The 137,500-nt window shown below is 41.4% G+C and overlaps 10 protein-coding genes across 14 annotated transcripts in view; 4 read left to right on the plus strand and 6 right to left on the minus strand.

Annotated features, from left to right (window-relative positions):
- Nucleotides 1-6,517, plus strand: part of LOC134089384 (E3 ubiquitin/ISG15 ligase TRIM25-like) — a 6,786-nt gene extending 269 nt beyond the window's left edge. Inside the window, exons 1-7 of the mRNA XM_062543827.1 lie at nucleotides 1-477; nucleotides 2,349-2,449; nucleotides 3,076-3,091; nucleotides 3,179-3,538; nucleotides 3,800-3,962; nucleotides 5,325-5,372; nucleotides 5,495-6,517. The exon at nucleotides 1-477 is cut by the window's left edge and continues 269 nt beyond it. Of these exons, the coding sequence (XP_062399811.1) occupies nucleotides 1-477; nucleotides 2,349-2,449; nucleotides 3,076-3,091; nucleotides 3,179-3,538; nucleotides 3,800-3,962; nucleotides 5,325-5,372; nucleotides 5,495-6,009 (1,680 nt within the window). The 3' untranslated portion in view covers nucleotides 6,010-6,517. The remainder of the gene's footprint in view (nucleotides 478-2,348; nucleotides 2,450-3,075; nucleotides 3,092-3,178; nucleotides 3,539-3,799; nucleotides 3,963-5,324; nucleotides 5,373-5,494) is intronic.
- A 4,356-nt stretch (nucleotides 6,518-10,873) lies between these two features.
- LOC134088467 (H-2 class II histocompatibility antigen, E-S beta chain-like) lies at nucleotides 10,874-15,866 on the minus strand. 2 transcript variants are annotated; one of them, XM_062542432.1, is made up of 6 exons: nucleotides 15,714-15,866; nucleotides 14,297-14,375; nucleotides 13,340-13,621; nucleotides 12,315-12,608; nucleotides 11,769-11,876; nucleotides 10,874-11,166 (listed from the first exon to the last, which is right to left on the minus strand). In XM_062542432.1, exons 2-6 carry the CDS (start codon nucleotides 14,355-14,357, stop codon nucleotides 10,997-10,999), a joined length of 915 nt encoding a protein of 304 aa, XP_062398416.1. In that variant the 5' UTR covers nucleotides 14,358-14,375; nucleotides 15,714-15,866; the 3' UTR covers nucleotides 10,874-10,996. The 2 variants fall into 2 exon arrangements, with proteins under 2 accessions (XP_062398416.1, XP_062398417.1); XM_062542433.1 differs by having other exon boundaries at nucleotides 12,327-12,608; nucleotides 15,714-15,862.
- Nucleotides 15,867-16,105: 239 nt separating this feature from the next.
- LOC134088468 (rano class II histocompatibility antigen, A beta chain-like) lies at nucleotides 16,106-19,823 on the minus strand. Of its 2 annotated transcripts, none has more exons than XM_062542435.1 (5): nucleotides 19,715-19,823; nucleotides 18,679-18,960; nucleotides 17,879-18,172; nucleotides 17,336-17,443; nucleotides 16,106-16,800 (listed from the first exon to the last, which is right to left on the minus strand). In XM_062542435.1, exons 1-5 carry the CDS (start codon nucleotides 19,773-19,775, stop codon nucleotides 16,631-16,633), a joined length of 915 nt encoding a protein of 304 aa, XP_062398419.1. In that variant the 5' UTR covers nucleotides 19,776-19,823; the 3' UTR covers nucleotides 16,106-16,630. The 2 variants fall into 2 exon arrangements, with proteins under 2 accessions (XP_062398419.1, XP_062398420.1); XM_062542436.1 differs by having other exon boundaries at nucleotides 16,108-16,800; nucleotides 17,891-18,172; nucleotides 19,715-19,822.
- Nucleotides 19,824-29,936: 10,113 nt separating this feature from the next.
- On the minus strand, nucleotides 29,937-40,498 carry LOC134088465 (rano class II histocompatibility antigen, A beta chain-like). 2 transcript variants are annotated; one of them, XM_062542431.1, is made up of 5 exons: nucleotides 40,384-40,498; nucleotides 37,303-37,584; nucleotides 36,767-37,048; nucleotides 32,600-32,716; nucleotides 29,937-30,425 (listed from the first exon to the last, which is right to left on the minus strand). In XM_062542431.1, exons 1-5 carry the CDS (start codon nucleotides 40,442-40,444, stop codon nucleotides 30,256-30,258), a joined length of 912 nt encoding a protein of 303 aa, XP_062398415.1. In that variant the 5' UTR covers nucleotides 40,445-40,498; the 3' UTR covers nucleotides 29,937-30,255. The 2 variants fall into 2 exon arrangements, with proteins under 2 accessions (XP_062398415.1, XP_062398414.1); XM_062542430.1 differs by having other exon boundaries at nucleotides 32,600-32,728.
- A 5,108-nt stretch (nucleotides 40,499-45,606) lies between these two features.
- Nucleotides 45,607-48,628, minus strand: LOC134088469 (RLA class II histocompatibility antigen, DP alpha-1 chain-like). Its single transcript, XM_062542437.1, has 4 exons — nucleotides 48,504-48,628; nucleotides 47,281-47,529; nucleotides 46,879-47,163; nucleotides 45,607-45,838 (listed from the first exon to the last, which is right to left on the minus strand). The coding sequence occupies exons 1-4, from the start codon at nucleotides 48,559-48,561 to the stop codon at nucleotides 45,714-45,716; spliced, it is 717 nt and encodes a 238-aa protein (XP_062398421.1). The 5' UTR covers nucleotides 48,562-48,628; the 3' UTR covers nucleotides 45,607-45,713.
- An 11,444-nt stretch (nucleotides 48,629-60,072) lies between these two features.
- LOC134089385 (tripartite motif-containing protein 16-like) lies at nucleotides 60,073-72,453 on the plus strand. Its single transcript, XM_062543828.1, has 7 exons — nucleotides 60,073-60,303; nucleotides 61,157-61,255; nucleotides 66,134-66,364; nucleotides 68,950-69,097; nucleotides 69,405-69,482; nucleotides 70,963-71,019; nucleotides 71,636-72,453. Exons 1-7 carry the CDS (start codon nucleotides 60,142-60,144, stop codon nucleotides 72,157-72,159), a joined length of 1,299 nt encoding a protein of 432 aa, XP_062399812.1. The 5' UTR covers nucleotides 60,073-60,141; the 3' UTR covers nucleotides 72,160-72,453.
- A 772-nt stretch (nucleotides 72,454-73,225) lies between these two features.
- On the plus strand, nucleotides 73,226-81,449 carry LOC134089386 (tripartite motif-containing protein 16-like protein). Its single transcript, XM_062543829.1, has 11 exons — nucleotides 73,226-73,282; nucleotides 74,167-74,208; nucleotides 74,364-74,450; nucleotides 74,677-74,822; nucleotides 75,008-75,051; nucleotides 75,633-75,922; nucleotides 76,434-76,523; nucleotides 76,973-77,206; nucleotides 77,878-78,037; nucleotides 78,713-78,769; nucleotides 80,935-81,449. The coding sequence occupies exons 1-11, from the start codon at nucleotides 73,226-73,228 to the stop codon at nucleotides 81,447-81,449; spliced, it is 1,722 nt and encodes a 573-aa protein (XP_062399813.1).
- A 9,853-nt stretch (nucleotides 81,450-91,302) lies between these two features.
- LOC134088463 (tripartite motif-containing protein 16-like) lies at nucleotides 91,303-109,575 on the plus strand. Of its 2 annotated transcripts, none has more exons than XM_062542428.1 (6): nucleotides 91,303-91,938; nucleotides 93,122-93,217; nucleotides 93,959-94,192; nucleotides 95,068-95,227; nucleotides 108,303-108,359; nucleotides 109,019-109,575. In XM_062542428.1, the coding sequence occupies exons 1-6, from the start codon at nucleotides 91,351-91,353 to the stop codon at nucleotides 109,540-109,542; spliced, it is 1,659 nt and encodes a 552-aa protein (XP_062398412.1). In that variant the 5' UTR covers nucleotides 91,303-91,350; the 3' UTR covers nucleotides 109,543-109,575. The 2 variants fall into 2 exon arrangements, with proteins under 2 accessions (XP_062398412.1, XP_062398411.1); XM_062542427.1 differs by lacking the exons at nucleotides 108,303-108,359; nucleotides 109,019-109,575 and adding exons at nucleotides 95,698-95,754; nucleotides 96,631-97,755.
- A 2,188-nt stretch (nucleotides 109,576-111,763) lies between these two features.
- LOC134089486 (progonadoliberin-1-like) lies at nucleotides 111,764-112,427 on the minus strand. The gene is made up of 3 exons (XM_062543928.1): nucleotides 112,302-112,427; nucleotides 111,936-112,031; nucleotides 111,764-111,802 (listed from the first exon to the last, which is right to left on the minus strand). The coding sequence occupies exons 1-3, from the start codon at nucleotides 112,425-112,427 to the stop codon at nucleotides 111,764-111,766; spliced, it is 261 nt and encodes an 86-aa protein (XP_062399912.1).
- Nucleotides 112,428-119,726: 7,299 nt separating this feature from the next.
- On the minus strand, nucleotides 119,727-130,775 carry kctd9a (potassium channel tetramerization domain containing 9a). Its single transcript, XM_062542438.1, has 12 exons — nucleotides 130,632-130,775; nucleotides 130,104-130,225; nucleotides 127,907-127,950; nucleotides 127,404-127,497; nucleotides 127,169-127,227; nucleotides 125,697-125,825; nucleotides 125,380-125,447; nucleotides 124,765-124,860; nucleotides 123,975-124,124; nucleotides 123,344-123,449; nucleotides 122,844-122,977; nucleotides 119,727-122,166 (listed from the first exon to the last, which is right to left on the minus strand). Exons 1-12 carry the CDS (start codon nucleotides 130,677-130,679, stop codon nucleotides 122,050-122,052), a joined length of 1,167 nt encoding a protein of 388 aa, XP_062398422.1. The 5' UTR covers nucleotides 130,680-130,775; the 3' UTR covers nucleotides 119,727-122,049.
- Between the last annotated feature and the right edge of the window lie 6,725 nt (nucleotides 130,776-137,500).

Here is a 137,500-nt window from a genome sequence, read left to right on the forward strand (position 1 = left end):
ATTAAGGCCTGCTGGGATCAGGAGGATCAGAAGGGAGTCTACAGCTGCCCTGAGTGCAGACGGACGTTCACTCCAAGACCCGTTTTAAAGAAAAACTGTGCTTTTGCTGATGTGGTGGAACAGTTCAGGAATACCAGAGATGAAATTGTTGTTCCACCTCTTGTTGTTGCTGGAGCTGGAGATGTGGAGTGTGACGTCTGCACTGGGAGAAAACTCAAAGCTGTTAAGTCCTGTCTCGATTGTGTGTTGTCTTACTGCGACACTCACTACAAAGCTCACAACGATGTAAATCCTGGACGAAAACACAAGGTGGTTGATGCCACTGGTCAGCTACAGGAGAGGATCTGCACCCAGCATGAAAAACCTCTGGAAATATTCTGCCGAACAGACCAAACGTTTGTTTGTTTTCTCTGTATGGTGGATGAACACAAAGGCCATGACACAGTGATAGTGTCTGCAGAGAGAAAGGAGAAACAGGTACAGTAGGCCTATGTGGAAGACCTGTGTCTGTGTTTTTGAAATATTGGTCTATTATAACAATAAATTGCTGATGTCACTAAATAGTGACATCTAATGGCATTACATAGTGACATCAGCAATGTATTCAGGAAATACAGGACATATTTTATTAGTTCATCACCCAGCAAGTAAATCAAAAAATAAATATTTAACAGTATAAGACATAAACAACTGGTACTTAGGAATAAGACAAGTGTTATGAAATCATGAAATAATAGCACAAAAAAAACAACGCTAATTGTTGTAATAGACCAATATTTCAAAAATAAAATGTCAATAACTGCAGCCGAAATACCATCTTGATTTGAATTTGAATTTGAACTTCACAGTCTGAAAACCCACTTCATTTCAAAGACAGCTTAAACACATCTGTAGATAGACAGTCATTTGTCAAACATTTTGTTTATAAATTGTGTAATGGGGAACCAAATGTGATGTTTTAAGTCTTAGCTTGAACACTTGAGATAATAACATCTGAACTTTCCTGCAGATTTAGATGTTGGCTTTTAATATTAAGCTAATATTTTGGCTAAGTTAATTCAAATGGTTACTCTTTAGGTGGTGAAAGTTTGAGGCAAATCTGAGATGGTCAAGCAGAAAGTTTCTCTAATATCCGTTGAATTGAAGTGGAATGAACCTTATCAAAAAGTCCTATAGGATTGTTGCTATTGGAATCCTACAGGATTTTGGTTCCAAAATCTGATTGGAATCCTATAGGACTTTTTTGAAAAGGGTTAGCATTAATTTCTCATAGCAAACTGTATACCCATCGAAGTTACTTTAGTTGGCTTCCCAGACCTCTCACATGAACACATTATTATGGTGCTGAACTTACATCATAGGGACCTACATGTAATAGGTTATTGAATCTCTGACTCATTGGCATTAATTGGTTGGCGCTCAATACGCAGTGGACTGTATCTGCTGGCTATACCCATCGAAGTTACTTCCCTGACAACCCATATGGAAAAGATATAGAAAAAACTTAAATGCCAGGAATGTGTTTTATATACAAAACGTGTATGATTTACTCTTGAAAGTGGCCCCTTTCTCGTTTTCCTCATACAACGCCATATATAGTCCTTACAGATTACAATGTTTTATATGTTTCAGGTTACACAGATTTAGCAACGATCTTATAATGGTTTCACTGTCATATAAAAACCTGCTTTCAAGAGTAAATCATACAAGTTTTGTATATAAAACACATTGCTGGCATATACGTTTTTTCTATATCTTTTCCATATGGGAATAAGAGCATGTCATTTTTATCAGCTCCGCAGGCTGTGAATAAGAATATATAATAAATAAGAATAAATTAAGACTACATGTAAACTTCATATTATTTACTTTGTGTTTCAAATTATATTTTCATACAGAGTTCAGCTACCATTGATTAAGCAATTTGTTATTTTTAGGAATGCTCTGGTGCTTAAAGGGACACTTCACAGATTAGCATTAAGCTTTGTATCTTTAGAAAACCAGTCATGTTTTTGAATGGTCGTGCATCATTCCCTCAGTTTGCCTTGAGATGGGAGATGATGTAAAAATCATCATTTTAGATCATTGAAAGCAGGAAGTCCTATTCATAGGTTTCATTGAAATCCGTATTTCTCCCATCTTAAGGCAAACTGAGGGAATGACGCACAACCATTCAAAAACATGAATCGTTTTCTGAAGATACAAAGCTTAATGCTAATCGGTGAAGTGTCCCTTTAATAGTTTAGATGCTATCACTGTAACTTAGCTTTGGACAAAGGTATCTGCTAAATACCATAACCATAATTTAATTGCAGTTGCACTAGATGTGATGTGTTTCTTCAACGCAGGCACATTTGGGCAAGACCCGGAAAAAAATTCGGCATAGATTCCGGGGAAAAAAGGAGGAGCTGCAGCAGCTGAGGAAGGCCGTGTACAGTATACTCTCAAGGTGAGCACTGATTGAGCTGCAGCAGTTGAGGAAGGCCGTGTATACTCTCAAGGTGAGCGCTGATTGAGCTGCAGCAGCTGAGGAAGGCCGTGTATACTCTCAAGGTGAGCACTGATTGAGCTGCAGCAGTTGAGGAAGGCCGTGTATACTCTCAAGGTGAGCGCTGATTGAGCTGCAGCAGCTGAGGAAGGCCGTGTATACTCTCAAGGTGAGCACTAGCTGAGGAAGGCCGTGTATACTCTCAAGGTGAGCACTGATTGAGCTGCAGCAGCTGAGGAAGGCCGTGTATACTCTCAAGGTGAGCGCTGATTGAGCTGCAGCAGCTGAGGAAGGCCGTGTATACTCTCAAGGTGAGCACTAGCTGAGGAAGGCCGTGTATACTCTCAAGGTGAGCACTAGCTGAGGAAGGCCGTGTATACTCTCAAGGTGAGCACTGATTGAGCTGCAGCAGTTGAGGAAGGCCGTGTATACTCTCAAGGTGAGCGCTGATTGAGCTGCAGCAGTTGAGGAAGGCCGTGTATACTCTCAAGGTGAGCACTGATTGAGCTGCAGCAGCTGAGGAAGGCCGTGTATACTCTCAAGGTGAGCACTGATCGATAATCCACATGTTGAAAAAAGATTTTCAGAGAAGAACTGTGTCCAGTAGCTGATGTATACACATTTTGTTTAGAAAGACAGACATAAAGGTTGTGTCAAAATGACAGAATTCAATGTGGAAATGTTTGAAAGATGTTATTGCAAAGAAAAGTATTTCAAACATGCATGTCGTTATGTACCCTAAAGTATTCTCTTGAGTATTCCTTATTTCCCTGTGTGTATTCCCCATCCAACTACTGGTTGTGTGTCTCGTATCAGAGTTCTGCACAGACAGCAGTGGACGACAGTGAGAGGGTCTTCACTGAGATGATCGAGTCCATTAAGAGAAGGCGCTCTGAGGTGACAAAGCTGATCAGAGGTCAGGAGAAGGCTGAGGTGAGTTGGCCTGCAGAACACCAGAGGCAACTGGAGCAGGAGATTGCTGAGCTGCAGAGGAGAGATGCTGAGCTGGAGCAGCTTTCACACACAGAGGACCACATCTATTTCCTCAAGGTAACTGCTGATAGGTTATGAGGGCTTAGAATGTAGCATCGATGGATTGTTCAGACACAATGCCATTGAGTTTGCATTTAAATGTAGAGAGGATAACATTTCATCACTTTTTGTCAAAGCTTCCAGTCTAATCGTCTCAAATGGATTTAGTTGTCGTAACATACATATTGTACATTTAAACTATATTCAACAATTTGGATCAGTGTGTTTTACAGTATAACTCTCTCTACCCCCCTCTCTCTGTTGTGTTTATTTATTCAGACGTTCCAGTCAGTCAGTCAGCCACCTGAGTCTGCAGGCCTATTGTCACAAGTATTGACATTCAGTGTGAACTCCTCTTCTGAGACTGTGAAGAAATTTGTCTCTTCACTGAACGCTTTTAAGGCTTTTTGGAACGAGGAATTCATGAAAATACCTGCAGCAGGTTTGTCCCATTCTTGACGTGTAATTTCTGATGACACTTTTACTTTGGATTGTGTGTGCTTGCAGTAGCCTATACTGAGCGTTATGAGCAGTGACTGTTTATCCATCATTATTGTCTGTAGAGATGGGAAGTCATTTAATATTTGCAAAAGAGTTCAAAGATACAGCACGCACATCCAAAAACAATTGTGGTGTGCAGACCTATCGTTCTTTAAGTCATTTAATATTGAAATACAATTGCTGGAGACTTTTGATGCCATTCAACAACGATAATAATAAAAAAAAAAAACGTTCTTCTCTTAGGAGGTTAAAGGAATAATTCGGAATTTTGGACTTAGGACCTAATTTCCAACTTAGCTGGGGTGATATAGGCCTACAGTACGTAGTTCGGTGGAGCCAGTTTTCAGCGCATTTCGTCCGGTCCTTAAGTTGCAGCGGTCGCCGGTGCTGAGCTGGTGCTGAGCTAACACAATTCAGCGGTAACATCCAAAACAGCACACCCGACACAAATAAATGAAAACGTCAGACTATCGATGTCCTGTACATGTCTGTGTTCATAGAATCAAAGAAATAAAACTAACCTTGCATCTCAATGATGTAGGCCTATTACATTTTGAGGGACTACAGTAGTTTCTCAGCAGCAGTGGAATTTTACTTTGTAGATTATTGTGTCAAAAAGTAAAACAGAATTGAACTTCAGTCGGGACATCTAGCCACCTTATAAACATGGTGATTCAGTATGCATTACAAAATTGTGAAAACTAGATGTACCGCACAAAATATGACCGCCGCGGAGTCCTGCACATTCTCGCCACAAAAATTAATCATGCTTATCAATTTGTTTCCATCTCCTACTCCATCCCCTGCTGCAACTTTTATGTACTGTATGTAAATTAGTGTGTGCATGTGTGCGCTTGCTTTTGTGTATGTGTGCTTCTCTGTCTGAGTGTGAAAGGGATGTATGTGTGTGTGTGTGTGTCTGCTTGCCTGCAGTTGTGTGTGTTTTATGTGTCAACCAAAGATACACCTGTGATTACAATGCCTCATTTTTGCTTGTTCATTTTTGACTCGGTGGCGCTATACATTAAATGAATGGTTATGGGATGGGTTGACATTGCCCCTAGGCCCTATGGTTGTCGAGATATTCACAGAAAACTGTGTCTGGCCATCTATAAGCCAGTTAATGTACAGTCACTAAATTTACACATAATTTAATTTATTTTATGGCCCCCCATGAACAGAGTTCCACAAAACTTGCCATGCATTCAGAGGGTGTCTTAATGGTCCTACAAATGTCCTAAATTCTCAACTATTCCTTTTAAGCTGACCTGCGTTGTTGATGTGATTTTCTATATTTCAATAGTGACTGATGTGCTGGCTATGTTACCGACTGAACCAATAAGTGACGCATGTAAGTTGCTTTGGATAAAAGTGTCTGCCAAATGAATGAATAAGTAACTTAGTAATGATTTGTATCCGATGTATCTGACACTGTAACTTCAGGAACCTTTATTCTGTCCTCTCCTCTATCAGATTCATGTCACTTAACACTGGATCCTAACACAACACACAGCACCCTCCATCTGTCTGAGGGGAACAGGAGGGTGGAGAGGAGGCAAGTGCTGCAGTCGTATCCTGATCATCCAGAGAGATTTGATGGGTATTCACAGGTGCTGTGTAGAGAGGGCGTGTCTGGACGCTGCTACTGGGAGGTGGAGCGGAGTAATTGGGTTTATATAGCCGTCTCATACGAAAGCATCAGCAGGAAAGGAGACGGTGCTGAGTGTGTGTTTGGTCGTAATGACCAGTCCTGGAGTCTGGACCTCCGCGGCTCCCCCTCCTTCTTCAGGCACAATAATAAAGAGACTAAACTCCCTCTAGTGGCCAGCTCCAGAATAGGAGTGTATGTGGATCACAGGGCAGGAACTCTGGCCTTCTACAGCATCTCTGACACGATGACCCTCCTGCACAGAGTCCAGACCACATTCACTCAAGCTCTGTATCCTGGGTTTGCATTAGGTTGGGAATCTTCATTGAAGCTGCTGTGAGCCACATACAAGTATGACAAAAGTTTATCTGCACATCCATCAAAATGTTACAACACACCTTACAGTTTTTGCCTATAGGGCTCGGGATCGTGATGTGAAAACTTTGCGGGCAGCTGCCGTGTTGGCAGCCTCACTCCTTAGTTTACTATGCGCCTTGTAACCGCCTGTTAGTGTGTCCCTGTTACTTAGTTTTTGCCTTCTTGGTCATATGTTGCTGTGTAGTGGGGCGTGCAACCCACGATCGCAAGAGGAAAAGAATCGCTAATACTACTATACATTTTCTGCTTCTTGTCTTCTGCATCTGAATGAATGGATTATTACGTTCAGTGCGCTTCCAACATGGCGGCAATATTCCTAGAATGCGACGCTTGTGCCCGAGCCCTATTGCTAAAACACTTTTTTACAGAATTTGGCCCATTTTGTCAAAACTCTACACAGCCACATAAGACATTACCGCTTGGAGATAGACAAGTCCCATCTATGCAAAAATAAAACACTGCAATCAAAACTCAATAGACATACTGTAATGCACCATTGGAATTATACTTTCAAATCAACAACACCACACTGATGTGCTTTACACACTTAACAGTCTTTGTGTTTCTATTCTTTATTGTCCTTTTCTCGGACTCAAGTCATCTGAGAAGCTCAGAAGTAGAATTTTTACTGTTATCAGCTGACTTTTTTTTTTTTTTTTTCAAAAAGCAAACAATCCATCAGAAATAAAGAAATATAGAATCACTGTTTTCAATGAGATACTGGGCACTAGGTGCTGGTCCCCATAATCAGTATTTTGAGAGGACAAAGAGGGGTTATCTGACACGCACAAGAGTGTCAAAGCATGCTGCACTTTGTGGTGCCACTGGCAGACAAGCGAGTGGGTGTGTCAGGTAGGCTAAATACACTACCCAAAAATGGCCAGTGTAAAATATTTTAATATTCCATCTGCATGTACATTCATTTTTGCCCCTTTTTGTCTTTGTGTCACGGGTACGCTGGTGATTGCGCTGCTCCGTCCAGCATCTTTTGTCTTGTGTCATCTTGTTATTTTGTACATTTGTTTGTTCACGTCTTGTCTTGTGTCATCTTGTTATTTTGTATTCGTTTGTTCATGTCTTGTCTTGTGTCATCTTGTTATTTTGTACATTTGTTTGTTCACGTCTTGTCTTGTGTCATCTTGTTATTTTGTACATTTGTTTGTTCATGTCTTGTCTTGTGTCATCTTGTTATTTTGTACATTTGTTTGTTCATGTCTTGTCTTGTGTCATCTTGTTATTTTGTACATTTGTTTGTTCATGTCTTGTCGTCACGGGTACGCTGGCGACTACGCCACTCCGTTCGGCACTGTCTTGTGTGTAAAGCGCTTTGGGTTGCACTCTGTACACGTTAAATGCACTATATAAATACAAATTACTTACTTACTTACTTCATTTTTGCCTAACATCACCCGACTTTCAAATGCGGATTCTGCTGAGATAAAGTATAAGTATTTTTTTTTTTTTTTTTTAATATATATATAGTATTAACTGTTCCAATAATAGTATTAACAGTTCTGCAGCCCAGAGGAGTTGATTTCCAAAAAGAAAGGCAAATATTTCCACTTTTCCTCCTTTACTCTCTGGAAAACACGGGTGGTTCAGAAAGCAGAGAGAGTATTGTGCCAACCAAATCGTGTGTTAAGTCATGGATTGGTTAGCATGCAGTCAGGTTGGTGGTATCATGTGCCAGTACGTAAAACTAATCGCCATGCCAACTCATTTATTCCCTCTGCTATTAGACTGTTACAGTTTTTTTCAATCGCTAACAAGCGCTTGTCCATTCAGTTGACACATTTTCAAAACTCTAAACACAGTTAGCACAGCATCGGTCTTTTGTGGCCATTCCATCCACACATTTCATGTTGTTTTCACACAGTATGCAGTCAGTGAATACATTTCCACAATGCTTACATTTTCTTAACAGACAAACTATACCTCCCAACAAAATAATGGATCGTTTTTGTATTATTTTCGAATGTTAACACACAACATCCCACAATAGTTAAAACAATATTCCAAACCTTAGATACAGTATAAAAACCTCTGCTTCTGCAATGTTATCAATTCAAAAGCAATATATCTCAGCTGATAATAAACAAACAATCGAATAATTGACACACAGATGATTTATGTTGGGTAAATTGGGCCAACCACAGCTGATTCAAGTCTATCTTAGACTCAGTGGCAGGGGTTATTTCTCTCTATTACATTGACACTTACACAGTAAAAAGACGAGGTGATGTTTTTGGAAGCAGAAACAGAAAAAGACAAATACTGTAATGTCTGGACGAGAAAGAGTAAGAGTAAGGGGCCCAGGGAGAAGAGCAGGCCCAGTGAGATATGCAGTGAGAGGTGCAGGAGCACTGAGAGGAGCAGGTGCAGAGATTAGACACAGTAATATTGTGCTTTTTTTTGTTCACCCCCTTTTTATCTGGGCTTTTTGCTGTTGTTTTTTGTTCAGAATGCTCTTGTGTTTCATGGATATTTTGTTCACTGCAATGCTGTAAAACTTTTCAATGCTGTAAAACTTTCTGTTCTATCATAGTCTACTGTAAACAGTATGTATACTGCACCTCATGTAGGCCTAGTGAACAGTAAAAAAAAAAAAAAATATTTGCTTTTTACTGGAATGCATTTGAATGTGAACATTACATGTGTACAGTTCCCAACCAAGAAATTTAGTGTAAAAATGCTGGATTGCATGTTTTGCATGCAAATACCTGTAAAACTGAAACATAAAAGTCTATGCAGCTTTTGTAATGTCAACAGTAGCCAGTATTTTGAAACCTAGTGTACTCTGATTGACTGCATGTATCTTGTGAAGTGAAAACAAGCTTCATTCTTTGACAAAATAACTTCATTTTGAGTCAGGTTTCCAGTGTTTTGGTAAAGTTAGTGTGTGCAGAGAAATGACGAGTTAGTGTATATGTAACAAAATGTGGTGTAACAACATGGAATGTGCTTTTGAGAGGAAAATGATCCATTTGGCCAATTGTGTTTTGTAGGTGAGAGTCTGTGTTTAGAGTTTTGAAAATGTGTCAAATGAATGGACAAACGCTTGTTAGCGATTGAAAAAAACTGTAAATGAACATCATGTAAGACGGTTAAAAGAATACACATGACTACAGCAATACTGGTTCTTGCACCCTGCTGCTCTGTTCTGTCACTGGTGAGTGTGTGTGTGTGTGTGTGTGTGTGTGTGTGTGTGTGTGTGTGTGTGTGTGTGTGTGTGTGTGTGTGTGTGTGTGTGTGTGTGTGTGTGTGTGTGTGTGTGTGTGTGTGTGTGTGTGTGTGTGTGTGTGTGTGTGTGTGTGTGTGTGTGTGTGTGTGTGTGTGTGTGTGTGTGTGTGTGTGTGTGTGTGTGTGTGTGTGTGTGTGTGCGTGCGTGCGTGCGTGCGTGCGTGCGTGCGTGCGTGCGTGCGTGCGTGCGTGCGTGCGTGCGTGTCTGTCTAGACAGGAGATGTATGACTGCTGCTGCACTTACTTATTTATTTATTTGTCTACTTATTATTATTCTTAACATTGCATACATTCTAGTGAATGCCAATGCAGTTTTCAAACTTTTAACCCCTTAATGGAGGGGTTGGCTATAAACCGAATTGCCCCTCGGGGACTAGCAAAGTTTTCTGAATCTGAATCTGAATCTGTAATACTAGTCAATTTTAAGACAGCTTCACATAAGGTATTTCACGTTTAAATGCATTTGTTTCTTATCCATGGTAAGGATTACAGTAGCATTTGTGAATTGAGTTTCACACTGTGCTTATAGACAATGGTTATCAGAGGTTTACCTGAGCCCATGCAAGGGTTTTCATTACAGGAACACGTCTGGTTGTATTGCAGTATAGGCCTATCATCTGAGGTCCAAGAGACCACGGCCATACAATACTGCTGCTCAGCTCTGTCCCTTGTTTGCAAACATTTGTCTTATCTAAATGTTTAATAGCAATGATTAGTTATAAAGAGTGTCTATTTATAATGTACTTATATTTGTAGACATGCCATCTGGAAAACCTTTATCCAACTATGCATTCTTAATCTCTATTGTCTACACAACTGTACTCAAACTGCGCTTGGCATGTAATGCTTTTTTGCACTTCTGGTTGAATGTCAACTGCATTTCATTGGCTCTGTATACTGTACTCTGCTACTCTGCTGTACTCTGGCAATAAAATTGAATCTAATCGAATCTACTCTAATCTAATGAGTTATGCTGTAGGAGTAGCCTACCAACTAATCAGGACATGAGTTATGCTGTTGGAGCACCAATCATCCTACACCTAATTAACAGGGGAACTGCATGTGGGTGGTCACCTCTAGATTCATGCTAAAAACATCAGTTTACAAAATTGTTCAACACAATGTATAGTTAAGGTTAGGGGTTGAGCCTGGTTAAATTGAAGTTTAGCGAACAAGCAGAAAAACTCAATTTCAACAAACTAATTGTGAAGTCTTTGTAGATATCCATGGATATATGGATATATATATATATATATATATATAATGGATACAGATTACATATTGTATGAGCAATACGATACAACCTCTTGACAGATGTGATGCACATTCATTAACATGTAAGCGTATAGGAGAACATGTGCTGAAGTGGTCCTGCAGAGGGAGCCAAACTCAAACTAATGAAGCTGATATGGAAATGATTAGATTAGCACTCCAGTCAAACTGTATGAAGGAGAAACATCTCTGTCTCAATCTCAATGATCCTGAGGGTTTCTATAAAAGACCAAAGGTAGGAAATAAGTCTTGGTTCAGTTTAGTTTCTCTGTTTATCACTTCAGGTTTATATCAACAGGGATAAAGTGTGCCTGTCCTTCCTCTACAAAAGACAGTTTATTTTTGTCTGAGGACATTTAATTCACAACAGTTACAAAATGATCACTGCACAGTATTCAGGATTGAAATGAATGATAACTGCAGATACAGGATTCAACTTAGTGGTCACTGCACACGGTGTTCAGGATTGATTTCTTCACCGGGGTCTTTGAATCACAGTGCACTGAGAAGGATCTGTAGGAACTCAATAGCCAAAGCAGGAAGTTGCTATCCATATTCATCTGATGAAAACCTTTGTCCATGCTGGTCTTGGTTGTCGAGATCCGCCCTGTTGATAAAGAAATAATTAAATCACATATACATCATCCAAAATGTGTATATTTTCCAGTTCACCTGCACTGTGAATAAATGACACACCATGTGCACTTCACTGTAATCAGAGTACAGTTCTGTACATTATGACTGTCTGGCTAAAAGGACTAAAGTGATATATGGTCTTTTGGGCCTCAACTGTTGACAGCGCTTTAGGCCAGGGTTAGGGTTAGGAGTTAGGGGTTAGGGGTTAGAGGTTAAGTGCATTGAAGTCAATGCTGGGGCCCAAAAGGTTAAGACCATCAAGCCACTATAGTGGTAATGCATTATACAGAGTCATATGTTAGCATATCCTGACAAAGTCATATGTTAGCATATCATTTGTTGATAGAGTAATTTGTTAGGCTAACTTATGACTTTCATATCCTGCCAGAGTCATACGTTAGCCTATCCTATCCTGCCAGAGTTATACGTTAGCCTATCATATCCTGCCAGAGTCATACGTTAGCCTATCATATCCTGCCAGAGTCATACGTTAGCCTATCATATCCTGCCAGAGTCATACGTTAGCCTATCCTATCCTGCCAGCGAGATGTACTGAGCATGCTCACTACAGACCTCTGGACTTGTAGTAGATGAAGCCGGCAGCAGCGAAGCTCAGGCCCAGCACCATTTCTGCTACTCCCATGGCAACCATATACCTCTCAGCCCTGGACATGGAGGGCTCTGAAGGGATATAATCATAAACATTCATCCACAATGTGAAAGGCCATTCAGTCATATAAACATAACAATGTATGTATTTACAGAGTAAACTGTTGTGAGCCAACACTGTACTTTTGTTTCTCAAAGAATAGTGTTGCATTCCATCACAACACTTTTGAATTTCCGAGGGAACGCAAAGCTTATTGTAAGGGAATGCAAATGTTTTGCAAGGAAACACAAAAGAAGCTCTTAAAATACTGTATGTTTTCATCCCATATGTCCCTTCAGGCGCTCCGTAGTTTCTGAACATAGAGACACTGGTACTAAAAGAGCGTTTTAACCCATTGGAAGAAGAAGCTTAAATTTGTGCAGTTTTACCGCAATAAACCATGAAAAGCATGCGTTGAGTTTATGACTTGTATCACTACGATGAGTTCTGATCAAAACATGTTTGTTCACCAGAGTTCTCACCCCAGACCAACTCCTTGGGCTCCTTCAGGCTTGAGTGCTCCACCACACAGGAGATCTTCTCTCCAGATTTGGGGGTGAACTCCAGGTGGGAGTGCATCTGGTAGTACCAGTCTCCATCCGCCAGCTCCTCACTGGATACCACCTCACCGGTCACTTCCTGTCCATCTCTGTACCAGGTCATTCTGATGGGCGTTGGGTAGAAGCTGTAGGCACTGCATATCAGCACAGCAGGTTGACCACCACTGGATGCTCTCGTCAGCTTCAGCATCATCTCTGGCTCAGCTGCATTCCAAAATCAGAGAAAATGTTGAAACATTCTGAACACTGAGTTAGTTTATAATCTGGGAAATCTTTAATAATTTAAAAGGTTTAGTGCATTAACTTAGTCATTGAGTATATTTAGCAGAACTAATAATCACTGATACTACATTATAAGAATAACATCATATAGGCCTATCATACCTCTACAAAAGTGCTAAATCATTTTGCAATGCCTTCATTTATCAGCTGCATTAGACACATGCCTAGGCATCCATAGTGTGCACATGCATGTTTACAACCACTGCACAAAACAATAGATAACAAATAAAACTCATATATGTTTACACTTTCCATCTGTTCTTTCAGAAGTCTGTAGACACCTTAAATGTTAAAATCATCTTTAGTTTTTAACTTGATATAAGCACGGTTTAAGCTAAACTGATATAAGCATGGTTTAATTTAACCTGATGTTAGCATGGTTTAAGTGAACTTATTCTCCTTCATATATGTTTAGTTTTTAATCCCTACTTGTACTCACCTGCCTTGGTCAGTATGTTTTTAATCTTCATTTCAGCATTGGGCTTGCAGGATCTGTCCTCAGCTAAACTAGCTAAACTAGCAAGCTAAACTAATGCAAGCATGGTTTAATTTAACCTAGTATGATTTACTAAAGTATGATTTAAGCTAAATATAAGCAGTTTAAGTTAACTTATTCCCCTTCAGGTTTAGCTTTAGGCCTTATTTGTACTCACCTGCCTTCGCCAGTATGTTATCAATCGTAATTTGGGCATTGGGTTTGCAGTATCTGTCCTTCTCAGCACGCATCTGTGCCAAGATTCCTGGATTGCTGTTAAATCTCTCTGCATTATATACTCCATACGCAGTGTACCCCACAAACTTCCCCACTGTGCTGTTGAACACCATGTACGGATCCTTGTTAAACCAGTAAGACTTTATGTACTCCAGATCTCTCAGGTCCCTGGAGCTGAATCGACACTGATCCACTGAGGAGCTGTAGTATCCATCATCTCCATCTGCAGATGAGAACACCACAATACACCTCTGCTGTAACTCCTCATCTCATGATACTCGTGCCAACATTACCCCCTAGCCTGAATAATGACCACGTGCCAACATTACCTCCTAGCCTGAATAATGACCACGTGCCAACATTACCTCCTAGCCTGAATAGTGACCACGTGCCAACATTACCTCCTAGCCTGAATAGTGACCACATGCCAACATTACCTCCTAGCCTGAATAATGACCACGTGCCAACATTACCTATAGCCTGAATAATGACCATGTGCCAACATTACCTCCTAGCCTGAATAATGACCACATTAAAATAAAAGCTTGTTATCTCTTCTTTTAGATTTTTTTTTATTTGTTTGTGGTCTCTTCTTGTCTACATTTTGACTCATTAAAATGAAGAAATATTCAAAAGGGGATCCAGTTCAAAGTTATGCATGCAAGACATATGCATATCGTTTGGCACTATTTAAATACATGTAAAGTGATTATTTTCCATGACATTGGTACATTAATGCTTCAGTGTACTGTACAATGAATGCTTTGGAGGGAATGATGCTGTATACAAAGGCAGTCAAAGATCAAACCTGCTGTGAAAAACCTCTGACATGTTGGAACAAATGCAGAGGTGAGATTATATGAGATGAGACTGTGCATAAAGAGTGTTCATGACTTACGTGCTCCTGACAGAGTTGCGAGGATGATCACCCCAGAGATGAAGAGTTGTGCTGTGGACATTCTCACGCTCTGGAGTTACTGTAGTTACATCTGAGGGAGATGGTGAAAGAAACCGAGTTTTGAGAGAGGCAGATGTGTGAAAGGACCAATCAGTGTTTAGCAGGCAGACTGTCAGCAGTTTCCATGCAGAACTTAGTTAGTATTCACACGTTGTAAATAAAGGAAACGTAAGTATTTCAACAGTCTTCGCAGCAATCTGGTAGACTGGGTAAAACCAGCCCGATCTGCCAGCGATTGAATTTCGACCTGCAGCTCAGGCTGGAAACCTGCACATTTATCTCTTCTGCTTCCATTACAGATTAGCGGGGACCAATCACAAACTGGCTTATCCACCTAGTGCACCTGGATCGTTGGTCTGATTGGTTGAAGGACTATCCAAGCGTACAGACCCATTGATCACGCCTCTTGTGCAGTAGAAATACTGTACAGCACAGAGCAGAGTCCCCAGACTAATGTTCACTCTCAAAAGATTGAGCTCAGTCTGGTGATAGCCAGGCAAGCACTCTGGGGTGTTTTGCTCTAAATCAGAACTCTGATGCATCTTCCGAGCTACTGTAGCTCAACTGCCAAATCTGAGTTGACAGTGTTTGAGTCACATCTTACATGGCAACCATGTTACCAGCGAGAGTAGTTCCTGTCATAGTAATGCATCAGATCAGAATCAACTTTATTGGCCAAGTTTGCGTAACAAACAAGGAATTTGACTCCGGTTAACCTTTGCACTCAAGTACAACACTCAACAATAGCATTAAAAAAATCAGTAAAAAAGAATAAGGGGAGGAAGTTATACATAAGAATAAAGGAATAAATACAGTATGTACATTGACAAATAAATAGATGCTATGGGTGACCTTGTTATCCCTGTCATCTTCTGTGTGGTAGCACAACTGCCAAATCTGAGTTGACAGTATTTGAGTCACACCTTACATGGTGACCATGTTACCACGGAGACCAGTTCCTGTCATAGTCATGCGTTGGGGAAACTGACCATGAATTATGGTACAGCAGTGGTTTTCAAACTTTTCACAATGAGTACTGCCTCAGAGAACAATTGACTCTCGAAGTACCGCCATTACGACCAGCATTAAAATGCATACAGTAACAGTAGCGTATAGGCCAATTTAAATACAATTTACATACATACTGTTTTGCATTGTTTTGTTTGGGTTTTTTTCCCCAAGAAAGATAAAAAAAAAAAGATAGTTTAAATCAAACAAATGCTCATATTTGTATATAAGTTGAAGTGATTATTTTGTCCTCATGAAATAAAACACCTTGGAGACTCTCAGAGTATACCACAACCGAGCGTCCGCCATTAGGACCCGTAACACAGTTTAATAACAACAGAGCACTCACCCTGCTTCCTCTAACCTCTCACTCCCTTGGACAATCAGCAACTTTTAGCACAAAAAACAGGATCTGTGCAGACATCTTTGAGTTTCATGTTAGCATCTGACACAGACAGCCTAAATCCAACATCTCTAAAAGCTTCATCCAAGAGGAAGAAAAAAAATACTGAGTTTCAGTATGATGTTGTTCTGCCTCCACCCATACCAGTTTTCTCTTGTTGTTTGTGTGTCTGTGGTTCTGTCTGTTACTACAGCCTGTTACCTTGCTTTGTCCACTGGTGCACAAAGGGAGGGCAGGAAGGGGCCATCTCCGAGCTGGGCCTGGCCTCTTAGTTCCAGTGAAAGGAACTCTGAATGCTTCAGCATTAACCAAGAGATTTTGGACAATTCCATGTTTGATTACATTTTATTGAGAAAAAGTAAGATTAAGACACTACACATATTTTACATTTCAAAGATTGTCATGTATTGATTCCCAAGAGTCCAAACTTTCAAATGATTTATAATAATGACTTTGCTACATAACAAACCGATGTATAAAAATGATCAAGAATGTTGAGGGGATGTGGGGGAGGGGGGGGGGGGGGGGGGTAAATTACCCGGTACTGGAACATCCTATGAATAACAGGCTAAGTAAAATGAAAAATTAAAATATACAATAAAATGTTCACAGCCCAATTAAAATATATATATACATATATTGTTCAAATTTTGAAAATATGGAGTGCTTCGTCTCAAGACTTGTGCAATCAAAAGTAATTAATTGTGTAACTACTTTTCGCTCTGGAGGAGCATAAGCATCTGGGCACTATTATAGATTCTAAACAGTTTAAGAAAACTATGACGTTTTAATGAAGAAACAACACCACTTATTTCAGAGTGTGGTGAGAGGACATATTGTATAATTCACACCAGGTAGCAAACTTAATGGTCACTGCACACGGTATTCAGGATTGATTTCTTCACCGGGGTCTTTGAATCACAGTGCACTGAGAAAGATCTGTAAGAACTCAATAGCCAAAGGAGGAAGTTGCTATCCATATTCATCTGATGAAAACCTTTGTCCATGCTGGTCTTGGTTGCCGAGATCCGCCCTTTTGATTAAAAAAAACAAATCACACAGAACATCATCCAAAATGTCTATATCCAGCTCACCTGCACTGTGAATAGATTACATATGTGCATTTCATTGTAATCAGAGTACACAGCTCTGCACACGTTGACTGTCTGGACTAAACAGACAACTTGACATTTCATCTAAATCCATCCATAACTTTTTTAATCATCTTGCTAACCCTAACCAAACAGACAAACAAACATGGTGATCCGGATCACTCCTAAAATTGAATGGTTTCTTGCTAACAAACAAACAAGTGACATATGATGGTCTTTTGGGTCTCCACTGTTGACAGCGCTTTAGGCAAGGGTTAGGGTTAGCTACCTTGAAGTCAATGACGGCAGCTCTACCTTGAAGTCAACATTGTGGCCCAAAAGACCATCAAGCGACTAAGGTGGCCATGCATTATAATGAGTGATAAGTTAGCCTTTCATATCCTGACAGACTCATATGTTATACAGTATGCTAGCCTATCATATCCTGACTGTGTACTGAGCGTGCTCACTACAGACCTCTGGACTTGTAGTAGATGAAGCCGGCAGCAGCGAAGCTCAGGCCCAGCACCATTTCTGCTACTCCCATGGCAACCATATGCCTCTCAGCCCTGGACATGGAGGGCTCTGTGGAGACACCATATTATTTGCCATGTGTAAGGGATATAATCATAAACATTAATCCACCGCGTGTTAGGCCATTCAGTCATATAAACATAAAAAAAATATTCCCCCACAATGTTCTCACACCATACTTTTGTTTCTCTAACAATAGTTTTACATTCCAACACTTTTGAGTTTCTGAGTAAGCGCAAAACTTGTGAGGGAATGCAAAGGTTTTTGCAAGGGAACACAAAATGAGCTCTTAAAATACATTCCCATATATCCTTTCAGATTCTCCATAGTTTCTGAACATAGAGACACTGGTACTAAAAGAGTGTTTTAGCCTGCTGTAACCAGCTTCAATTTGTGCAGTTTTGCCACGATAAACCATGAAATGCATGTGGTGAGTTTATGACTCATATTTCTACGGTGAGTTCTGATCAAAACATGTTTGTTCACCAGAGTTCTCACCCCAGACTAACTCCTTGGGCTCCTTCAGGCTGGAGTGCTCCACCACACAGGAGATCTTCTCTCCAGATTTGGGGGTGAACTCTAGGTGGGAGTGCATCTGGTAGTACCAGTCTCCATCCGCCAGCTCCTCACTGAATACCACATCACCGGTCACCTCCTGTCCATCTCTGTACCAGGTCATTCTGATGGGCTTTGGGTAGAAGCTGTAGGCACTGCACATCAGCACAGCAGGTTGACCACCACTGGATGATCTCGTCAGCCTCAGCATCATCTCTGGCTCAGCTGTATTCCAAAATCAGAGAAAATGTTGAAACATTCTGAACACTGAGTTAGTTTATAATCTGGGAAATCTTTAATCATTTAAAAGGTTTAGTGCATCAACTTAGTCATTGAGTATATTTAGCAGAACTAATAATCACTGATACTACATTATAAGAATAGCATCATATATCATACCTCTACAAAAGTGGCAAATCATTTTGCAATGCCTTCATTTATCAGCTGCATTAGACACATCCCTAGGCATCCATAGTGTGCACATGCATGTTTACAACCACTACCCAAAACAATAGATAACAAATAAAACTCATATGTTTACATTTTCCATCTGTTCTTTCAGAAGTCTGTAGACACCTTAAATGTTAAAATCATCTTTAGTTTTTAACTTGATATAAGCATGGTTTAAGCTAAACTGATATAAGCATGGTTTGATTTAACCTGATGTTAGCATGGTTTAAGTGAACTTATTCCCCTTCATACTGCATATGTTTAGGTTTACTTGTACTCACCTGCCTTGGTCAGTATGTTATTAATCTTCATTTCAGCATTGGGCTTGCAGTATCTGTCCTTCTGAGCCTGCATCTGTGCCAGTAGTGCTGGATCTTTGTTCCATACCTCTGCATTTCGTACTCCTAACTCAGTGTACCCCACAAACTTCCCCACTGTGCTGTTGAACACTATGTACGGATCCTTGTTAAACCAGTAAGACTTTATGTACTCCAGATCTGTCAGGTCCCAGGAGCTGAATCGACACTGAACCACTGAGGAGCTGTAGTATCCATCATCTCCATCTGCAGGTGAGAACACCACAATACACCTCTGCTGTGACTTCTCACTTCCACATGACACTCATGCAAACATTACATTGTAGCCTGAATAATGACCACGTACTGTACCAACATTACCTGCATAATGAAATGAAAAACATGACTGGGATTAATTACTCCCCGTAGTCCCTCCTCTGCTGTCCCATGACTTATTCTTAGTCATGTTTTTCATTGCATTATGCGCCTAATTTGATGAATCTGGGCAGCAGACAGGCCATTCTAGCACTTGGACTCGTCCTCTACTTTTCCTGAAATATTCAAGGTCTCCCCACTGTGCTGCTTCAATGAATTCTTAAAAGCAACTGGTCTCCTCAGATTCTGCACATTTAAAGAATTTTGTTAAATGAAGAGGTGAAGCAGCACAGTGGTGAACATTCCCTCTACCAACTCATTTTTAAAACGTTTAATGTTGTTGACATTAAATTCAAAAAAGAGTATATTATATTTCATTTTCATTTTCATTTTCAATTGATATGTTGTCTATGAATGTTGTCTAAGACTTGACAAGACTTGTATGTTGTCACATTCGTTTTTTATTTGCATTTAACTAACGTCCCAACTTTTTCTGATTTGGTGTTGCACAAAGGCAGTAAAAGATCAAAGATCTGTTGTGAAAAAGTCTGACATGTTGCCACACACTGACACGCCACGTAAATGTACACAGATTAGATTAAATGAGATGTACAGTACATGTGCATAATGGGGGTAAATTACTTACGTGCTCCTGACAGAGTGGAGAGGATGATCACCCCAGAAATTAGGAGTTGCCCTGTGGACATTCTCACGCCTTGCACTTACTATGAGATACAGTACATAGTGAAAGGAGCAGAGCTTTGACAGACAGGTAGAAGTGCAAATGGACTACAGCGATACTGTAGACTGTCAGCAGTTACTATGCAGAATGCACATAATGTTGTTGCAATCACAACCACAGACAGGAGTCTCTATAGACCTCTGAAGTTCGCCTACAAAAAGGATCCAAAGCTGCCATCTTTGCCCATATAAGGAGATCCGGGAGTTAATTGAAGCTAACTGCCTATGGCAAGTTGCATTGTAAGTTAGCTTTGGGGTAGCAAAGATCAAAGTGTGCCGTCTTCACCTGACGAAGATCACAGTATCCACTAGACGGCAGTGGACAAAACTGTGTAGTGAAAAACGTCTGCATTTCAAATGTCATCATCCCCGCGAGAGTTTAACAGGTGTGATTATTGAAAATCCCCATGTTATTTTCCCATAGAAAAAATCTCAAGATACCGGATCTCCTTATTTGGGCAAAGATGGTGGCTTTTTTGTAGGCGAACTTCAGAGGTCTATTATAGATATATATTATATTATAGATATATTATATTATAGATATATTATTATAGTCTATTATAGATATATATTATATACCTAATAGTCCATGTGCTCACCACAACACATCAATATGAGGACAAACACATTATGTAACCAAGTGAGTCTTGAATCTCCCGTATGGATCAATAAAGTATCTATCTATCTACAGTATCTATCTAATCAAAGAGAGACTAAACACACTAACAGAGGGGTCGTGAGGGAAAGTGAGCTGTGTCGTGAGCATTGACTATATTAGGGGCCGTCAGGAAAAGTGAGCTGTGTCGTGAGCATTGACTATATTAGGGGCCGTCAGGAAAAGTGAGCTGTGTTGTGAGCATTGACTATATTAGGGGCCGTCAGGAAAAGTGAGCTGTGTTGTGAGCATTGACTATATTAGGGGTGGTGAGGAAAAGTGAGTTGTTTTGTCAGTATGGACTATATTATGGCCCATGAGGAAGAGTGAGCTGTGTTACAATGGCTGTATATACTTGTACTCTGTACAATGACAATAAAGTTGAATCTCAGTTGGTGACTTCCTGTTTAAATCTATTTCGGGGCCTCATATTGTGCAATACTGTGTTATCTATGAGGAATAGCTGCAGGAAAGAGGAGCAAAGAGCAGGATGGGAATTGTAAATCATTTACAGTTTTGTTCAACTGCTTTCACTAACTCATAACATTTAGTTAATATGAATTCATGTGTAATAACTTTTCTTTTTTCTCCATGACAGTGACGTCCACGATTTTGTCCGACAAAAAGTCGTCATGATCATGCTTAATTAATCATGATTCATGATGATGTGTCAACCGTACTTAATGCTTAAGATGATTAGTTGTTTATGCATGAATTCATTAATGACAATCAGTTAATTCATGTTAAGTCATAATGATTCATGATATATTCAGGGATGGATTAATGCATGATTCATGCATTAATTCATGCATGAATTCATGAGAATTCATGTACCCTTATCGTAAAGTGTTACCTAAATGGGTCTCTTTGCACAGTGGGTAGGGCCACTGGCTTTGGGGTAAAAAATGTAACTCTGAAGTTCTAAAACACTGAACACTTGCATCACCTATGTGTAGCCAACACCTACAAGATTCAGCGTTAAAAAATCTTTGCCAGAAATGTATATGTTTATGTTGTTTACAATATTTGAGCACCTTTGAAAGGATAATTTTTGATAAGTGTATGTTTACATTAAAGGTAAAATAAAACATATTTTTCCTTTATTATGATTGCAGATTGTAGTTTTACAGACAACTTCAAAAGTGGGTGACAGGCCTGTGACTGGGAAGTGTTAAAGGGGAAACCCAGTATTCAATTGGTTTTAGATAAGTATGACCATAAGCTACGGGTAGGCAACCTATGGCACGGGTGGCACTGCTGGCACGCCGAGGCATAATCACTGGCACGGGCCACCAGCATCAGCAAACTACAAACCCCAGATAAAAAAAAGCTCAGCCAAGAAAAGTGTAGCCGCCAAATATAGCTTTGTTATTGAAATTCAAGATTTAAAATAATTCATTTGAAATGTGTTATGTTTATGAATTCTGATGTTTAATCAGATTAATATAATTTCATTTTGATATCAGGATGTAATTTAGTGTAACATTTTGTAATATGATTGCACTGTTAGGCCCTAGATGATATGTAGCTTAATTAGGTGCATGTCACTTTAAGGAGTTTTGTTTCTGTTAAGTAGCCTACGTGACTGAATATAGGAGGATGCGTGGCATGAGAGTTTAGGAGTTCCACGGTTTTTCTGACCGTGTCAGTCGTGTGAGACGTGCCAAGTGTCAGTATGTATTAATGTGACATTTGTTACAATAAAATATTCAAGCAATTCATTGGAAGACTTTTAATACACGCGTCAGCCATAGGACTCCATCTCAGATAGGTTGTTTATTGGAAACGGACCTACATTTTAGTCAGAAAAACCCTCCCGCTCCATGTGGAAAGGGAATAACGTTACTGAAGAGGATACAAGGCTCGTGGAAACTGTGAACTGCTGGTGCTTGCTTGCTTGACGAAGGATCTCGACGAATAGCCTACCCAGGCATTGTGGACTGAAAGAAAAGGAAAGCGGCAGCTCACGGTAAGCAGTGAAAACTAGCATTGTAAATTCCGGAAAACTGACATAATGCAAGATGATTATGAAGAGTTAGCTTGTGGAAAAAGAGAAACGAAAATGACAGAGAAGGCTGTTGAAGAAAAAATTAACAGGTTAACTCAGTCTCGAAAGGCTAAGCTAGGTCATCTAACTAGCCAAGCTAAGCAACTCGAACTGCTAATGGAAGATGATGCTAACGTAAATACAGTGAAACAGAAATTGCGTTTGAATTATCAACAGTCGTTTGAAGAATTTAACAAGATAAATTGTGGTTTAAAAGAGTTAGTGGACGAAGAGGACTTTAGCAAAGATCAAAATTCATGGTATGAGCCTAATATAAGCCATATTCACGAATTCATGCACAAAGTGGAAACGTGGATTAGAACAGTGGAGGAGCGCGCAGAACAGGCTAGGCTCTGTGACGCAGATGTACAGCCTACAGATAGCGTGTCTATGGTGTCGGCTGCTGCAAGCAGTAAGAGCAGAAAGCGTGGATCTGCCGTTGGAAGCAAAGTGTCGTCTACTGCCTCCTCAGCGCGCATGAAAGTTGAAGTGGAGAGAGCTACATTGCTCGCTAAAGCTGCAGCTCTTAAACAAAAGCAAGATCTCGAACGCCAGGAAGCTGAGTTGAAAGCAAAAATGGAACATTTAGATTTGCAAACTGCTATTGCTGTCTCTGATGCTAAACTCAAAGTTTTAGATAGTTTCCAAAATGAGCTTTCATCAAATGTGAGCCCTGTATGTGGAATGACCATTGAGTCTGGATATTTACCGTTACCTACAAGTCAAATTCCAGTCATCAACACAGATAACAGACATGGTGAATTTAGGCCACTTCAACATATGTCAACTGAAGTTCAGCAGTCTCATTCTAACTTTGTAACTGGTGATCATCCAGTAGAAACCCTCTGCAGCGTCATGACACGTCAAAATAACATAACAGAGTTGATGGTAAAACAACAGAAAATGATGACTTTACCACCGTTGGACATCCCTACTTTCAGTGGCGATCCCCTAGATTACAATCTTTTTGTAAGAGCCTTTGAGCATGGCGTAGAATCCCGCACTGAAAGCTCTAAGGACTGTCTCTATTTCTTAGAGCAGTTTACTAGTGGACAGCCCAAAGAGTTAATTAAGAGTTGCCTTCATATGCAGCCAGATGCAGGTTACTACAAAGCCAAGCAGCTGCTCAAAGAGCATTTCGGAAATGATTACAAAATTGCTGTAGCCTACACAAACAAGGTCTTGAATTGGACACCTATCAAGCCAGAAGATACAGAGGCTTTAAATGCCTTTTCACTTTTTCTAACAGCTTGCTCTAACACAATGGCTGAAGTGAGTTACATGGAAGAGCTTGATAATGTTGCAAACTTGAAGGCTATCGTAGCAAAGCTTCCATACAAGCTACGTGAAAGGTGGAGATCTGTTGTCTGTAGCATGCAAGAGCAACGAGACAGACGAGTCAGATTTAAGGATCTGGTTGAGTTTATTAACAAACAAGCCAAAATTGCACTTCATCCAGTCTTTGGTGACATAAAAGACAGCACACCAACTAAAGCATCCACAACTAAACAAATTAATTACAAAGAGCAAAAGAAAGGTGTAATTAAGAAGTCTTTCACCACCACTGCTGTACAGCTGGAACATCAAGAGAAAGACACAAAGACAATGGAGCATACAAACCCTGTTACACCTGCAACAAAGACATGTCTCTTCTGTAAAGGTGAACATGCTATAGAGTCATGTGTTAAGCTTAGAGGCAAGCCACACAAAGAGAAGCTGGAATTCTTACGAAGCAAAGGACTGTGTTTTAGCTGCGTGAAGCAAGGTCACATGAGCAAATTCTGTAAGGGAAAGGTGAGCTGCGAAGTGTGTTCTTTATTCCATCCTACACTGCTGCATATTAAGAAGAAGGACACAGTTAGTGATACAGACAAGAAGACTAACAGTGAAGGTCAAACAGTCTTGAGTGCGTTCGTCTGTGCAGAGCCTGAGGGTTATGAGCTGACTGGGGCCGGAGAAGATGACTGCATACTCACAATAGTTCCTGTCCGAGTCAAAGCCAAGAAGGGAAGCGATGTGGTGCAGACTTACGCCTTTCTGGACCCGGGCAGCTCTGCCACGTTCTGTACGGAGGCACTAAAGGACAAACTGAAGCTCAGTGGAAGAAAGACTGAAATACTGCTAAGAACCATGAATGAAGAGAAACCTGTCTGCACTTACGTAGTGTCAGGCTTGGAGGTCAGCAGTCTGTCCTGTGATGAGTTCATTGATCTGCCTGACACCTTCACGCAAAGGCTGATACCTGTGGGAAAAGAAAACATACCAAAACAAAAGGATCTTGAAAGGTGGTCTTACCTTAAAGAAATAGTTTTACCTGAAATTGAAGCCGATATCGGATTGCTGATCGGAGCGAATGTTCCAAAGGCTATGGAGCCCTGGGAGGTGGTGAGCAGTGTCGGTAATGGACCGTACGCTGTAAGAACCAAGCTAGGTTGGACCGTGAATGGACCTCTGAGGGAAGGTTGCAGTCACACAGATAAGAGAAAACCAACCAAGACCATAGCAAACCGTATATCAGTGGCCTGTTTAGAGAATCTGTGGCTTCAACAGTTCAAGATGGATTTCCCAGAGGAAGGAAAACACGAAGCAGTGGAAATGTCTAGAGAGGACCATCAGTTTATGGATATGGTCATGGAATCTGCCAAACTAGTGGATGGCCACTACAACATATGTTTGCCTCTGAAGAACAAATTGGTCAACATGCCAAACAATCGCACTGTTGCTGAGCAGAGAGCACATAACTTACGGCGGAAGTTTATCAGAAATGATTGCTATCGACAAGAATACTCTGACTTCATGGAGGACCTAATACAAAAGGGTTATGCAGTACGAGTGTCTGACGAAGTGACACACAAGGAGGGAAAAGTGTGGTATATACCGCACCATGCAGTATACCACCCTGTGAAGCAGAAACTAAGAGTTGTGTTCGACTGCGCAGCATCCTATCAAGGTACATCACTGAATGATCAACTCCTTCAGGGCCCGGACTTGACCAGCAGTTTAATTGGCGTGGTAATCCGATTTAGACAAGAGCCTGTGGCAATCATGGCAGACGTGGAAGCAATGTTCCACCAGGTAAGGGTGCCTGATGAAGATTCCAATTTCCTGAGATTCCTTTGGTGGCAAGGCGGTGACTGCAATCAAGCTCTGACTGAACACAAGATGACTGTACACTTGTTTGGAGCCACATCCTCCCCGAGTTGTGCCAGTTTCGCCTTGAGGAAGTGCGCCGAAGATCAAAGTGGACAGTTCAGAGCTGAAGTTGTACAAACAGTCTTACAGAATTTTTATGTTGACGACTGCCTGAAGTCCGTCGCTACAGATGAAGCAGCGATTTCAATGTGTGAGGATCTCAGGAAAATCTGTGCTAATGGAGGCTTTCGTCTCAACAAATGGGTGAGCAACCGTCGAAAAGTGCTTGACTCAATCCCAAAGTCGGAACTGGCGAGAGAGATGAAAACCTTGGATCTCGATCAGGATGAGCTCCCTCTGGAGAGAGCCCTCGGTCTCAATTGGTGTGTCGAGTCAGACAAATTTAGGTTTAAGATCTCCATCAGAGACCGCCCATTCACAAGAAGGGGTCTTCTTTCAGTCGTTGGTTCAATTTATGATCCGATGGGCTTTCTGGCGCCTGTGGTTTTGCCAGCAAAGACTATCCTGCAAGACTTATGCAGACTGAAGATCGGGTGGGATGATGACTTACCTGAGCACATCAAGAAGCGGTGGTCTGACTGGTTAGCCAGTCTTCCTGCTTTGGAACGTTTCTCAATTCCAAGGTGCTTTAAGCCGGAAGAATTTGGAGATTATGCATTTGCACAATTGCATAATTTTGCCGACGCAAGTGAGAATGCGTATGGGTCAGTCAGTTACCTTCTCATGCGGAATGCAAATAACAAGACTCATTGCGCATTCATGATGGGCAAGTCCAGAGTGGCTCCTCTTAGGCCTCCTACCATTCCCCGTATGGAGTTGACTGCTGCTACAGTAGCTGTGAAAATGGATGGTGTCCTGAGAAGAGAGCTACAATTGGATCTTGCAGAGTCAATATTTTGGACGGATAGTACGGTGGTTCTCAAGTATATTCAGAACGAGACCACACGTTTCCGCACCTTTGTAGCGAACAGAGTTGCAGCCATTCTGAAAGGCTCTGATGTGGAGCAATGGAGACATGTCCGTACCGACAAGAATCCGGCCGACTGCGCCTCTAGAGGGCAAAGCGTGGATGAATTCCTGGAGAACACAAATTGGGTGTCAGGTCCAGATTTCCTTTGCACTCCAGTTGAGTGTTGGCCAAAGACTCCATTGAGCAATACAGAAATCACCTCAGACGATCCTGAGGCTAAAAGAGTTACAGTAAACTTGATAAATGTGGAAGAGAATGTGACTCCATTGAAGAGATTGATCAACTACTTCTCATCGTGGATGAAGTTGAAAAGAACTGTGGCGTGGTTTTTGAAGCTGAAGGCCTTACTTTTGGGTCTCTGTCAAAGGCGTAGAGAGCTGTGTGCAGCCAACAAGGAAGATGGCCTAGATAGTGGTCAACAGCTGATGCAGAGACAGATGGACAGTTTTAAGGCAAGCTTCAAGCACACACGCATTACAGTGGAGGACTTGGATCAGGCAGAGCTTGACATCATCAAATTTTGTCAGAAGGAGAAGTTTTCAGATGAGATTTTGACTCTACTCAAGGGACAGAACGTGAGGCGCAGCAGCCAGTTGTATAAGCTGAACCCCATACTTCAAGATGGTCTGTTGCGAGTTGGTGGAAGGCTAAGTCGGGCAGCTATGCCAGAAAGTAGTAAGCAGCCTGTCATCTTGTCTAGAGACTTTCACATTGCCAATCTACTCCTCCAAGAAATCCATAAAGAAACTGGACACGGAGGGCGCAATCATATGCTCTCTGAATTGCGTCAGAGGTTTTGGATCCCGAGTGCTAACACGGCAATAAGAAAGATCCTTGGAAAGTGTGTTACATGTCGGCGCTTACACGGAAAGGTTGGAAGACAACTAATGGCTGATCTTCCGCAAGAGCGAGTATTGCCAGATGATCCACCTTTCACCAGAGTTGGGGTGGACTATTTCGGACCATTTGAGGTGAAACGTGGAAGGAGCCTCATAAAGAGATACGGAGTTATATTCACTTGTTTAGCTGCTCGCGCAGTGCACCTTGAGCTCGCCTCGTCATTAGACACGGATTCATGCATACACGCTATCCGGCGCTTCATTGCACGGAGAGGACAAGTGAAGGAGATTCGCTCGGATAACGGGACAAACTTTGTTGGTAGCAATCGTGAGCTGAAGACCGCCATTGCTGATTGGAATGCATCACAGTTTCAGCATCTGTTCCACCAACATGGAATCAAGTGGACATTCAACCCTCCCACTGCTTCACATCACGGTGGAGTGTGGGAGAGGTTGATAAGATCTGTAAGGAAAGTGCTGAATTCCACTGTGAGAGAACAAACCCTGGACGAAGAAAGCCTTCACACTGTTCTTTGTGAGGCGGAATCGATCATCAACAGTCGTCCTATCACGAAGGCATCAAGTGATCCGAACGATTTAGAGGCACTGACGCCTAACCACCTCCTGTTGCTGAAAACAAAGCCATCGCTACCTCCTGGATTGTTCGACAAGGATGATCTCTACTCGCGACGTAGATGGAAACAGGTTCAATATATGTCGAATTTATTCTGGAAGCGATGGATCAAAGAGTACCTACCTCAACTTCAGGAGCGTCAGCGGTGGGCCACAGCTTCAAGAAACTTCGCAGAAGGAGATGTGGTTCTTCTCGTGGATGACTGTGCGCCAAGAAACTCATGGATTATGGGAAAGATTATTGAGGCTGTTCCAGACAAGAAGGGTCTTGTTCGCAGAGTACGGATTAAGACAAAGACTAATATCTTGGACAGACCCATTACGAAGATCTGTCTGCTTGTGGATTCTTGATGGGCAGGTGGTAAAGACCAAGCCCCCACGATGAGCCATGTGCTGGCAACCTCTGGCTCTCTTTCTCTCTCTTTCTCTCTCTCTCTCTCTCTCTCTCTCTCTCTCTTTCTCTCTGGCTCTTTTTCTTTGAAGATGGACTGCCAATGGACTTTCAGAAGCTTCATGACAAAGCAATATCCTTTTTGTGTTTGAATTTAGTGTTGTGAATGTGAATGCCTGTTCATGTGATATAAGACAAGATTGAATAGAAATAAGATAATTGTTCTGATTGATTGCATTATTAGAACAATTAGGGGCCGGTAATGTAGCCGCCAAATATAGCTTTGTTATTGAAATTCAAGATTTAAAATAATTCATTTGAAATGTGTTATGTTTATGAATTCTGATGTTTAATCAGATTAATATAATTTCATTTTGATATCAGGATGTAATTTAGTGTAACATTTTGTAATATGATTGCACTGTTAGGCCCTAGATGATATGTAGCTTAATTAGGTGCATGTCACTTTAAGGAGTTTTGTTTCTGTTAAGTAGCCTACGTGACTGAATATAGGAGGATGCGTGGCATGAGAGTTTAGGAGTTCCACGGTTTTTCTGACCGTGTCAGTCGTGTGAGACGTGCCAAGTGTCAGTATGTATTAATGTGACATTTGTTACAATAAAATATTCAAGCAATTCATTGGAAGACTTTTAATACACGCGTCAGCCATAGGACTCCATCTCAGATAGGTTGTTTATTGGAAACGGACCTACAAAAAGCAAGGACAGGGATCACACTGACTGGTAGGCAAGATACAGTATACCTTTTAATTGAGACATATAGCCTATGATCCATTTTAGCCTCAGCCCACACTGCTCAGTTAAATAGGCCTGCTGTTGCCTATAAAATGTTGTGGCCGTTTCGTTTGTTATGCATGACTATAGTAATAATTGACATTTTATTTTATTAGCACATTTTCAATGTAAAATAAAATTCCAAATTTGTAGATGTATATTCCCGTTGTTTGTGTGTGTTTTTTAAGCATTATTGTTGATAGTGGCACACTCATTGACTAGAAATGTTGAAGTTGGCACTGGAGGTCTCAAAGGTTGCCGACCCCTGAGCTAGAGTCATAGACAAGGACTGACCCTATCCAAACCTCAAGCATTCTGAACTTAGTCAGTTTTTACCGATTCATCCACAGAGCTATTAGCTAGCACTGGTGTAACTTTTCTGCTTGTTTTACGGGTGACGCCATTTCAACTTGATAAGTCGCAAACGTGAATCTTGTGTTGTTGATGGAAGGAGGTCTGTTTGTGTGAGTATTCAAAAAGGGTGTGTGTGTCAGTGTCACACATGAGTAACAAACATGTAAAATGGGTTAAAAGAAGCTATTTATGTGTACAATAGTATGAGTATGCTTCAGGTCTGGATGGAGTCAATCCTCGTCCAAATGAGTCCATGCAACTGTCATGCAACTATAAAAGTCCAACAAAAAATGTAGATAAACATGTGACATGATTTTATGTAAAAAAAAAATATTGTTAAAAATGTGAAAATATGGATATGGTTCTGCAACTCAAGGCCTCAAAAAAATATACAGGACTACAGGACTGGGATTGACCAGGTCCATGAATGGTGCAATAAAAAAAATATGAATTGTATAATTGCTATTCACTGTGGAATAGAATAAGTTTCTGGGCACTATTATAGATGTCAAACAGTTTAAGGAAACTATGAAGTTTTAATGCACACACAACACCTTCATTCAGAGTGTGGTGAGAGGACATATTGTATAATTCACACCAGTTAGCAAACTTAGTGGTCACTGCACACAGTATTCTGGATTGATTTCTTCAACGGGGTCTTTGAATCACAGTGCACTGAGAAAGATCTGTAAGAACTCAATAGCCAAAGGAGGAAGTTGCTATCCATATTCATCTGATGAAAACCTTTGTCCATGCTGGTCTTGGTTGCCGAGATCCGCCCTGTAAAAATAAAAATCACACAGAACATCATACAAAATGTGGATATGTTCCTGTTGTTAGCCTATCATATCCTGACAGAGTCATTTGTTAGCTTATCACAGAGGTGGCCAAGCTACGGCCCGCCGATGAGTTGATTAGGTTATCATAGGCTGCTCACTACTATTTTTTTCCAGCGACGATGTTGTGGACTAAGTCACACAAAGTGTTGTGCACAGTCATGTTAGAACAGGAAGGGGCCATCCCCGAACTGGGTTTGGACCCTTAGTTCCAGTGAAAGGAACTCTGAATTCTTCAGCATTAAAGGGATATTCCGCCATTTTTGGAAATACGCTCATTTTCCACCTCCCCTCGAGCAAAACAATCGATATTTACTTTGTTCCCGTTCATCCAGCCATTCTGTGAGTCTGGCGATACAACTTTTAGCTTCAGCCTAGCATAGATCATTGAATCGGATTAGACCATTAGCTTCTCGCCTGCTAGCTTCATGTTTAAAAGTGACTAAGATTTCTGGTAATTTTCCCATTTAAATCGTGTCTCCTCTCAAGTTAGAAAGTGCAATAAGACCAACTGAAAATGAAACCTGCCGTTTTTCTAGGCTGATTTGACATGGAACTACACTCTCATCTGGCGTAATAATCAAGGCAACTTGCAAACTACTGGCACTACTACTGCTTGTTGTCTATGGGGACTATTTTCAGATGCTGCGTACGATATCACTGCGCCTATGGTACGTTTGCAAGTTGCCTTGATTATTACGCCAGATGAGAGTGTAGTTCCATGTCAAATCAGCCTAGAAAAATGCCAGGTTTCATTTTCAGTTGGTCTTATTGCACTTTCTAACTTGAGAGGAGACACGTTTTAAATGGGAAAATTACCAGAAATCTTAGTCAATTTTAAACATGAAGCTAGCAGGCAAGAAGCTAATGGTCTAATCCGATTCAATGATCTATGCTAGGCTGAAGCTAAAAGTTGTATCGCCAGACTCACAGAATGGCTGGATGAACGGGAACAAGGTAAATATCGATTGTTTTGCTCGAGGGGAGGTGGAAAATGAGCGTATTTCCAAAAATGGCGGAATATCCCTTTAAGCAAGAGATTTTGGACAATTCCATGTTCCCAACTTTGTGGGAACAGTTTGGGGATGGCAACTTCCTCTTCCAACATGACTGTGTGCACCAGTGCACAAAGCAAGGTCCAGAAAGACATGGTTGACAGAGTTTGGTGTGGATGAACTTGACTGACCTACACAGTCCTGACCTCAACCCAATAGAACACCTTTGGGACGAATGAGAGCGGAGACTGGGAGCCAGTCTCCTTGTCCAACATCAGTGTGTACCTGACAAATACGCTTCTGGAAGAATGGTCAAAAAATCCCATAAACACTCCTAAACCTTGTGGAAAGCCTTCCCATAAACACACTCCTGCACCTTGTGGAAAGCCTTCCCATAAACACACTCCTGCACCTTGTGGAAAGCCTTCCCATAAACACACTCCTGCACCTTGTGGAAAGCCTTCCCATAAACACACTCCTGCACCTTGTGGAAAGCCTTCCCATAAACACACTCCTGCACCTTGTGGAAAGCCTTCCCATAAACACACTCCTGCACCTTGTGGAAAGCCTTCCCATAAACACACTCCTGCACCTTGTGGAAAGCCTTCCCATAAACACACTCCTGCACCTTGTGGAAAGCCTTCCCAGAACAGTTGAAGCTGTTAAAGCTGCATAGGGTGGACCAATGTCACATTTAACCCTTTAGATTAAGAATGCGATGTCTCAGAAGGCCATATGCACGTCAAGGCAGGTGACCCAATACTTTTGGCAATATAGTGTATATGTAACGGATAATGTATAGGGCAATATACTGTATATGTAACGGATGTATTGTCCGCCAGTAATGATTGAACAATAAGTCCTGACAGGATGAACAGATCCCCAACGCATAGTGGAGTTTTGCTTTGACCTAAAGGAACAATACATTATTCCGCTTAATATACAGCTACTTTTCAAAAGGAGAAAAGAAAATGAACATAATGGTTCTTTAAAAAGGATTTTGCAACCGTTTTGAGGCTTCCGCTGACAAAATAAATAGCTCGCCACAGATACGACCCAATGTGGCCCCTGAACCAAAAGGTAATTTTGTCCGCTGGATGTGCTGAGCATGCTCACTACAGACCTGTGGTGGACTTTGTCTTGTAGTAGATGAAGCCGGCAGCAGCCAGACTCAGCCCCAGCACCATTTCTGCTACTCCCATGGCAACCATATGCCGCTCAGCTTGGGACATGGAGGGCTCTGAGGAGGGCTCTGTGAAAACATCACATCATCTACGTGTAAGGCCATACAATCATATAAACATCCATTTTCTTATGGGGTAAGTTTTTCATTCCCTCACAACACTTTTGACAATGCAAGGGATTTGTAAAGCTTATAGGCTAAATTGTCCCAAAATTCAAAACTAATATTATAGCCTGTAAACGAGGCAACTGATTTGCCATGCATGCTGGGAAGCAAACCTCAACAAAGTAGCCTATACATAAAATATAATTAAAGTTATCAGAGAATGTCTAGGTGACATTTTATATCTAAACCATGACATTTATAAAGTCATAAAATTGTGATAAGCAGTATCCTTAATTTTTCTGCAAAGTTTTTATAGTGGTGACCAGTTGGGGATGTTGTGAATGTCTGCCTAAAGTCATATGCAATATGGGACCCGTATTGCAGATCCGTACCACACACAATAAGCGGACCCGTACCACACACAAGAGGCGGAACCGTATTGCAGATCCGTACCACACACAGAATATGTGGACCCGTACCACACACAAGAGGCGGAACTGTATTGCAGATCCGTACCACACACAATAAGCGAACCCGTACGGGTCCGCTTCTTGAGTGTGGTACGGATCTGCAATGCGGGTCCACTCCTTGTGTGTGGTACGGATTTGCAATACGGGTCCGCTTATTGTGTGCACTGTAAAAAAAAAACTCTTAAAAAAACAGTAAATTTCCGGCAGCTGGGGCGCCAAAAAAATACTGTGCGGTACCAAAAAAACACTGTGAAGTAACAGAAAATTACTTTCTCGTAAAAATACGGTTATTTTTCATAATTAAAATACAGTTTGTAGTTGTAATTTTAAAAATATTTTGCCTCATTTTCATGTTTTTAATGTTTAATTAGAAATATTTTCACATTTAAAAACAATGAAATTACCTACAAATATGGTTAATAAATGTTGTATTACGGATAATAATGCTTACGTTTACAGAAATGTGCTGTTATTAGTTGGTTTTCATGGATATTGGTTGTATTATAATTTATATTTGATGTGATATAACAGTATATGACACACAAAATAATGTGATTCATCTTTCAAAACATGTCGCAAAAATGTGGAAAAACATGATATTGGGTTTACTATTGCAATAATTTACTGTTAATTTTAAAATCCCATCAAATACATATTTAGAGGTCCCTCCCCAATAACGCCATATGTTAGAAACCCTTCCACAATAATACTAACATTATTGTGGGGCCCGGGTTTCTCCAGCAGCGCCTCTGCAGACACATAATGCAAGTAAGCATTGAGTGCCCAACTTTGTGACACTGCCAAGGGGGCAAAAGAATGCTATTGAAAAAGTATTCAATTTCGCATTGCACCCAAGAAGAAATACACATTCTCTCCAAAATGTCCATGTATTTTAATCATGGTCTTCTCTATAGTGGTAATCCTGACAAATCCCTTACACAGTCATTTTCTGTGGAATGTTCAATCAGTTGTTCTATGACATACAGTACACATCCCAAAAAGCCACAATAAAGAGTAATGAGGAAAAATTAAACATTATAAACAAAAAACTAACACTTACCCATAATCCCTAACTGCTGTACTGGGATTCAGCCAATGTGAGCCCTAAGTACTAAGGACTAAAGACTCACACTTAATTGATCTCAGGTGCTAAGTGTGTGAGGCCTCATAGACCTCTGAAGTTCGCCTACAAAAAAGCCACCATCTTTGCCCAAATAAGGAGATCCGGCATCTTGAGATTTTTTCTCAAATAACATGGGGATTTTGAATTATCGCAAATGTTAAACTATCACGAGGACGAGTGCAGACGTTTTGCACTACAAAGTTGTGTCCTCTGCCTTAGTGCATACTGTGATCTTCGAAAGGTGAAGATGGCACACTTTGATCTTTGCTATCCCAGAGCTAACTTACAATGCAACTTGCCATAGGCAGTTAGCTTCAATTAACACCCGGAACTCCTTATATGGGCAAATTTGGCAGCATTGGATCCTATTTGTAGGCGAACTTCAGAGGTCTATGGGATCTCAGATAGGTATTTGAGATTGGGACAACACTTCACAAGATCACATGTGTCAGTATAGTTGAAAATCCAATGTTGATTCAACGTTATACAGAGGGGACACTTTCAATATCACTTCAACATCAGGCTTCAACATAGTTTCAATGTGTCAAACCATATGAAATTACGAAAGATTTGTTAACGTTTTTCAATTAGAAATATATGCATTTCTGATGGTTTTTTTTGTAAAAGAACATGAATATAGTGTTTTTCACAGTTACAGTGATTTCTTGCTATTTTAAATTTGACATGTGAAATCACAGTCTATTTTTGTAAAATAAATGGCATTTCCAAAAATAATTTATTCCAGACAAAATCTGTAAAAAAACACAGTAAAATCCTGACATATCACATTTATTTTTTACAGTGTGTAGTACGGGTCCCAGGGACGTGCACAGGGGGGTTGCTCGGGCAACTGCCCATATGCCCTTCTCGACTCATGTTGCCCTTCCGAGGGCAAACAATAATAATAAATCGTAGGCTACAGTGGATGCAGAATTTCACGTGGGCCTAGATTTTTTAAAAATCGCAAAGTAAAAGTAGCCTCATTCACTTCCATTGGGGCACCGAGAGCGAAAGTCAGAAGGAGGGCAAATTCTGTTTACGTATAGGCTACTGTTGCAGCACTTCACGCGACCGGCAACTGAGTTGAGCCTGCATGACAGTCTATCGCGGCCCTCAACGAAAGATATTGTCGCGGTTGTCTGGTGAGACCGACTGCCTCCTCAACGTTGTCGGAAAAGGTTAGTTTGTGATGTATAACAAACGAACAATAATCATCATGAAGTTGTATGATATTAATTACAATCTCCATAAATCCAGGCTGAGTTTGCTACGTTTAGCCTAATCAGACAGCCTGCAAGCAGACAAGCAGCCCGTTGTCCCATAGCAGGCTAGCCTACTATTTTTTTTGGTATAGGCATAATAGTTTGTTTCTCACATTTCGTTTTAGCAAGAAGAATGAATGATGGAAGTAGCCTAATGCATCACATTCATTATTCCATTCAAAATGGTTGAATGCCTAAATCCTATCACTAGGGTATTGAAGTAAAAATGATCACTGAAAAAAATCAGGAGAGGGAGAGACAACTCAAGTAGGCAGCAAAGGGCAGCACATCAATGCAGGGTTGGCTCCGAAAAAGCCAACCAGCAGGTGAGACAAAGACTATGCACTGTGATAAAGATGACATAAAGATGACACTGTGTAGGCGAATTGATTAATTAATCAGACTCATATTTTAGCCTAGTAATGACAATTATTCATAGGTTAAGGCTACATTACATCTAAGATGAGGAGCAGCCACAAGCCCCCAGACCCTGGAAAATGTGGACCAGAATGAGGCATATAGCAGATAGGCCAAGAGATGAGTTGTGTTTTTTTGTTTTTTTTTAAGGGGGGAGGGGGGGTACCCTTTTTTCAGGTCCGAGCAACTGGCCCTCAAAATTCCTGTGTACGTCCCTGACGGGTCCGCTTGTGGGTGGTACGGATCTGCAATACGATCCACTTATTGTGTGTGGTACAGGTCCGCTTATTGTGTGTGGTACAGGTCCGCTTATTGTGTGTGGTACAGGTCCGCTTATTGTGTGTGGTACGGACCTGCAATACGGGTCCTCCTCTTGTGTGTGGCGCGGGTCCGCTTCTTGTGTGTGGTACGGATCTGCAATACGGGTCCCCTTATTGTGTGTGGCACGGGTCCGCTTATTCTGTGTTGTACTGATCTGCAATACGGGTCCCCTTATTGTGTGTGGGCCACATCTGGCCCACAGTCAGATACTGTAGGTCCCTACATACGGATCTAAAGGCATTTATGCAGATCCGGCCCAAAGGAAATTGTTATCTGGGACACTGGTACTAAACAAGCATTTTAGCCTACTGGAAGCTGCTTACATTTGTGCAGTTTATGACTTGTATCGCTAAAGTGAGAGCTGAACAAAACAGAGCAGAACAAACCAAACAAAACGGGCAGTTCTCACCCCAGACCAACTCCTTGGGCTCCTTCAGGCTGGAGTGCTCCACCACACAGGAGATCTTCTCTCCAGATTTGGGGGTGAACACCAGGTGGGAGTGCATCTGGTAGTACCAGTCTCCATCCGCCAGCTCCACACTGGATACCACCTCACCGGTCACCTCCTGGTCATCTCTGTACCAGGTCATTCTGATGGGCGTTGGGTAGAAACTGTAGGCACTGCACATCAGCACAGCAGGTTGACCACCACTGGATGCTCTCGTCAGCCTCAGCGTCATCTCTGGCTCAACTGCATTCCAAAGTCAGAGTTAGTTTATACTCTGGGAAATGTCTAATCATTTAGCTTAAATGGTGTAGTGCATTAACTTAGTCATTGAGTATATTTAGCAGAAATAATAATCACTAATACTACATTATGTGAATAACATAACATACATATGCACAAACACTGCCCAAAACCATAGATAAACAATAAAACTAATATGTTTACACTTTCCATCTGTTCTTTCAGAAGTATGACATGGTCTGTATACTCGTACTCACCTGCCTTGGTCAGTATGTTATTAATCTTAATTTCAGCATTGGGCTTGCAGGATCTGTCTTTCTCAGCACGCATCTTTTCCAGATACTCTTTGTCCTTGTTCCATCTCTCTGCATTATGTACCCCAAACGAAGTGTAACCCACAAACTTCCCCACCGTGCTGTTGAACACTATGATCTGGTCCTTGTTAAACCAATAAGACTTAATGAACTCCAGATCTGTCAGGTTTGAGGAGCTAAATCGACACTGATTAACTACGGAGGTGTAGTATCCATCATCTCCATCTGCAGAAGAGAACAGCACAATACACCTCTGCTGTTACTCCTCATCTCATACACATGTTACTCATGCTCATTTTGGAACGACTTCAAGAGTCATCATAGAGTGCTGCTGTTCCCTGGGTGCTTGACTAGTATAAGCTTAATCATTCTATGTTGGGGGTTTTGGGTTTAATTTGTTTTCATTTTATTTTGTATATACATACAAATAATACATAAAAATTGTTTTATTGACAATTAATGTTTTGATATATGGAAATGATATACAAAGGCAGTCAAATATCAAAGATACACCCTGCTGTGAAAAACGTATGGCATGTTCCCACACACTTGACATGCCATGAATGTGCCTAAATAAGATTAAACGGGACGTAAATGTGCATAGATTAACATTTTTTCCGGACTATGTCACATTTTTTTTTTTTTTTTTTTCATAGATTGGCTGGTCTTGTGACTTATAGTCAGGTTCAATTTATACATGAAAACCCCCCATGAACCAAGGAGTCAACATTCCCGTCTACAGGCAGAGGGAGGGTGCTCCAGCCTTGTGCAATGAGATCGGGAGCTTGGTGAACTAGAGACAGGTCAGACATTTCCTCAGACCAAACGTTAGAAGGGGTTCAAGGGGGGGGTACCCCCTGGAAATGCATTGAATATTGTTACGCAATTCATAAGTTCTGTGCAGCTTCCGTCAGACATTAGGGCCTACACTATGCCTAAAACACACGTGCATAGTCTGTCTAAATATTCCCCACCTGTCAGACATGCATGAAAACTTTTTTTTTATAAAAAAAAAAAAACTCACAGCCATAGGTTATTTTGAGAATGATGACTTTCACTTCAGCATTGTCCTAACTGTTAGAAAGGTAGATATAATGAGGCATTTCAACAATGTTTAGACTACAGAGACACACTTTACACTGGACTAACACCATGTTCTAAGATCCGGGCAAGCACATGCACATTATTGAAATCATACGCCGGATGCTTTAAGCTAGTCTTTCTACATGGGTGTAGTTAATGGTCGGGCTATAATAAGACCACACTTTAATAGTGGTCTGGCCACCCTGTTCTGTGTGCAGTTGAATAGCTTGCCTTTCCAGATTAAACGTATACATACTGGTTAAGAAAGGCATGTGAACAGTCTCTAAAATAAGGGTAGCGGTAACACTTTACGGTAAGGGTACATGAATCATCATAAATTCATACATGAATTTATTCATAATTTGTGCATTAATTCATGCCTCAATATATCATGAATCATCAGGAATTAGCATGAGTTCTCCATATATCATTCATGACCTCATGCATGAACAACACATCAACTAAAGCATTAAGTATGGTAGCTACATCATTATTAACTATGGTTTATTAAGCATGATCATGATGATTGTTTTTTCTGTACATAATTTATTATGAATTCATGCATGTAAGCCTTCTTGAAATATCAGGGGATTAACTAAGTATTAGTTACTCATGAGTTCATCATGTTTTGTGGCCCCTCATCAAAAGTGGTGAATAATAACGTGTGTTTAGAGAAAGAGTTTAAGAAAGTGTGTTTAGAGAGTTTGTACAAATTAAGCCCAACAGTCATAGTAACTAATGCTTAGTTAATCTCCTAATAATTCAGGAAGGTTTACATGCATGAATTCATTATGATTCATGTAAAGAAAAATAAATCATCATGATCATGCTTAATAAACCATAGTTCATAATGATGTAGCCACCATACTTAATGCTTTAGTTGATGCGTTGTTCATGCATGACGTCATGAATGACTTAAGGTGAACTCATGTCAATTCCTGATGATTCATGAAATATTAAGCCATTAAGTAATGCATAAATCATGAATGAATTCATGTATGAATTCATGATGATTCATGTACCCTTACCGCAAAGTGTTACCAGGGTAGCTTCCTTAGTATAATGTTGTTGAAAGTTAGCGCATTCTTTTAAAACGTTACTTTTTTTTCTCGTTCTCACAGGCTAGCCTCTGCATTTGCTCTGTTGTCGGCATGTGCCTTCACACACATACACACTTCACATCGCCCAAAATACACACACACACAGACACACACAGACACACACACACACTTCACATTGCCCAAAATACACACACACACACACACACACACACACACACACACACACACACAAGCCTTCACATCGCCCCAAATACACACAGACACACACACACACACACACACACACACACACACACACACACACACACAAGCCCTCACATCTCCCAAAATACTTGGTTCCATTGCATTATACACATTTCTAGCTACATTAAATGTACCACATTCTTTTCGTTCAGTGAATCTTTTGTAAATTATTTTACAATTACCGTCGGGCACTCCTTATCTTCATTATTGCCTGGCTCGCCTCATCCTGGCGCCATCCTTTTGGCCTCTATCTGTCCAGTTACATAGTCTCTATCTGTTCTTGGTTTTGGATTTTGTGAGGAAATAAAAAAAACTTTGAATAAATGAGACTTACAGTACAGTCAGGTGTGATTTATCTATGTTTTTTTCCGAGGCTTTTTTCGACTGATTCGATGTATAGTCCGGAAATTACGGTAGATTAAATTAGATGTGGATGCATGAGATTGAATGACATGCATATGTGCATAGATGAGATTAAATGAGATGACGTGCATAGATGAGATTAAGTGAGATTTGAATGTGTATAGATCTGATTAAATAATATGTACGCTTGCATAGATCAGATGAAATGAGATGAGAATGTGCATAGATGAGATTACATGAGATGTACATGTGTATAATTGGAGTAATGACTTACGTGCTCCTGACAGAGTGGAGAGGATGATCACCCCAGAGATGAAGAGGTGTGCTGTGGACATTCTCACGCTCTGGAGCACCTGTATGAGGGAGATAGTGAAAGACACCAACTTTTGAAAGAGGCAAATGAGGAAATAGACCAAATGGTGTCTAGGTGATAAGAATGACAAGCTGTCAACAGTTTCCATGCAGATCTTGAACAGTATTGCAGCACTCATGCTGGGATCACTTTAGGCCAAAGCAGCCATTTATTGGAGTTAAGTATTGCACACATTAGGTACAACCAAAGAGGAGCTAAACACACTAACAAATACAGAACATGGTAGCACAAATATAACTGCAACTAGAATTGCAACTCCGAGGAACTGTGAGAGTGGGCTTGATGGCCGAAGGATCGCAACAGTACATCATTTTGGAAAAACGGACGCATGTATCAAAAGTTATCTGCATTAACACAACATCTAATAGGCCAAAACGCATAAATTAAGTGGGCTCTACGCTGGTCGCTAGGTAATCATGTAGGTTGTTATGCTGGTTGCTACCTGTTGGTTGACATAAAGGTAGTTGCTTGGTTGTTGCTAGGGTAATTGGGATGGTTGCTAGGGCGTTGCTGGGATCTAATGGTGGTTGCTATGCAAGATAATGCAGTTGCTATGCTGGTTGCTAGGGTAATCATGTTGGTTCCTATGCTGGTTGCTTCGTTGACATTATCGAAGTGGTTTCTCAGTTGTTGCAAGGGTAATTAATTACGATGGTTGCTAGCCCATTATAGGGTAATAGAGATGGTTGCCAGGGCGTCACTATAACTGATATGAGATGTGAGATTACACAGTGCTTTACTGTCGTAGCCAATACTATATACCTATATTGTATGCGCAGTGCGTCATATCATACTTCATATAGTGAAGGTCAGTGTGCCTTTTGATTTGACCCCGCAATGTGCACCCCTGTAGCCTGTATTCTATACTGTACCTGTATTATCTACCTTCAAGTGTAAAATGTAGCAGAGCAGTAATATGTATTTAATTAAACAACATCATCATCATCATCATCATAATTACCATCATCTGTTTTGCATGTGCTGCTCTGAAGAGGATTTCTAATAGAAATTTTGTATTTCACTTTCTGCTCAAAAGAAAAAAAAACATTTAGCAGTTGGTGACTTCTTGTTTGAAACTACTTATGGGCATCCAGTACAGGTTGTGAAACACTGATTTATGAGAAATAGAAGCAGGAAAGGGGAACAGAGAGCAATTTAAATAATTTACAGTTATTTTTTTAACCGCTTTCAATCTTCGAAAAAAGTAAAGGAATTTGAAAGTCAGTCAGTTCCTTCTTTGGCAAAGTCATCTCACGACTTGATTACTCTAACACCCTCCTGACAGGTCTCCCAGCCTCCACAGTGAAACCCCTGATGAGACGATCCAGAACATGGCAGTGCACTTGTTCTTCAGTCAACCCAGAAGGGCACAAACATGTTACCCTTCTACACTGGCTACCTATAGCCTCCCACATCAAACTCAAATCACTAACTTGCCTATAAGTAGTCTCCGGTTCTGCTCCCACTTATTTGAATGTTACCTCCAGACCATCGCGCTTCTTGGATGAACGAACGACGTCTGGCTCTGCCACCTGTACACTCAGGGCAATCCATCCAACCTTATCTCATCTGTCATTCCCTGTTGGTGGAATGCACTACTTGTTGCTACAAGAGCAGGAGCGTCTCTCTCTACCTTCACAAAACTCCTGAAGGCCTGGCTTTTCAGAGAGTATCTCCTCTCGTAGCACTACCTACAACTAGACTTGCTAATCGACCAAGATTTTCAGAGTATCTCCTCTTTTAGCACTTGCTAATTATAGCCCTTACCACCTCTAGTGTTGCATTTTTTCACCACTCTGGCTCCCATAGCACAATTGAGATCACTACTCTGTGTGTGTGTGTGTGTGTGTGTGTGTGTGTGTGTGTGTGTGTGTATGTGTGTATGTGTGTATGTGTGTGTGTGTGTGTGTGTGTGTGTGTGTGTGCTTGAAACTTGAGGCTCTCTCAGCACAAAAAGAGGAAGCTCAGTGTGTTTCTGATGCGAGAGCCCCTTCTCGACGGGTTTGGGATGTACGAGAGGGTTGACCCAACTGAGATGCTCCTATTCCCTATTCCCTGTTCTCATACTTGCATAATGTGTTTGTGTTTGTATTTCAGGAGTTTGTTTGTCTCTATGGTTAAACATGCGTCAAAAGGTCCTGGTTTCAGACCTATGTTTGCCATCTTGGGTTAAAGACAGATCGTATAGCATATAGCACAAATGATTATATCTACTGTATAACAATGTAGGCCTACAGTTTTTAAAAACATTTGTATCTATCAACTTTGTAGAAAAATAGATCTGCTAACAGAGTCTGGTTGCGTTTTTTGTCTGCTCTGGTGCATCGGACATTGCTTCCAAAATAAATAGCCCTACTGTAGCTGAGATCGCTACTCCTGTATGTACTGTAACAGTGCATTGTGCAGTGTGTTGCCTTTTAGGCCAGTCAATCTAGCGTTTGACCCATAACTAATTGCAATAGTAATCATTCCACGTTTTTTGTGATCCCTAGGTATATCTAATTAACATATCAAAAATCTACCCGTTTATATTTAGTGGAACATACTCCACATGTTTACTCACATTAAGGCAAAGATTTTTTGTATTGCAAGTTTTCTGAAATGTGATGTTTAGATATGCAAATGAGACCAGTTTTACCTAAATATGCAATAATTTGCATATATTTCTAGAAAACTAAATCTGAACGATAGGTACAGTCAGCTTCAAAATAATTGCTGCATTTTGCTTCGATATTGGATACCAAAAGCCTATGCAAAGGGAATATTAGATATTACTTCATATTACCTCAGAAATGAAGAAATCAAGTCAAGTCAAAATCAATGCGTTTCAATGGAAGTACATTATAGAACAAATGATTTTCAATGATAAGGTATGATGGAAGTATCTCAAGTCACATGCCAAGTCACATAAGGAAGATATTGACCTTTAGACAACATATCAAGTGAGTTGGCATGCACTGAGATACTTCCATCATACCATATCATTGACAATCATTTGTTCTATAATGTACTTCCATTGAAACGCATTGAGTTTGACTTGACTTGATTTCCTCATTTCTGAGGTGATATGAAGTGATATCAAATATTCCCTTTGCATAGGCTTTTGGTATTCAATATAGAAGCAAAATTCAGCAATTATTTTGAAGTTGACTGTACCTATTGTTCAGATTTAGTTTTCTAGAAATATATGCAAATTATTGCATATTTAAGTAAAACTGGTCTCATTTGCATATCTAAACATCACATTTCAGAAAACTTGCAATACAAAAAATCTTTGCCTTAATGTGAGTAAACAACTGTGAAAGTTTCAATTTGATATCTATAGTTTAAAATTTTACCCATTTCACCTGTATAGTAAATCTCAATGGCAAAATGCATTGGAAATTGCTACCTTTGACCTTGAATAAAAGTATGCTCCACTAAATATAAATGGGTAGATTTTTAATATGTGATGCAGGAGGGTTTAAGGATCAATAAAAAGTATGAACCATTACTATTGCAATTAGTTTAAGTTTTGGCCCTTTTTTGAGCTAGATTGACTGGCCTATTTGTTGCAAGGAGTTTGATTATCTCGATGACACACGTGAGGCAATAAAACACAAATAGAACTATGGACAGTCTTTTAAACAAACCCCCCAACAAAACTGTGATAACGTCTTCAAATAAAGAACTTCCAGTTGTCCATTTCATTTCAGGATCTTTATTGTACCGAAGGCTACACGAACTTAACTTGCCAGTCTGTACTATTTACTCTACGCATCACGGGACATGTCATCAGAACATATCATCAGTTCTAAGAGTCCACCCTAACCTCTAGTGGCGTGGGGTGGTACTGCATGACCTTACATTACTTGAGTCAGGATACTACAAAAACTTTATTCAATAATGCAAAATAAAATAAAAAGCCTTCTCGTCCACGTATCTGCTTCTCACACTCAATCTGCGAAGTCCGAAGTCCAGGGGCAGCTACTCTTCCGAGCAGGCCATATGCCCAAGCTCGAGTTTATCACGTCCTGCCATGAGTGAAAGGTTCTCTATTTTGTGTTCCTTTGTCTGGTGACTTCACTTTGACCCCTGACAGACTTGCATACAGTTTTTTACAGTTTATATGTCCTTACTTAACTGACTGACCTCTCACTCACAGTTCTGTACCTCACATTTGTATATGTTTTAGAGCAAGCTGGATTTAATGATCAGCATTTTTCTTTTTTCTTTTTTTTTTGCATTCTATTGGACTTTGCATGATTCACTTTTCTGCCCAATTCAACACTGAAACAGGAGCCGTGTCCAAAAGTCAAGGGCGCACGCTGGATAGTACCGTTCTTTCCAGTAGCGTCTCAGTTAGCTTGCTCCTCAGTATGCGTCCCTACATTTGGACAGCACAAACTAGTTGGCGTCACCTGACTCGGGGAGGGGTGTGTGTTGCTTGACCATTTGCATGACATGTGGAGCTTGACCTGCGCTGCGCAATGGATTATGTGATATCTGAGGCCAAAAAATATGCATTCTGACGTAACTTCCGGAAAATGCACGCTGCCCAGCGTGTGTACGTATGATTCAGACACAGCCTGAGACTTGACAGTATGGAGGTAGCACAGCTGCACTAACTTGTCCTTATGGCACTCTACCTTAATTGACCCCCCTGCTGCTTTGGGTTGACTGGTTGGTTGGTTGATAGCAGTGGGAAGTTTTGTCATCATTACTGTTATCACATGTGCCAAGTGTGAGCATTGAGCTGTTTGTTGATACAGTGAATCCAAATCAGAAATAGTCCTTTTATTCAGAATTTCTACTCTCAACACCAAGACCTTATAACTTGAGCATGATTGTGTTCCATGTTTTTTAAGAGTTAGTTCTCATTGAGGCATCCTTTGGTATTCCTTAGAATAGTCACAGAGACATAGAAGCAGAGAATGTCAGACTGAGGAAGACACCGGAGCAACACAGACGTTGTTGAGACTTAATTTTTTAATGCAATGGTGCACAGCAAAAAGACTAACGTTTCGATGTTGATCACATCTTTGTCAGAGTCTGTTGGAAAAGACGGTCAGACTTTTATTCAGCAGAACCCAGCGGTGGTGATACAATCATTGTTCAAGAAAACAGTTCTCTGGAGCTCCTGAATGTCCATTCACTCTTTATTGTGACACATTCTAAACAAATGACGTCTCTTCCTGAAAGTCCAGCTGACTCTGCAGTGGTGTCCACAATGGGATGCAGTTTCAGCTGCGCTATCTGGCCTTGACGAAGAAGAAGAGTCCGGTAGCCATACCCAGCATCTCCACGATCAGACCCACCACACAGAACACTGCTGGCAGACTGAGACCGAGCTTAGACACCTCAGACCCCTCAACATCTGTGAGACACACCCACACACACCCACACACACATACACATGTGCGCGCACACACACACACACACACACACACACACACACACACATACACATGTGCACACCACACACCAACAACACACAAAAAGAGAGAGAGAGAACTGGTTAGGTTATGGGTCTGGAGTATTTTATATCCTATTTGTTTGGAAAAAGTAAATGCACACCTTGTAAGGTGCTCACGGCGGTAAATGAAAACTTAAATTAAACAGAAGAACTCGGAACTTCAAGATATTTTATTGACCAACGTTTCGGCTTACGCCTTCATTTTGATATTTGACGTCAGGGTATTTTATATCCTAACATATGCTGGCAGTGCTATTCTGATCTGATTGATTGACTCTACTTTGAGCCCTCATTTTGAATTGAGAACCATGCAATGCAATGACATGGATCAAATATCAATTATGGTTATGGATATATGATTTTGTCAAAAGCAACTTTCAAATAAAAATAATTCAATACAGGTAGTTAAAAAAATAACAGTGAACAGGTTTAAAATTGAGTGAGAGTGCATTAAGGAAAGTAGCAATATTAACAATAATATCAATGCAATATCAATTAATAGCCTAATGAAAGTAAACAATAATATACAAACCATATTACTAAGAAGCACTTCATTAATTAACAGATGAGGAGATCACAGCCATAGTGTAGTGCTTCCCTGTCATATAGTTGTGCTAAGATGTGAACAGCAAAATAGAACCTGCATCTAAATATATCTCAGTAACTTGTCTTTGTCAGTCTTCGTAAGTTATACTTATATTTCATAATTTTGCCATTTTTAAGGACCTATACAATAATTTCCCGCATATAAACCGCATTGTGTATAAGCCGCAGGACTGTTTTATGCAAGTTAAAAGAAACAAAACCATTATCAACATCATATTAACTGCCCCCCTGTATTAACCTCATAGCTGAAGAAACTTAGCAAAATCAGTGTGTAAGCCGCGGCTAATAGTCGGGAAATTACGGGTATGTTGGTTGATAGAAATGTCATTTTTTACCGAACACTCTTGTCATGGGCCGCTCCAGTGCCTGGTGTGCCACAGTGCAGGTGTAGATGTCTCCCTTCTGAGGGGTGATCTGCAGGCTGGAGAACAGGCTGTAGGTGCCGTCCTTCACATTCACCCGCAGCTGGCTGGTGCTCACTCCCTCAGTCACCACCCCGGTGTTCCTGGTCCACGTCACGTTGAGCCGGGGAGGGTAGAACCCACCGATGGAGCAGATGAGAGCGTTCTGCTGGCCGATCTTCACCTCACCTCTGGGGTAGATGGAGCTCATGGGAGGAGCTGGGGGCAAGAGGACAAATAAAACTCACTGATAGGTCATGTGTGAGTCAAAGAGAAAGAGAAATAGTTTTTTATTTAAATTGAAATGCTTCATAAATCAGCAATGTTAAGACGTACCCTCTGCCACTGGTGGGTTTTTATAAGCTTGTATGGCTACTGCCAAGTTCGACTTGCAGACTTGCTGGTTAGCAACTGCTGCCTCATATGTCCCCTCCTGATACACAAATGGATCAGCAAACTCAGGCAGTGTCATCACATACTTTTGAGCCTTCCAGTCTGCGTGTGCGAGCTCTTCCCCATCCAGTCCATACATGTCCTGTGCATCTGTGTCTGAGCATCCAGACGCATGAACGTCCACGTGAACAACTGAAACACACAACAACAACACATTTTAAAAACAATGCAGAATTCGGAGGAATGAAACATTTCATGTTGTCTATCACAGGGACACTTATAGGAGAAATCCATCGACTTTTCACAGAGTTATCTGCTGGCTATAGCAACTCTAGCTGGGTAAAACTGATTGTTTTTTTTTGTTTTTTTTCATATCAACAGCAGTGACCTTGAGAAACGGAGCTCTGTGTGAAAACTCGCAGGATTTCGCCTTTAATTTACATAATCCAGGGATATGAGAGATATACAAGGAGAGTCTGCAGGTTACTCTGACAAATGGTCACCTCAATACATGGACGCCCAGTTATCCACAGTCTGACCAGAGTGTCGAAAGGCAGTTTAAGACTTCTCTCTGACCTGAGTGAGGGAAGCTGCTGAGAAGCTGGGCCAGTCAGGACACCAAGTGAATATGTGTGAATTTTCTTGATTCAGTTGATCTTGCCTGTATAGTCTGATCATGGTCATAGCAGTCGAAAGTATCCGCACACGGCTGTGTTTTTATTTCAAACATTCATATTAATCTTAATTCTGATGGGAATCAGGTATGAGTTGTATTGGGGCAGGGAGTAAAAGCCCCTATCAGGACATTACAGTCGTAGTTGCAGTTCTCCTCTCTGCTGTCTTGCACTTCGTTCTCTTTCGTATATGCATGAGTTTACCGTCTGCTCAACAGCCTATGTCACTCACAATCACAAAGCACAAAGCATTCTCTTTCATCAGTAACTCTTGGTCTCCGTGTGTCAGTAAAGCCTGTTTACTCACACTTATCCTCTGGGTGTACATAAACAAAGCCTTTTTAACTCACGCATGCTCTAGTCTCTATGTGTATCGTGAAAATAAACGTTGTTTACTCACTCTAGTCTCTGAGTGTATTGTGAAAATAAACGTTGTTTACTCACTCTATTCTCTGAGTAAATTGTGCAAATAAATACAGGCAGTTTACTCACTCTTTGTGTCTGTGTAGATGATCCCAGTGAGGACTAGTAAAATCACTGTTAAAGTCATCTTGTCAGCAACTCATGAGGAATGTTGAACAGAAAGTAAGATCACAACTCTTTCACAAGAAATGTGCTCATCTAACAACCAATCTGATAATGAGATTCATCAGTGCATCATTTGTCTCTAGGCAAACACTTGAAGCAGAGACCAAGTCACATTGAATAGCATTCACTCACTAAGCCTATTTTTCCATGACATTTTTCATAAACAGTTTAAAACCACTTGGTTATCATTCAATTTGTATAAAAATGATCACTTTTTCTATCACTACTGCATATATTGTGAGGGCAAAAGGGTATTATTCCGTGATTTATTGAAACCATAGCAGTAATTCTATGGGACATCACGTCAAACACTAAAGTAGACCATTTTGTTTTACCACCGCACAGGCAAACATGAACAAGATCAACTTCTTTGCACATATAACAGGGCTATAACCAAAGAAACCTAAACTCTTCAACTCACCCAATTCAGGGCTTTGACTTTGACTTGACCAGATAAAAAGTACAAGGGGGAAATCCAGGACCACTAATGTTTTATTCTTTATTTCTTCTAGTCTTGTAATTATTGTATTATATTCTGTTTTATTTGAAAAAAAAAAATGTTGGGTTTTGCCCCGCAGCTCAGGCTGGAAACCTGCATATCTCCCCTGCTTCCTTGTCCACAACCTATGGGTCCAATCACAAACTTCCTACAGTACTACTGATTGGTTGAGTGCCTGTCCAAGCGTACGGAGTCATTTGAATGATGCCCATTGATCTCTCACATAGTCTCCCCCTCAAGGCCACATGCAGGTCCTGTGTGCAGCGTTAACAACAGAGCACGCGCACTGGCCTCCTCTAACCTCTCACTCCCTTGGAAAAAACTTATTGCACAGAAAAACAGGATCCGTGCAGATGTCTTTAAGTTTCATGTTGGGGTCAGACACGAACCACCTAAATCCAACATCCCTAAAAGTTTTTGCCAAGAGGAAGAAAAAAACACTGACTTTCAGAAACATTACTCTGTGTACCACAGTTTTATTGTGCCTGCGGCGTCGGGTCCTTATTACCACTTCGAACGTGCATTATTTTCCTATAAACGCACGGCGCATCGTTGATTATCCCTTACATAGATGATATTACAACCAAAACAAGTAAGAAGGATAGAGAGCAGCTTCACTACTTGGCCCCCATTAAGAGAAGAAACACAATGGGTGCGCTACCAGCTGCTTGGCCCCCAGTACAAAAGTGTTGAAAATACTAAAGGTAGAGACACAATGATTGACTATGCAGCTTTCTGCTTGAAGGTGATAAACTAAGGCAGAAACGCAACAGATGCCAATTAAAGCAACTTTGCAAAAAGAGTCAAGGATCTGTCCCTATAGTAAATATTTAATTTAAAATGAGTTACTCTTCATTTGGCAGCAACTGATAACACAGATATCATTTCACTAAACCTGATGTGATTTGCTACATTTGTGGGAAGTTTTCCTACATATCTTTTTTTTATATAACATACCCACAAATGTAATAACATCCTGCAAACATTATAGAAATGATGTTGGTGGGAAATTAGTTTATTGAGTTGGCATTAGGCAACAGTTGGTGAGAAATTATTATGTTTATAGGATTTTAATGTCTAAAACATGCAGATCTTTATCACATTGGTGGTTTATTATATTGTCACCTTAGAGACCATGTCTTTATGTCTGGAGCACTGTTGTCACTGTTATGTCAATGTTCTCTTGTTTTCTGTCAATGCCTTTAAAGATGAACTGAACTGAAATAATTAACCTTGAAGACGTGTTGGTTATCACAATTACAAATAAATTGCACTAAAAATTTGAATTAAAAAATTCAATACATAGCCTTTTTTAAGCAACATAAAAAAAATGCGTTTGTTAGTATTAGAACGCTCAATTCCAATGACGTCACTGGCATGGTATGGCCTCAGAAGCAACAGCTGCAACATATGATATACTCACGAAAATGAGCTATTTTAATGTCATGGGTTACACATTTTGAGCATCTGATGGACAGGCATGTAGTGTCTGACTATCACCAGATGGGGGACGATCAGTTTCAGGCCCCAGCACCCCTTAGGTTAAGAAAAAACGTTGACACAATCAGACGCACGCCTATAGTCACTTTGCGCCGATAAACGCTATAATACAACATTATGCAGGATTAAACAGAAATCACGACTAGAATAATTTTGTTGACAAGGCAGGGGGTAGAGAGAATAAAATACAGATGATCAATTTCGTCATCATATAGCAGTTTGATGGCTATTCTTGAAACTGGTTCTCAAACTTTTCATCCTAGCCTACCTGTTCAACGTGCAGTCCTATAGGCTATATTAAAAAAAAAAACGTAGCCCAATTATATGCCCACGTATGTCTGTTTTAAACATAGGATGAAAGGGAAAAAAAATAATTCCAGCTAGTCAATAAGGAATACTGATGTATAATATTAGCCTTAATGTGCAGTAAGCAGAATAGGCATGGCTGCATAATCTGATCAAAATGTCACAGCTGTTTTGAATTATGGTTATGGGATTTGGCAGACGCCTTTGTCGAGTTAAGGCTATGTTTATTGTTAAGCATTCAGCTATTGTATTTGTGCCACCACGTACTGACCGACAAGGAAATCGCTTGCTAAGATCTGCACTTATACCCGAGTGCACGGAGAAGTTTTGCCGTGTATTGTAGGCAAGTGCAGAGTTGGCAGATTTGTTCGTTGTGGATGCTGATGGATATTGCACTGATGGATTTTGCACGGATGGATATTCCACGGATACCTCGTACTATGGACAGCTATTTCTGCGATTTGAACTCAAAAATTGAACTTGAACTGCATTAACAATCTGCCCTGAGACGGTGAACATCAGCTAGCTTCAGGGTGAGTAGAAACGGACATCGTGTAACAGACCCGCTGTGGTTGTTAGCAGCTTATAAACGCATTATGATCGTGATATATCGTCGGAGTCATGACATATGGAGTCTATGGTCAGAGTGCTGGCTTGTTTAGTTTTACATAAGACGTGTTTCTAACGTGTTTAGAGGCTGGAAGTGAGCCCTTTCCCTAGGTTGGATCGTTTGTTGTCTAGCTAGCTTGTTTTGTGACTATCCCAGTGTGTCAGTTTGTTTTGTTGAACGCTAAAGCCTACAGTTAGCTTTATTTGTGTGTGTATGCGATTATACGTTTTTGTATTTTGACGACAACGTTACATCCAGCCTTTTGCCTAGTAGACATGCTGGGGATAACTAAACCCCTGCCTGGCGTTTGCGTTTCAGCGCCCTGTTTTGCGGCAGATAGCATCGGTGGTTTGCTCTACACCGCACGTATGGTAGCATCACTTGACTCGTGGAAACTTTTTTCAAAATCCACTTGGGCTTGTAAGATGTTGTAATGTGACTTTCTGTCACCGACCCTGTTGTGTCAAAAGCACAGCTCTCTAAATAGTTTGTTGACTTAAAAAAAATGTTTGCTACAGACTCGAAATCCTTGGCTGTCGGAGGGCTAGCCAGTTTAGGCAGATAGGACTAACTATGCGTTGAGGGCTGGTTCCTTGTCAAAGTACCCTGCGGGGAAAAGGTTACTCAACCCCAGCTGTTACCTTATACATTTCATTACTGCAGCCAGGGGCCAAGTCCTGTTAGTTTCCGTGTCCTTAGCCATGTCAGTTATCCCAAATGGGCTCTTGTTAGCCACAGACTCACTATCTACGATGCTGCGCAACTAGTGCTAGTCATAGGCGCTAGACTGACCTACCATGCCAGTGACGTAGCTGGTTGTTGAAATCCAACATGGCGGCGCCCGTGTAACAACAACACCACTTTCACCGTATCATTTTGTCCCTTTTAACAAATCCAGCCATTTTAATCATTGTACCAATGAGAAGAAATACAATACATCTGTTATATCACATTTACTTCAAATTTCAGTTCAGTTCATCTTTAATGTCGTCTATGTGTGTGTATGCAGCCTCTCTTTTTACCTGCATCCAAATCTACCCTTGGGAAAAGTTCTAAGATCTAATTGGTGGGGAGTAATTATATTGGTGGGTGCTACAGTGGTAGTTCCCCCATTTTGTTTGCAGCAAACAAGTGGAAGTGAAATCAGCAGCTGCTCAAACATCCCTTTTCGGAAACACCCATAATGCCCCAAAGTCAGCTTTGTCCGGATAACTATGAAATGGATTATGGGGAATTGAAATCTGGAACATCTCGCACAGCAACAGGACAGAGCCTTGTTTCGGTCGTTAAGAGGAACCCGAGCTCGAGAGCATGCAACACTTCATGCCACATAGAGCAGGATAGGCTTGCCACAATAGAACAGGTGCTGTGTAGAGAGGGTGTGTCTGGACGCTGCTACTGGGAGGTGGAGTGCAGTGGGCAGGGGGTTAATATAGCAGTCTCATATAAAAGCATCAGCAGGAAAGGACGGGGTGTTGAGTGTGGGTTTGGAGGTAATGATCAGTCCTGGAGTCTGCAGTGCTACAGCTACAGCTCCGGCAGCTCTTTCAGGCACAATAATAAAGAGACTAAACTCCCTCTAGTGGCCAGCTCCAGAATAGGAGTGTATGTGGATCACAGGGCAGGAACTCTGGCCTTCTACAGCATCTCTGACACAATGACTCTCCTGCACAGAGTCCAGACCACATTCACTCACACACTCTACCCTGGGTTTTATATACGTTATGGATCATCAGTGAAGCTGTTATAACCCACACTGTATACAGTAGGACAGAAAGGTATAAAGACCCTCCTTTTCCTCTCCCAGGTTTTCAGGCCTTTAGTCCCTCCGTGATTGGACACATGTCTAATTAAAGGTCGAAACTGAGTAGAAGTTGAGTAGAAGTAAATATTTATGGAGTCGTACTCAAGAGATTAAAAAAATATATCTAATGTGAGTTAAAATACACTTATTGTTACAACACGACTGACTCAATCTCTGTCTAAATGTATCAGATATTATGGTGGATGTTACATTTACCCCCTTTTTAAAATAAAAAGTGCACATGATCACTACTGTTGATGGGGTATATGTCCTCCTTTTGAGTCATGTAATCAATTCAACGATCAGCAGTGAAGTTATTGTGACCTGGGATTTACCTTTGAAACAGATCATCGGTTAAATGTGGAACACCTATAGAAGTGATACGAATATTTCTGCAAGCAATCGTAAGCATCATATCAAATAAAACATCAAACAAGTGGAGCTATACCCCAGCTCTCTCCCTCTCTCTCCTCACCCACCCACCCACACACCCACCCCCACACCCCCACCCCCACCCCCACACCCACACCCACACCCACACCCACACCCACACACACACACACACACAAACATATATATACCTCTGCTATTTCATGTTAAGGGTTGTGTAAATGAGGTGTGATTTCAGTATCTTGATCACCACACATTTTGATATAGTATGACTTATAACTCATGCCTACACACATCAGCACACACACATGAACTGCTGGGGGAGAAATGCCTTGATGAGCCCAGTGTGGTCCATCCTCTGTACTTTGCCCAGCATGTCAGGGAATCCCATCACCACTAGGTGGCAGCACACGGTCCTGTTGACAGCAGCACTTCAGACCTCCATAAGACTGGCTGGCATTGGTATGTAGAGACAGTACAGGGCAAGTGACTGCAGTAGATGGAGGGTGCACAGCTCTGGCCCTCAGTACTGTACACGCATGTGTCTGCTATTAGTGCTGCTGTTCAATCATCAGCTATTCTGGAACACTAGTGTGTTTCGTCTTGTATTGATATCACAGCACACCAGCAAATGTCTACTAATTTTAATGTCTAATAATGTTGCTAATGTTGAAGTCCCACTTGTCAGTGCACTTACCGTAAATACAAATAGGAGATAGATTGATGTACAATGTCTGAAAAGTTGGCCATCTGAGGCATTCTGAAACAGAGCTTTTACTAGAACACACAAGTGCTGTTCTCATATCTCCACACCCTCACATGAGCTGTGTCTGAATCTCTCTCTCTCTCTCTCTCTCTCTCTCTCTCTCTCTCTCTCTCTCTCTGTGTGATTACAATCAAATTAAACACACTGGTCTGCTGCCTGTTTATTACTGGATGACATGAGCGGTTCATAGGAAAACAGATGTTTCTTTATCTAATGCAGCTTCAATTTTTAATCCAATAAAAAGCAATCATGGAAACACATTGGGCATATTTCCGGGGACCAATCTTGAGTGCACCCAGAGCTTCTCAAACTCTTCTCCTGTATTCTGTTCCAAAGTCCCTCCTAACCTGTAAATGTTAGTGCATTATGACTCTAATGTCATCCGGTCCGGCCACTTTATGCTGTTCTGTATGACAATTATGACCGCCGCAAGCGTAGCTAGCGAAGCGGTCATATAGTTGTTGTCAAAGTTTTTCCCGTCATCGATCCTGAATTTTCCGTCAACGATTCCCGGGACACCGTATCACCGGAGCACATGAAACTTGGTGGGCATGTAGCCCCAGTAGACTTCTGTGGAAAAATTTCATTTCATCCTCGGGGGTCACTCCACCCCCGCGCTGCCCCCGCCCGAAGCCCAAAAATGACATGGTATGTTGGTCTCAAGAGCTTGCATCAACTTAGCTTATAAACAGTCATTTGTGATTTGCACCCCAATGGTAAAAATTGAAAATGCAATGTAATATTGCTTTAATTGCCCCTATCTTCAGATGAGATGTTGTGAACTGCACCAAATTTCATGTGTATGATTAACCTGACACCCCCTGGGAATGTGCCAAGTTTTGTGGAATTTCATCGATGACAGGCTATAAAATAAATGGATTTATGTGTACATTCAGGACTGTATACCCATCGGCCTCTAGATGGTGGTATTAACCCTCTGGAGTCTAAATCCCCCGCTGGGGATTCGAAAAACTGTTCCAAACACACATTTCAAACACACACATTTTTGTCCTAGAGACATAAGTGACACCATTAGAAACCTTTAATGAACTAGTTTCCAAATATATATGTTTTAAAAGAGAATAGTTGCTCTGGGTGCTGGATGCTACACTGTTAAAAATTTCTGCCAATTTACAGCAATATTTTACAGGAATCATCTGTGTTTACTAAAATACAACAGATAACTGTAAAGAGAAGTGCATTTTGGGACATGCAAACTATTTGTCTGATTATACAGAAATGAACTGTAATTTGCAAAGCACTATTGGAAAAGAACATGGAAAATGGCTGGGGTTACAGGCTGCTCCTGTACTTTTTAAATTGAGAAGACCGTTGGGTTTTTGATTCTGGATACCGTTACGTTATCTCAGACACACGGATTTCTTCTGAGAAGTACGTGGTAAGTTGAATCTCATATTTTCCTTATATCATAAAGTGCATATTGATTGTAATCGAGTTAGCTAATTTATTTGGAAAAATAAAGTCGACGTTGTTGCTTTGTGTTCTGTTCTATTTTGTTACGTTCTTATTTGGCTAAATGTATGCTAACTAATAGGCTATGTAGCTCTAATGTTAGCCATTTTGCTATGGCACAAAGCCTTATTTTTTTTAAAGCATATTCCAGTGTTCCCCATAACATGTTTTTCTGGAAGCACATAATCTAACGTTACTAAAATGTCGGTTATTAAACATAGCTTCTAGCCCAGACATAGCTTCCAGCTATATGTTGCTAGCTACCAGCCCGGGTAAGGTCCGTGAAAAGTACAGGCTAGTCAACAGCCTATTTTAGCATAATATACTGCACGCAAATCAACATCGTTGGTTTATTTTGAAAGCGACTGCTATTTTTACGTCCATGCTTTACTTGTGCGTGGATGCATATGACGTTAACATGTGCTAATATAGTTAATGCTTCGACATGAATGTGTAATTCTTCCGAAGTTGTGTGTCTCCTGTGCCTGCATGGCTCACCACCGCAACGGTAATGTCTAACTCCTACTGCTGCTTGGTGACGATACGAAGTGCTGATTTAAAATCTTTACTGACAGATAACTGCTAGACAGTTTATAATCGGATAGCCCCATCATTGCAACCAAAAGTTTATTTGTGTTGTGTTACTACCCACAGGTTGATTGCTTGAAGTAGCTGGCTCAACGCACCGGGCGAGTTGACCTATCACATTCGTGTGTATGACGTAAGTTATTTCTGGTCTTTAAATTATTGCAAAAACATAGCCTACATTTTCCAAATAGTTTATTTTTGAATGTTGATTAACTAGTGACATTGCCTACTAATGCCTGCTCCACATTTTCATAGTCTAATTCTGTATAGAGTTAATGTGATGCCTACTTGAAATAATTGCTGAATGTTGATTAAATGGTGGCAAAGGCCTGTTTGTATTGACTTCACATGTTCATGGCCTGGCCTAATTACATAGTTATTATAATATTTGTCTTTGAAAACTGAAAAAATACTGGGTTTAACACTGGGCATAGTTTAAATACTGTTGTTTTTACTTGGCTATGCCTCCCTCACATTTTCATCTGTACAGTGGCAACCAAAACTTTACAATGTACATGTATTATTTGCAGCCTACTATAGCCTACAGTAGCCTACATTGTTAGTTTAATTTGTCTGATGTAAGTTTACACCATTCTATGACCCCCCTCTAGATGCAGTATCGTTACTTCTGCAAAAGCAACAGGAAAACGTATTGTGGCCACTTCACTTGAACAGATAGTTAAGACAGAGGATGCATCACACGGGAGAGCACCATCCACTACTACGGTCCAAAGCAGCACACTGGCCAGCCAGCCGGACAGCTACAACAACCTATGAGATGACATAATGCATGACAGGACACTGAATGGGATTCATATTGTACTGTATACATGAAGCTCTTGAAGACCCAACTCTTCCAAAGAGCAAGTGGATGGTTTCCACTGAAGGACAAATCATATGTGAAGGGTCCTCATTCTTCCCTGGGCTGGCTGTTCTGTTGGATGTGTTATGTTTCAACCTGGAATACCAGGATGAACTTGCATCAACCCTTGTGTTTATTCAAAGGTGAATGAATATTGTTGATTGACTTGTTTATTGGTATTTTTGTAGATGCTTCATCGAGATCAACTCAGATGCACACACACACACACACACACACACACACACACACACACACACACACACACACACACACACACACAAACAAACAAACAAACAAACAAACAAACAAACAAACAAACAAACACACACACCATTTCATGTCAGTGAACACATACACTGTTTTGCCAAAAGTATTGGGTCACCTGCCTTGACTCACATATGAATTTAAGTGACATCCCATTCTTAATCCTTAGGGTGTGTGAATTTGTATAGTGTGTTTATGGGAATTTTTTGACCATTCTTCCAGAAGCGCATTTGTGCGGTTACACACTGATGTTGGGAGAGGAGACTGGCTCTCAGTCTCTGCTCTAATTCATCCCAAAGGTCTTTATGGACCTTGCTTTGCGCCCTGATACACTGTCATGTTGGAACAGGAAGGGGCCATCCCTGAGCTGGGTTTGGCCCCTTAATTCCAGTGAAAGGAGCTCTGAATGTTTCAGCATTAACCAAGAGACTTTGGATTCCATGCTCCAAACTTTGTGGGAACAGTTTGGGGATGGCCCCTTCCTGATACACAAACAATGAGCATTGCATAGGTGTTCTGCAAAGAACTTTCTTCTGTATGCTTATGTGCAAACATGTAATGTTTTATAATTGTGCTAATAAATTTGCATTGTTTTGCAATTTGCATTGCAGTCATTAATTTCACCAAATGAATGGTTCTTATATCCAGAAACAGCATTTTACTGTAATTTAGGTTCCTGTAAAATTACAGTAAAGTACTGGCAGCAATTATGCCAGTAACTGACTGTATTTGTACAGTAAAATACTGTAATATTGCATACAGTGACTTCCTGTAATTACTTTTTACAGTATCAATACTGTACAAATACAGTCAGTTATTGGAATAATTGCTGCCAGTACTTTACTGTAATTTTACAGGGTTTTTTTTAACAGTGTACGGTCATACACACACACACACACACACACACACATAAATACACACACACAGACACATACCTACACACACACGCACCAGCACACACATGTACATATCAAATTACACAAACACATGCACAAACACGCCCACACGCATGCACACACACACCCTCACACACACACACACACATCTACACACACACACACACACACACACACACACACACACACACACACACACACACACACACACACACACACACACACACACACATCTTTGAGTAAGTTTTGTGAGGCCACCGGAGCTGAGAAGTGAGTGTGTGTGTCATGTACTATATAGCCTGTGTGTGTGTGTGTATGGGTGCGTTTCTGTGTGCCAGTGTGTGTGTTTGCATGTGTGTATATGTGTGTATGTGCATGTCCTGTGGGTGTTCTCTTTCTTTCTCTCTCTCTCTCTCTCTCTCTCTCTCTGTCTGTGTGTGTTCTGTGTTATCTGTGTGTATTCTGTGTGTGTTCTCTCTTTCTCTCTCTCTCTCTCTCTGTGGGTGTATCTGTGTGTGTGCCTGTGTGTGTGCACTCACGCGCATTTGTGTGTGTGTGTGTGTGTGTGTGAGTGAGTGTGCCTGTGTGTGTGTGTGATCTGATATTGGAGTGACAGTGACGGCAGAGAACACAGTGAACATATACACATGAGACACATAAAACACACACACAAGCAGACACACACACACACACACAGACAGAGAAGCACTCATACACAAAAGCAAGCGCACATGCACACACTCATTTTCATACATTAAAGTTGCAATAGGGGATGGAGTAGGCAATGGGAACAAAAGCGTGATTGATATTTGCGGAGAGAATGTGCAGGACTGAGCGGCGGGAGGCTCTAACATAAACATTTCAGTGTTGTAAACCAAGAAATCATAGCAGGTGCAAAGTGCAAAATGTTGTATAATCTGTCAAACACTGACTTGGCAGCATCAACCTGAATGCGGCACAAAAGTTTGTCCAACATTATTTACAGGTTCTGACCCAGCTTGACTTGCGTTTAAGGCTTGATACCAGTTCTTCAATTGAAATGAGTTCATGTTGTTTCTATTCATATTCTGCATGTTCATCAATAAATTATTATGGACTATTCGTAATTGTTATTTTGATAAATAAATGAAGCATAGCAGTAGTTCAGTCAGGCCACAGTCATGCCCTGCAGCCCAGCTAACTGATAAGCTGATTTGTCGCTCATATACACTATATTGCCAAAAGTATTGGGTCACTCGCCTTGACTCACATATGAACTTGTTAGGCTACTACTTGTTAGGCTGTCCCTGTTCTTCTTTGGTGGCATAGCTGATCTACAAAGCACAACAAGGGGCAACATATACATGCACAGACTCTATTGTATAACTGCACATGATCACAGTGTATTGAGCACTTCAGTTCATGACCTACAAATCAATCCCAATTTCCCGGTCTCTCAATAAGACACACAGGCATCTGATTGGCTATTCCTCATCCCCACCCCATCCACCTCCTGAGAGCCCTGATGAAGCAAAACAGAAACTCAACTCAACTCTCGCTCTGCTGCTGCTTCTCAGAGTGTGTGCTTGGTGTTTGTGAGAAAAAATGGCTGACTCGACCTCCCTGAAGAAGATCTGCTCTCGTCATAAGAAGAAGCTTGAAATATTTTGTCGCAATGACCAGATTTTTATCTGCTCTCAGTGCAAGATGGACGAACATAAAGGTCATGAGACAGTCTCGGCTGCCGAGGAAAGGAGAAACAAACAGGTGAGTCCTGAAGCTACACCTATGTTTCACAACCCCAATTCTGAAAAAGTTGGGATGCTGTGTAAAATGTGCATAAAAAAAGAATGTATGACTAAAGGGGGGTCCAAACCAAAGATTCTCGATGAGATGAGTTGCAACATTAAAAAAAACCCTGAACCTGTGACTAAACATGTTGAATGCTTTGCCACGTCTTGCAACGATGTGCAGCATTTATTTCACACTGTTGCAACTCCTTCTGCAATGGTTTTGTCTCGTCGCGGATCTTTTGTGTGAATTGGGCCTGATCATGTCAGACCTGTGTATATTTGAAAATAGATCAAAGACAGCATGACAATTGTTGAAGGAGAGAATGTTATTATTATTATTAATATTATTATTATTATTATTATTATTATTATTATTATCATTATTATTATTATCATTATTACATTATTATTATTATTTGTATTTGATGCCAGCAGCATGATTCAAGAGATTTGGGGGTGCTATGGCGCAGCAGGCTACAGTGCTTGTACCAGATACCTGTGCCCAGGTTCAAATCTGGCCTGTGGTCATGTCCATATCCCACCCCATCTCTCTCTCCCACTTGTTTTTTTTTTTTTTTTTTTTTTTTTTTAAAAGATGTTTTTGCACCTTGAAGTAAATCAAATTAAATGAAGAAGACATCTGAGCAGCAGCGGTGTCCCTCTCCTTCTCTCTACATGATCTGCCTGGTTGCACTGCATTGTCGCTAAAGCGCGGAGAACCTTCCTTTGTCATCTGCCCTATACAGTACACTTAAACTAAGTACCGGTAGGCCGTTTGAGACACAGCCATACATTTGTCTTAAGTGTGTGTGCAATTGTATCAACAGGGGGAGCTGAAGGAGACCCAGAGGAGATTCCAGCAGAGAATCCAGCAAAGTGAGAAGGAGATGCAGGAGCTGAGGAAGGCCGTGGAGGAGAGGACCAAGGTGAGTGATAGTCAGAGGATACATTCAACAGTTTCAGGGCCACAACACCTGCTCGTGCTCTATAAACCCCCTTGTGTATTAATAGTTAAAAGCTACACAGAAATAGTGAACTCTGAGTTGAGAAATGCTGTATAGTCGGCAGGCCAAGACCCTAAAAAAAACTTTTGATGGCATTTTTTGTTAAAAGTTGGCAACCATGCTAGAAGTTATTAGTAGGGTCTGAGGTTCCAGAATCCAGTGGTTGCCAAAATCATATTTATAATTTAAGGTCAAATTTGAAGGTCAAAAAGTTGGAAACAATAGATTTTAATGGTTTGTCTTTTGGGGGGGCTCTATTTTCATGACATCCTTTTTAAAAGTTGGCAACCATGCTAGAAGTTATTAGTAGGGTCTGAGGTTCCAGAATCAAGTGGTTGCCAACATCATTTTTATAATTTCAGGTCAAATTTGAAGGTCAAAAGGTCGAAAACAATAGATTTCATGGTTTGTCTTTTTGGGGGGCTCTATTTTCATGATATCCTTTTTTTAAAAGTTAGCAACCATGCTAGAAGTTATTAATAGGGCCTGAGGTTCCAGAATCCAGTGGTTGCCAAAATCATTTTTATAATTTAAGGTCAAATTTGAAGGTCAAAAGGTCGAAAACAATAGATTTCATGATTCGTCTTTTTTGGGGGGCTCTATTTTCTTGACATCCTTTTTAAAAAGTTGGCAACCATGCTGGAAGTTATTAGTAGGGTCTGAGGTTCCACAGTCCAGTGGTTGCCAAAATCATATTTATAATTCAAGGTCAAAAGGTCAAAAACAGTAGATTTTATGGTTAGTCTTTTTGGGGGCTTTATTTTCATGGCATTCTTTTTAGAAAAGTTTGAAAGATTATTTTGATAAATGTTTATTTTTATTGATAAATAATTTGGATATATAGACTTGATGTGGCCATTACTCCTTTAAGCTATGAATAACACAAAACTTTCTCTACAGAACATATTGCTAATGAATAACAAGAATGCTTCTTTATTTCAAGGCAAAATGTCAATGTCAATTCAAATGTCAATTCAGACTGTCTGAATGTTTTTGTAATATATGCAATGTTTTGCAATGTGCAATTTTTGTTGCTGTATTACCAAAAGGCTTTCTCGTCCTGATCATGTTCCATCCCTACATTGTTGAGACATCCATCAGCATCACAACCGCATGCAGGTGTGCAAGGCTGTCCATTCTTAAGGCAAGTGCAGGCATGTGTACGGCACTTGGTTCTACAACCACAAGTTATCAGCTCCAAGCAACTACTTGGAACAGGAGGTTCCTGAGTCACACAACCACCAAGTGTTGGTCTACAACCTTCCAACCACCTGTCTCCTCAGGGATTTCACTAATGGCAGGGTCAGACTATAGGCTACAATGTTTTTGTCGCTCACAATTGTCGTTTACGATCTACCATGTCACACTATATGATTTTAGAACCATGAAAACCTCTCCGCGTCTTGGTCGGGAGAGTGGCCACATACACCGAAAGCATCGATCGCGTCATACGACTCCCATCAAATTTCTGACAAGCCAGTCTTTTGGTCGGGCTGTTTTAGAACGTTGTGAACGACACATCGCAAGTCGTGAAGCATGTCACATTATAAGATTCCCTCCGCGTTTGATGTCATGCCCGATCATTTGAAATCGGATACGACGCTGTAAAACTTGTCGGTCACGACAAATGGCCAAAATCGGGCTAATATCGTGTAATCTGACCAGGCCATAACATCTGCCTTGTCAGATTGCAGCCATACCTTTGCCTGGTGATTTGCACATGCAAGATGCAATGACGATGCATCACTTGTTGGAGGTAACATTTCCATTGCCTTTTTGCATTTCTGAAACAAGTCATGTCTAGCCCTGTCAATACCCAAAGATGTGCATGGTGCTTTGTACAGATGGCACAAAAACTCCTCAACGTCACCTTGAGGCCCATCCCAACCAACACCATGTAACAGTTCTGGGTGTTGCAAATACACAGTCCAACATGACTTCTTCCCATGTCCAGCAAATGAGGAGACAGTATCGCAACCAGTTAGGGCATGGAAGCCGAGTACATTATCCACAACTACCCGAGGTAGTTCTCATTGATAAGGTGGACTGGGTAGCACTCATATTCCTTGGAAGTCCCACTCATCATCCACACCTTGCAGACTTGGTCCCTAGTGAAGTGAAGAGGCAGAAGGAGGAGATCTGTTTCACGGCACTTCACAATGATGATTTCGTACCCAGCATTAATTACTTCCAGCATATGTAGGATGATGCGTGTGTCAGCCTCCTCATGGTTTGCCTGTAGACCATGAATAATTCCACGTGGAAAGTGTGCAATACAGTCTCTACTCTCGGTTTTTATTTCCTAATGATGTCATTATTTCTTGTCATCCGCAAAACTGAAGATTGTTTTATGTAACTAATCACCTAACCGTGTGTTCACATCAGAAGCAACCAGAGTGACGAAAGTCATTATTTCTCTGCAAATAGGGTGGCCATAGCAAATTCGGTGACAAGGCAAGTTTTATTGATATAGTGCATTTCATACAGGGGAGCTCAATGTGCCTCAAATAAAACAAAATAATAAAGCGAAACGAATTGGGTGACCAGATCGAAAAAGTTAAAAGTCTGAATATGCTGATGAACTATGATGTAGCTCGGCGAAAACCAATTGGAATGTGCACATTTTCGAATGCCCCAGGCTGACAGGTCAGAGCCGCTCTATGATAAGCTAAATCAAACATCCCAATATAAAGTCATGAGTGGATAAAACAAATTCATGTTGAAGCGGACTCATGTTGACTCTTCTTCAGTGAGCCCGGCGACCTGGTCGCTTCTGATGTGAGTGTTAAAATCTAAATCCTTTTCACATTTACCTATCATTGTGGCAAGTACCATCTGGAACCTCAGACCCCACTGTTCTAGCATGGTTGGTAACATTTAAAAAGAATGCCATTAAAAAAACCGGTCCCCAAAAAGACGAACCATAACATTTATTTATTGTTTTTGAGCTTTTGACCTTTAAATTTGACCTTAAATTGTGAACATGATGTTGGCAACCACTGGATTCTGGAACCTCAGACCCTACTGACAACTTCTAGCATGGTTGCCAACTTTTTAAAAAGAATGCTATGAAAATAGAGCCCCCCAAAAAGAGGAACCATAAAATGTATTGTTTTTGAGCTTTTGACCTTCAAATTGGACCTTAAATTCTAAATATGATTTTGGCAACCACTGGATCCTGGAACCTCAGACCCTACTGTTAACTTCTAGCATGGTTGCCAACATTTAAAAAAAAGAATGGCATGAAAGAAGAGGTCCCCAAAAAGACAAACCATAACATGTATTTTATTGTTTTTGAGGTTCTGACCTTCAAATTTGACCTTAAATTCTGAATATGATTTTGGCAACCACTGGATTCTGGAACCTCAGACCCTACTGATAACTTCTAGCATGGTTGCCAACTTTTTAAAAAGAATGCTATGAAAATAGAGCCCCCAAATAGACAAACCATAAAATGCATTGTTTTTGACCTTTTGACCTTCAAATTGTACCTTAAATTATTAATATAATTTTGGCAACCACTGGATTCTGGAACCTCAGAGCCCTCTAATAACTTCTAGCATGGTTGCCAACTTTTTAAAAAGAATGCTATATGAAAATAGAGCCCCCAAAAAAGACGAACCATAAAATGTATTGTTTTGGAGCTTTTGACCTTCAAATTTGACCTTAAATTCTAAATATGATTTTGGCAACCACTGGATCCTGGAACCTCAGACCCTACTGTTAACTTCTAGCATGGTTGCCAACATTTAAAAAAAAAAGAATGGCATGAGAAAAGAGGTCCCCAAAATGACAAACCATAACATGTATTTATTGTTTTTGAGGTTCTGACCTTCAAATTTGACCTTAAATTCTGAATATGATTTTGGCAACCACTGGATTCTGGAACCTCAGACCCTATTGTTAACTTCTAGCATGGTTGCCAACATTTAAAAAAGAATGCCATGAAAAAAAGAAGTCCCCAAAAAGACAATCCATAACATTTATTATTATTTTTGAGCTTTTGACCTTCAAATTTGACCTTAAATTCTAAATATGACTTTGGCAACCACTGGATTCTGGAACCTCAGACCCTACTGATAACTTCTAGCATGGTTGCCAACTTTTTTAAAAGAATGCTATGAAAATAGAGCCCCCCAAATAGACGAACCATAAAATGCATTGTTTTTGACCTTTTGACCAACAAATTTGACCTTGAATTATGAATATGAGTTTGGCAACTGCTGGATTCTGGAACCTCAGAGCCCTCTAATAACTTCTAGCATGGTTGCCAACTTTTAACAAAAAATGCCATCAAAAGTGTTTTCTAAGCACATTTCCTGATGTTGGCCTGCCGACTAGTAGAGCTGTAACTCTTGAGCCGTAAAGAATGAGCCGCTACACTCTGGCTCTACTATATGACCAATCTGTATATTCCGTTAGAATGACAGAGCAGCTACTTCCAGAATCCCCCTTTGCCCAACTAAGGAATCCCCCTTTGCCCAACTAAGGATCGCAATAGTACTAGGAACGGTAGTACTCAACCTGAAGAGTGCTCTGTGGACTGAGTGTTGAGCATCTTACCACAAAGTACACAGACTACGAAGTTCACTGCATAGTCTGTAAAATCCTGGGCAATGAGAAGAGTCTAAGTAAGGATGAATTATAATCGAATCCTCCGGACAGAGTGTTGCCCAGTGAGCAACTGTGCCTCTGTTGCCATCTCTACAGCACACAAAGAACCACTGACACCATGAGACACTTTCAGCTTCACCTCCCTCTGTGTGTCTCCTGCCCTCCTCTTTGTGTGTCTCCTAACAGAGCTCTGCACAGACAGCAGTGGAGGACAGTGAGAGGATCTTCACTGAGATGATCCGCTCCATTGAGAGAAAGCGACATGAGGTGCAAACGCTGATCAGAGCCCAAGAGGCTGAGGTGAAGCAGGCTGAAGAACATCTGAAGCAACTGGAGCAGGAGATTAATGAGCTGAAGCAGAGTGATGCTGAACTGGAGAAGTTTACAAGCACAGAGGATGACATCTATTTCCTTGAGGTAATATTGACCTCTCCTCCTGAAACTGATATAACTGTCAACTTAGAGAGTATTCAGTTGATACCTTTATGTGCAACACATGACATGTCTATATGAACAGTTTGTAGATAGATAGATAGATACTGTATTGATCCCCAAGGGGAACTTCAAGATAATACAGTCTGTATATTTGCTGCATAATGTCCTAATGTGTGATGAAGTCAGAAAAAGTTTGTATGCCACATCTAGGAGAAAAAGGTAATGTCCGCAACACTGATAATTGCTCCCGGTTTAATGAAAAAAATGCAACGTTTGCTTCATCAGGCAAATGGTGAACACATTTGTGAAAGGGTCATATAAAGGTCCAACAATCACCTGACTCACAATGTTACCTCCCTGTTTCACTAGGCCTGGTAGCCCCACTAATCACTCAATCAGAGTTACAAGTATCCAGTATAAACAGATTTGTCAGAAAGGGCTTACAGCCTTGAGGGGTAGATAGCATTGCATAATAATAATAATAATAATAAATTTTATTTATATTGCGCTTTACATCAAATAAATGATCTCAAAGTGCTACAATGCATACACACATACACACACAACAGGATAAAAGTAGCACCATAGAGGAAGTTAAAAGTAGCATAAAAATAGGCTAAAACCAGCATAAAACAGATAAAAAGTATTTAGTTAAAAGCTTTTCTAAAAAGATGAGTTTTTAGGCCTATCTTAAAAGAATCCACAGTCTGTGGTGCCCTTAGTTGGTCAGGGAGAGCATTCCACAGACTGGGAGCAGCAGAGCTAAAAGCACGGTCGCCCATGGTTCTTAACTTAGTTCTTTTTTTGCTGGAGGAGATGTGATTGTCCAGACCGGAGATGACGTGAGGAGGAGTGGGGGGGGATGAGTTCTTTGAGGTAAGGGGGGGCAGAGCCATGGAGACACTGATGGGACAGAAGGGAAACCTTGTACTCGATCCTGGACTGAACTGGAAGCCAATGAAGGGATTTGAGGATGGGTGTGATATGCTGGAATTTCCGCACCCTCATCAGGATCCTGGCAGCGCAGTTTTGGATGTACTGCAGCTGCTGGATGTTCTTGCTGGGGATCCCGATGAGGAGTGCGTTGCAGTAGTCCAGCCTGGAGGAGATAAAGGCGTGGACAAGTTTCTCAGCATCAGGGAGAGTGAGTGAAGGGCGGAGTTTCGCAATGTTTTTGAGGTGAAAGAAGGAGGTTTTACACAGATGTTTGATGTGGGCCTCAAAAGTCAGGTGAGGGTCCATTTTGACACCCAGATTTGTGACTGAGGGTGAGAGGTGGATGTTGTGACCGGGGAGGGTGATGCTGGTGATAGTGGATGACCGGATCTGGTGTGGAGTGCCAACAAGAATAGCTTCCGTTTTTGAGCTGTTGAGTTGCAGGAAGTTCGCCTTCATCCACGCCTTTATCTCCTCCAGACAGGTGGAAACTGTGGTTAAAGCTGCAGAGGATGTTGGGTTTGTTTTTATGTAGAGTTGGGTGTCATCAGCATAGCAATGGAAAGACATTCCATGCCGGCTGATGACACTACCAAGGGGGAGCATGTACAGAGTGAAGAGGGTGGGGCCTAGGACTGAACCTTGAGGGACCCCACAGGTGACGGTGTGAGTAACTGAATATGCACCTGCCAGGGATACATATTCAGTTCTGTCAGTGAGATATGATGTGAACCAAGCCAGGGTGGAGCCAGAAAGTCCGATGGAAGAGTGGAGGCGGTGTAGAAGGATGAGGTGGTCAACGGTGTCGAATGCTGCGGTGAGGTCAAGGAGGATGAGAAGAGATGGAGAGCCAGCATCAGCTGCCAGCAGCAGGTCATTGGTGACCCTGACCAGAGCAGTTTCCGTACTGTGGCCAGAGCGGAAACCAGACTGGAACTTCTCGTAAAAACTGTTTGTAGTGAGATGGTTGTGAAGTTGACCAGAGACCACCTTTTCCAACACTTTCGAAAGGAAAGGGAGATTGGAGATGGGGCGGTAGTTTGCAGGTGGTTCTGGGTCAAGAGTGGGCTTTTTGAGTAGTGGCTTGATGACAGCAATTTTCAGGGATGAGGGGACATGGCCGGACTGCAGGGACTGATTGATGATTATAAAGGTATAATTAATTACATAATAATAAAGAATAAAATGAAAAAACCAAAGAAGAAACAAATGAAAAAAATTTAATTTTTAGAAAATACAATTTTTAGAGAAGGACTGTCCCAAATGTCCAAAAAACCCCAAACAAATTAAGAAGAAAGAAAGAAACATTACATCACACAGTACATACAAATCCTACAGGAATGGTTTAATGTATGCCACATCTACACACACCTAAACCCACTAATGCATAGTTATACCCCCACTGAATCAACTTATTTTATCTCATGATGTCTGCAGCCTTTGGGGAAACGGCCCTGACTGAATATCCAGGTGGCCTGTCTCACCTTCTGTGTTTCTCTCTGCAGAGTGTTGTGTCAGTCACTGGTACTCCTTGCAGTACAGTACAATTTCAACCAGCACTCGTGATGCAGTCTGATAAAACACAACCCTGACTGAATATTCAGCTGCTCTGTATCATTTTATCTCTGTAGAATATCCCCTCCATCCCAAAAATCCCTCGTCCCAAAGACAGCATGACCTTCAGCCAGAGTTTCTCTCTTGAGGCTCTGGAGGAATTTCTCTCTACACTGAAGGTGCAGCTGAAGGAGGAGCTGGAAGGCATCGTCAAGCAGGAAGCAGGTTGGATAAACAGCTAGAACTGACATGATCAGAAACTACACACACATACACATCACACACACACACACACACACACACACACACACACACACACACACACACACACACACACGCACACACTGTGATAGCCTCATGGTTTAGACATTTAATAGCAAATATAAGATCATCTGTTTTTTTTTAATGTGAGTTACTGTACATGGCATGTCATTAAGTTACATGCACTTCTACAACTAATATACAAAGCAAGATTTGAGTTGGCTTGTTCTGTAGATCCTGGGTAAATGAGTGTCTATGTGTTGGTTCCCAGATACTGATCCTGAACTCCCAGTCAGAAGAACAAACAGTAATGAGTTTATACCACCAAACAGTAAGTATTTACTGACTGACTGATTCTAACAGTGTAACAGTTTAGCAAAGACATCAGTTTAGATAGTTTCACTGAATCTTTGTTAAAACCCTTATCTTAGAGGTATGAGTGTGTGTCTGGGCCATAGAGTTAAGAAATTAATGCCCTTCATATTTTATGCATAAAAATGTCCTGAGAAGTTAATGAAGGGTGTAGTAAAAATGTAATAACTTGTATTTTCTATTTTCTACTTTTTTAAATTTCCACTCTTTTACCATGTGTATTACTATCTAGCTTTCATGTAACCATCTTGCCACCTCCCCCCCTCCCCTGTTTATGAAACTCAATAAACAATAAAAAAAAAACATATCTATAAAAGCAGCAAATACACTAGATCCTTATCTTTAAAAATGGACAAAGGAAGAAGCTGATGTAGATCAGAGATAGAGAATTCAGCTTTCAAAAAAGCAACCTTAAAATGTGCTCCAAACCAGTAGACTACACCCATTACTTCTGCAGTAGTCTTGTGATAATGAATTGATAGTGGTGAGTTAGAAATGAATGTCCTAAACATGCCCTTAATGAACCTGAAGGGTTCTTGAATGAGTTCACCTCCATGTGTATTTGTCAATGGGAGGTTGGAGGCCTTTAAGATTTAAATGCAGTAGCTGGGGACTTATAGAAGGAGAAATGTGTGTTATAATGAACATAACGAAAGAATGAAATGTATTCAGAGTGCAGCCTTTTCTCCTTTCCTGTTTTAAGTTATAAGGTGTTATAATCAGGTATATGAGTAGTTCGGTCCAGCACTCTGAGAAACTACAATATATTGATAATTATTCTAATAATAATGTATTAACTTAACATATATAGAAGGAGGAAAGGTGTGTAATTATGAAAATAATGAAATAATGAAATGCATGCAAAGTGTAGCCTTTTCTCCTTTTCTGTTATAAGTTATAAGGTCGGTGGTATATGAGTAGTTCTGTCCAGCAGTCTGAGAAACTATACAAATAATTGATTGAAGCGTGCATCTGTATCTGTGCATAGTGATGTTCACACTGTGGGCACAGTGTTTGATGATTCATTAATTACACAAAATGACTTATAAATGTGTTGTACCCAGTTGGTTTTTGGTAATTCAGTGCATACTATACCCACTTATTTGACCCTTTTGCTCTGCGGTTTTGTTGGGTTAAGGAATTGATTGAAATGGTTCGATTACATTAAAATGAATCATCATTTAGCTGGCACTATAACTACAGGAACTGCTGCAGCAACTTGGGGTTAGGTGCCCTGCTCAGAGGCACAATGGTGGCAGCCCCTGGGATCAAACTCACAACCTTGAGGTGTTCCATTTGGAAGCTCCTGAACCACTAGACCAGCAGCCCCCACATCTGCAGGTATTCTGAACCTGCTCTCCCCATCCTGATGAAGATCAGTGATGCTTGAATGAGTGCATCTCCATCCTCACTTTGGTTCAAGATTGGTTAGTTATAATGCATTTCTTCTTTCTCAGTGTCTGATGTCCAGGCTGTTTCTACTGAGCCAGTAACCAGAGAGGAGTTCTTAAAGTGTAAGTTGGTCTGGTCTACAAACACTGAGACAAAGTGTCATTCAGTCATTCAACACACACACACACACACACACACACACGCGCGCACACACGCGCACGTACACGCGCACGCACACGCACACACACACACACACACACACACACACACACACACACACACACACACACACACACACACACACACAAATATAATCACACACACAAACACACACACACACACACACACACACACACACACACACAACACAGTGAAACACACTCACATCTGCACTTGCACTCAATCATTATTCAAACAAAGATGTACAGAATCAAACACACACACGGCTATTCACACTTTTGAAGTTTTGAGTACAGACACTAGAATCTCAACAATAAATCAATTTTGTACCATACACACACATATATGAACAACACTCACACACACTGAAACATAATGTTTAACATTTTCAATAGAAGCACTGAAGCACACTACTGTATATTTACACTTGGATATAGTCATTCATGCAAAAATGTTCATATTCACACACGCACACACACACACCAAACACACACACACACACACACACACATACATAAAAATACAAATCTAACTTTGTCCACCCTTCTCCCTCATCAGACTCCTGTCACTTCACACTGGATCCAAACACAGCACAGAGAAACCTCCATCTGTCTGAGGGGAACAGGAGGGTGGAGAGGAGAGATGAGCTCCAGTCATATCCTGATCATCCAGAGAGATTTGATGTGTGGTGGCAGGTGCTGTGTAGAGAGGGTGTGTCTGGACGCTGCTACTGGGAGGTGGAGTGGAGTGGGCAGGGGGTTGATATAGCAGTCTCATATAAAAGCATCAGCAGGAAAGGACTGGGTATAGAGTGTATGTTTGGACGTAATGACCAGTCCTGGATGCTGCAGTGCTACAGCTACAGCTCCAGCTACTCTTTCTGGCACAATAATGAAGAGACTAAACTCCCTCTAGTGGCCAGCTCCAGAATAGGAGTGTATGTGGATCACGGGGCAGGAACTCTGGCCTTCTACAGCATCTCTGACACAATGACCCTCCTGCACAGAGTCCAGACCACATTCACTCACACACTCTACCCTGGGTTTTGGCTATACACTGGATCATCATTGAAACTGTTTTAACACACACCATATGGAGCAGGACAGAAATGTAAAGACCCCACATACAGATAGATGCTGTTATCACATACACACACACACACACACACACACACACACACACACACACACACACACACACACACACACACACACACCTCATCAGCTGCCTGAGATTCTGTGTTCTTGGGGAATGATGTGTTGATGAGCCCAGTTTTTCACCCCCTCTGATCCTCTCCCACAATCCATTTCCTCTCCCTCCTGCTCCCCCTAGCCCTCCTTCCCCTCCTCCAGCTGTTCAGGCCTTTAGGCCCTCTGTGATTGGACACACATCTGATGGAAAGTCTGATATGAAGCATGTTATATTTCACTGACAAAGGAAACCTTTGCCAATCTGTATTCAACAAATTATTTTTAAAATAATAAATAATTGCCTCTAAATATACATAGTCCTGTGATATGTATTGGGTTTTACAATGTTTTTTGGTTAAATGTACATGTTAAATGACTAAATAAATAACAATGCACACATGATCACATTTTTAGAAGTCATTACTTAATTTGCTTATCTTAGGACATGTGTGGAAATTATAACAAAAAAGATCATGAAAACAATAAACCTCTTGAAAGCAATCAATTGTGCATGCATGTCTATGAGAAAGACAACATCAGAGGATGTAGCCTTTTTTTATCAACTGTTTATTGATTTTCATAAACACGGGAATGGGGGAGGGGGGGTGGCAAGACGGTTACATGAAAGCTAGATAGGAAACCAAACACATGGTAAAAGAGTGGAAATAAAAACAAGTAGAAAATAGAAAATACAAGATTATTAAGTTTTTACAGAAAAAAAGCACTCAACAGCCATATGTATTTCACACATAAAGGCAACTCATTGCACAAGGGGCATGAGATCTTGGACCCTGCATATTAATGCCTCCCATTTTTGCAGGGTGGATACCTGGGGACATGTGTAAACAACAAGAAAGATAATATGATGAAAAACAAAGCCCTATTGAAAACAATACATTTTGCATGCATGTGTATGAGAAAGACAACACAATCTATCTGACTCTGATCCCAGATCAGAATGTTGACATCATCTGTGTTCTGTGGGAGAGCAGAGACTCACCCTGAGTGGCTGCATGTGTGCAATGGAGCTGATGTGTGTGTCTACACTTATGGGGTGTTGGTTCCGGTTAGACGTGTGATAATATGAAAATAAATAATTATGCAGATTTATGTTGGTGATGATACATCCTCCACATACGTCATTTCATACATCCTTCACATCTTGGCAGGTTTCAAATTAACTTTAATAAACTCTTTTGGGAAAGTAACATTCTAGAAAATGTTTTTATTTTTTTTTGCTTTGTTTTTCTAACGGACATTCATATCTATTTAGGCTAGGACTTGTATGTGTTCTTGATATTTTAAACTGCATTGATTCATTTTTCATTCCCAGTAGGCGTTCAAGGAGGCATATCTCCAGTGGGGAAAGGTACAGGGGTATCCTAAATTCATCCAAGTTATCCACTATCAGGTCCATGTAGCATTGAATGCTCTATGTCCTCAATGAATCTGCTAAATATACCTTTCTACTGCATTATATTTCTTGTCCAAAATAGCAGAGCAACGTGACAACAAAATATAGACGTGTTTATTTATTACCCAAGCAGTCTCTACTCTCTGGGTGAGCACCAATCCTTTAGATGAGTATAGAATCACATCACTCTGAAAAAATATTGTGCATCATTCTACTAACAGACATCAGACATCTTGTTACAGCCCACAGACTCCTGAGTTGTTCTCCAATAATATCTCCAAACGAGGGAGAATTAAAACAATAAAAATACAATACAGGTTTTAGAGCAGGATGATATTTCAACTAGTTACTGGTTTACACTACATTTTTGCTTGTCACACAATTTTCTAAACATAACTTCCAAACAGCACAATCTCACACAGCATCTGCAAAGCCTTCACTAATACATCTCTGTGCACTTGCTGCTCCACCTGCTCCACCTGAAGTCCAGCACCAACGGCTTCCACGGGCCCAAGCTGGGCGCGGAGGTGTGTGTGATCCACATGAGCCTGGCACTGGCCTTCATCTAGCTGCTCTTCCTGGCGGCCGAGCTCTACGTCCACTAGCTGATCTCACAGCAGCAGCAGAACGTGCTGGTCATCACTGTCCTCCTCTCCTCTACGTCCACTACCTGATCTCACAGCAGCAGCAGAATGTGCTGGTCATCCCCGTCCTCCTCTACGTCCACCAGCTGATCTCACAGCAGCAGCAGAACGTGCTGGTCATCACCGTCCTCCTCTCCTATACGTCCACTAGCTGATCTCACAGCAGCAGCAGAACGAGCTGGTCATCACCGTCCTCCTCTCCTCTACGTCCACTAGCTGATCTCACAGCAGCAGCAGAACGAGCTGGTCATCACCGTCCTCCTCTCCTCTGCGTCCACTAGCTGATCTCACAGCAGAACCAGAACGTGCTGGTCATCACCGTCCTCCTCTCCTCTACTGTACGTCCACTAGCTGATCTCACAGCAGCAGCAGAACGTGCTGGTCATCACCGTCTTCCTCTCCTCGCTCTACTCGGCCGTCTGCGGACTCGTGCTCGTCCACGGCAAGAAGAGCCACTGGAAGGAGCTGCTGCACCTCTACAGCCTCACGCTGGACAGGTACACCTGCCTCACCTGTCTGAAGGCACCTGAGCAGACACCAGACTCCAGCGGGGCTACTTCTCATTAAGGGCCCCACCCAAAGCACATAAATATTTACCGTGTCGTGACCATGAACTACCGTGGTGTCCTCATATGCAGCCTGTGCTTGCTGCCATTATGCTGTTACCTGTGTGTGCTGTCAGACTTCACACCACCGACGTCTGCAGGTTTTTTGTCCATTTTTTAGGTAACTAGCATGCTAGTTTTACACCCAAACTCCATAGAACTGTGTTTAAATACATGCAGTGCTATTCCACCCTTTGGATAAGACATTAAACCGAGGTACTGTAGCACCGTGTAGATCCCCGGATCTCTGGTCAGCATGCTCTCCAATGATATTTATTTTACACAGGCAGGCAAGAAATATGTGGGTTCAACTCTGCATAAAACAAGAGGATTTTGTAAATGCACCAGCACGCTTTTACTCTCATAATTAATATGTCTCAAGACGGAAGCGTTTCGGTCCATGCCTCTGTGTGTGTTTATTTCACACACACACACACACACACACACACACACACACACACACACACACACACACACACACACACACACACACACATGTCAGAGACTCTCTGTTATCTATTGCCATCTCATACATCCTCTCTCCCACACCTCTCCCACATACACACTGAGAGACACACTGTATATTCTCAGATATAGTAGCAATCACTCCTCCTTATCCATGTGGCAGCCACTCCTACTGATGATAATACAAGAAGCCAAAAGTGACCTTTCACACTGCTGTCTCTTGCTATGTGTGGTCAGGACAAAACATGGCGGACGACGCAGCCAAAAGACAGAAGTCTTTCACTTGTTCAGTTTGTCTGGATCTACTGAAGAATCCAGTCTCCATTCCATGTGGACACACATATTGTTTGGACTGTATTAAAGGCTGCTGGGATCAGGAGGATGGTAAAGGCATCTACAGCTGCCCCCAGTGCAGACGGACATTTAGGCCGAGACCTGCTCTCTGTAAAAACACTCTGATTGCTGAGCTGGTGGAGGACTTTAGGAAGACTGGACTCCAGGCTGCTGCAGAAAGGACCGACAAACAGGTGAATAGTGGAGCTACACTTCTTAATTTGACATATAATGTGTTTTGTATAATTACAAGAGCATTATATTTCTTAATATCCACTGTTTTTCTTCATCTACTGGATGTCTTTGTCATTAGAGAAAACACATATCATTGCAGGTGCAAAGGGCAAAATGTGTCAAATCTGTCAAACATTGACATGGCAGTATCAATATGAATATGATACCACAAAAAAGGTCCAATGTTTTCAGTCCCTGAGTCAGTTTGACTTTAATGTGTTTAATGTGTAACACCAGTTCTCCAAATTGAATTCAAGTTCATATTGTTTTTACAGTACTGTGTTCAGCACAAGACTAGTATGTGGTAGCTGATCATTGTTTTGGAAGAAGCTCTATTTTCATGGAGAGGATGTACAGGTCTGAGCAGTGGTCATATTTTGTACCGCTATGCTGTGCATAGTTGATATCATTGTTATGACAAATTAACAGAATAACGGTAATCAATGTTTGCATTTTTATCAACACAAGCAGTTGGGACAGACCCAGAAGACATTCCAGCAGAGAATCCAGGAGAGAAAGAAGGAGCTGCAGGAGCTGAGGAAGGCTGTGGACACTCTCAAGGTGAGTACTGAGACATTTATAACTGACTACAGTATGACACCTGTGTGAGGTTCTTGTTATTACCAACATGAAAGCATAACTCTGGCAAATGTTTTACCCTATAGGGTCTTTTGTACATTAAAACCGATTAAAACACATCAAATAAGCCGTGGAGACAGTATTCTTTGTTGATCAACTACTACAGAGCTTGTTCCGGTGTACGCTTTAGCCCCACATCGCAATCAGTGGGTTAGCTAAGGGTGGTGAGCTAATCGCAATCAGTGGGTTAGCTAAGCGTGGTGAGCTAATCGCAATCAGTGGGTTAGCTAAGGGTGGTGAGCTAATCGCAATCAGTGGGTTAGCTAAGCGTGGTGAGCTAATCGCAATCAGTGGGTTAGCTAAAGGTGGTGAGCTAAACGCTTCCCAAATAGCATTTTTTAAACATCAGGGGCTGTCTCGCTTCCCCCTAGAGCTCTGCACAGACAGCAGTGGAGGACAGTGAGAGGATCTTCACTGAGATGATCCGCTCCATTGAGAGAAGGCGCTCTGAGGTGACAGAGCTGATCAGAGGTCAGGAGAAGGCTGAGGTGAGTCGGGCTGAAGAACATCTGAAGCAACTGGAGCAGGAGATTGCTGAGCTGAAGAGGAGAGATGCTGAACTGGAGCAGCTTTCACACACAGAGGATCACATCCATTTCCTCAAGGTAACATTTGCCTGCCCTCCTGAAACTGGAATTAGGTTAAAATGATATGAGAGTATATAAAACGTTTAGCTGATACATTGACCTGCCCTCCTAAAACTGAACTTATTTCTATAAATTATTGAGTTGATGTATTTTCGTGCAACATATGATATGTGTCCAAATGAACAGTGTGTAATAAAGTCTGTGTGTGAGCTATATACAGTATGTGAGGTGGTAAATCATAGATTGTATTGCTTTAAATGCAGAATGTACAGTGCTGCAGTATGCAGGATGCACAGTATGCAGTATGCAGTACTGTATGTATCTAACATGAATATCTGCATTATTACACACACACACACACACACACACACACACACACACACACACACACACACACACACACACACACTAAATCAACATGCTACTTTATTACACTCACTTCAACCCACTGTAACTTTGGGTAAACGGCCCTGGCTGAATATTCAGATGGCCTGTCTCACCTTCTGTGTGTTTCTCTCTGCAGAATGTTGTGTCAGTCACTGGTGCTCCTTGCAGTACAGTTTCAACCAGCATGGCCTTCACAATAAACTGAACCAACTGATTTTACTCATGTTGCAGCCCTTGATAAACACAACCTTGTCTGAATATTCAGAGAGTTTGTCTCCACTTCTATTTATTTTTCTCTATAGAAAGTCCCTTCAATCAGAGACTCTCATCGCTCTAAAGATTTACCCAGCATGACCTTCAGCCAACGTTTCTCTTTTGAGGCTGTGAAGGAATCTGTCTCCCTAATGAAGGTGCAACTGGATAACATCTTCAAGCAGGAAGGAGCCAAGATATCTGCAACAGGTTGTGGACAAACAAAGAAAAAATGAAATGCATGCAAAGTGCAGTCTTTTCTCCTTTTCTGTTATAAGTTATAAGGTCGGTGGTATATGAGTAGTTCTGTCCAGCAGTCTGAGAAGCTATACAAATAACTGATTGAAGCGTGCACCTGTACCTGTGCATAGTGATATTCACCCTGTTGGTCATGACTAACAGTGTGAGATGATTCATTAATTTGACAAAGTGACTCATCAATCCTTACTCGTGTTATTTGTAACCAGATGGGTTTGGTAATTCAGTGCATACTATACCAACTTATTTGACCCTTTTGCTCTGCGGTTTTGTTAGGTTAAGGAACTGATTCAAATGGTTCCGTTACATTAAAAATGAATCATCATTTAGCTGGCGCTGTTATCCAGAGAGACTGACAGCGAAATAAGTACAGGAACTACTGCAGCAACTTGGGGTTAGGTGCCCTTCTCAGAGGCACAATGGTGGCAGCCCCTGGGATCAAACTCACAACCTTTAGGTGTTCCATTTGGAAGCTCCTGAACCACTAGACCAGCAGCCCCCACATCTGAAGGTGTTCTGAACCTGCTCTCCCCATCCTGATGAAGATCAGTGATGCTTGAATGAGTGCATCTCCATCTTCACTTTGGTTCAAGATTGGTTAGTTATAATGCATATCTTCTTTCTCAGTGTCTGATGTCCAGGCTGTTTTTACTGAGCCAGTAACGAGAGAGGAGTTCTTAAAGTGTAAGTTGGTCTGATCTACAAACACTGAGACAAACATGTACACACACAGTCAAGTATTTGTGGAAACAAACACACACACACACACACACACACACACACACACATACACACACACAAACTTTGACAACAGGCAGTGAAGCACACTCACACGTGCACTTGCACACAACCATTACAAAAATGACAGAATCAAACAGACATGGCCTTGCAGCACACTTTTGTTTATGAATATAGACACACTCGAAAATCAGTGATGTAAACAGCACGCATAGACACAGACACACACACACAGACACACACAGACACACACACACACACACACACACACACACACACACACACACACACACACACACACACACACACACAGCCTGCTCAGCAAGATTGTGCAGAGCATGGAGCTGGAGGAGATGGAACAGGAGAGGGAACAGGTACACACACACACACACACACACACATTGAAATGTAAAGGCACTTTTAGGCTACGTCCACACGTACCAAAACGATCTCCCCCCTCCCCCTCCGTTTTCACTGGCAGCGTTTCAAGAACATTTGCGTCCAAACGGATCCATCTCAATATGACTCAACACGCTACTTCATATTCCAGGCCTATACGTGGCGCTGTTTCAGTTCACCAAATCACCGAAAACGGAGAGGAAGAGGTGTTAACGAAACATCAAGGTGAAAACTATTTTTCACAGTTTATGGGTGGAAGGCTAGCATAGCTAAAACTCCCGTTTCTCTCGTATTTTAAGGTCATCTCCTGCCGCCCTCCTGTTTTGTTGTCCCGAGAGTTGAAAACTCTCGTAATTTGCATGGCCATCATAATTCATTCGAAAATCACTGATCCATTCATTTTCTGTTAGTCTGACATCCACCAGGTTGCCATATTATGTATGAAATACACCCTACACATACACAATCACTTACTTTCAATTTCAAGTTCCTTCTGTCATAGGCTAACACTTGGCAAACCAAAACCCAAATAAGGAAACCGGTGCAAAATTCACAGCCGAGTCTCGCAAGCAAGCGGGCTAGTTGACTACTCTAGAATTAGCTGTTATGAAATTGTTGGAAATTGAATTGATTAACACATCACAAACTGCTCTTGAGTGTTGGTAATTTGTGTCCTCGGAACAAAATCTGACCGCAGCTTTGGAGTTTTGGAAGTAGGCTGCAGGCAGCAGTTGGATAGGCTGCATAGGCTCTGGTAGGTAAAAACAATGACCGAAATGCAGTAACATAATACCGTTTTTTTGAGAGCTAAATGTTGACAAGTATATGGGCTAGAGGTCGGGTATGCGTTTTCCGCCGTCCAAACGAACGCTAGAGGGCTGCGTTTTCGAACTTATGCACTCTGGGACCCGGGTTCAGATCGATTCGTTTTAGGGCTATGCTTTTGCAGTATTCGTTTGGACGATCGGCCAAAACGATGCGAAACAGCTGCGTTTAACCCAAAACGCGTCTCTATGTGGACATGGCCTTAAAGGGATAATCCGGAGTGAAATGCACTTTAGATCAAATTTTCGGACTATTGGGAGTACATACGTTGAGTTGACACCAAAATCATGTCATTCGGATGTATTTTGAGAAAGTTCGAGTTCACCGTTTTTAGCCAAAACTCGTTAGCCTGTAAGTGACCGAGGCAGGTCCTTTCGCCACTACAAAACGCTATTTTTATACCTCTTCTACTGTTCCAAACAACACTACACTTACGTGGTATTGAGTAGAGGGTCCCTAAAGCCAAACCGAAGTATCCCCACGTCTTTATGTGGTCGGATAGAGAGTCCAGAATGAATTTAATCGAGTCAGTACCTTTCGGAAATGTCGCAGCGGCAGCTGCGCAACGCTTCAACAACACTTTACTAACATTTCCGGAAAGGTACTGACTCGATTAAATTCATTCACATCCGAATTACATGATTTTGGTGTCAACTCAACGTATGTACTCCCAATAGTCCGATCTAAAGTGCATTTCACTCCGGATTATCCCTTTAATCTTTTGAGTACAAGCAGTGAAACACACTCACATTTACTCAACAATTTATGCGAAAATGTATATAATACACACATGCTCTCTCTCACTTTCTCTCTCTCTCTCTCTCTCTCTCTCTCACACACACACCTAATCAAAATACATCTAACTATCCACCCTTCTCCCTCACCAGACTCCTGTCACTTCACACTGGATCCAAACACAGCATACAGAAACCTCCATCTGTCTGAGGGGAACAGGAGGGTGGAGAAGAGAGCTGGGCTCCACTCATATCCGGATCATCCAGAGAGATTTGAGAAGTGGTCTCAGGTGCTGTGTAGTGAGGGTGTGTCTGGACGCTGCTACTGGGAGGTGGCGTGGAGTGGGCAGCAGGTTTATATAGCAGTCTCATATAAAAGCATCAGCAGGAAAGGAGGTGCTGAGTGTGGGTTTGGACATAATGATCAGTCCTGGAGTCTGCACTGCGGCAGCTTCTTCTCCTATTTCAGGCACAACAACAAAGAGACTAAACTCCCTCTAGTGGTCACCTACAGAATAGGAGTTTATGTGGATCACAGGGCAGGAACTCTGGCCTTCTACAGCATCTCTGACACAATGACCCTCTTGCACAGAGTCAAGACTACATTCACTCACACACTCTATCCTGGGTTTTGGATAAATACTGGATCATCAGTGAAGCTGTTGTGACCCACACCATATGTAGAAGGACAGCAATGTAAAGACCCCAGATACAGATAGATGATGTTATCACATCTCACATCTCATCAGCTGAAACTCTGTGTTGTTGGGGAAAACACAAGACCAAATCCACTCCCTCATCTCTGGACCCCAGCAGATATTACAGCGTCAGCACCTCTGCTGGAACACACATCAGCACCCCACACATACACTCTTGGGTGGGAAATGTGTTGATGAGTCCAGTGTTTCACCCCCTCTGATCCTCTCCCACAATCCATTTACTCTCCCTCCTGCTCCCCCTAACCCTCCTTCCCCTCCCCCAGCTGTTCACGCCTTTACAGTTTTTTCCAATCGTTTACACACTAAAATTAAGATTAACAGACAGTTAAGAATACTTAACACTTAAGAAGCAAAACGCCTGCGCAGAGTAGTACAACAGTAAGCACAAATTCAGCTTCACACTTTTTGCGAAACATTACACACAGTGAATGTCAAAACGTAAAACACATTTTCACACCTTAGACACAGATAAAGATTGTTAGGTACTTCCTTCTCATTATAAAGCCCTGGCTTGCCAATGACCACACTAATGAACAAATTGAATAAACACATCCACCAGGTGTGTAAGCACACATGTGCAAAATTGAAAATGCAGCACTCAGGTGTGTTATGCTCAATCCTCGAGGGGCGTTCCCACTGATCTATAACTAACACTGGATAGACTATCCCATTGTTTTCGCCCCATCATTACAGTGCATGAAAATGCACTGTACTGTTCTTCCAAGGCTTCTTCTTCTTATTATTATTATTCCGCTGATCAAATTCATTTTTTCTATTCAGCTTGAACCGTTTAACTTAGAAACTTCATTCAAACGTCGCAACGTAGGTCTTAAATAGGGGAAGGCTGCTAAGTATTTTTCAACTTTGTAACTTTTATACTTTTTAAACTATAAATTAAAAACTATTAAAAATTTCCCCATAGACTTAACATTGGCCTCTATGACATCACAATCGGATCATTAAGCAATTAGAATCTTATGCCAGGTGGCCAGCCCCACCTGCAGCAGCCCTCTCTCTCTCAGGCTTTAAGCATACAATCTCTCTGTGAAGACTACATATCCTGTTAACTGTTTCCTCTTTCCACAACTGTTTCAAAATAAAAGTCCTCACTGCAATAATACACTATTAAATCATTTAACCATTGAAACTACTCAACTATTTAACTGTTCAACCATTCCAACTGTCAGTTATCATCAACTATGCCTCCAGTCAACTACATGAGACCTCCATGCACCTAGCAACCAACATAGCAACCATCAAAATTAAGCGTTTATGACCGTTTCCATAGCAACCAACATGATTTTACTACAGTAACTTCTTTATTCCTGATAGTGGCAGCCATGGATACCCCATCAACAAATGTTTCAAAATAAAAGTCCTCAGTACCAAGTTAGCTAGTTAGCATGGTTAGCATAGTTAACATTGTTAGCATAGTAAGCATTTTTAACATAACTGCTAAAAATGATTAGCTAAGTTAGCTAATCAACCTGGTTAGCATTGTTAGCATAGTTAACATTGTTAACATTTTTAGCATAACTGCTAAAAATGATTAGCTAAGTTAGCTAATCAACGTGGTTAGCATTGTTAGCATAGTTAGCATTGTTAGCATAGTTAACATTTTTAACAGTACTGCTAGAAATCATTAGCCAAGTAAACCAATCAACCTGGTTATCATTGTTAGCATAGTTAACATTTTAGATTACCTGTTAGAAATCATTAGTTAAGTTAGAACAGGAATGTTTAAGCTTTAAAATGTCTACCTAAACACTATCAACTCTCTTTAAACTATGCAACCACCATGTTTACCCTAGCTATACCTTAGTAGCCATATCTACTTTATCTATCTATATTTTTTTTGCATTTTCATGCACTGGTAATTCCTTGGAATTGCATTTCTAGTTCTTTATGTCGATCAGTGAGGATCGAGGCCAGAGGAGCGAGGGAGGACATATAAGCCCAAATGAGAGGCACCCATAGCCTGTGATGTGGTGAACTCTTATGGCCTGATCCAGCTAGATAGAGAGATGATTAGATTGTTGTTACTTGTTACAGTGCATGAAAATGCACTGTACTGTTCTTCCAAGGCTTCTTATTATTATTATTCCGCTGATCAAATTCATTTTTTCTATTCAGCTTGAACCGTTTAACTTAGAAACTTCATTCAAACGTCGCAACGTAGGTCTTAAATAGGGGAAGGCTGCTAAGTATTTTTCAACTTTGTAACTTTTATACTTTTTAAACTATAAATTAAAAACTATTACAAATTTCCCCATAGACTTAACATTGGCCTCTATGACATCACAATCGGATCATTAAGCAATTAGAATCTTATGCCAGGTGGCCAGCCCCACCTGCAGCAGCCCTCTCTCTCTCAGGCTTTAAGCATACAATCTCTCTGTGAAGACTACATATCCTGTTAACTGTTTCCTCTTTCCACAACTGTTTCAAAATAAAAGTCCTCACTGCAATAATACACTATTAAATAATTTAACCATTGAAACTACTCAACTATTTAACTGTTCAACCATTCCAACTGTCAGTTATCATCAACTATGCCTCCAGTCAACTACATGAGACCTCCATGCACCTAGCAACCAACATAGCAACCATCAAAATTAAGCGTTTATGACCGTTTCCATAGCAACCAACATGATTTTACTACAGTAACTTCTTTATTCCTGATAGTGGCAGCCATGGATACCCCATCAACAAATGTTTCAAAATAAAAGTCCTCAGTACCAAGTTAGCTAGTTAGCATGGTTAGCATAGTTAACATTGTTAGCATAGTTAGCATTTTTAACATAACTGCTAAAAATGATTAGCTAAGTTAGCTAATCAACCTGGTTAGCATTGTTAGCATAGTTAACATTGTTAGCATTGTTAGCATTTTTAGCATAACTGCTAAAAATGATTAGCTAAGTTAGCTAATCAACGTGGTTAGCATTGTTAGCATAGTTAGCATTGTTAGTATTACTGCTAGAAATCATTAGCCAAGTAAACCAATCAACCTGGTTATCATTGTTAGCATAGTTAACATTTTAGAATACCTTTTAGAAATCATTAGTTAAGTTAGAACAGGAATGTTTAAGCTTTAAAATGTCTACCTAAACACTATCAACTCTCTTTAAACTATGCAACCACCATGTTTACCCTAGCTATACCTTAGTAGCCATATCTACATTATCTATCTATATTTTTTTTGCATTTTCATGCACTGGTAATTCCTTGGAATTGCATTTCTAGTTATTATTCCGCTTACCAAATTCATTTTTTCTATTCAGCTTGAACCGTTTAACCTAGAAACTTCATTCAAACGTTGTAACGTAGGTCTTCAATAGGGGCATGCTGCTAAGTATTTTTCAACTTTGTAACTTTTATACTTTTTAAACTATAAATTAAAAACTATTAAAAATTTCCCCATAGACTTAACATTGGCCTCTATGACATCACAGTCGGGTCGTTAAGCAATTAGAATCTTATGCCAGGTGGACAGCCCCACCTGCAGCAGCCCTCTCTCTCTCAGGCTTTAAGCATACAACTCTCTGTGAAGACTACATATCCTGTTAACCTGTTTCGTCTTTCCACAACCGTTTCAAAATAAAAGTCCTCACTGCAATAATACACTATTAAATCATTTAACCATTGAAACTACTCAACTATTTAACTGTTCAACCATTCCAACTGTCAGTTATCATCAACTATGCCTCCAGTCAACTACATGAGACCTCCATGTACCTGGCAACCAACATAGCAACCATCAAAATTAAGCGTTTATGACCGTTTCCATAGCAACCAACATGATTTTACTACAGTAACTTCTTTATTCCTGATAGTGGCAGCCATGGATACCCTATCAACAAATGTTTCAAAATAAAAGTCCTCAGTAGCAAGTTAGCTAGTTAGCATGGTTAGCATAGTTAGCATGGTTAGCATTTTTAGCATAGCTGCTAGAAATGATTAGCTAAGTTAGCTAATCAACCTAGTTAGCATTGCTAACATAGTTAGCATTGTTAGCATAGTTAGCATTTTTAGCACAACTGCTAGAAATGATTAGCTAAGTTAGCTAATCAACCTGGTTGGCATTGTTAGCATAGTTGACATTGTTAACGTAGTTAGCATTTTTAACATAACTGCTAGAAATGATTAGCTAAGTTAGCTAATCAACCTGGCTAGCATAGTTAGCATTGTTAGCATAGTTAGCATTTTTAGCATAACTGATAGAAATCATTAGCTAGGTTAGCTAATCAACCTGGTTAACATTGCTAGCATAGTTAGCATTGTTAGCATAGTTAACATTTTTAACATTTTTGTTAGAAATCATTAGTTAAGTTAGCTGATCAACCTGGTTAGCATTGTTAACATAGTTAGCATTGTTAACATTTTTACCATAACTGTTAGAAATCATTAGCTTAGTAAACCAATCAACCTGGTTATCATTGTTAACATTTTAACATACCTTTTAGAAATCATTAGTTAAGTTACAACTGGAATGTTTAACCTTTAAACTGTCTACCTTCACACATTAACTCTCTTTAAACTATGCAACCACCATGTTTACCCTAGCTACACCTTAGTAACCATATCTACATTATCTATCTATATATTTTTGCATTTTCATGCACTGGTAATTCCTTGGAATTGCATTTCTAGTTTGTATTGTTGCTTTAGTTTTTCTTCAGTGACTGTAGTTTGTGTAGTTTGTGTACAGATTTTTATTTTTCTACACTTTACAGTAGCAAGAACTATAATTTTGCCATTTTCTGTTGATTGACTTGTCACTGTAACTGAACATATGGTACAGTGAAAGAAAGAAATATTGCCTGCAGCATCAGTTTTGTGCATTGCTTGATGAGGGTTCATCAAAATATTTTTGTCATTTAAATTATCCTAATGCTCTCAAACAATATGTCTGAATAAGATCCATACATTGGAAGAGGGTTTTTACAGATGTGTTTTGAATTTATTGCGTTGGTGTGTATAAGATGGACACAGTGTAGAATCATTCAAAGAATGTGTTAGTGATATGAAAACAGTATAAGGTTTTATCAATGTGTTTATTGTTTTGACAGAAATATTCCATTTTGCTAACAATCTGTTATGTTCTGCTGATTGGGTGTGATGTTTGGCTAATTGTGTGATATGTTTTGACAAAAAGAGCCCTGTTTTCAAAATTGTGTGTAAACGATTGGAAAAAACTGTAATCCCTCTGTGGTCTCTCTCTAAATGTATCAGATATTATGGTGGATGTTACATGTTTTTTAATAAAAAGCACACATGATCACTTCTGTTGACGTGAGTTATGTAATCAATTCAGTAATCCATATTCGTTTACAGATCATTTTATAGTTGTTTGTTATGAATAAATGACAGATGGTCTGGGGGTCAGACATCAGTACAGGTTGTTTGTGTGTGTCTGAAACCCTGCCTGATACTAGATTCAAAAGGCTCCTCATTCATGCACAGTAATGAAGAGACACAACTCCCTCTAGTGGCCAGATCCAGAACAGGAGTGTATGTGGATCACAGGGCAGGAACTCTGGCCTTCTACAGAATCTCTGACACAATGACCCTCCTGCACAGAATCTAGACCACATTCACTCACACACTCAACCCTGGGTATTGGATAGCTCCTAGCTCAGCAGTGAAGTTATCGTGATCTGGGATTTACCTTTGGAACAGATCATCGGCTAAATGTGGGAGACCTACAGAAGCAACACGGCACAATCAGCAGATTAGTTCAGTGGATTATCCAGCTCTGACTGATGGTGTAGTTCAATGGATTATCCAGCTCTGTCTGATGGTGTAGTTCAGTGGATTATCCAGCTCTGTCTGATGGTGTAGTGCAGTGGATTATCCAGCTCTGTCTGATGGTGTAGATCAGTGGATTATCCAGCTCTGTCTGATGGTGTAGTGCAGTGGATTATCCAGCTCTGTCTGATGGGGTTTTCTAACACAGTTTCAGAGGAGGAGTCTATTAGGTTGATTGACAGCTGTGTAACTCACCCTACTGCTGTTTTGTTTTCATTTAAACTGGCCTCACTATTACTATTTTAGTGATAACTAGAGACTAATAAATAATGTCTCCTATCACCTCATGGTGTTCCACTGTGTGTGTGTGTATTTGTGTATTTGTGTGTTTGTGTGTGTAAATACACCCTTTCCAAACTCTAAGTGGTTAAGGATCAACACATAACAAGCTGAAATGTGAGGTCACCCATTTATGGTAGATAATACAGCATTCATGACACATGTGGTATTAAAAAACAAACAAACAAACAAACAAATAAACAAATAAATAAACAAACAAACCCAAATCACGCAGGCAGACTGTTCAGCAGTCCATCTCTGGTCCAGTTTCAAACGACACTTTTCTGCAGAACAAAAGCTGATAACTTATTTACAGGTGTGTGTGTGTGAGAGAGAGAGAGAGAAAGAGAGAGAGAGGCCTCTGTGCCCATAATGGGTAAGATGATTCAGTCTGTGTGTGTTTTTGCAACCATCACCACAATGTGTGTGTGTGTGTGTGTGCAGTCACAACCATTCAATATTTAAGATTAATATCTGAATAACATAAACACATCATCAGTTGGCATTTGTTTTACAAGAGATATTCAATTTAACAACATTTGGAATATGTACAGTTTGTTTACAATAGTGCTTGATGTGGGCAGTGTGTATGTGCGTGCATGTGTGTGTGTGTGTGTGTGTGTGTGTGTGTGTGTGTGTGTGTGTGTGTGTGTGTGTGTGTGTGAAATGTACACAGGAGTCTCTGGGGCTGTATGCTGGTGTGCACATCAACTGGGCATGCTCACATTCGCAAACACACAGACACACACAGACACACACACACACACACAGACACACACACACACACACACCAGCTTGCCCAGCGAGAGAGACACACAGCACTGCTCCATGTCCAGGAGCTGGGAAAGGCCAGCCGGGATGCCTCAGTGTCGGGTCCAGAGTCTCAGTGTCCTCTTGGTTTTGCAGAACAAAGGCAGGACCTCTCACCAGAACACAAGGCCCGATGGGCCACCCACCACAGAGTGGATCCTGCACAACACTGCTGTTACTGCTAATGGAGACGGATCCTGCACACCACTGCTGTTACTGCTGATGGAGACTGATCCTCCACATCACTGCTGTTACTGCTGATGGAGACTGACAAGTCATGCTCAATAGCACCCTCGTCTGGCAGCTACTCAAATGACATGAGGTTGGCAGGGGCCTGAGGGCAAGAAGCACATCAAGACCAGTAGCTCAGTACATTTCTACAGGTATGAAGCACACCAAGACCAGTAGCTCAATACATTTCTACAGGTATGCAGCACATCAAGACCAGTAGCTCAGTGCATTTCTACAGGTATGAAGCACACCAAGACCAGTAGCTCAATACATTTCTACAGGTATGCAGCACATCAAGACCAGTAGCTCAGTACATTTCTACAGGTATGCAGCACATCAAGACCAGTAGAGGCATTTCTACAGGTATGAAGCACATCAAGACCAGTAGCTCAGTAGCCTACATTTCTACAGGTATGCACTTTCACACTTAGTGCAGATATTTGCACTTTCACACTTAGTGCAGATATTTGCACTTTCACACTTTGTGTAGATATTTGCGCTTTTACACTGTGCAGATATTTGCACAAGATATTTGTTTACCTGTGTCAAGTTTGTTTACCTGTATCAGGTTTGATTACCTTCATCAGGGTGGTTCAACTGGAAAATTGTGGGATGGTCGGGATCGTCTGGAAGCACTGCTGTCCACCCGGTCAGAGTGATCTTCTTACAGGTTGTGGACTTGTACTGCAGTCAAAACAGGAGCAAGACAGAGTAAACTCATGCTGCGCTGACATATACTGCAATCAATTAGGAGCACGACATAGTGTGACTTCATGCTGTTATGTAGGGTGGATGGGCTGCTAGTTTGCATGGGAAGTTGTGATGTACACTAGTAATGCATTGCTGTAAGATGGTCTCCCAGTACCCCAAAGGCTAGACAGTGTGGAGTATGCAGTGCAGTGACTGTAGGATGGTCTCCCAGTAACCCACTGGAGTACGCAGTGCAGTGACTGTAGGATGGTCTCCCAGTAACCTAAAGGCCTAGACAGTGTGGAGTAGCAGTGAAGTGAAATCGACGTGTATGCTAAGTCTATTTGTATAGCCTAGTGCAAAGTGATTGGTGTTCAGTTTTCTCTGTAGTGCTTTGAAGTATGTGTGGATATTACCAATTATCAGATGTTTTGAATGAAAGTGTTTTCTCAATTAGGGTAGACTGAGTACAGTTGGGACAGTTTTTGCTTTCCCCATTACCACTTGAAAGTTTGACTGTAAAAAGCCATTGAAAATAACTGTGTTCTTACATGGTATATCTTTGATCTGTGCACTAAAATAAAACCCAAAGTATATATCCGTAAGTTGTTTAGATTTTTCACAATTAACTCATAAACACAAGGTGGCATTTTGTCTCAACCGTACCCTAATATAATTATATTGAGTACAGTTGAGACAGTAGCATGGTACAGTTGAGACGCCCATTCATGATGCTGGAAGGCTGACTAGCCATTCACTGCAAATGTAGCAAACTTTTTAAAATGTGTAATCTGAGTGTTTCTTTTTATTTTAATCTATTTTTTAAAATCTAAATTGGCATCAGATAGACATAAAGCAGAGACAAATGTTTAAAGATGAAAATATCTTTTTTTCTTGGTTTTATCATGGCTAATTTTCAAATTATGATGTAATCGTTAAAATCTTCATGTTATAAGATATATTCATTAATAATATATCGTTTAAATATCAAAAACATTCATTTTATTGACATTTGTGTTCTATATTGCCTAAATATGCACAAATAAACACCATGCAATCCAATGGGATTTTATCCGGGTACAGTTGAGACAAAGTGTCTCATCTGTACCCTTCTGACCATCTTGCACATTTTTCTAAATAATGCAACAACCTTGCATGAAAGGATGTCATGAAATATGTCAGTTTGTAGAGCACAGAATGACCTTTGCAATGATGTAAGAAAAGTATAACAGTCACATTGGAGTAACAAGATATTCACTGTGGAAGGAACATGGTTAAGTGAAATTCTCACTATGGTAAAAAATACTTTTGCCAATATCTTTGGACAGGAGATATGCACAGTGTCCAAATTTCCCATGATTAAAGAGAACACTAACACACATATGTGTAGCAAAAATCATAGATCAGGCTTGGTTTGCAGGCAAGATATTTAAGGTGTCTCAACTGTACACATGACCCAACTGTGCTCAGTCTACCCTACACTTAATTACGCTCAATTAAACTATGATGATTCATTTGATTCCATAAAATAAAACTTAACCTCCAATAGTTATAAAGTAATAGCAGAGTAGTGGCATGGCATATAACGAGAGACATATAAATTGTGGTAAAATGTACTAAACTGTGTTCACAATTTACTAAATATTGAAAAACACAATTCAGCAAAATAAGTGCACAATTTAGTGAAAAGTGCGCTTTATTTAGCAAAATGAGCAAACAATTTAGACAAATGAGTACATTTTCTAGATATTTACCGAAAATATCCTAGCAATGACCTCCAGGGTCCGTAGCCTACCTATATGAAATGCGCTATAAAGTTGACGTTGACTCGACTAGACAGGCAGCAATACCTGTCAACCTTTGTCAATCAGAATGTGTTTTGGACGTGGTGACGAATTTGATCTGCGTTGCATTGACACACCCCTAAATGCAGCAGGTAAAAGCTAGCGTAGGCTACTGGAGTTCAGAGGAAACGAAACTGAAAGTTAAGAGTGTCTTCCTAGATTCGAAGTGTTTGTCGTGCTCATGAAGAATGGCAGAGGCGATGTCTATTAACCCGGACCTTTTTGTCTGTCCGATTTGTTTGGATCTACTGAAGGATCCAGTGACTCTTAACTGTGGACACAGTTACTGCATGGGCTGCATTAAGGACTGCTGGGATCAGGAAGATCAGAAGGGAGTTTACAGCTGCCCGCAGTGCAGACATACATTCACCCCAAGACCTGTTTTAAACAAAAGTAATGTTTTTGCTGAGCTTGTGGAACAGTTCAGAAAGACCAGAATTCAAGGTACTGCTTCTCCTCAATGTTTTGCTGGACCTGGAGATGTGGAGTGTGACAGCTGCACCGGGAGAAAACTAAAAGCCGTCAAGTCCTGCCTGGTGTGTTTGTTGTCGTACTGTGAGACTCATCTCCGGCGCCATGATGAACTATTCTCAGGGAAAAGACACAACGTGGTTGATGTCACAGGTCAGCTACAGGACATGATCTGCGCTCATCACCAGAGGCTCCTGGAGGTCTTTTGTCGCACGGATCAGAGCTGCGTCTGTTTGCTATGTTTGGTAGATGCACACAAAGGCCACGACACGGTCTCCGCTGCAGCTGAGAGAACGGAGAAACAGGTAAGCACCGGGAGAGAGTTCAGGTGCGGATATCGTTAGTGCGATTGCTCCATACCATGGAGAATTTAGCCTACCCATACAAAAAATATATAATACATGATTCCAGCGAAACTGGTGTTTTGATAGCCTAGCCTATAGGCCTATGCATTAAACAAGAGTTGCGTCTAATATATTAAAACAAACAGGATTCAATGGTAATGTTCCTTTTTTTTAAGGCCATGAAGTGAGACAGCATGATCTTTAGGTTAATGATCGCTAGGTTCAATTGTCCCTTTGGGATCAATAAAGTATCTATCTGTCTGTCTGTCTGTCTGTCTGTCTGAAGCAGGCAGACAAAAAACATCCTCACCTGAAAATGCATAACCTACCTTGTTGATAGAGTCAGAAGGACCCAGCACTGACAGAGAGCCACCGGAGAGCATTGGTTATCAAGTAAACTAAATTACTTAGTCAAAATTATACATTTCTCCCCTCTATATGATTCTGTCTTGCTGCTTTGCTTTTCTATCAATTAATTGAATGTAATAAGCAGTGTAGGCTACATTTTCTACAGGCCTTTAGTTTCCACAAAATTCACCGCAGAAGTCATCTTAAGGGGTTATTTTTCAAAAGTTCTTCCTTTGGAGACTGGGTGTGGTGTGTTTTCTATTAGGCTATAATCAGCCTGACGTTGCAATCATAGGACCCTCACCCATCATTTCTAGTGGTAGGTTTTTTTTATTTTATTTTATTTTAAACACAGCTCTATGTTTAAATTGGGACAACAGAGTTTGTGTTGTTTCTTACATTCATTTTTAAGAGTGTAGTTATAGCCTACACATTGCATCAAATTGTATTACGTATTAAATGAAGAGCTGCACAGAATAGTGTGCTTGAGTTACTGTTGTCACTGATCCCATATGCTCCTTTGTGCCGAGTAACGATTAACACAGTCGGCCCGGGTCATGGAGTAACGATTAACACAGTCGGCCCGGGTCACGACTGAACATGTGTTCTGTCCTAAGTCCCAATAAAGACACTGTTTGCTCAGTGGTTTCCACTCGTCATGCAAAGAAATGGGCTTCTTCGTGGCTACATTTATAAATGAAAGTTTAGTGTGAGGATTAGATTACTACTGAATACCCAGTGTAAGCACTATGTACAGTAGTAATGTGTAGTCTGGGATTGTCACTGTGTCATTTAGAAGGAGATGGAGGAGACCAAGAGGAAACTCCAGCAGAGACTCCAGGAGAGAGAGAAGGAGCTGCTGGAGCTGAGGAAGGCTGTGGAGACTCTCAAGGTGAGTAGGCTACTCAGAAAACTATAGACCCTTTCAACTGCATAAACAAACAGGTGTGTTCCTTAGGCATTCCCTTTGCCACAGTTAAAAACATTGAGCTGATGGTAATTTGGGGACAAACACAAATGTAGTTCTTCTGATCAAAGGAGAGGACAGCAGCTGGCTGCCATGTCAGAGCTCTTCTAACGGTAGCCAGTTGGTACAGTACGTAGCGGTGCTGTGTGTGAACCTTCCTCCAGAGACGTGCTAGCAAGAGATGCTAGAGCCTGTGGGTTTTAGCTCACCTGCTAGCTAACGTGCTCAGCTCCCATTGGAGGTGCTGCAAGTTGCAGTTCAAGTCACAAATGCAGGACTGAGCCGTGCGGTCAACACAACACAGTTCAGTGCTCTTACCCAGTCAGTGCTCCTACCCAGTTCAGTGCTCTTACCCAGTCAGGGCTCTTACCCAGTTCAGTGCTCTTACCCAGTCAGTGCTTTTACCCAGTTCAGTGCTCTTACCCAGTTCAGTGCTCTTACTCAGTCAGTGCTCTTACCCAGTTCAGTGCTCTTACCCAGTTCAGTGCTCTTACCCAGTCAGTGCTCTTCCCCAGTCAGTGCTCTTACCCAGTCAGCCAGAGAGGAGTCTTCATAACTGGGGCACTCTCCAGTCCCTCTGTGCCACCCTGTGGGCAGCAGGTGGTGTGGAAGAGCTGAGTGAGGGCTGCTTTAGACAGACCCTCCTCTTTGTGTGTCTCCAAACAGAGCTCTGCACAGACAGCAGTGGAGGACAGTGAGAGGGTCTTCGCTGAGATGATCCGCTCCATTGAGAGAAGGCGCTCTGAGGTGACAGAGCTGATCAGAGCTCAGGAGAAGGCTGAGGTGAGTCGGGCTGAAGGACTCCTGAAGAGACTGGAGCAGGAGATTGCTCAGCTGAAGAGGAGAGATGCTGAACTGGAGCAGCTTTCACACACAGAGGATCACATCCATTTCCTCAAGGTAAATGTAGTGTAGATACTGTAGATTGTTAGCAGACAAAGTATTTAATTTACATTATCATACAATCCTTGTTGGAACATATTAATTCAATTGTACAGCATAATTCCCTCACAGGATAAAAAAAAGGATATACAGTATGTGACCCTCCATAGCGAAAACAGTCGCTTGTCGCGCGATACTATTTTGAGAAAATCCACAATAAGCAATCTTCCGGGTTAAAATGTTGAATTTCACGTTTTCGCATAATTCTACAGTTTCATATCGTGAGCTCATTTAATGGAAAAACATACGTTTTGACTGTTCAATCCGGTGAAGATTCAACACATTAGCAGTCATTCCCGTTGTCCACGCCGCTTAAAAAGTTGATTTTTCCTCTTCTGCATATCGTGACGGGAGAACCATGTCAACTTTGGATGCGGTTACCTTAGCGATAGTTTCTGTAATACCTTCGATATACAGTACATATCGTTGGAAAGCTTAGTTTAAGGCCGTTCATGTGAGCACAATAACTTAATTTTGTAGATTTTACCAAAGCAACTGTTTTCGCTATGGAGGGTCACATATACGGATACTTAATTAAAGTGTCTGTCTGTTTTCAGTTGAATGTGTTTGCATTCAGTGCCAAGACTCTGCACTAGACAACCTCTTCAACATTTCTCAGACCTACAGTAGGACACCTTGCTTGATAGCAACACAAGAGAGGGACTCCCTTGTAGCCTACAGGTTGCATCAAATGATGTTGCTTATTAAATCTGAACAACAATAATATTGTACATGAGTAGACAGGACTGGCGCAATGGAGATCATATATGCTGTATGTAGATCATATAGATTATCTGTTTATCCAGTCATCTCTCTCTCTCTCTCATTTGTAGAATTTTCAGTCAGTCAGCCCTCTGTCTCAGTCTAAAGACTCATCCAGCACCTCTGTCAGCCAAAGCTGGTCTTTTGAGGCTGTGAAGAAATCTGTCTCCACACTGAAGGGGCAGCTGGAGGATTTCTTCAAGCAGGAAGTCATGAAGATCTCTGCAGCAGGTGGGTTATATAGATATTCATTAGAAAACAATTACTGTAGATAATAAAGTTTACAATGAAAGATTGTTGAGCTGGAGTGCTACCTGGAATTTGTGATAGTTAGTGCTAGATGGTGCTCTTTGGTCAAAAGCTTACTTAGTATCAAAAAATACTTCACATTCACTCCCTGACAAAGGCTTTCAGCCGAAACGCGTCGGAGTGCGTATTTTTTTTTATTATGTGTTGCCAAGTAGAATAAAGGCATTTTAAACTTTCTACTAGATTAGTGCCTTGGTATCTTTCCAATTTTAGTTAGTTTAGGTGTTCCATTCGGAAGCTCCTGAACCACTAGACCAGCAGCCCCCACATCTGAAGGTGTTCTGAACCTGCTCTCCCCATCCTGATGAAGATCAGTGATGCTTGAATGAGTGCATCTCCATCTTCACTTTGGTTTAAATTTGGTTTGTTAAAACGCATTTTTTCTTTCTCAGTGTCTGATGTCCAGGCTGTTTTGACTGAGCCAGTGACCAGAAAGGAGTTCTTAAAATGTACGTTGGTGTGGTCCACAAAAACACACAGTACACTCACACTTTTAATCTTTGAATACAGACAGTGAAACACACTAACAATCTACATTTACACACAGCCATTCAAACAAAAATGTACAGAATCTCTCTCTCTCTCTCTCTCTCTCTCTCTCTCACACACACACACACACACACACACACACACACACACACACACACACACACACACACACACACACACGGCCATACACTTTTGAAGTACATACTAGACATACTAGAAATCTCAATCCTGGTAAACACACACACACACACACACACACACACACACACACACACACTCTGAAACATAATAGTTTAATCTTTTGAGTACAAGCAGTCAAACACACCACATTTACACTTGCATACAGCCATTCATACACAAATGTACATTCTCACGCGCGCGCGCGCGCGCGCACACACACACACACACACACACACACACACACACACACACACACACACACACGGCCATACACTTTTGAAGTTTTGAATAGACATACTAGAAATCTCAATCCTGGTAAACACACACACACACACACACACACACACACACACACACACACTCTGAAACATAATAGTTTAATCTTTTGAATACAAGCAGTCAAACACACCACATTTACACTTGCATACAGCCATTCATACACAAATGTACATTCTCACGCGCGCGCGCGCGCACACACACACACACACACACACACACACACACACACACACACACACACACACACACACACACACACACACACACACACACACACACACACACACACACACGAACACACACACACACACACACACACGCACACACACATACATAAAACTACAAATCTAACTTTGTCCACCCTTCTCCCTCATCAGACTCCTGTCACTTCACACTGGATCCAAACACAGCAAACAGTAACCTCCGTCTGTCTGAGGGGAACAGGAGGATGGAGTGGAGAGATGAGCTCCAGTCATATCCTGATCACCCAGAGAGATTTGCTTGGTGTTCTCAGGTGCTGTGTAGAGAGGGTGTGTCTGGACGCTGCTACTGGGAGGTGGAGTGCAGTGGGCAGGGGGTTGAAATAGCCGTCTCATATAAAAGCATCAGCAGGAAAGGAGCGGGTGCTGAGTGTGATTTTGGACGTAATGATCAGTCCTGGAGTCTGCGCCGCTACAGCTCCAGCTCCAGCTCCTCTTTCTGGCACAATGATAAAGACACTAAACTCCCTCTAGTGGCCAGCTCCAGAATAGGAGTGTATGTGGATCACAGGGCAGGAACTCTGGCCTTCTACAACATCTCTGACACAATGACCCTCCTGCACAGACTCCAGACCACATTCACTCACACACTCTACCCTGGGTTTTATATAAACGCTAAATCATCAGTGAAGCTGTTATAACACACACTGTATAGTGCAGGATAGAAATGTAAAGATCCCACATACTGTACAGACAGATGCTGTTATCACACACACACACACACACACACACACACACACACACACACACACACACACACACACACACACCTCATCAGCTGCCTGAGATTCTGTGTTCTTGGGGAAATGTGTTGATGTGCCCAGTGTTTCACCCCTTCTGATCCTCTCCCACAATCCATTTCCTCTCCCTCCAGCTCCCCCTAACCCTCCTTCCCCTCCCCCAGCTGTTCAGGCCTTTAGGCCCTCTGTGATTAGACACACATCTGATGGAAAGTCTGATATGAAGCAAATTAGATTTCACTGACACAGGAAATCTTTCCCAATTTGTATTCAACAAACTATTACAAAAATAATGAATAACAATTGCCTCTACATACATGTATTGTGTTTTACAATGTTTTTTGTCAGATTCACATGTTAATGTTAAATGACTAAATAAATAACAAATGCACACATGATCGCATTTTCAGAAGTTATTACTGAATTTGTTTATCTTAGGACATGTGTGGAAATGATAACAAAAAAGATCATATGATGAAAACAATAAACCTCTTGAAAGCAATCAATTGTGCATGCATGTCTATGAGAAAGACAACATCAGAGGATGTAGCCTTTTTTATCAACTGTTTATTGAGTTTCATAAACAGGGGAGGGGGGGGGGGGTGGCAAGACGGTTACATGAAAGCTAGATAGGAAACCATACACATGGTAAAAGAGTGGAAATAAATATAGCCGCAAGCGGCGATGGCGGGCCCGAGCACCTGCGGTGCGGAGACCTGTGACATTTCGGAATCTATCAAAGCAACATGTGCATGTTGGTGGGCATGTGCATGAGCAACACACATGCCCACCAAATTTGGTCAATTTTCCTGAATGTATGTGTCAACCACAACAGACAACGCGCTAGGTGGCACTATAGAGTCCCTAAGCCATACCCTAGGCCAGATCGTGTCTCTGAATAGCTATAGCAATAACACATATGCTAACCAAATTTGGTTCATTTTCATGAATGTATGTGTCAATCACAACAGACAATGCACTAGGTGGCGCTATAGAGTCCCTAAGCCACACCCGAGGCCAGAGCTCTGTCTCTGAATAACTATAGCAATAACACACATGCCCACCAAAATTGGTTCATTTGGGTGAATGTACGTATCAACCACAACAGACAATGCGCTAGGTGGCGCTATAGAGTCCCTAAGCCACACCTTAGGCCAGAGCTCTATCTCTGACTATCGATAGCAATAACGCACAAGCCCACCAAATTTGGTTCATTTTCGTGAATGTGTGTGTCAACAACAACAGACAATGCGCTAGGTGGTGCTATACAGTCCCTAAGACACCCTTGGCCAGAGCGCTGTCTCTGAATAGCTATAGCAATAACACATATGCCAACCAAATTTGGTTCATTTTCGTGAATGTATGTTCCAACCACAACAGACAATGCACTAGGTGGCGCTATAGAGTCTCTAAGCCACACCCGAGGCCAGAGCTCTGTCTCTGAATAACTTTAGCAATAACACACATGCCCACCAAATTTGGTTCATTTTGGTGAATGTTTGTGTCAACCACAAGAGACAACACACTAGTTGGCGCTATAGAGTCCTTACGCTACACCCTATGCCAAAGCTCTGTCTCTGACTAGCCATAGCAATAACACACAAGTCCACCAAATTTGGCTAATTTTCGTGAATGTTTGTGTCAACCACAACAGACAACGCACTAGGTGGCGCTATAGAGTCCCTACGCCACACCCTCTGCCAAAGCTCTGTCTCTGACTAGCCATAGCAATAACACACAAGTCCACCAAATTTGGTTCATTTTGGTGAATGTACGTGTCAACCACAAAATATAATGTGCTGCTAGGTGGCGCTATAGAGTCCCAAAGGCACACCTTAGGCCAGAGCTCTGTCTCTGACTAGCTGAAGCAATTCCACATGTAGCTGCCAAATTACATCCAATTCATAATCTTTTTTCTGCCTATAACACCAACTTCCTGTTTCTCAATAAAACACCATAATTCAAACCTTCACCATTTCGATATACTTTTGAAATTCAAAAATCTGGTCGCAATTCCTCTCGGGTAACCCCTCAAGATCATTTTAGTGCTTATATGACATGATTTCGATAAACCGTCTAGGAGAAGTGTTTCAAAATACATGATGTGCAAAATTCATAATCATAACCATAACTCAAATTCTTCGAATATTTGCTATAGAGTGTAAATGTAAAAATTGTTTAGATTAATACAACACACATGTCCACCAAATCTGGGCCATTTTCGTGAATGCATGTGTCAACCACAACAGACAGCGTGATAGGTGGCGCTATAGAGTCCCTGAGCCACGCCCTAGGCCAAAGCTCTGTCTCTGAGTTTCGATTGCAATTCTACAAATGGCTGCCAAATTACAAGAGTTTTAGAGCATGCCAAGTTGGTGAAAAAAAAAAAACAGGTAAGACGGAAAAAGAATAATAATAATAATCTGAGCAGAAACAATAGGGCCTTGCACCTACGGTGCAGCCACTTTCAGTGGCCGCACCTCGGTGCTCGGGCCCTAATAACAAGTAGAAAATAGAAAATACAAGATTATTACGTTTTTTACAGAAAAAAAAGCACTCAACAGCAATATGTATTTCACACATAAAGGCAACTCATTGCACAAGGGGCATGAGATCTTGGACCCTGCATATTAATGCCTCCCATTTTTGCAGGGTGGACATCTGGGCCTTGTTCAACCAGGCAGTATGATATTCTAAATTTACAATGTTATCAAAATAGCGTATCCAAAAACGTTTAAATGGTATACAAGGGTTGATCCATAACTGTAAAACAACTTTCGTAGATGCCGTGAAACCTGCCATCAACATTTTCTTTTGGATTATGGAATATTCAAGGTCTGAGTCATCATTCAAAAGTGATGTCCTGGGGATAGTGATATCAAGTAGCTGTGACAGTTCCTCCACTACAAATGTCCATAGCTTGGCAACTGTGGGACATTCCCAAAACATATGTGCCGGGTAAGACATTACAAATGTTGCAAATAGAGCTAGGGGCCCGTTTCATTTGAAATCTCCTGTGTGGGGTCGCATATGCTCTATGTATACTTTCGTAGTGAAACAGTTGGTGGGCTACATTTTTGGAACATTGGGATAAGTTGAACCAAATTATCTTCCAGTCTAGGTGCTGATTAAATGTAGAGAGCTCCCTATCCCACATTTTTTCAATGGATAGACATTTAGCAGAATTATTTAATAGAGTTGTAAATAAAAGAGACTCTGCCTCTCAAGCAGTTGGAAGGCTTAACCCATTCAAACAATGGGTGGGATCTCGGTGTTCGGTCCCACGGTACCCCATATGCTAGAGGATGTAGCCTTGATAACGTACCGTCCATATAGAATGTTGTCAAACAGCACACTCTAGAACAATACGTCTGATTCTGATCCCAGATCAGAATGTTGACATCATCTGTGTTCTGTGGGAGAGCAGAGACTCACCCTGAGTGGCTGCATGTGTGCAATGGAGCTGATGTGTGTGTCTACGCTTTTGGGGTGTTGGTTCCAGTTAGACGTGTGATAATATGAAAATAAATAATGATGCAGATTTATGTTGGTGATGATACATCCTCCACATACAGTACGTAATTTCATACATCCTTCACATCTTGTATGGCAGGTTTCAAATTAACTTTAATAAGGTCTTTTGGGAAAGTAACATTCTAGAAAATGTTATATTTTCTAAAGGACATTCATATCTATTTAGGCTAGGACTTGTGTGTGTTCTTGATATTTTAGCCTAAACTGCATTGATTAATTGCTCATTCCCAGTAGGCGTTCAAGGAGGCATATCTCCAGTGGGGAAAAGAGAGTTCACAGGGTTTCCTAAATTCATCCAAGTTATCCACTATCAGGTAGGTAGCATTCAATGCTCTATGTCCTCAATGAATCTGTTAAATATACCTTTCTATTGCATCATATTTCTTGTACAAAATAGCAGAGCAACGTGAAAAGAATATAGAGACGGGTTTATTTATTACCCAAGCAGTCACTTCTCTCTGGGTGAGCACCAACCCTTTAGATGAGTATAGAATCACTTCACTCTGAAAAAATACTGTACATCATTCTACTAACACACATCAGACATCTTGTTACAGCCCACAGACCCCTGAGTTTTCTCCAATAATATCTCCAAACGAGGGAGAATTAAAACAATAAAAATACAATACAGGTTTTAGAGCAGGATGATATTTCAACTGTTTAGTGGTTCACACTACATTTTTGCTTGTCACACAATTTTCTAAACATATCTTCGAAACAGCACAACCTCACACAGCATCTGCAAAGCCTTCACTAATACATCTCTGTGCACTTGTTGCTCCAGCTGCTCCACCTGAAGTCCAGCACCAACGGCTTCCACGGGCCCAAGCTGGGCGCGGAGGTGTGTGTGTGATCCGCATGAGCCTGGCGCTGGCCTTCATCTAGCTGACGTGCTGGTCATCACCGTCCTCCTCTCCTCACTCTACGTCCACAAGCTGATCTCACAGCAGCAGCAGAACGTGCTGGTCATCAGCGTCCTCCTCTCCTCTACGTCCACTAGCTGATCTCGCAGCAGCAGCAGAACGTGCTGGTCATCAGCGTCCTCCTCTCCTCTACGTCCACTAGCTGATCTCGCAGCAGCAGCAGAACGTGCTGGTCATCACCGTCCTCCTCTCCTCTACGTCCACTAGCTGATCTCACAGCAGCAGCAGAACGTGCTGGTCATCACCGTCCTCCTCTCCTCTACGTCCACTAGCTGATCTCACAGCAGCAGCAGAACGTGCTGGTCATCAGCGTCCTCCTCTCCTCTACGTCCACTAGCTAATCTCGCAGCAGCAGCAGAACGTGCTGGTCATCACCGTCCTCCTCTCCTCTACGTCCACTAGCTGATCTCGCAGCAGCAGCAGAACGTGCTGGTCATCACCGTCCTCCTCTCCTCTACGTCCACTAGCTGATCTCACAGCAGCAGCAGAACGTGCTGGTCATCACCGTCCTCCTCTCCTCTACGTCCACCAGCTGATCTCACAGCAGCAGCAGAACGTGCTGGTCATCCCCGTCCTCCTTTTCTCTACGTCCACTAGCTGATCTCACAACAGCACCAGAACGTGCTGATCATCACCGTCCTCCTCTCCTCGCTCTACTCGGCCGTCTGCGGACTCGTGCTCGTCCACGGCAAGAAGAGCCACTGGAAGGAGCTGCTGCACCTCTACAGCCTCACGCTGGACAGGTACACCTGCCTCACCTGTCTGAAGGCACCTGAGAAGACACCAGACTCCAGCAGGGCTACTTCTCATTAAGGGTCCCACCCAAAGCACACAAGTATGTACCGTGTCGTGACCATGAGCTACCGTGGTGTCATCTTATGCAGCCTGTGCATGCTGCCATTATGCTGTTACCTGTGTGAGTGTGTGTGCTGTCAGACTTCACACCACCGATGCCTGTGCATGCTGCCATTATGCTGTTACCTGTGTGAGTGTGTGTGCTGCCAGACTTCACACCACCGATGCCTGTGCATGCTGCCATTATGCTGTTACCTGTGTGCGCTGTCAGACTTCACACCACCGACGTCTGCAGGTTTTTTGTCCGTCTTTTAGGTAACTAGCATGCTTGTTTAACACCCAAACTCCATAGAACTGTGTTTAAATACATGCAGTGCTATTCCACCCTTTGGATAATACATTAAACCGAGGTAGCACCGTGTAGATCACCAGATCTCTGGTCAGCATGCACTCCAATGATATTTATTTTACACAGACAGGCAAGAAATAGGTGGGTTCAACTCTGCGTAAAACAAGAGGATTTTGTAAATGCGCCAGCAAGCTTTAACTCTTATAATTAATATGAAAGCATGTCTCAAGACGGAAGCGTTTCGGTCTATGCCTTCAGCGTCTCTGTGTGTGTTTATTTCACACACACACACACACACACACACACACACACACACACACACACACACACACACACACACACACGTCAGAGACTCTCTGTTATCTATTGCCGTCTCATACATCCTCTCACCCACACCTCTCCCACATACACACTGAGAGACACAGTGTATAGTCTCAGATATAGTTGCAATCACTCCTCCTTATCCATGTGGCAGCCACTCCTACTGATGATAATACAGGAAACCAAAAGTGACCTTTCACACTGCTGTCTCTTGCTATGTGTGGTCAGGACAAAACATGGCGGACGACGCAGCCAAAAGACAGAAGTCTTTCACTTGTTCAGTTTGTCTGGATCTACTGAAGAATCCAGTCTCCATTCCATGTGGACACACGTATTGTTTGGGCTGCATTGAAGGCTGCTGGGATCAGGAGGATGGTAAAGGCATCTACAGCTGCCCCCAGTGCAGACGGACATTTAGGCCGAGACCTGCTGTCAGTAAAAACACTCTGATTGCTGAGCTGGTGGAGGACTTTAGGAAGACTGGACTCCAGGCTGCTGCAGAACGGACTGACAAACAGGTGAGTAGTGGAGCTACACTTCTTAATTTGACATATAATGTGTTGTGTATAATTACAAGAGCATTATACTTCTTAATGTCCACTGTTTTTCTTCATCTACTGGCTGTCTTTGTCATTAGAGAAAACACATATCATTGCAGGTGCAAAGGGCAAAATGTGTCAAATCTGTCAAACATTGACATGGCAGTATCAATATAAAAAAGGTCCAATGTTTTCAGTCCCTGAGTCAGTTTGACTTGTGTTTAATGTGTAACACCAGTTCTCCAAATTGAATTCAAGTTCATATTGTTTTTACAGTACTGTGTTCAGCACAAGACTATTATAGTATGTGGTAACTGATCATTGTTTTGGAAGAAGCTCTATTTTCATGGAGAGAATGTGCATGTCTGAGCAGTGGTCATATTTTGTACCGCTATGCTGTGCATAGTTGATAATTATATGTTTGCATTTTTATCAACACAAGCAGTTGGGACAGACCCAGAAGACATTCCAGCAGAGAATCCAGGAGAGAGAGAAGGAGCTGCAGGAGCTGAGGAAGGCTGTGGACACTCTCAAGGTGAGAACTGAGAAAGTTATAACTGACTACAGTATGACACCTGTGTGAGGTTCTTGTTTTTACCAACATGAAAGCATAACTCTGGCAAAAGTTTTACCCTATACGGTCTTTTTTGCATTAAAACCGATTAAAACACATCAAATAAGCCGTGGAGACAGTATTCTTTGTTGATGAACTACTACAGAGCTTGTTCCGGTGTGCGCAGCCCCACATCGCAATCAGTGGGTTAGCTAAGGGTGGTGAGCTAAACGCTATAGCCCCACATCGCAATCAGTGGGTTAGCTAAGGGTGGTGAGCTAAACGTTATAGCCCCACATCGCAATCAGTGGGTTAGCTAAGGGTGGTGAGCTAAACGCTATATAGCCCCACATCGCAATCAGTGGGTTAGCTAAGGGTGGTGAGCTAAACGCAATCAGTGGGTTAGCTAAGGGTGGTGAGCTAAACGCTTCCCAGATAGCATTTTTTAAACCAGTAATATTGTTCAAAACAGCACCAAACCCTGTTGAGAGTTTATTACAGAAGAGTGTAACAGTAAGAGCACTTACTAACTCTTCCCCTACCAGCTCCTCCAACCCCAGCACAAATTATACATACAGTAGATGAACCAAACATGTCAGAACATCAACTCTTTGCGATAGCCTACTGGGTTGGAGGAGCTGGTAGGGGGGGGCAGTGAAAGAACTGAATTAAAGAGGAATAATGCAGGATTGGCGATTTCATCTCTGGTTTCGGTTTCGTTTTTCGTTTTCGCTCGTTTTATGCTTGCATATTTCTCTGCAAAGCTTCCCCGACAGCTTTAGCGTGTATATTTATACATATATAGGCTATATATAAATATATAAATTGCAAGCGTGGTTCTTCTTGCTCCTTTCGCGTCTCTGACTTCCAGATGTAAACAGCAAACGATCGTTTATCAGAAAGTTGCAAGGTTGTAATTAGCGGATAGGGACACTAGGGGCGGGAGGAAATGTGTTTTCGATAAAACTGGTCAGCCAAGCAAAACAACGATTTCTAAGCGATTTTATGACTATGAAAAAGTTGCATAGGGTCTCTTTAATGTATATGCTCATGACTAGTGATTTGATGATTTGTGAGTGATTCAGTGACATGTGGCTCATGACTCAAAGAGTTGATTATGGTTGATATGGCTTTGTGACCCGAGTTGGCCTGATTCTACTCTCACCATGCTGGAGCAGAGTTTCGGCCCAACCACATCGGCACAGCCAGCACCCACACACCAGGATCGAGTGTCCACAGACCATCCCACATCCGCCTTGACTGGCCCGAGTTGGTCTGATGCGCAGCATACGTTTACATAATATGTAGACACATTTAAACCAAATGACAATATAAAATTGCAAACAATTATCAGCCAATAAGCCATTATACCTCCGTCAAGGAGGTTATGGTTTCATTTGGTTTCCTTGTTTCTTTGTTTGTTTGTTTGTTTCTTTGTTTGTCTGTCTGTTCGCAAGACAACTCAAAAAGTTCTGGATGGATTTAAATTTTCAAGAAAGGTCTGAAATGACCCAAGGAAGAAACGATTACATTTTGGGAGTGATCCGTATCACCGTCTGGATCCAGGAGGCGGATATGTTTTCACTTGGCAGAGGTCTGCGCTCTCGGAGTGCTTTTCTAGTTGCCTTTAAGAACAACAGGACTGACTGCACGTCCTGAATAAAAGATATAACAACAATTAATATAAGATTAAATATAGCCACAAGCGGCAATGTGGGGGCCTAGCAGAACACTGGCAGGAATGGCGTTGCCAGTCAAGGCAACTTTCATGACAATTGGATAAAGAATGGCTGAGATATCAGCTCATTGACTTTATTACAGTGCCCCTAGAGGCCAAATGACACCACTTTCCTGGTACGTCCTCACAATCAGGCACCTAGCCCCTGTACCAAGTTCGAACTTACATGAAAGCATTGCTGAGATATGAGCTCACTTCCTGTATCACAGCGCCGCATATAGAGTCCAAATGTTGCCAATTTCCTAGTGCGTCATCACAATCAGTTAACAAGTCCCCTTACCAAGTTTAGACTTCATACATCAAAGCATTGCTCAGATATGAGCTCACTTCCTGTTTGCCGGCTTCGCCATTTGATTGGCTCTATTGAGTGAACGCTTATCAATATCGAAAGGTGGAAAGGTGCTCTACCATATGGCTCACCTACATGACAGAAATGTGCTGAACTAATGATTAATAGTAGACACATGTAAAAGTGGTATGTAAAAGTATATAATATGATTGCTAAGGAACATGAAGAGTTAATATTAGTAGGTTCCTCCCACATTCCAGATTGTTGTGAGCCCAGTGAGTAACTGAGCCTCTGCTGCCATCTCTACAGCACACAAAGAACCACTGACACCATGAAACACTTTCAGCTTCACCTCCCTCTGTGTGTCTCCTGCCCTCCTCTTTGTGTGTCTCCTTACAGAGCTCTGCACAGACAGCAGTGGAGGACAGTGAGAGCATCTTCACTGAGATGATCCGCTCCATTGAGAGGAGGCGCTCTGAGGTGACAGAGCTGATCAGAGCTCAGGAGAAGGCTGAGGTGAGTCGGGCTGAAGAACATCTGAAGCAACTGGAGCAGGAGATTGCTGAGCTGAAGAGGAGAGATGCTGAGCTGGAGCAGCTTTCACACACAGAGGATCACATCCTTTTCCTCAAGGTAACATTTGCCTGCCCTCCTGAAACTGGAATTAGATTAAAATTATATGAGAGTATATAAAACGTTTAGCTGATACATTGACCTGCCCTCCTGAAACTGAACTTATTAATTCTATAAATTTAGTTGATATATTTCCGTGCAACATATGATATGTGTCCAAATGAACAGTGTGTAATAAAGTCTGTGTGTGAGCTATACAGTATGTGATGAGGTAAATGCAGAATGTAGTATGCTGCAGTATGCAGGATGTACAGTATGCAGTATGCAGTACTGTATGTATCTACACACACACACACACACACACATACACACACACACACACACACACACACACACACACACACACACACTTCTGTGTGTTTCTCTCTGCAGAATGTTGTATCTGTCACTGGTGCTCCTTGCAGTACAGTTTCAACCAGCATGGCCTTCACAATAAACTAAACCAACTGATTTTACTCATGTTGCAGCCCTTGATAAACACAGCCTTGTCTGAATATTTAGATAGTTTGTCTCCACTTTTATTTATTTTTCTCTATAGAAAGTCCCTTCAATCAGAGACTCTCCTCGCTCTAAAGATTTACCCAGCATGACCTACAGCCAACGTTTCTCTTTTGAGGCTGTGAAGGAATCTGTCTCCCTAATGAAGGCACAACTCGATAACATCTTCAAGCAGGAAGGAGCCAAGATATCTGCAACAGGTTGTGGACAAACAATGAAATAATGAAATGCATGCAAAGTGCAGCCTTTTCTCCTTTTCTGTTATAAGTTATGAGGTCGGTGGTATATGAGTAGTTCTGTCCAGCAGTCTGAGAAACTATACAAATAACTGATTGAAGCGTGCACCTGTACCTGTGCATAGTGATGTTCTGTGGGTAGCCATGTTGGTCATGACTAACAGTGTGAGATGATTCATTAATTTGACAAAGTGACTCATCAATCCTTACTCGTGTTATTTGTAGCCAGATGGTTTTGGTAATTCAGTGCATACCAACTTATTTGACCCTTTTGCTCTGCGGTTTTGTTGTGTTAATGAACTGATTCAAATGGTTCTGTTACATTAAAATGAATCATCATTTAGCTGGCGCTGTTATCTAGAGAGACTCACAGTGAACTAAGTACAGGAACTACTGCAGCAACTTGGGGTTAGGTGCCCTGCTCAGAGGCACAATCGTGGCAGCCCCTGTAATCAAACTCACAACCTTTAGGTGTTCCATTTGGAAGCTCCTGAACCACTAGACCAGCAACCCCCACATCTGCAGGTGTTCTGAACCTGCTCTCCCCATCCTGATGAAGATCAGTGATGCTTGAATGAGTGCATCTCCATCTTCACTTTGGTTCAAGTTTGGTTAGTTATAATGCATTTCTTCTTTCTCAGTGTCTGATGTCCAGGCTGTTTTTACTGAGCCAGTAACCAGAGAGGAGTTCTTAAAGTGTAAGTGGGTCTGGTCTACAAACACTGAGACAAACACGTACACACACAGTCATTCATTCACGTATTTGTGGAATCACAAACAAAACACACTTACATGCACACAGACATACCGCCGGTACATGCACACACACACACACACACACACACACACACACACACACACACACACACACACACACACACACACACACACACACAAACACACACTCACAAACATAACCACGCACATTTTAAACTTTGAAAACAGACAGTGAAACACACATCTACACTTGCACACAGACATTAAGACAAAAATGTACAGAATCAAACACACACACACACACACACACAGACATGGCCATACACACTTTTGACATTTTGAATGTGTGTATGGTGTCCACACCACACACATATCGTATAAACAACACATACACACACACACACACACACACACACGGAAACGTAAATACAATTAATTAATCTTTTGAATTACAAGCAGTGGAACACACAAGTACACTTTCACACGGCCAATCATACACAAATGTACAGAATCACATACTCTCTCTCTCTCTCTCTTTCTCTCTATCTCTCTATATATACACACACACACACACACACACACACACACACACCAAATCAAAAATACAAATGCAACTTTTTCCTTTCTTCTGCCTCATTAGACTTCTGTCACTTCACACTGGATCCAAACACAGCTCACAGAACCCTCCATCTGTCTGAGGGGAACAGGAGGGTGGAGAAGAGAGCTGGGCTCCAGCCATATCCTGATCATCCAGAGAGATTTGATGGGTGGAGTCAGGTGCTGTGTAGAGAGGGTGTGTCTGGACGCTGCTACTGGGAGGTGGAGTGGAGTGGGCAGCAGGTTTACATAGCCGTCTCATATGAAAGCATCAAGAGGAAAGGAGCGCTTGCTGATGCTGGGTTTGGAGATAATGATCAGTCCTGGATACTGAGCCGCTCCAGGGCCAGCTCCAGCTCCTACTTCAGGCACAATAATAAAAAGACTGTACTCCCTCGAGTGGCCAGCAACATGATAGGAGTGTATGTGGATCACAGGGCAGGAACTCTGGCCTTCTACTGCATCTCTGACACAGTGACCCTCCTGCACAGAGTCCAGACCACATTCACTCACACTCTGTACCCTGGGTTTTGGATTGGCACTGGATCATCAATGAAGCTGTTATAACACACACCATAAAGAGCAGGGCAGAAATGTAAAGACCCCAGACACAGATACATACTGTTATCACACACACACGCACACGCACACGCACACGCACACACAGACACAGACACAGACACAGATAGATGCTGTTATCGCATCCTTTTACCTTTTTACCTATAACATCCTATTACCTTTTGTTCTGCAGAACTGTAAGACAGTATGAAGTGTACCTACACTCCACCAACACCAAGTATTTACACAGATATCCTCCTACACACGCGCGTGCGCGTGCACACACACACACACATATACAGATATCCTCCTGTACCCCCCCAGTCAAATGTATGTGGAAATGCAGTTTATAGTAATTTTCATTGAGTATTTACCGTAAATATTAATGCGATCGCTGCTGTCAATCCCGTAGTAAACCAGGGACCAAGGGAACTACTGAGGCTACCCACTAACCACGTGACCGCTCTAATCTGGCTTTAACATGGAAGTCAACGGCTGTCGCAACTTTGAGATATCGATGGCTTTGGCACAGCCGTGCTGCATGCTGCATGGTCCAAATGATACCATTCCCTTCTAACAACGCCCTGCCATCACCTCTGACTTCAGAACTTTGTTTCCGGCATGAGTCATGACGTATTCTAAACTCCAATGAAATTAACACAAATAAAAAATATTTTTAACATTAAATTATTCTTATTCACTTCTTAACTATTTATTGATGTGTGTGTATTCATGAACTTATGTATTGATATTCCTGTATGTATTTATTGACTTATGTATTTATTTATTTATTTAACTGTCTTCTCTACGGCAGCTACACTAATGTTCAATTTTAAAAGATTGAGCTTATGGTGATAGCCAGACTACATACACATAAGATCAGATGAACCTCAAACAAGTGGAGCTTATACCCCAGATCCCTCCCTCTCTCTCTCTGTAGAAATGTCCCCATGAGCAACTTGGGGTTAAGTGCCCTGCTCTCTCTCTCTCCTTGCTCAAGGGCGAACCGGTGAAAACAGGGAATTGAACCCACAACTCTGGTGCCCTGTGTGTGTGTGTGTGTGTGCGTGCGTGCGTGCGTGCGTGCGTGTGTGCTGTAAACTGTAAGTGAACACAAGTGCTGTGCTCTCCTGTCCCATTCCTGGTTTAGACTGACTCACAGAAAACAGAGGGACATTGCTCTCTCTCACACTCAGTGTGTGTAGTTTATCAAGCTATTCAACAGCTGTAATGAGCAATTGTCATTTATTATAATTCAATGTCAGTGATGCAACTAATTTGCAAACCATGAGTCAAGACATGTTCCACTCGCATCACATAATCTACATTTGCAATATTTATTCAAATTTCTTTCATCTATTAAAACAGTAAGCAATACCGGTATACAGTACAGTAAGTATTAGTCTCTGTTGTCCAGCGTCCCAAGTCTCCTCAGCGGTCTGCACGCCTGCTGGAAGGCGGGGCTGGAGAAGTAGTGACCACAGGGTCCAGCGTGCTGTCAGAAGACCCAGAGGGCCCAGCAATTAGATTCCAATTTAACATATCACAGTGTAGTGGCAACATTATTCTTCATGTAGCCAATGAGTTAATGTTGCTGTGTCATATCCACACATTTTGAATGAAGGCATTTTGAATTGGCTGTTTTTATTTTACAGAGTTTACACTTATGAAATGGAATTAATACTTTGACCGTTTTGAAGGTTGTCAGTCAATTTCATCATAAATGAAAACTGTTGTGCTTCCTCGTGAGCAGTAAACAAGGTTGTTTTACTGCAAATATATCCAGGGTCAGTGGCGTGCTCAGTTCTCTTTGTTCTTTTGGTGTATCGATTGTTGTTGGGTGCTCTTTGGTCCAAGGTAATTAGTTTGTGTAAGAATAAAAAGAGAGAGAAAAATAAATCTCCACGACCAAGGCACTCAAGACGTTTTAAACTTGTGGAGGGCCTTGGTCGTGGAGAATTTCTGTCTCTCTTTGTTCTTACACAAGGTTGTTTTACTCTTAGGTTGGGGTGGTAACCCTATAATTGGGGGAGGGTTTATTAGGCACTGCTTGTGTTTGAAATTGTGTTTTTGTTTTTGTTGTGCTTCCTCATGAACAGTAAACAAGGTTGTTTTACAGCCTAAATAATGTACAGTATGTAGAGGCAGACCGTATTCTTATGAACAAATCACTGAGAGAATGCCATAATAAAAGTGTTTTATTGAATCTGTTGATTTTTTGTTTTGTTGTTCAGTCATAAGCTTCATTTTCTCCCTCCATCAGATTGACCTGTGGGAGACAGGTAGGCAGACAGGTAGGCAGACATGGGCAAGAGAGTATGCAACATTTAGTCATTTAGAGAGACTATAATGAATATATGATGAGCTTTGGGAAACATAAACAGGATAAGGGATATGCTCACCAGTTGTTCAAGTCTATCTGGCCTTTTATATGGGGAACCGTCCCTGTATTCACCCCCACAAAGCGCTGCACTCCTTTTTGGCAGACCTTCCATCACCTAAAGGGGGTGTGTAAAGTTACATCCTAACACACTTGCCCTTCAAGGATATTCTTAATTCTCTAGTCTAATGTAATATTGCACAGAATATCAAAAATACAGTTGTGCATATGAATACGAGAGCATTAAGACTTCCATATTGTAGAAGTACCACTTTTGCTCTTAGTCTTTACAGTGACAAAACATGCTTGTGGACCTGTAGAATTGAAGATAAGAGCTTGGCTCATACTTTGATCATAAGTGAATTTGTACAAGTTTAATGAATCCTACTTCTGACAGAGTGTGAGTGTCCCTCTTGCCACCTGGACTCAGGCCATGAGACCAGTGCTGGGCGGACAGTTGAAAGACCACTGCAGCAATCAGTAGTAGCCACAAGAGGGCGCGTTTCCCTTCCATTCTGGAAACATCAAGCGTCAACAAGACAACCAATACAGTGCTGTTGCCAGTACATTACAGTTGAGAGTCAATCTTTTATAGGCACAAATGTAACAAACTTTTTTGTATAAAGAATGCTTTTTGTGGTATCCAGTGCATTCATTTATCACAAAACATGTACAATATCAAATGATATGTAAATACAAACATGACTTAGACTGGTAATGGAAACTGTTACCTTCTCAGATGGCAGAGGCAGGAAGCGTCTTTGTTCTGTGTCTGTGCGCATTGAGGAGTAAACGGCATTGCGTGAGGTTTATATATCGAGGTTTCCTCTAACCTCAGGTGTGCCGTGTTACACACAGCAGCGGGGGTCTGAGTGCGGTGCACTCCAAGCCATCAAATCCTTCAGCTGGACCCTCAGGGGCACTCTGGAGGGGCTCCTCACAGCATGGCGTAGCCTGCAGACATGCTTTGTGAGCAGTGTGTTTCTGTCCACACTGTAGCCTACATGAACATATTTCGGTGCGGCCTGGCCTGCTCTCCTTTAGACTATGAGGACGACGAGCATCAGCTTTGGAAGAGTCTTGAGCAAAATCTGACCCAGGCCGAACGAGCAAAGTCAACAACACAAGAAGCACAGAGGTACATAATGGTTTGGTTTTGCTCCTGATTTTTTTTTTTTTCTCTTGTAGTGAAGCAGAATTTCCTTTTACAGCAGCAGAACATAGCATCAAAAACACACCATAATTGCTTTAGCAATTGCTTCATCTGATCATTGTCCATTTTGATTACAATATCTGTTATTAGGGCCCGAGCACCGAGGTGCGGCCGCTGTAGCAGCGGCTGCACCGTAGGTGCAAGGCCCTATTGTTTTTGCTCAGATTATTAGGGCCCGAGCACCGAGGTGCGGCCACTGAAAGTGGCTGCACCGTAGGTGCAAGGCCCTATTGTTTCTGCTCAGATTATTATTATTATTCTTTTTCCGTCTTACCTGTTTTTTTTTTTTCACCAACTTGGCATGCTCTAAAACTCTTGTAATTTGGCAGCCATTTGTAGAATTGCAATCGAAACTCAGAGACAGAGCTTTGGCCTAGGGCGTGGCTCAGGGACTCTATAGCGCCACCTATCACGCTGTCTGTTGTGGTTGACACATGCATTCACGAAAATGGCCCAGATTTGGTGGACATGTGTGTTGTATTAATCTAAACAATTTTTACATTTACACTCTATAGCAAATATTCGAAGAATTTGAGTTATGGTTATGATTATGAATTTTGCACATCATGTATTTTGAAACACTTCTCCTAGACGGTTTATCGAAATCATGTCATATAAGCACTAAAATGATCTTGAGGGGTTACCCGAGAGGAATTGCGACCAGATTTTTGAATTTCAAAAGTATATCGAAATGGTGAAGGTTTGAATTATGGTGTTTTATTGAGAAACAGGAAGTTGGTGTTATAGGCAGAAAAAAGATTATGAATTGGATGTAATTTGGCAGCTACATGTGGAATTGCTTCAGCTAGTCAGAGACAGAGCTCTGGCCTAAGGTGTGCCTTTGGGACTCTATAGCGCCACCTAGCAGCACATTATATTTTGTGGTTGACACGTACATTCACCAAAATGAACCAAATTTGGTGGACTTGTGTGTTATTGCTATGGCTAGTCAGAGACAGAGCTTTGGCAGAGGGTGTGGCGTAGGGACTCTATAGCGCCACCTAGTGCGTTGTCTGTTGTGGTTGACACAAACATTCACGAAAATTAGCCAAATTTGGTGGACTTGTGTGTTATTGCTATGGCTAGTCAGAGACAGAGCTTTGGCATAGGGTGTAGCGTAAGGACTCTATAGCGCCAACTAGTGTGTTGTCTCTTGTGGTTGACACAAACATTCACCAAAATGAACCAAATTTGGTGGGCATGTGTGTTATTGCTAAAGTTATTCAGAGACAGAGCTCTGGCCTCGGGTGTGGCTTAGAGACTCTATAGCGCCACCTAGTGCATTGTCTGTTGTGGTTGGAACATACATTCACGAAAATGAACCAAATTTGGTTGGCATATGTGTTATTGCTATAGCTATTCAGAGACAGCGCTCTGGCCAAGGGTGTCTTAGGGACTGTATAGCACCACCTAGCGCATTGTCTGTTGTTGTTGACACACACATTCACGAAAATGAACCAAATTTGGTGGGCTTGTGCGTTATTGCTATCGATAGTCAGAGATAGAGCTCTGGCCTAAGGTGTGGCTTAGGGACTCTATAGCGCCACCTAGCGCATTGTCTGTTGTGGTTGATACGTACATTCACCCAAATGAACCAATTTTGGTGGGCATGTGTGTTATTGCTATAGTTATTCAGAGACAGAGCTCTGGCCTCGGGTGTGGCTTAGGGACTCTATAGCGCCACCTAGTGCATTGTCTGTTGTGATTGACACATACATTCATGAAAATGAACCAAATTTGGTTAGCATATGTGTTATTGCTATAGCTATTCAGAGACACGATCTGGCCTAGGGTATGGCTTAGGGACTCTATAGTGCCACCTAGCGCGTTGTCTGTTGTGGTTGACACATACATTCAGGAAAATTGACCAAATTTGGTGGGCATGTGTGTTGCTCATGCACATGCCCACCAACATGCACATGTTGCTTTGATAGATTCCGAAATGTCACAGGTCTCCGCACCGCAGGTGCTCGGGCCCGCCATCGCCGCTTGCGGCTATATTTCTTATTATTATAGTATAATTCTCTTACCAGTAACATTTTTCACCAACTTGGCATGCTCTAAAACTCTTGCAATTTAGCTGGCATATGTAGAATTGCATTTGATACTCAGACACAGAGCTGTGGCCTAGGGTGTGGCTCAGGGACTCTATAGCGCCACCTAGCGCGCCGTCTACTGTGGTTAACACATACATTCACGGAAATGAACCAAATTTGGTGGACATGTGTGTTGTATTATTCTGAACAAGTTTTACATTCAAACTATATAGTGAATCTTAGAAGAATTTGAATTATGTGAGATTTTCTGATTTTTGCACATCATGTATTTTGAAATACTTCTCCTAGACGGTTTATCGAAATTATGTCATTTAAGCACTTAAATGATCTTGAGGGGTTGCCCGAGAGGAATTGCGACCAGATTTTTGAATTTCAAAAGTATATTGAAATGGCGAGTGTTTGAATCTAGGTGTCTTATAAAAGAAACAAAAAGTTGGTGTTATAGGCAGAAAACAGTGACTAATTTGGATGAAATTTTATGGAGTATTAGTTAGTGTGTTTGTAGTGACAGTCATATACAAAGTTTTGAATTTGGTGTTGTTTGTGATTTTTAAAAGCGCATTAATGATTGTGGTGGACACAGTTTTAGCTAAAATATTTTGAAGCGAGTTGATGAATAATAATAATCATATTAACCTATGCTGCAATTTTGACTTTAACCACATTAACAGAAAGTGAGTTATTTAGGTTTTCTTATGAGGATGGCTCTGTGTTACGATCTTTTCTCATCCGCGCCTTCATGTTGGTCCTGTTACACACACACAGAACCACATTTAACCGCACACACATTACACACGCGCAAGCTTTCCAGAGAGTTACGCACACACATGGCCTCCCCCTTGACCCCTCTGCCTCCCTCCCTCTCTCTCTTTCTATCTCTCTCTCTATCTTAGCCCCATGCCCCCCCCCCCCCTCATTTGCATACCGACCCCCCACACACTCTCTCACCCATCCCCCATGCCTCTCTGGTGGTGGTAAGAAGGCCAACAGATGATAACCCAACTTGAGGATGAGAGAAGGCACCACAATCCTGCAACTTATTTGCCATGTGTGTGTGTGACAACACCTTGGTTAATAGATCTTAAACTTTCCTTAATATTAGACAATGATTAAAGAAGGCTTAAGAACGCTCTGTCGGGTTGTCTGTTGTGGTTGACACATACATTCACAAAAATGAACCAAATTTGATGGGCTTGTGTGTTATTGCTATCTCTAGTCAGAGACAGAGCTCTGGCCTAGGGTGTGGCTAAGGGACTCTATAGCGCCACCTAGCGCATTGCCTGTTGTGGTTGACATATACATTCACGAAAATGAATCAAATTTGGTGAGCTTGTGTGTTATTACTGCCGCAAGTCAGAAACAGAGCTCTGGCCTAGGGTGTGGCTTAGGGACTCTATAGCGCCACCTAGCGCATTGTCTGTTGTGGTTGATACATTCACGAAAATGAGCCACATTTGGTGGGCATGTGTGTTATTGCTACCGCTAGTCAGGGATAGAGCTCTGGCCTAGGGTGTGGCTTAGGGACTCTATAGCGCCACCTAGCACATTGTCTATTATGGTTGACACATTCACGAAAATGAACCACATTTGGTGGGCATGTGTGCTATTGCTACTGCTTGTCAGGGATAGAGCTCTGGCCTAGGGTGAGGCTTAGGGACTCTATAGCGCCACCTAGCACATTGTCTATTATTGTTGACACATACATACACGACAATTAGGTACGCTTGTATGTTATTGCTGCCACTAGTCAGAGACAGAGCTCTGGCCTTGGGTGTGGCTTTGGGACTCTATAGCGCCACCTAGCTTGTTTTCTGTTGTGGTTGACACATACATTGATGAAAATTAACCAAATTTGGTGGGCATGTGTGTTGCTCATGCACATGCCCACCAACAAGTGCGTGTTGCTTTGTTAGATTCCGCAAATGTCACGGGTCCGCACCGCAGGTGCTCGGGCCCGCCATCGCCGCTTGCGGCTATATTTAGGGCCCGAGCACCGAGGTGCGGCCGCTGTAGCAGCGGCTGCACCGTAGGTGCAAGGCCCTATTGTTTTTGCTCAGATTATTCTTATTATTATAGTATAATTCTCTTACCAGTAACATTTTTCACCAACTTGGCATGCTCTAAAACTCTTGCAATTTAGCTGGCATATGTAGAATTGCATTTGATACTCAGACACAGAGCTGTGGCCTAGGGTGTGGCTCAGGGACTCTATAGCGCCACCTAGCGCGCCGTCTACTGTGGTTAACACATACATTCACGGAAATGAACCAAATTTGGTGGACATGTGTGTTGTATTATTCTGAACAAGTTTTACATTCAAACTATATAGTGAATCTTAGAAGAATTTGAATTATGTGAGATTTTCTGATTTTTGCACATCATGTATTTTGAAATACTTCTCCTAGACGGTTTATCGAAATTATGTCATTTAAGCACTTAAATGATCTTGAGGGGTTGCCCGAGAGGAATTGCGACCAGATTTTTGAATTTCAAAAGTATATTGAAATGGCGAGTGTTTGAATCTAGGTGTCTTATAAAAGAAACAAAAAGTTGGTGTTATAGGCAGAAAACAGTGACTAATTTGGATGAAATTTTATGGAGTATTAGTTAGTGTGTTTGTAGTGACAGTCATATACAAAGTTTTGAATTTGGTGTTGTTTGTGATTTTTAAAAGCGCATTAATGATTGTGGTGGACACAGTTTTAGCTAAAATATTTTGAAGCGAGTTGATGAATAATAATAATCATATTAACCTATGCTGCAATTTTGACTTTAACCACATTAACAGAAAGTGAGTTATTTAGGTTTTCTTATGAGGATGGCTCTGTGTTACGATCTTTTCTCATCCGCGCCTTCATGTTGGTCCTGTTACACACACACAGAACCACATTTAACCGCACACACATTACACACGCGCAAGCTTTCCAGAGAGTTACGCACACACATGGCCTCCCCCTTGACCCCTCTGCCTCCCTCCCTCTCTCTCTTTCTATCTCTCTCTCTATCTTAGCCCCATGCCCCCCCCCCCCCTCATTTGCATACCGACCCCCCACACACTCTCTCACCCATCCCCCATGCCTCTCTGGTGGTGGTAAGAAGGCCAACAGATGATAACCCAACTTGAGGATGAGAGAAGGCACCACAATCCTGCAACTTATTTGCCATGTGTGTGTGTGACAACACCTTGGTTAATAGATCTTAAACTTTCCTTAATATTAGACAATGATTAAAGAAGGCTTAAGAACGCTCTGTCGGGTTGTCTGTTGTGGTTGACACATACATTCACAAAAATGAACCAAATTTGATGGGCTTGTGTGTTATTGCTATCTCTAGTCAGAGACAGAGCTCTGGCCTAGGGTGTGGCTAAGGGACTCTATAGCGCCACCTAGCGCATTGCCTGTTGTGGTTGACATATACATTCACGAAAATGAATCAAATTTGGTGAGCTTGTGTGTTATTACTGCCGCAAGTCAGAAACAGAGCTCTGGCCTAGGGTGTGGCTTAGGGACTCTATAGCGCCACCTAGCGCATTGTCTGTTGTGGTTGATACATTCACGAAAATGAGCCACATTTGGTGGGCATGTGTGTTATTGCTACCGCTAGTCAGGGATAGAGCTCTGGCCTAGGGTGTGGCTTAGGGACTCTATAGCGCCACCTAGCACATTGTCTATTATGGTTGACACATTCACGAAAATGAACCACATTTGGTGGGCATGTGTGCTATTGCTACTGCTTGTCAGGGATAGAGCTCTGGCCTAGGGTGAGGCTTAGGGACTCTATAGCGCCACCTAGCACATTGTCTATTATTGTTGACACATACATACACGACAATTAGGTACGCTTGTATGTTATTGCTGCCACTAGTCAGAGACAGAGCTCTGGCCTTGGGTGTGGCTTTGGGACTCTATAGCGCCACCTAGCTTGTTTTCTGTTGTGGTTGACACATACATTGATGAAAATTAACCAAATTTGGTGGGCATGTGTGTTGCTCATGCACATGCCCACCAACAAGTGCGTGTTGCTTTGTTAGATTCCGCAAATGTCACGGGTCCGCACCGCAGGTGCTCGGGCCCGCCATCGCCGCTTGCGGCTATATTTAATGGTTAATGTTGAACATTAGGCCTACTCGCCTTCCATCTGGAACATGTCAAAACGGATCTATTTACAAAGGTGGAATCAGATGAGTCATCGCTCTAAAATGAATGTTTGTTCTCTTTACGTGGCGATTTACTTCATTAATCCCACTTCATGTCCCAAGTCATTTGTTATTGACGATCAATAACGATCATGTAATGAGACTGTGACAGTGTCGTAACAACGGCTGAGTATGTGCTCGGACAGCCATACCAATGAGCCTGGCTCTTTGCTGTTGGAGGTTGGTTACAGAGAGATCAAGACTTTTTAGAGATAGGGCACTAAGATGTAAGAAAAAAATGGGGTTCAGCATGTATGCAGATATCTTGTGATGTCAGAGCATAGGGTTAGGGGAAGAGCATAAAGCATTAAAGGACAGTTATCAAATAAAGACAAAGAAAGGCCAGAGTTTAGTTCTCACAGTCCTTTTATGGAGATATGCTTCCTTGGTTGAATGAGTGCAATAACTGTTGAGCAGGATTAAGTCACAAAGAGAACCAAATCTACTTTGTCTAAGTATACCTTTCTCCACCTCAGATAAATATATTCTGATACATAATAAAATAAATAGCATCTCCCCTTATTGTGTGGGTCTGATGTTTATAGATCGATGCCCTCCAAGTGCAAAGTTCTATGTGATTGCCTTCATCAGGACAGACTGAAGTACCTACAACAATTACTATACTACTACTGACAGAGTGACAACATCAATGCAAAACACAAACATGATCCCAAATGCTCACAGCAACTTCTTGGGAGAAGTGACAATACTGACACGGTTAAGCTCCTATTTCTGGTCATACATGTGTACATGTGCAGGGTAGGATATATGGGAATACTAATGATTGACAATAATAATACAAATAATAGACATTAAAAAAAATACCCTATAGGGCAATCAAGCAATGATTGAATCTAACAGTACTAACACAAGATAACAGTCTCGTTAAGAATTATTGCCTTGGGAGTTCTGTCGCCGGTACAGCCGAAAGCAGCCCAATCTCTAGTGTGCTACAGTAGCTCCTGAGATGTGTGTGTAGCTGCTGAAGAGGAGACTGATTTTCTGGAGCGCTCTCTGCTTTCCCCATGACCCCTCGAGGACAAGCACAGAGGTTGGGCTTTGGCTGAAGCGTCTTGAGCAGAATCGGACCCAGGCTAATGAAGGATTCCACTGAAAATAGGATACAACTTAGGAACCGCCATAACATTTTTGGTGTACGATGCACAGTGGTACAATGGTAATTGCTGTAATAATAAATCAAAACAGACAAAATAAAACAAAAAAATATTGTGAAGGGAAAAATGTCAAAATTACACACAAAAAAAGGAGATAATTAAAATGGATACAATATTTTTGGTGGAAAGCATTGATATAGAAATATACAAATTAAAGATATGTTCATACTATTGGTGTCTGCAGGCGTAACCCTAATGATGAGCGTTGTTGGACAACTGTACTCTCACCCAAGGGCAGCCCACATGATCCAACCAAATTTGGTTCGTCTTAATTTCACACACATACACACAAAAAATGTCATTGCAACGGCTTCATTCAAATGCAACAAGAGACATTCTTCCATACAATCGCCCGAGCAGCCAACCACTGAGAAAAAGCCTTCTCAAAGTCCCAACAGAGAGGGAGGTAGATCCGTGGGGAACCCACATATAGCAACCCACTAACTTCCATCACATCATATACACTCGCAAGACATGGCTGAAACGGAAACACTGAACATCTAGGCTACGAGTGGTCAGTATTCGTGGCAGCTACTTGAAATTGCATACTCAAAACGACTTTAAGTACATAAGAACAGGTGGGACTGCACTAAGCTGGGGAAACAGACTTAGCAAAATGTGATTAGATGGTTATTTGATTGCCATTTGAAAACATGCTTTATATATTATGGCTTTAATCTTAACCTGAAATCTTCTAGGTATTCTTATTCTTCTTACGCAGCAAGCACAGTGTCTGGCCATAGACACCCTAAAACTACAGTCCATAGAGAAGTGCCGCCTACCTCGGTTCAAAACAGTCTCTGTTCTCCCCTAAGCTACTGCAGAGCTGAGAGCAACTAAACATACCCAACAAATATTGAGCGTAGCCATGATTTTGACGCAAACTCACTGAACTCTTTTACGGTCGTCGTCATCTTTGAATTGTCTAGAGCTCTTTGTATAGTCGCACAACTGTAATGTCTTTTTTGGTATAACATGATCTTGAAATAAACAGCAACATTTAAAAAACAAACAAACAAACAAACAAACAAACACAAATGGCAGGTGTATACAAACACCCCGCACAAACAAAAGAGAGCAATGTCGTGACACAAAACAACAGTAAGTCCAGGCAGTCATTCCAGCTCTATGTCAAGAAATAAATAACGGGACACTGCACTAACTCACTTGCTCTTGACAAATAAAAGATAAGCACCCTGGCTGTGCACTAGTGCAGGGGAGGAAAGTAAGGGTGAGGGATTAGGGGTGAGGGGTGAGGGGTGAGGGGTGAGGGATTAGGGATTAGGAGATATCGGCAGCTATCTGCCAGTATTGCATATGTTTTCCAGGGCATCTAACGGACCATGGGGATGGGCTGGGGTGAACTGGGGGGGTTGGAGGGGGCGTGATGTGTGCTACACTGGCACCTGTGCGCCATGCCAAGAACCCCTCACCCCCCAAACCCCGTCACCGCTCTCCTTCCCAATCCGAACGGAATGTTTTGTGTGGTGCAAGAGTTATCTCACACTCTGAGACATGTGCAGCGGAGTCAGCATCTCTTCAAAAATGGCGCCCTTGACATTGGAGCCTCGGAGGTTGGCCTCCTGCAGGTCACAGCCTGACAGGTCGCAGTTCTGCCGGAGATAGCAGATCAAGATAAATAAAGAAGGAGAGATGGAGTGTGAGACAGATAAATACATACATGCATACAGACAGACAGACAGGAGGGAATTAGTAACCCATGTCCTCCAATCTGGGTGCTCTTGACTAGGGGTGTGCTTACAAACAATTCTAATATTCTAACAACCAGTGTCAACTTACGGTTATTCGGTTATTCACCTTACCAATACTGGTAAGGTGCATTATCAAGACCTTATTTTTGATAGCTTCTGGTCTGTCCGGTATAATGTCCCTAGCGACGAGCCTCTAGCAATGCTAGTCCTTCATTAGACTGTGGAGTCGGTAGTCTCCCTTTTTACTCTACACGTTCAAATATTAGTTACATAAAACAGACAAAAATGTCTCAGATCCACTGATTATTGTGACTGCAACGTTCTACCTGAATTAGCAGTAACATAGTAGCATAACTTTCACCATAGTAGCATAACATGGAGCTTAACTTCTATGATACAGTATGTTACCACGGCAGCACAACTTCTACCATGAATTTGTGCCTTGTAGAATAAGCTAAAAAATATATTAATATTTGTGTAGTATAGTCTTGAACGCGGTCGATCATATCGATGCATATCGATGCACACCCCTCCTCCAGATATGTGCAGACTCAGTATGGCTGCATGCTGTCTCTCACCTCGAGATCAGTACCAGCCAAGGTGGCGCCCCTCAGATTGCAGTTCTTCAGTTTGGCATTCTTTAGTGTGGCCACACGGAGGTTGATACCGGTCATCTGACTGCCCTCCATATCCACACCTTTCAGGTTGGCACCTGGTTGAAGACAAGTGTGTGTGTGTGTTAGGGGTGAAGGTTTAAAACCAATTATTCCAAAATTGCACACAAGCCTACCCTGCAATATTAACATGGTTGCAATTCACATCTACAGTATGAGACACATAAATTCATATTTTTGTGAACCTATAATTACGTTTTTATGTCATTTGACTTGAGTCATTACCACATGAGCTCATGACACAAAGTGTCATGCTATATAACGGTATATGATGAGAATGACTTGAGGGACCACTGGATCCCACTGTAGACGTATGAAAAACGGTAGCTGTCTATGAACTGTACACAGCATTGCAGCTGAATCAGGCCAGAGTAGTGCACGACTGAGCTGTTAATTTTGCTTACCCTCTAAGTTTGCCTTGAGTCCAGACGGGTCTTCAAAATTGCATCCCTTTAGAGATGCTCCTTCAGCATTTGTGCAAAGCATTTTGACACCTTGCAAGTTAGCACCCTGGAACAAACAGATTGAAACGCAGCCATTTAAGGACAGAGCAGATCCCATAAACATGCCTTCACCTTGCCATTGCCCTCTTCTATAGCAGTTCCAATCAGAATGATTAAACAGGAATGGCATTATAACTTAATCATTACTTTTAACATTTTAATGTCACTTGGACAGAAAGTTGTCCAGAGTGATTTACAAGTGACTGTGAAGGCTTATAGGCACAGACTAGGTGAGTAATTAGCCCTTCCTCACTGTCGGGCCAAAGCCGGGCGAATTGAGGCTTAGGGAGGAAACCGTTCTCATTCTCAGGCTTTGAAGCCCTGGCCATTATCACCTGAAACTCAAACTAGCCTCGTCTCGACCTCGCTCAAAAGTGGGTTTGCAGCCATTGCATCCCATGAAAGTCAGATCTGTGACCTACCAAACAATGCTGAATGGTTGCAACTGTGTGTGTGTGTGTGTGTGTGTGTGTGTGTGTGTGTGTGTGTGTGTGTGTGTGTGTGTGTGTGTGTGTGTGTGTGTGGGACCCACATCTAGGTTGGCGCCGGAGAGGTCTGCTCTCTCCAGGTTTGAGCAGCACAGGTTGGCGTGGGTGAGATTGCAGCGGCTCAGGTTGGCCATTTTGAAGTTGATGTATCGCAGGTCCAACCGAGAGAGGTCCGCCCCACTGAAGTTCAGGCCCTGCAGAGGCACACAGGAGGATGAAAGGGGTCTCCATGGCAACACATGGGTACATCAAACCTCTCCTCCAATCAGAGCCACAAGAACAGGTTCAACGTCTCAATGTGATGATTTGTCAGCAACAAATATTTTTTGAATAACATTTCCATACATCGAAGTGTTACCAGTATGTGTGTTTGGTCATGAAACTTTAGGATCAAAGTAGATCATCAGTACAACTGAATTATTTCATTAATCTAATATAAGGCATACATATCACAAATCTAGTCCACATCAACAAATGATCCTATATTCAATCATACATCAGGTGATACCAAGGATGAAGGAAAATGTTCTAGCGGAAGAAAAAGTTTCTTAATTTCCAGCTAAATAAATAAGTTACTGTACTGCAAATACAGTCTATTCAGTTGCCAGTTAAATACTGATCATTGTAGCTTTATTAGATTGTGGTACTTCTCTACCATTAAGAAAAAAAAACTACTAAAATACTGAACAATTAAAACCTACAAGACAACTACACAAGTAGCATACCATACAAAGACCATTAACATAATTTAAACCTATGTAACTGAATTTAAGACCTAGTGTATGAAAGCCATGTTATGTTACTGTAGACTTTTTAAGACTCTTTGCACATTACCTGGCAACGAAGCTCTGATTTGGTTGGGGTGGCCAGCAAGAAGCGGACGAACTCTTTGCGAGAGATCGGAGAGTGGTCTTCGGGAGGATGGGTATTCTGCAAGATCATAAAACGGCCATCACTATTACCATCTCTTAAGGAACACAGCTACTTTTGGGGAAAGAAACATATTTGCATCTACCCAAGAGTTAGATAAGAGGATAAATACCCTTTGATTACCCTTATTTGTACATGCAATAACCCTGTCTGATGCCGTTAGCCTAGCTTAGCATAATTTACTGGAAGTGGGTAGGATTAGTTGGCCTATAGCTCCCTTTCAGGTACAGGCTAGCTAAATGCTAACTGGTCTAACCCACTTCCAAAGAATTAATGCAAGACTGGCAAACAGGCAGTCTTGGTTATTGCACATAGAGAAGAGAAGGATACTGTAGGTACCCTCTTATCTTACTTTGGTAGATGGCAAATAAGCTGATTGTAAAGTTGTCATGTTCTTTTAAGCACTAGAGGACTAGTTTGTTATCTTTGCAATATCAAGTTTGCAGAGCCATTTTTATTTTTTACTTTTGAGGCTTTCTCACAATGCCTCAAATGGTTTGAGGATCAAATCTCTGGTACCTTTATGGCGACTTCAAGCTGCTCAGCAAGCTGCTCAATTCCAAAGAACCTAGCTTCCTCCAGCACACCTAAAATAAATTTGAATATGAAACATTTTAGTATAAGCCTTAATAACAATGAAACATTTCAGTATAAGCCTTCATAGCAATGACACATTTCAGTATGCCTTAATAACAATGAAACATTTCAGTATGCCTTAACAACAATGAAACATTTCAGTATAAGCCTTAATAACAATGAAACATTTCAGTATGCCTTAATAATGATTAAACATTTCCGTATAAGCCTTCAATTTTGATAAATCCATGGCCTGTCACCTAGGAGATTGATTCCATCATTAACAATCAGCTGTCCATGCCGCAGGTAGTTCAGAATGGGTTCAAAGTACTCGGGGCTTCGATCGATCAGGTAAGCTCCACGCTCATCCTGCTTGTTACCCCACACGTCTACACAACAACACAGAACAACAAGAACAAATGAAAAGGGACATTTGACAGACCCAAACAGAAAAGCTTTCATCGCAACAGGAGGGCTGCCTGTTACAAAAGGAGAGAGCAGAGATTATGCCTGGAATTATGGCCATTTACACAAATCTCTTTAAGTGGTTCATCCTCTGATCAAGAAGATCAAAGTGACCCAGACGGTAAATAAAAACATAGATGAATTAATAATTGTACATCACAACCTTGCCAAGGTGTCTTGTAGTAAAACTGAAATGGAATCACCACACTCAGAGTTACAATGCAACAGACGTTGTGTATGCTGACAATGCCTGGACAAAGTGATCTCTGCTTATTTAGACCATGTTAACACTGCTTTTCACACATGGTACAGATCAGATAGGAGTTATTATGAATGTATGAAAACGGGGGGAAAGCATATGGAGTTGGACATCTTTCTCTTATTAGATACATTCTAGGCTTTCCTTATGTGTGGCCATGAATCCAATATTATTCAGATATCCACTGATGTGACTGTCATCTAATCAGGCAAATGAGACATTCCCTGCACTTTCCATTTGCATTCTCCACATTTCAGTGAAGTAGAAGGTGACTATAGCCTAGGTGCACAAAAGGCTCTTCCTGTACACACATTTATTCCCGGTGGAAATTAAACTGTTGTAACGGCATCTTCTGTTACATTATGCTCGTTAAGTCTTCCACTCTGACACTGAATATCTTGTTCAACTAATAATAACAATTTCAACACATATAAATCTTTCTTTGTCGTAACGTGCTGATTCCCAGGTGCAGCATCCAACCGGGTCCGTGTAGACACTAATTGCATTACCAATAGCGGCAGGCTCAAACACACCTGGCTCCATCGGAAACGCAAAAGCGTACAGAGAGCCTTTCCTGCACGTAGCCTATTGGCACTAGTGCACAAGTACCAGAATGATGAAGTGAAATGGAGAACAAAGGCTTACAGTAGGTCAGTGAACCCCTGCCAAGGATACTGGTCTACAAAGCCAATAGGGGGAGAAGTTGGCATATGCCACACAGAGTTTACATCAAAACAAATCCATTGATGATGCCATGATGGTAGAGCACCCGTGAAATACAGTGTCAGCACAAAATCAGCTGGTTTACTTTAATTTTGGTCATGAAACCGTTCTGTGCTCATGTGGGTGGTTTCAGGTGTTGAGCAAGTGTAAACACAAGAATCAGATATGGGCAACTTTTAAGCTGATGTAAACAGGCGGTTTAAATCATACATCAAGACCGGTTATGTGAATGCAGTCTTTAGACAGCAAGTCTAATTCACTCGGCAAGACTTAGGAATACTGTACCTTTCTCCCTGAACATATGGGCCAACATACTGTCAGGTTCCTTACTGACTAAAGTGCTCCTGTGGGTACAGAGGAAACATGAGACATTATTAGAATTCAGATTAGACATTCTATTCACAATACACACATTTTTTTTAAAAAAAACTAAACTCAATAGAGAGGCAGGGAGTACATGAGACAGGAGAGTGAAGACATTACCCAGCTGTTGCTGAAAAGATTTGCTGTTCCATCTTACCGTGTTGTCGTGAAAAGGCGTCCACCGATATTGAGGGTCAGCCAGTCAGTCTGAGCCCCTGAGTCATCAGAGGCCTTTGAGGCAATATGAGGATCTGTAGTAAACACACGACAAACTGGGCATTGCCTTTTGGACTTATTGAACGTTTCTTTGTCTATGTGAAGCATTTGTTCATCTGTTTGTTTCCTGTCTTAAATGCCTGTGTACAGGTACGCTGGCCAATCGCACCGCAGCGTCCAGCATTTTGTTCTTGTTAGTCAATTATCTATGTCTATTTACGTCTTGATGTCTGCATGTGCAGTGCTTTGACTTTGTGCTTACACAAATGTGCTTTATAAATGAATGTGACTTTCAGTAAAGACTACCTAAAACCAAACAATGGTGAAAGTCACACTTTAACTTCCTTTAACTTTGGACATCCTCATGAAGGGTGCATTATGAATCAGCTGATCACCACACACAAGATACATATGAAGGCAAAATAGGCCCAGAAATGTTCTTACCCACAAAAGCATCCCCCTCTGAGACATACAAGACGTCATCATCTCTGTTGGAGACATGCCATTAAGCATTTCGAAACATAATTTGTCCTTCTTTCATACTACAAAGTATAACACTTGGTGAACTTACGGTAAAGTATTTCACACATCATAATATGACGTTTTTAATATTTTCTCACGCCATATAGACCGTGAGCCAGGGCCTCAAATTATGGAAACCGTTACCGAAAAGGTGGCAAAGGCTACCATACCTTTTCTGAAAGCCTGGAATCTCAGCTTTTCAATGATGCATGATGGCCATCTGACAAGAGTAGCTGTTTTGAGTTATGACACATAATGTAAACTAAGGTTAAAGAAATAATGTGTATAAATCAAGCAGAACACTGGAATATTTTATTTTGTTATGTTTGGTATGATTTTAAAGGGGAGACTCTGAGCTTTCATTTAAATCCTTTTGTGAACATTTTGGATAAGTACAGCCAACCCTGGAGCTCTTCAAACCTTTAATCACACACATTTCCCTACCATTTTTTGTCTTTTAATCCTGTGGCACTTGGGAGCATCAGAGAAACAAAATCCAAACACTGAAATACTGGCATGACCCTAAGGATTCAGGAAATGTATCATTTATATTATCTGATTTGGAGGGGGTGATTTACAGTCTTGTATCAGAGATGGCGTTTTTTCAAAGACATAAACAGTAGTGTACTATTACCCTTGGCTAATTTGTTGATAAGTCGAGTTGAAAGTCTGAGGTAAATATATTTTAGATAATAATTATTGATACAGATAATTTTGAAAAAGTTGTTATTCAGCATTCTCAGCATTTTTAGATAGTTAAAAAGGTCCTTAATACATATCCACTAAATATCATTTATATCAGGTCCCCACTTTCTTTGAATTTAGCCTACATAAAAAAATGAATGCCTTGTTCTCAGGCAAGAAAATACACGTATACACAGGCTGCGATACTGTAAGTGCATTTGCAGGCCATGGTAAAGTGTCAGCCCTAAAACATTTTCAGAAGAATGAAAACTTCTGTGAGACCTTTCAGAAGGTTGGGGCAGACTGGGCAATGTCACCTGAGTTGTATGCAGCCTTAAAGGAGTTCACATGTCAAATGTACAGCTCCAAGTCCAGAATCACCAACATCAATGAAATGAAGTATGCACTTTTCTTGTGCAAAGAAAGGCGTAGAATCCTGGCAGTTAACTCCATGCTCGGATTCTCTCAGGAAGCACGGTCTCAGAGCTAACTATCAAGGTGCTATCTGGAGAAGATGCCTCGAGAACAACCCTGAAGTTCCTTCCCCAGTTGAGCATGGGTGGTCTAGACTGGACCAAGATGGTGACTTACAGCTCTCCATAGACTGGTTCAATGTCTCCATTGGTCCACAAGCAGTACTTGAGTTTCTGTCCTGCTCATGCAAGAGGGACTGTGTCACTCCTCATGTCAGTGTGTTGCACTGTATAACAACTTTTTCAAAATGATCTGTATCAATAATTATTATTTCAAATATATTTACCTCAGACTTTCAACTCGACATATCAACAAATTAACCTTAAGGGTAATAGTACACTACTGTTTATGTCTTTGAAAAAACGCCATGTCTGATATAAGACGGAAAATCATCCCCTCCAAATCAGATAATATGGGTAAATGATACATTTTCTGAATCCATATGCCAGTATTTCAGTGTTTGAATTTTGTTTCTCTGATGCTCCCAGGTGCCACAGGATTAAAAGACAAAAGATGGCAGGGAAATGGCAGGAAAATGTGTGTGATTAAAGGTTTGAAGAGCTCCAGGGTTGGCTGTACTTATCCAAAATGTTCACAAAAGGATTTAAATGAAAGCTCAGAGTCTCCCCTTTAAAATGATACCAAACATAACAAAATAAAATATTTCAGTGTTCTGCTTGATTTATACGCATTATTTCTTCAACCTTAGTTTACATTATGCATCATAACTCAAAACAGCTACTTTTGTCAGATGGCCATCATACATCATTGAAAAGCTGAGATCCCAGGCTTTCAGAAAAGGTATGGTAGCCTTTGCCACTTTTTCGGTAACGACCAACCCCTCTGGCTCACGGACTAATACTGTTAACATAGTCCGTAACTCAAGCTGTAAAGAAGCCAATGCAGCTGAGTTACCTACATGTTTCACACGTGACTCACACACCTGGGCCTCTGGTCTCACCTGATAAGTGCAATGTCATCGATGAGCCCACCTTTGCTGTTGTACAAACTGCAAGCTCTGATTCCCAACTTATTACTCGCAAGAGATAATAAATCTGACAGAGTTCCATACACAGCTACAACCTGGAAAACAAGCACATGCATAAACACGCGATCTAAGTGTCAACATCAGCCATAGTAGCTGCCATGATGTAAAGTCATGATTGTCGACTTAAGATAACGTTTGGTTGACCCTAGTGATAACACTAGGCTGGGACAGCAAAGCTTAGCTAATGTTACGCCAACAAACTCGTTTTACTAATTCAGGTTTAGACGTACTGTGACTGTTTCAAGGGACGACACAGTCGTATTTATGAACTCTTCATAGAATAGCTTGAATTCATCTTTCACACTTGGGAAATCGCTGTAACATTATTCTGATCAAGATTAATTTAGCATACGAGTTACACACGTTAACATTACTGCTGCTAGCTGCCCCAAACTAGCAGGCAAAGCCATGTCTCAGCTTTACTAAGCCAAATAACGTTACCTTTCCATTTTTTGAGGTTCCGTTAACAAAGAGCGTTACTCTTCTCATGCTTTTATTAAAGCAAATCTGAAATATGACTTCTTTGAGGCGAAATAACTTGCCGCTCTGTTACCTCAAAGGCAAAATAGTGTCGCCTTTGATTAAGTGCTTAGGAAGACTACACTTCCTATAGAAAGGTAGCAACATATTGAATCCAGATGGCGGTGTGTGCCTCTGTCCAATGAAATGTTAGATCTTTGTTCCGTCTTTCCCAGTCAGCCAATCAAATAGAAATATCGCGTTTTGGTCAGCTTTGTGAACCAATCGTATCACATAATTTCTGGTTCTGGTAATGAATGACACTACATGTATTATAATATTAGTACAGTCGTTTTGTAGCCTACAGCTGCGGGAAACCAACCTTTTGAGCGTCATCCTTTCTTGTTGTTGGTACAGTTTTGGTGTCTTTAACCTATTAAGCGTAGGCCTATGGGATTGTATTAACATTAAATGTAGCCCTAGATAGTGTAAAACATTTTTTTGTTGTTGTTGAACTCTCAAGCTTAGGCCTTCTCGCAAAAGCTGATTATATCAATAAACTACAGAAGACTGCAAAAGACTACCCTCTGTTGATGCAAAGAATGCCTACTTTTTAAATATTGTTATTGGCCTTTATATTTCTTTGGCTGGCTCATGAGCACTGACAGAATATGATAAAGCTCCTGTAAAGTTTAAGTTCCTTTCTAAATCAATAGTATGTTACAGTAGGCCTGCTAACCTAACTCCTCCTATAGCTCTAACACACCCACAGAGGGAGCCATCACATCATAGATTCAGTAAACCATCATGTGTTTTCACTCACCATTGTAAATGACACTCAGTCCAATGAGTTGCACTTGGCTTTATAATGCCGGCCAATAAGCCTACAGAGCAAACACTTAACTGCTAAGAGAAAAAGAAAGTGATCACTTTTCTCTAAACGGCTCAAATTGGGGGAATTAGATGAGCTAATAAGAGAAACGTGATGCAACACATTTCCACTGTTTTTCTCTTATTTGTATTTGTATTTTGCATTTGCACTGTGACATACTGTGGCTGCACTTGTGGTATGCAAAGCGTTACACGGACCCCTACCCTAGAACTCTTCAAGGTGTGCAGTCTTTTCTCTTGAGAATCAAATGATGCATATATGCTATACTAGCAAATACGGCAAATACATGTCTGAATGATTATGCTATGTGAATTTGGATAGTTGACTTGAATTGGGCTTTGTTGTTATTTGCATGCATTTTTTTTGCCTAAAACATAATAAGAATCATGTAGGCTAATATAATGATACAGATCAATTTCTTATACCAGTAAGTGGAGTACAGTAAGTAGTAGGCCAGCCTATGTGCAAAAACGTGGTCATACACTGTAGGTGCTTTCAGTTGCCCTCTTCTATATTGTTGCAACACATCTTACAAATGAGCTAATACAAAGGACCTGGTAAAAAGCAACTAGAATGACATAATTAAGTGTTGATGAGTTTGTTTGCTTCTTTGGTGTCATGGGTATTACATTGAATGGGGGCAAAAAACCCAGAGGCATTAATAAAGGTGCTTAAACAATAAGATTAAGTGTAGTAATATCCTCTTTACTGATTACCTTTCACGCGGTTGCCACGATTTTATCACCAGCAAAAAAAAAAAGGTGTTTTCCTAAATATCTGTGTGGGTACCTGCAGCCGCTTGCATGTTCGGTAAACACAGAGGGCAGATAATCGTGTATCTGGGTGACACTGTTGACTAGATGGTGGGCTCCCCTCCCACACAAAACTTGGCCCTGTTCACACAGTGTGTTGGTCAGTGTTGACCAAGTATTATCTTTGAGAAGAATATAGTAGATAAGGGTCGGCCTGGACACCAGTTGTACACTTCTCATATCAGGAACTGAGAAATGGGTCATATGATTGATCGATATTAGAAAATGAACTCATGCAGGACATGGCAGTGAGTATCTTTATTAGCACAAGCGCCAGATTATTTATGCGACAGCTGCATCTGATTAATGGCCTTAACATCCAATAACATGATCCACAATTTAGGATAGCTATCAGGGACACTATCAGATAGTCAATAAGGTATTAAATATATATATATTTTCCTTTTTGACCTGGTTTAATTGCAACTGGACTACTACATTTTGCGATTGCAAAATTAAACAATTTCACACACATTGACATGCAGTCCATATCATGCTGTCTATACCATGATGTCCAGAGGTCTGATAAAATGGCTTTCTCAGTACAACCCAACACAAGGAAATGTCCTGACATGAGCACAGAGGTGGATTTCGCATTACACGGTTCTGGACTGCATCCAGTCCAAGCCATACCATAGCAGACATCACCCATATGCCTACATTGTAATTCAGTTTCAAGACACATCTACATATACATTGTCTTGATACTGCATTATAAGTGCCTGCAGAATTAGAATCGGGATTGGTCACTCACACACTGCCATATTGCATCATGGAGAACTCTTATCAGTTGTTATGTAGACTCGGGAGAAATACGTAAATAATTGATACATTTGGGAAATGTGATAATGTGTCTCTTTTTACAATGTTTAGAAACAGCCTAAGCCATAAAGAGCCTCTCACAGCCATTGCTCAAAATATCTAAAGCTTCCGGCGCTGATGGTTTTAATGGTCTCAGAGATCTGTAAATATAGCTCACTAAATGATGCTGGATATAAAACAAACACTGATATAGCTGGGCCACAGTAACTGCCTGGACTTGCTTTAAAAAAAGATGGAGGAAAGTGGCCATTCAAAGACAGACATATTGTGCACAGGCTTCATCATGAAGTTCAAGGATTAACTGAGGATTTTTCCCTTAAGAGAATCTTTGGTTTATCAAGTATACCCTGGTTCAAATGTCTCATTCTCTGCTGTTATTTGCTGTCATTCAGGAAGCAATTGGTTTATGGCAAACATACAGTATTGTGAAATGCTGTGAAATAACGTTGTCAGCAGATAATATTTATGGCAGCTGCAAATAAGTCTAATTACATATATACAGTATAACACAAAGAAAGTATTTTTCTGTTCATCTTTTTTGTTTGTTTTAGTTGACAATTCATACCACGAAAAAGAGAAATTCTCTAGGGATTTGGATCATCGAAAGGAAATTCAACAGTGTCATCTCAAGTCAATTTTTATTTTTTAAACGTAAAATCCTAAAAAATTTTTTGTTCTCCTGTAAGTTAGTATGAAAAGTCAGACAGCTTATCATACTGAGCTTTGATATTTCTTTTGCCAAGTATCACCTATAAGTGACTAGTGCTGAAAGCAGTTACTTAGCAACGAGAACAAGGGATAACCTGTCGAGCAACTGTCACTCTCCTGCGAGGAGGAATGTCAGCCTTAAGAGGTGGAGACAAAGAGCTACAGCTAACAGCCAACACTTCAACTGTTAGCAACAGGGCAAAGGTGCTTTATACCTATGCAATCATTTGTGTGTGTGTGGGCGTCTGTGGTGGGGTTGGGGAGGAGGGGGCATTTGGCATTTGTGCTATGGAGTTTGTAGTATTTTCAGAATTATAGCTCCTCTTCTCTAAAGTTTTGCACAAGACAGGTGATGCCGCGCGCAGAACTGCGTTTCCACCTGGTTTAAACACTAAAGGCCTACGAGGCTACACCAGTGAGACCCACTGGAAGAGTTGGTAACATCAATGAGTTGCAAAGATGCGTCATACATAAAACATAAGGGAGCAACAGCTCTGATCTTTTTTTTAGGAACTCTTTGAAACAAGAGATAAATAATGAATGCATTTGCTCAGTGTCAAAATGTGAGAAAATAGAACACAACACGTCGGTAGAGAGGCAGCGTTGGGAGAGATGGCAGAGTTTAAAAATCAGAGGTGTGCGTCTGCCATGAGTCTGCCATGATTTCAAAAACATCACCTCTCTTGACTATACTCAGCAGCCTGTTTACGCCTCTGAATACTCCTTCATTCCTTTGAGCGAAGGGGCCTTTACAAATGTGCATCGTATAAATTACATGAAATATGCAGTATTACAAAATTCAAACCGCATGTGGAGCTGATCGATGACCAAAGGCAGTGGTAGACTTTCATGGATTGGGACTGCATTACTGTTTTCTCCTTTTCACTGTTACATTGGTGAACTAGTTGGGGGGAAATGTCAGCTCTCTTGTGGGGTAGACCGGATCCCCTCCAGCAAAGAAATGGACTCCTAAATCCAAGCGGCCTCTGTAGCTGAAAGATAAGAAGGATATGTGGAGGGGAAACGCTTCACACTGGCCTCCCTTGTTCTGGTAGGCCATTATATTTAGAAACGACTGTGACAACAGAGATTTTGTTGAGAACAGCTTTCCGTTTGGAGACACAGAGATTACTAACATGCAAATATTGAAATATGGTAGTGTAGAAGTATACAGTATTAGTGTCTCACCCAGAGAATCATAAATAAATATATGATATTGGCATGGTATTCAGGAGAAGTATGCTGAAACTCCCAGGATGAAGTTAGAGGACCCAATTTATTCTAGCCAACTTTTTGTTGCCTCTGGAAGAGTAGGCAGGTTTGAGGATTGCAGGTCCCTCATCTCAGCCTGAGAAATGTCAGAATGTGAAGTCTCTCTGATTCCCTCTCCTTGCCAGTACTGGAGAGAGCAGGCAGACTCCACACAGCTACGAACTAGAAAGACACCTGATAAATATTTCATCCCCCACCTTGGATTGTTTGTCATGTTGGGAGTAAAAATCTGGAGATGTACAGTATACTGTGCAAAATTACTGTACCGTACATGTTTTGTTTCAGCAGTGCTATAATGACCACATTGTTTCTTAATTAGAATATGACCAGAGAACACATCCAAATTTGCTTTGTTCTGGTACCAGTTCAATTTCACTCTCAAGCTACCATCAGAGTTGTTTTAGCAGTGTTATATTGACCACTCACCCAAGGGGGAAGCTCTTGACGGAGCGATTGTTCTCCACCCATTGATGGACATGCCTGGCCTGCCAGAAGCTGCTGGTAGATATGATGGGGGTCTCGAGATCATTTGCTGACATGACTGTGGCTCAGAACTAAAACTGACGCTGTGGTGCCAAGAACAAAGTGGGGGAACCTGAAACATACTGTACATTTTACTCCGTGACCCTCTTCATTGTAATCAGGTGGTAATACAGTGTCTGCTTGCCTCATCAAAGCTCTTTGAATGGAAACCTTTGGCCATGCATTTACACTTTAATGAACTCCTCCAGCTGTAGCTTTTCAATGAGATCTTCGATCTGTCAAAGTGTCGTCATCTCTTTCCCACTTCTGTTCTGATACCAATGTGTCAGAGGCAGAGACAGTTCTCCCTTGCGAGATCATTATACTACAAAAACAACCAATCGAATGGATGCAAAAGACAAGAACCTGAACTAGAAATGCAGATTATATATATATATATATATATATATATATATATATATTCCCTCTATCTTCTAGTAGTACTTCTACTAAAGAAGATGAGAAATAAACATATATGGTCATCGTAATATTGATTAAACAACAAATCTAATGGATGCCTGACACTTTTGCACAGTACAGTACATCTCCCTCCTGCAGAACTGTAGCTACTTTTTACCCCTCCAACAGCAACTTTCTCAGTAGCATCACAACAGATCACTGGAAGCTTTGATGAGAATTAGTAGGAGAATTCATACTCTTTTGAACACAGCACTTTATACCATGGCTTGTGGAAGAGAGGTGACCTACTGCATTGCTACAAACACAGCACTTTATACCATGGCTTGTGGAAGAGAGGTGACCTAGTGCATTGCTACAAACACAGCACTTTACACCTTGGCTTGTGGAAGAGAGGTGAGTGCATTGCTACAAACACAGCACTTTATACCATGGCTTGTGGAAGAGAGGTGACCTCCTAGTGCATTGCTACAAAAGTGCCAAAACCTTGGAAGTCCTAATAACTCGGTGGCGATCACATCTGTGTGGGTGCTGCATACAGATGAAGATGGTTCTATTATGAAACAGCTGGCTGAAGCCTGAGGCTGGAGAGTCTCGGATGGCTCGTTCTGTGCAGTGTTCTATTCTCCATGCACTGTAATCCCACAGCTGCCATGGTGCTTGTATTCTCTGCGCTGAAATTAGTCGAGCCCTTGGCCACGGAGAGTGCTCAACGAAATAGGCTTTGTTTGCCCAATGCATCACTTCCACACAGGAGCTCTGTAAATAAAAGCACAACTCCAATGGTTATAAAAAAGAGTCACAGATACAAAGAATAATAAACTGTAAATATCACATTATTTTTTATTGTGTTCCTCAGTGAAGCTGAAGTAATGTATTTTCAGGCGGGTTGATGTGGAACATCACATGGATATTCCGCTCATAAAAAAAAGAATGTTGTTCTCCTGATGTCCACAAAAATGTTTAAATCGTATTATGGGTCATTGTGATGTTAGGACATGACTGACTGAAACAAGATTGGAGGAATATTGCTGCGACTGGGTGAAAGAGTGTAAATGTGATCTGCCACTAATATTGACCGGGCCGAATGTCAGCACTCAGCAGCACACCATATGGGGGTGTGTAGATGGGCTTGGAGCCTCTTAATGCAGATGTTATCATTCAGAGCAGATTTCTGGGAAATGTTGCAAACACCCACCCCCAGCTCCTCTATCCTCCACAACTCTCACCCCTCTTCCAGTTGCCATGACCCCTGACGACTTCACATCGGTGGTCTTGAGAGAAAGCTTTTATTATTCCCTTAGCAAGAGGGCCCCAGGAAGGCCAATCGGAGGGCAAAGGGTTTGTGCTCTACGATCGCTCGGTGCCCCGGTCGGAATTTGCCTCAGATGGCAGATATGTTTACA

The sequence above is a fragment of the Sardina pilchardus genome, chromosome 8 (genome assembly GCF_963854185.1).
Source record: "Sardina pilchardus chromosome 8, fSarPil1.1, whole genome shotgun sequence".
Taxonomy (NCBI): domain Eukaryota; kingdom Metazoa; phylum Chordata; class Actinopteri; order Clupeiformes; family Clupeidae; genus Sardina; species Sardina pilchardus.

Coding starts and splice junctions, on each gene's coding strand:
- LOC134089386 (XM_062543829.1), top strand. CDS start 73,226: ATGTTGACATCATCTGTGTTCTGTGGGAGAGCAGAGACTCACCCTGAG. Junction 74,451..74,676: donor AGAACGTGCTGGTCATCACC/GTCCTCCTCTCC, acceptor TACGTCCACTAG/CTGATCTCACAGCAGCAGCA. Junction 77,207..77,877: donor ATCACATCCATTTCCTCAAG/GTAACATTTGCC, acceptor TTTTCTCTATAG/AAAGTCCCTTCAATCAGAGA.
- LOC134088467 (XM_062542432.1), bottom strand. CDS start 14,357: ATGTCCACAGCACAACTCTTCATCTCTGGGGTGATCATCCTCGCAACT. Junction 12,609..13,339: donor TAACATACTGGCGAAGGCAG/GTGAGTACAAAT, acceptor TTTGGAATGCAG/CTGAGCCAGAGATGATGCTG. Junction 11,167..11,768: donor CATCTACTACAAGTCCAGAG/GTCTGTAGTGAG, acceptor CTTTATCAACAG/GGCGGATCTCGACAACCAAG.
- LOC134088465 (XM_062542430.1), bottom strand. CDS start 40,444: ATGTCCACAGCACACCTCTTCATCTCTGGGGTGATCATCCTCTCCACT. Junction 37,585..40,383: donor CTCCACTCTGTCAGGAGCAC/GTAAGTCATTAC, acceptor TCTCTTCTGCAG/ATGGAGATGATGGATACTAC. Junction 30,426..32,599: donor CAAGACAAAGTCCACCACAG/GTCTGTAGTGAG, acceptor TTATTTTTACAG/GGCGGATCTCGGCAACCAAG.
- LOC134088463 (XM_062542428.1), top strand. CDS start 91,351: ATGGCAGAGGCGATGTCTATTAACCCGGACCTTTTTGTCTGTCCGATT. Junction 91,939..93,121: donor CTGAGAGAACGGAGAAACAG/GTAAGCACCGGG, acceptor TGTGTCATTTAG/AAGGAGATGGAGGAGACCAA. Junction 94,193..95,067: donor ATCACATCCATTTCCTCAAG/GTAAATGTAGTG, acceptor TCTCATTTGTAG/AATTTTCAGTCAGTCAGCCC.
- kctd9a (XM_062542438.1), bottom strand. CDS start 130,679: ATGAGAAGAGTAACGCTCTTTGTTAACGGAACCTCAAAAAATGGAAAG. Junction 127,228..127,403: donor CGCCTTTTCACGACAACACG/GTAAGATGGAAC, acceptor CTGTACCCACAG/GAGCACTTTAGTCAGTAAGG. Junction 122,167..122,843: donor TGGCTGGTACTGATCTCGAG/GTGAGAGACAGC, acceptor TATCTCCGGCAG/AACTGCGACCTGTCAGGCTG.
- LOC134088469 (XM_062542437.1), bottom strand. CDS start 48,561: ATGACTTTAACAGTGATTTTACTAGTCCTCACTGGGATCATCTACACA. Junction 47,530..48,503: donor CATCTACACAGACACAAAGA/GTGAGTAAACTG, acceptor TGTGTGTTTCAG/TTGTTCACGTGGACGTTCAT. Junction 45,839..46,878: donor GCCCATGACAAGAGTGTTCG/GTAAAAAATGAC, acceptor TGTGTCTCACAG/ATGTTGAGGGGTCTGAGGTG.
- LOC134088468 (XM_062542435.1), bottom strand. CDS start 19,775: ATGTCCACAGGGCAACTCCTAATTTCTGGGGTGATCATCCTCTCCACT. Junction 18,961..19,714: donor CTCCACTCTGTCAGGAGCAC/GTAAGTAATTTA, acceptor TCTCACCTGCAG/ATGGAGATGATGGATACTAC. Junction 17,444..17,878: donor AGTCTGGGGTGAGAACTCTG/GTGAACAAACAT, acceptor GTGTCTCCACAG/AGCCCTCCATGTCCAGGGCT.
- LOC134089486 (XM_062543928.1), bottom strand. CDS start 112,427: ATGGAAGGGAAACGCGCCCTCTTGTGGCTACTACTGATTGCTGCAGTG. Junction 112,032..112,301: donor ACACTCACACTCTGTCAGAA/GTAGGATTCATT, acceptor CACCCCCTTTAG/GTGATGGAAGGTCTGCCAAA. Junction 111,803..111,935: donor CAGATAGACTTGAACAACTG/GTGAGCATATCC, acceptor TGTCTCCCACAG/GTCAATCTGATGGAGGGAGA.
- LOC134089385 (XM_062543828.1), top strand. CDS start 60,142: ATGGCTGACTCGACCTCCCTGAAGAAGATCTGCTCTCGTCATAAGAAG. Junction 61,256..66,133: donor CCGTGGAGGAGAGGACCAAG/GTGAGTGATAGT, acceptor GTCTCCTAACAG/AGCTCTGCACAGACAGCAGT. Junction 69,483..70,962: donor CAGTAAGTATTTACTGACTG/ACTGATTCTAAC, acceptor CTTCTTTCTCAG/TGTCTGATGTCCAGGCTGTT.